This window comes from Phasianus colchicus, chromosome 1, assembly GCF_987193195.1.
Source record: "Phasianus colchicus chromosome 1, bPhaCol1.hap1.1, whole genome shotgun sequence".
Taxonomy (NCBI): domain Eukaryota; kingdom Metazoa; phylum Chordata; class Aves; order Galliformes; family Phasianidae; genus Phasianus; species Phasianus colchicus.
In genome coordinates this window covers 71,593,919-71,738,097 of record NC_143436.1, presented here as the reverse complement: position 1 = coordinate 71,738,097, position 144,179 = coordinate 71,593,919, and the positions used below count along the sequence as shown (strand labels likewise).

Below are 144,179 nucleotides of genomic sequence, written 5' to 3'. Positions count from 1 at the left end.
CTTGTAGAAACCTGCACCAGTGGAGGTGACCTACCATTGCTGTTGACACTGCTGAAATGCACCACCCACAGCCTCACTGTGCTCACATCCACTGTTTGGGCTCCATAAACACTCAGCAAACACTGATGAATATCAGTGGGTGCCATTTCTGTATTTATATTGAGGTCAACAATATTAATCCTTCTGATACACATTCATATAGAAACATTTTTTTACAACAAATGATTTCCTTAATAACTATATTCTGTGGGGTGATGGTAAAACATATTGCTAGCAATTTAAAGTACTGCAATCATTTTCTCTTGTCATCATTGCTTGTTATTAGATTCTCATGAGATTTTTTAGAACAATATGTGAAGTTACAGAATCAAAAACACTTGAGATTAGACAAACAATAAATACATTCCTGTTGAGGTAGCAGATAATTTCTATTGATTGTTGCTAGACTTCTTTCTCAGGTGCTGTGCAAAATTCTTCATGTAGCTCTGTCATGATACTTCTTTATCAGTTTGTAATGACCTCTGGTCTTCCAGTCCAGGCTTTCTTTCAAGTGAAAGTTTCTCACTGTGTTGTACTGTAGTGTGTTTTTTCAGTATTGACAGAAGTCCACTAGGATGCAAACCACCAAACTAATTTTCGCCCTTACCTAAACCAGGATTTAAACTTAAGTCTCTGAATTTCAAACCTAGAATACTAGCAAGTGATGGGTGAGCCTCAAATCACTTGATTTAGATAAGAATCTAAAAGCTTAACTTCTTTTCTGAAACCATACTGGTACAGATATCAGCCTTTTAGTCTTGTGACAGTGGTCTGTCTTGTATGATTAATTGCAAATCCAAATTGGAACTAGATTTCTGATGCACCACAAAGACAGCTTTTTTTTCATAATGCTTTTAAGTAAAGCCAGCAAGTTAAAAATTATGTTTTAAAGAAAAAAAACTCATGTTTTGAAATTTTAAGTACCAGATTTATTTATTTTTAATTTATGTCTTATTCAAATTTGTTTTTTTTTCCATAACAGGAAGCAGCAGTGTTAGAAGGACAACTCCAATCCTCACACCAGAGTAACGATTTGGCCAAGGACTGTGATTAAAAAATTTAGAAAACAAATTCATACTAACAATAGTGAATCACTGGGATGGAAATGCATAGGGAAATTCACAATTTCCACCTCAAAAAATGTGAGAGGCTTGATAAAGCCTCAATAAAGTTTTGAAAAACTTAGGGTTGATCCTGTTCTAGGTTGAAAACGTGCATTATTCGATGTCTTCCAGTTTTTTGGTTCTGTGATTACTTGACTCACACAACAAAACTCTTATGTGTATTAATGTTGAAGTAAAAATGCCTCTGTGAAAAACATGTTTTTCTTTTTTTTTCCAGTAAAGATCATTTATATGAGTGCTGCTCCGAAAATAATGTGTCCATTTCTATTATGTTGACCCATGCGATCAGAGGTGGATGTTGGTGGTATGGCAGTAGAGGCTGTATCTTCCCACCAATAATCCATTCCATTTTGTTGCTGTGACACAGATGGCAGCACAGGAGTAGTCTGTAAAAATGGTCATATCTTTCCACCAGACTTTTATATTTCTCTTACCAGAAATATCCCTCATTTAACAATAACACCTTATTCATGTCATCACTTTTTAGCAGCACATGCATTTGTGAGTTGTTTTCAAGGTTGAAGCAAAGGAAAAATAAAATTTCATTAAAAATCTCTGATGAACATCTTGAGAACTCATTAAGAATTGAAACCACTGCCATCATAGTTTCACAAAAGCAAGGTCAAATATCTCACTAGTTTTTTTTTGGTTTTGTTGCTCTCATTTTCTGTTTTAACAAAAAAAAGTAAAAAAAATTAAAATGTTTTGATACTTATATTCATTAGTTATAACGTATATTCTATGAGGGCTGCCCCAAAAGTAATCTCTCCTATTCTACTATAAGGCCCACAGTGTCAGAGGTGGAGTGGTGGGTTACCATGCAACAGATGGCAGCAGAGTGACAGTGTGACAAAATGGCATCTGACATGACAGTGAATGAAGTGAAGGTGTGTCACTGAATTCCTCCATGCAGAAAAAGCAGCACCCACTGACATTTATAGGTACTTGCTGAGTGTCTATGAGGACCGAACAATGGATGTGAACACAGTGAGGTGGTGGGCGGTGCATTTCAGCAGTGTCAACAGTCACACTGTGTTACCTCCACTGATGCAGGTTTTTATGAGTGCAGCAGGCAGGCTCTTGTTCATGGTGAAAATGCAGAGCTAATGGAGGTGACTGCATTTAAAACCACTGTTTTGTAGCTGATAATTTTCTCTATCTCTTTGTATCTGTGGTAGTTTCCATGGAAATAAATAGGAGGCATTACTTTCAGAGCAACCTTTGTACAATAAAGAAACCCCAACATGTTGCTACAATAGTTTTCATTTAAACATTTTATTTCGTAATGTTAGTACTGAATTGCCAGTTGTGGAACTGGATCAAAATTCAGCTCTTCAAAAATGTCCCAGTAGTTTGATAATATATAAAAAAAGTATTCATAGGGAACAGAAACATACAACAGAAATAAAAGAACTGACAGAAAGGACACACGTTACAATAGGAAAGCAACTTTTAAAGAAACTCAGAAAATAAAATGGTGCAAAGAAAGCAGATATAAAGTAATACCCTCAAGTTACCTGCACTGAAAAATGGCACAGCAAAAACACACTTGACTTCTGACCACTGATTCTCATATTGTCTATGAACATCTGTAGGAAAAGGGAAATCTCATGAACTGAAAAATATGAGTATGGGACTATTTAAGTTAATAGAGGTGTCCTTGTGGATTATGCTGTTATCATTTGATTGTTTGATCCTGAGCAGAACCAAAAGCAGTTGAGTTGCACCTCTCAAATCCAGCACTATTTGCTGTCTCTACTTGTGGAGCTCAGGTACTAAGATTTAACATTTTTTCGTGAAATGATCGAACGAATTATAGACTTGATTGCCATAGAGGAGAAAACAATCAAAACATATATGGGGACAGATGAGAAGAATACTTGGAAAACTGGTATTTAGATAAATGTTGGTTGGGCTGATTCACAAAAGAAATCTCAAGTCTTCCTGCCTTTTCAACAACTATCAAATTTGTCTAGAAATTTCTGGTTTTTATAACTGGCCAACATTTTTGCCAGCCTACATAAACAGACAACATCAGTATAGAAGGACACAACAGATGAATAAAAACAAATGATTTGTGATTAAGCCACAGATATACTTACCAGTAAGGGTTATGACACTGAAGTTTTCTTTTATGATGGTATTTGTGACATTCTACATAGTTTCAGCACCACTGTCAACTATTTTGCGACAGCGAGTTCAAATCTTGCCTTTATTTGCTTTTGTTCTACCTCACTGGAATCAGGGAGTTGTCCACTCTGAGTTGAGGGTGGAGACTGGCTCTAAGAATCTCAGTTTTCAGTGGAGATATGTAAGCCAGGTGAAAAGCAGCTTGACTTCAGTCAGGCTCCAGATCACTTTTCTCAGCCTGGCAATCAGGAATACCATTTTGCTCAATAAATCAGCATGCGCAGGATTGATGCACTGCTGCTGCTATGCTGGTTGTGTACTTTATGGTTATACCATTAAAACTGTGGAGAAAATAAAAGAATTTCCCCCAACAGCAGTAACGGGATCTCCTTGCAATCCCTATTCATTCCTTGCACATGCAGAGCTGCAGCTCTGCAGGTAATGGGATAAGCGGCACAGTAAGAGCTGCACGGCGATGCTTGTTTTCATCACCATTCCTGGAGCTGTTTTGGAGCTGTGAAGTTAAGTGACTGACATGTCCTCCTTTCAGATCCCAAATGAGGGGTAGAGGTAGGAGGTGGAAGTCCAGTTCCGCTCACACCCATCTCAAATGATTTGTTTAACAGCAGCCGGGATGTGGACATACTGTATCAGCTAAGAACAAAGGAGCAGCCTCAAATCCACATGAAGTTTAAACATGGGTGTCCAACCTTTTGGCTTGCCTGGGCTGCACTGAGTAAAGAGGAATTGTCTTGGGCCGCATATATGGAGGTCACTCCAAAAGTAATACCTCCTATTTATTTCCACAGAAACTACAGCACAGATAATGAGCACAGTGACGCTGATGGCTCAATTTCTCAGCTACAAAACAGTATTTTTCAGCATGGTCACTACATTCAGTTCTATATTTTCACCATCGATGAAACAGAGCCTGCATGCTGCACTTGTAAAACCCTGCACAGGTGATCCCCTGTTGCTGTTGCCACTTCTGAAACACCATCCACTGTTTTGTCTCCATAGATGTTCAGCAAGTGTTGATGTATGTCAGTGAGGGCTGCTTTTTCTGCACAGAGGAATTCAATGACACACCTTTGCTTAATTCACACTTCCATGTCAGACACCATTTTGTCAGACTGCTCCTCTGCTGCCATCTTTCACACTGCAACAAAATGTAATGGAACACTGGTGGCAAGGTTCATCCCCAACTGCCATACCACCAACATCCACCTCTGACTTTGCAGGCCCACATAATAAAATAGAAGGCAGTGTTATAAAATTGCATCCTTTCTTCATTATGGAAGTGCTAAGCTCTGTGCCACCAGAAAATAATTACAATGTGAGAAACAGACATTGCAAGAGGCAAATTTTGTCTTCAGGCTAGGAAAGGTTATGGTGAAGTTTAAAGTTATACCACTGCTGTTGGCTGCACTCTCCATTGCTGCTCCACATGCTGGAAGAGAGTTTGCTAAAGACATGGGCGTCAGTTGGCTTTTCCTTCCCCTTGTTTATCAGCCATACCTCCAGCTGGAGTCAGCACGCAGCAATGTTGACTGTAGCTACCTGGATTTCTTGAGCGTTCCCCTGCTCAAGGATATATTCAGTAGTGCTGTATTCCAATGCACATTAACCTATGTCTCCCTTAACAATTGTGCTATAGAGGAGGGCCATGATTGTAGTGTTGGAAAATCAGACATATCACAGATTGCAGTTAGAAAAGCACTCCAATCACAAGTAGCTAAGTTATATACTATAGTCACTGCTTCCTAGCTATAATGCAGTTCTGTTTATTGTACAAACTATTTACCCACCAGAATAATTTAGAGGCAAAAGAAATCTGTATCTACACATAAATCACTCAGATAAATACGACATCTTATCTCTTCAAAACAACTTTTGTAATAAAGCAACTCCCTAGGTCATTTCCTAATGTGGTGTTCTGGTTCTTTCAGAGTCAACGGTAAAAAAAATGGGAATATATATAAAATGAAATTTTCTGTAAACTATTTCAGCACAGTCTGGATGTTGAAGTGTCAAATTAGACAAACAAGATTTTGCAGGTTTCTACCCCAGTGATATGAATGACTCAATCAGCAGGATGGGAAGAAGTCGGAGTACTATGATACTTGGGTTTGTCTGCAATTACAAAGATGAATTTACATGAAACTGTTCTGCTGTCTGTGGCTTCAGTGAAGACCACTTGCTTTGCCTAATCAAAAAAAAAAAGTATATATTTGAAAACCAAAAATATCTTGGTTTAATGACGCACATAGGCAGAAGTTTTTAAGTGGGTAAACTTCCTTGCTGCATAGCCTCAGTGCACCTGTGCAACAGCTGGATTTAATCTATGGAGGTCTGTATTTTAGAAGCCATCACCGGATTTTAGGCTGGAAACTGAACAGTGCCCCACCCAGGCATGTCCCAGTCCACAAACTACATTTAACATTTCAACAGAACAGAACAATGCTATTCTGTGGGTTAAAGAAATCCAGGGATGATTTATGTGTTTTTGGGAGTTGAGCTGACAAGAAAATAATCTAAATGTCTGTGCTGTGCAGCAAAATAGAACATCTAAACTTATCAATAGATGTGATTTATATTTGTGCTCATTACAGAACAGACATGTAGAAATGGGATTCTGATCCATACCATCTAAGTCAATAATATCCACAGTTTCATAAGACATGAGCTGTAGTTCCTCCATATCTTTCAACAGTCATATGCGTGTCACTATTTTATCAGTCTGTACCAACAAATATATCAGCTTAGACATAAAGATCAAACAGTCCGAGGGCCAAGCATAAATAACTATCAGCCAAATGACAGAACAGCATGGGATTCTCTGAAGCCTACAGGCTTTTCCAGCAGTGTTTTATGAAACCTATCTTTGGATAGTATTTTTCCTCCCTCCAATCATGGGTAAAAATCTTGATACCACTGATGTAAGTGGAGCCAGGTTTTTAACCATTATCCCCACCCAACAAATCCATCTGTTGAACAGATGGTATGAGGTCAGGGTATGATCTCATATCTTCTCAGGCAGAGTATCAAACCCACGTGATCACATCCGAAGCATCTAGAGCGAAGGATGTGAGTGCAACACAAATACCTCAGCGCCATTGCTTCATCAGGAAGATGAGCAGAGCTTTTTGCAGACTTGCACAGAACAGGCTGTTCAAACCTTTCAAGACCATAAAAATGCTGTCTTGCCCGATTTGTATGCTCTGTGACACATATTTCTAATGCTGAAGGTTGGACCAATTCCTTGATAAACTTCCCTTTCTACCTTCTATTTTCAAAACTATTCCACCAGTGGGGAGGATGACTAGTGATACACATTTTAGTAAAATTAATGGCAATTATTACTGAAAAAATATACCTCCTTACCATTGTAATTGAGTGGTCAATTTATGGCCATCTGGGAAAGTTATTCCATAAGCACTGAATTTGATCATATGACCCCTTCTACCTGTCCAGGTCACTCTAAGACAACATCTTAATATTACTCTGCAATGTTTTATTTTATCTAACTGTTGGATAATGCATTTTCTTGACCTTTGCTTTCCATCACTGAGAGAATTTCCTTTTTCACAATTTGGCTCAATACATCTCTGAGATAAAGTGAAGCTGCACCTCAGGAGGGGCTGATTAAAACATCCCACAAACCCTGACATCCCAGTGGTTTGACATCCATCTCGGGGTGGGACCCTGGATTGTGTTCCTTGTTTTGGGGCCTAATTATATGTGACCTGAAGAGCTATCACAATTGCAGAGACTAAGAATCCTCCAGAGCTGAGTCAGTGTCAGGCCTTAGGTCTGGGAGAAGCTCTGTGTTGGTTCAAATAGGTCATTCGAGTCTGAATGAAGCAGGAACACTTGCTTTTCATTTTAATGAGGGAAAGGAAGCAAGAGGGAGAGAAACTTGCTACAGCTGACCTCAAGCAAGTGCTTTTATTATAAGTTTTGCTAAACTGGAAAATCAACTTTTCACAAAGCCCCTTATCAACATGGACCTTCACATTAAATACTGGATTAAAAAAAATAAAGCATTGTATTACATTTTTTTTTCTTAGATATATTATTATTTTCTTCCCTTGTTCCATGTTTTCCCTGGAATTTCCTTTGCTTAAACAAAACTAAAAGTCTGAGCTTGTACACTTAAAGATGCAAGGTGAGTCTCCTAATCTCATACTGCAGTCAATCTATGGAAATTAGAAAACCTCATTTTAAAAATTTGCAAATGTTTTTCAGTTAGTGATGCATAAAAGAAGGATTTCAGCCTCCATGTAATTTACTGCTAAAAGGAAAAACAAAGTACCAAAACTGTGTATTTGAAAATCCATAACAAGCAAATCCTCAACCTTCTCCCTGAGTACAACAGCAAATCTCAGTCACCAAGGCTGTGGTGTGAGAAGACCAACTCAAATTCCTGCAGTGTGAGAACATGCATATGCCAATTACATCTGGAAACACACAGATTGTGATATTATTTGGAGCCTGAAGGTTTTGCCACAATAGAATGTGAGAGGGTCTTTCTGTCAGTGACAAGCCCTTTCACATGTCCTCGCACTGAAAAGAAAGGAATGCCAATACACAGAGTCACTTCTGCATCTCCTGTCACCATATTTTTCTTTCCCATGCTCATCTTAGCCAGCTGTTACATTGTTCCAGCTCATCTTTATTTGAACAGCTTGATGGTATTCTGGAGCAGCAAGGTGGACAGAGAGGCCGTTCCCATCCAGATATGCTGCTTTTGCCAGTTTTGGCCATATTTCTTGCACAGGAGTGCCAGCTTTTCATCAGAAAAGGGCATCTTTGTTCTCATTTAATGCAACAGGCTGGGAATTATGAACTTAGGAGCTCCTAAAAAAATCCTAAAATCCCCTAAGAAATCTGAACATACTCAAAACATGCTTCTTATATTGAATTCTATACCAAACACAACAGACTTTGTTTTCAGTGTCTAAAGAAAACATGTTCACAGTTATTCAATGAAGCAAAACAAAACCACAGATAAAGTAGCAAACTCAAATCCCTTGAACAAAGCTACAGACGAAAACAAATGACAACATAAATGGTTTCTAAATGTGAAATGATGTAGAGGAAAAAACAAGAAAATCCAACGTGAAAAGGATGCTCAGAGAGGAGCAATGGTGACCTTCCACAGAACACTGTCAAATTGCAAGGGCACATCTAACTCTGAGCTCAATGTGAGAAACTGTGAATTTAGCAATAAGAGGTCTTAAAATCACAGTGCTGTATTCTGCACACATGCCTTAAATTAAAAGTAGTCACTTGATGTATTCCAGCTTCCACCCATACCATTAAGTGTACAGTCTGTATTGTCCTTGTGAAGTGCAACAGAAATCTGCTGCAACAGTGTTTTGATTTAAAGCTCTGCAAAGGAGATACACAAACAGAAAGAGAATCACAGCATTAAAAGACAGGCTGAAGAGCATTCCTGATGTAGCTACTACTACAGTATTATATTTAGCTCTGTTCACCTGTCCCACTGCACTTTACATTCTCATGCAAAACTTTCTAAAGCGAGTTCAGGGAGAATGGTCAAATATTCCCACTTTGATCCTACAGCATATTACAAGAGTGCAGAAAACAACTTAAAGCGAATCACAAAGGAAATAACAGATTTTGTAGTCAACTTATTTTTCTTTTGGACAAGTCTATCAGCAAAAAAGCACCACACTGCCACAGCTGCTAACAGTGACTGCATGCCCAGAGAAGTCAATATAAATGGACAGTACACTGTACTCTCTGTTTATTAGCTTACCTCAGGTGAATGCTAGCCACAGCTACTGCTTTAAAATAATTTGGCTTTTGATTTAAGGAATTGCTCTCAACTCTGTTTTGCTTGGAAACTGCCAAAAATATGAAAAAATATCTGAGATAATTTCACTCTCATTTGGGTAGAATAGCTGATCAGAGACATCTGCTGTAAGCTGCAGTTTCAGGCAATGAAGAAGAGGAAATGGTCACCAAAAAGCTGCCAGTCTCAGAGAGAGGATGCAAGGCTGCTGTCTACAAGATGCAGACACTAGAGTGATATCTGCCTCAAATTGATGGAAGCAGGAGAAATACCAGTTCTCTGGCTGCAGGAAGGAGTAACCGCATGTGTTACTAAGCCAATGTACTGTCATAGAACCAATCCATCCCAAAACAGGCAACATAACTCTTGTAGAAAATTACTGCCAGTTTGAAGATTATAGATATGTCCCGAGGCAATTACATTCAATATTCAAAAACTTTGATTGGCATTAAGAGGATTGCTTTGTCCCAGCTGTGCTTCCTGTCAGTGCTGACAGGTTTCTCCCAGCTGTATGCCTTGCTCTCAAGATGTTTATCTACTGTAGGGTCCATTGTAACGGATGTAACTGGTGCTGGCAACCACCACCCCGTATCACTGTGCTTCCTACGCAGCTGCTCTTAACTCCAGGCCTCTCCACAGCGCTGAGCCTTCAATCAAAACAAATTGTTTGTTTCTTTCTGACCACAAAAAGAAGTCTGGTTTCATCGTTTGCTTTGGCTATGTTGCCTAAGTAAAAACATACTATAATGCTAGGAACTCCACTCAGCCTCTCTGGACTTAAAGCCATAAGGTTGCAGATTACAGTTCTGACTGACAAAGTAAAATAATTCACAAGCGCTTTTGAGGCCTGGGCTCTCATTGAGGAACCTTTCTTTGTAGGTCTATTCACAATGAATTCCTGTACAACCTAGAAGGTGAAGATGCTCACTGAATGGTTTTGAAGGACGGCATGAGAAAAAGTTCTCATGCACAACACTGGGACATGAGCTAGCCATAGAATGGGAAAGAACCCTGGCCCTGGTTCACTCTGCCTCCAGCACCAAAGCCCCCTCTCACACCAAGTTGCACCACAGGGTAGTCATACCTGAAATTATTTGCTTTGACTCCTCTGTCAGCAGTCTGGAAACAGAAAGACTAATAATGCCTTATTTTCTGATTTCTTCCTTCACTTGGTTGCTGGAAGAGCTATCCTGAATCCTCCCCTTCTGTCATACCCTGCAAAGGCCCCAGCTCTCTGGCACATCTAATTTCAAACTCAAGCCACCAGCAGAAATGTGTGATAAGAGTCAGTGGGGGCCCAGTCCAGCTAATAGAGACAAACGAAAGCTACACTGAACTGGGACAAATCAGTAAATTTAAACCCCATCTTTTGTATCATCTAATGGTATGTCAGAAGGTTGTAACGCACTCTGAAAGAGGACAACACTGTGTGGTTTCCCTAGACTGGGAGGCACTGGAGCCAGTGACCCAGGAGGTCCCATCCCTTCCCATGCTCTTCTTTTCTTTCCACACTCCTTTCTTGCTGCCACACATCTAAATTTAGGCTGTAAACTAATTTTAACGGTAAGGAGCATGGGGTTGATTCCTTTGAGTATCTAACACACTATAGGATCACTAAAACACAAATGCTTATGTAAATGAATCTTTGATTTTGTAATCAATTGAGCACACTAATTTGTCGCAGGAATTGGCTGAAACAACATGCCTGAATTTTTACTGCCTCTACCATAAAACTGACAAGCGTAGATTTTCTGTTTTTATTTTTGCCTCCTTTCAAATGCAATAACTTCCCTTTTCATAAAATGCCAACATGTTCTTTTAAAACTGTCAGGCTGCCATCAACCTGGTCCTGATACAGTGCCAGGCTGTGGCCAGACAAGATGAGTTACAAGGTAATCCGTTCCCTGCCAAATAATACAAAGATGTTGGCACTTTTCTCACGGCTGCAAATCAGCACAAAGGAACACAGAAATCAGAAACCTAAGGATCACTTCTTTTTCTGTTTGATGTTAGCCTTGCAAGAAAAGTGGCATTCTGCACAGAATCTAATGGTTTCATTAATAGCCTGCTGGCTTCTTCCCTTTCTCCAAGTTCTTTCCTCCACAGAGGTCCTGGATATAATTTTAACGAAATTGAGGATACCCTCCCCACAACTTACTCACTGGATTCCTGAAGACTGGTTTCAAGGAAATAGCATTCCAGAGATGAAATACAAAGCAGCTGCAGAACTCTGGCTTGGGGCTGTACAAACGCCACCAAACACCAAATCGCTACACTCAGCTGAACTGGAACCATATCAGGATTCCTATTCAGGAAGGCCATGCAACAGTGGGGACGGTCCCTTACATCACGTAAAAAAAACAGCACAGAAGGCCACAAAACTTGGGAAAGGATCCCATTTCCTCCACTTACCAGTGACCTTGCAAATTGGGTCTTTTCAAATCCATCACCAAGTAAATTAACTCATCAGTGTAGCCTGAGTTTTAAGAGAGACCTTTAAAGTCAGGCATGTCCAACCTGCAGCTTGTGGGATGCATGCAGTGTGGCCCACTGACTGCCCTATGCATACCTGGCGGCAGCTCCTCCAAACTTGGCCCAGCCCATCACCTTGGCACCAACCAAACATTGGTGTGATATGAACACTCCTTTGCACCAAAACTATAACTATAATATATATTCCATGAGGGCTGCTCCAAAAGGAATCCCTCCTATTGTCTGAGATATAAATGGCAGACGTTGGAGAGATGGAAGTAGAGGATGAACATTACCACTCATATTCTGTCACATTTTGTTGCTGTGTGAAAGATGGCAGCTGGAAAGAGGAGCTGCCATCCATGACAAAATGGTGTCTGACATGGAAGTGTGAATTAAGCAAAGGTGTGTCATTGAATTCCTCTGTGCAGAAAAAGCAGCACTCACTGACATACATCAACACTTGCTGAACATCTATGGAGACAAAACAGTAGATGGTGTTTCAGAAGTGGCAACAGCAACAGGGGATCACCTGTGCAGGGTTTTACAAGTGCAGCATGCAGGCTCTGTTTCATTGATGGTGAAAATATAGAACTGAATGTAGTGACTATGTTGAAAAATGCTGTTTTGTAGCTGAGAATTTGAGCCATCAGCGTCACTGTGCTCATTATCTGTGCTGTAGTTTCTGTGGAAATAAATAGGAGGTATTACTTTTGGAGTGACCTCCATATATGCGGCCCAAGACAATTCCTCTTCACTCAGTGCAGCCCAGGCAAGCCAAAAGGTTGGACACCCATGTTTAAACTTCATGTGGATTTGAGGCTGCTCCTTTGTTCTTAGCTGATACAGTATGTCCACATCCCAGCTGCTGTTAAACAAATCATTTGAGATGGATGTGAGCGGAACTGGACTTCCACCTCCTACCTCTACCCCTCATTTGGGATCTCAAAGGAGGACGTGTCAGTCACTTAACTTCACAGCTCCAAAACAGCTCCAGGAATGGTGATGAAAACAAGCATCGCCATGCAGCTCTTACTGTGCCGCTTATCCCATTACCTGCAGAGCTGCAGCTCTGCATGTGCAAGGAATGAATAGGGATTGCAAGGAGATCCCGTTAGTGCTGTTGGGGGAAATTCTTTTATTTTCTCCACAGTTTTAATGGTATAACCATAAAGTACACAACCAGCATAGCAGCAGCAGTGCATCAATCCTGCACACGCTGATTTATTGAGCAAAATGGTATTCCTGATTGCCAGGCTGAGAAAAGTGATCTGGAGCCTGACTGAAGCCAAGCTGCTTTTCACCTGGCTTACATATCTCCACTGAAAACTGAGATTCTTAGAGCCAGTCTCCACCCTCAACTGAGAGTGGACAACTCCCTGATTCCAGTGAGGTAGAACAAAAGCAAATAAAGGCAAGATTTGAACTCGCTGTCGCAAAATAGTTGACAACACTTACTCCAACACTAAGATATCTGCACGTATGGCATTGTCCAAAGAAATAAAAGTAGTAAGTACTGTTTTCTTTCACTACAGTGAGAATATAGAGATATGTTATCAGGTGTTTGCAGACAGTGGTATGTTATGGAACAATAATATTGTATGGAAGAAAGGTGACATTTCCTCAGAATGATTTTTCAACGTAGAAATGTCCTTTGGGAAGCACTGCGTTATCTAGAATATTACTGATAATTGCTTCCCATTCAAACAAATATGTATGCATATACACACACACAACTTGTGAAAATGCCCATACAATGAGTATACTGTGCATTGCATGCATCCTTTTTGAAAACTGGGGTAACCATTGGAATTTAGTCGATACTGGGCCCTATGCAAACTATTTAGCATCAGATCGTTGCCATTTAACCATGGTTTTGGGCCAAGTGTCACCTTTGGAAAAGTTGAATTTAGAGCAGTAGGTTAGGGCTCCCCAGGGTCACCAACATCAAAGCATGTTTCACCAGACAGATGAGAGTCAAATATAAAATGCACTAATTTTAAAGTGAGAAGTTTGAGAGAAGCATGCAGATGATGACAAGAGAAGTTTTGCAAAACTCCCTCCCAGCTCGATCATTTGGAAAGCAGGAAAAGAATGATTAAAGGAAAGGCCATAAGAAATGTCACACAGCTCATGGAAGGCAGGAAGTGATTCAAGAGTTTGTTTAGTTCTGCTCTGGAAGCAGTTTGAACTTCTCTCCAAGGGAAACTGATATCCAATAAGGAAAGAAAATCGGATGAATACATAACTTACGTATCATCTTGATAACTTCAGATAAGTTTAAATTCAACTACTGAAATCAAGTATTTCCGGTTTCCAAAACTCTTGTGACTTAGACCAACATCTTAATAGCTCTAAACCATGTAGCTGGGGTGAAAAAAAATAATAATTCAAACATAGCTTGAGATACTTTACGCTCCTTCTCAATCCGTTACAGGTACAGAGCAAGATAAGGATAAGGAAATCCTCAGATAATCTTCTGGTTATACAGTACTCCAAACAAAGAAGTCGTCTTTTGCTTGCTCATTATATTTAATCTGGAGTGTTTAACTAGAAAGTGGGATTATATTAAAAAGAAATTTCCAGGGACAGTTGCATTTCATTTGCACTCCAAAGCTCAGGGCAAAATATTAGACATGCGATCTGTAATGGAAAAAAACCAAATTTCCATTCTTATATTTATATACAAATACTGCTCCATATGTGTAACTCCTCCTATTTTACTATGCTGGCCCATGGCGCCAGAGGAGAGCATTGGTGATAAGGTAGCAGAGGCTGAACCTTCCCGCCAATATTGGATTACATTTTATCACTGTGCAACAGATGGCAGCAGAGGGGCAATCTGACAAAATGCTGTCTGACATAGAAGTGCAAATGAAGCAAAGGTGTGGAACTGAATGCCTCCATTTGGAAAAAATGGCACCCATTGACAATTATCAATGTTTGCTGAGCATTTACGGGAACCAAATCATGAACGTGAGCACAGTGAGGCAGTGGGTGGTTGTGTCTCAGCAGTGGTGACAGTGACATGAAAGACAAGGGCCATTTTCCAGATAGCCATGCAGATTTTTATGAACGTGGCATGCAGCCTCTTCTCATCACCGTTGAAAATGCATAGCTAATGGTGGTGACTGTTGAAAACTAGTGTTTTGTAATTACGATTTTGCTCTGTCAAATAGTGTGTTATTGTGCTCATTATATGTGTTGTAGTTTCTATGGAATTAAGTAGAAGACATTACTTTCAGTGTGACATACACAGTATAATTAGCAACAAATCTACATGAAAAAATATTTTTAAAAGATTGTAAGGTTTAGCAGCACCTTCTTTTCTCATTATGTCATGGTATTCTTTACATCAACTCTAACCTCATTCAGTAGTAGCTTTTGATATTAAAGTGGAATCTAGTAATATGAAAGGATATTAAGACTGATGCAAAATGCGGTATGACATGTTTTCAAGGCATCCTTAAAAATCTGTATAGGTTGTCTCACTGTTACTGGAAGCCTGTTTTTTTGCTGATATATGAAAAGCTTTTAAAAGTTTCATTCATCTGTAACACAGCAACATACTAGCATAATAGCTGTCAGTGAATTGTGTAAACTAAATGAAAAAATACCCACTGGATTTCAGCATGTCGGGAAATCAGCATCAGAAACGTTTTCTTGTTGAAATTTCTTGCCAGTTTTATAATCCCAAAGAACTCAGGCAGACAAAAAACCAACTGCCCTATTTTGCACATCATAGCTACAGCTCTGAGGTTTTGGGACAAAAACAGTGTGGGGCAGAGGAAAAGGGGAAAGCCTGAATAGTTTCACAATGAGCTAACCATCTTCTTCTAGAAGAAACATCATGCAAAGTCATCACAACTTTTGTGCCCAAGGTACAGTGACATAAAAATGAAGGAGTTAACTATAGCAGACTAACCTAATTCCATCCTTAAGCAAATAATTCCTTATTCTCAGGAAGTATCATATGATGCTGGATATATCGATAGTGAGTCTTAATTACAGACAGGGATCTAGGTGCTGTATGCACGCAGGATATAAACTTAGTTCTTGCCTCAAAGAACTTCCAAACAAAGAGTTCAAGTGAGAAGATGCAAATATAGGCAGACAGGTAAAGATAGAAGATCCACAGAAATCAGGAAGGAGAAATGAATGTGAAACTAGATGCAACTAGCTACAGTAAAACTTCTTGTATATATTCTTGCAGAGCAAAGGCTCAGTGAAGATTCTTAAGGAAAATAATGCATGATTTTGTACGATATATAGGAATTTTCTAAAATACGAAGAGCAGCAGTAGGAGAGAAACTTGACATACTCAGTATATAGCAATGCATTGTGTTTAATAATTCTCACTGAAACAGCTCAAGCTGTCACCAACATACCTTGAGCACAGTGTGACTTTTTTTACAATTCCCCTTATTTGTTCCGACATTTCAGCCTTCATTGTTTCTGTACACTTTAGAATTGGTGATAAACCACTCTTGCTTTGTTTTAGCAGGCAACAATTCATTAACACTCTACAATTTCAAGTTTCCCCAGAAGTGCCTTCTAACATGCAACTTGGATGACTGCCAGGCATGAAAAGTCACATCTAAGTGAAAAGTATTAAAAAATGGAATGGACTTTGGAATGGAGAACATGTAACTTTTGTTGCCTAAGCCTTACAAAAATAGAGCAAATATGAGGAGTAAATGGCATGCCACAGTGAAAAGTCTTAAAGAGGTTGATTGCCTAAATCAACACTTCTTTCATGGGTACACTGACTCACAGCATACTGGTGAGTCAAGCAGTGCCAGTACTTTTGAGAATTACCAATGCCAATTTGAACTTTGACTGCATTTAACATATTTGCCTCAAAGAAGAAATATCCCTCTGGTAGTCTCACAGTTTACCTTGAACCCTCCACCCTCCAGCACCCTACAGATGGAAAGTGATAATTTTCTGCAACATAAATGGGTATGAGAAAATATAATTTGAAACATTTAGCTAGCAATTTTTATAAGGAGTAGTTTACCTTGGATAGGAATCCTGGTTTTCCCATGCTCATGGGAGTCAGCATGGCAGAGCTTGCAGCAATATTGTGGTGACTCTCTCCACTTGAACTCCAAAAGCTGTAAACCTTCACAACTCATTTGCTTCAAAGAGAAAAGGTTTTAAAGTAATGAAGGAAAAAAACAAGATACTGTACCAGCACTGTCCTTCTCATTTCTGCAGCTGATCAGGAGTGAGGATCAGCTTCCTTTTCAAAATCCTCCAATGTTTTGCAGGCCCAAAAAGTGAAATTTTGCTTGCCCCTCTTTCTGGGGGTTTTAAACATGAACCGACTTCAGGAACAGAACCAGTGGGAGCAGGAAAGTGTTCTCACAACTGAATGCCTCCCTTGCATTCTTTCCCAGCATTCATGGGGCGGAAAAAAAACAACGAACAAACAAAAAAAAGCTACCCAGAATAAAGTGCCACACCTGGCCATTATTAATTCCATAGTTAATCAATCTGGAAAAGCTATACAGCATAATTAAAGTGGAAACTTGGGCAGAAATAACTTTTATTTCTTACTGTTGATCTTCCACTGCTCTCTACATGTAGGCAATAAGAAGCTGTTGTTTTCAGAATGTATAGATGGACAAAAGTCAGAGCTGACATATTTAACCTGGGAGGAGGAAAGGTGAGATTTATGGTGAATGGCAGGAGCCAGTTAAAAACTAAACACTTGTCATTTTAAATTGAAAGAAATCTGCTATCTACTGAAACTCTGCTGAGCACAGTTTGACTCCACCTATGGAGAGCTTGAATTACAGGATATTTGTTACAGCAAACAGTAAAAAACAGAGGAACACAAGTTAGGAATCAGACTGGGGAGTACATTGCTTTTCTCTCCCCAAGATCACAACATTTCTCCCAGTTCATATGGCAACCCAGCCAAGGAAGATTTGATTATGAATCAGGACTTGTCACTCACCCAGGATTGGTCTAATGAAGCAAGGAGCTGCTTGCTGTGGGAGCGCAGTGCATGCACTCACTTCCTTGCCCTCAGCCTACCATGTGCCCTACCTTGTGCCTAGCTGATGAGAGACTATGGGAATGGTTATACAAACAAATCAGAAACGAGACTAACATTGTCAAACATACTACAGCAGGGCACAGGCAGTAGGAGAAGAACAAGCTATGTGGTTACTTCACATCAAGGTGAAAAAGTAGATCCAGCTTGGGAAATTATTACATGAGAGCAAGCTAGGTCAGACCATACAACTATCTAATCCAATATCCTGCCTCTGAGGACTGGAGTGGCTGTATAGGAAACATAACAAGAATAAAACGGTCCTCCTTGAGATATTTCTTGTCAGCTTCCAGCAATTCAGAGCATTATGGAGGGTTTAGAAAAAACATCATATTGGTGCTGATAAGCTTTATGAACCTGAGCAAATCACTCCTTCTGTATCTACTCTGGCGTGTTCTCCTTTCCCCAGTTTTTCTTCCTGCTCTTTAGACTGAAACACATGTGAATGGTACCTATTACAAAAGCAGGCCCTGATGCTCTGACTACAGAACACCCATCTCCATCTAGAAAAGAGGGAAAAAAAGAAAAAAGAACAACTCATATTTTGCTCTTAACATGCAAAAACAGAGTAGTGATCAACAAACCCCTTCAGTATGTAATCTCTCCCCACATTTTCTGCTCCCAGAAAGGAATGAAAGCCAAATTTTCTTTCACAACTTGTTTTTTTTTTCCTGATGGGATTCGTCCCAGGATACTTAGAGAGCTGGCCGATGTCATCATGAAGTCTGAATTATTTTTCAACAGTCTTGGGAATGTGGAGATATCCCAGTTGATTGGAAGCCGGCAAACGTTGCTCCAATTTTCAAGAAGGGTAAGAAAGAAGATCCTGGTAATTACAGGCCTGTCAGTCTCGCTTCAGTGCCTGGTAAAAATTATGGAGAAAATTATGCTGGGAGTTATTGAAAAACACCTGAAGGACAACATGGTCATTGTCCACAGCCAACACAGGTTCATGAGGGGAGCTCCTTTTTAACTAACTTCATTTCCTTTTATGACAAGGTCACCCATCTAGTTGACCATGGAAACCAGTTGATGTTATCTTTTTGGTTTTCAGAAAGCTTCTGATACTGCTTCTCACAGTATCCTTCTGGTTAAAATGTCCAGCACACAGATAGACAAAAGCATAACGTGACAGGTGAGCAATTGGCAGATGGCTCAGACCAGAAGGTTAGGGTAAATGAGGTTACATCAGGCTGGCAGCCAGTCATTAGTGAGCTTCCTCAGGGCTTCATATAAGGACCAGATTTCTTTAAGGTTTTTATAAATGATTTGCATGTGGGACTAGAAGACGTTTTGAGCAAGTTTGTTGATGATACTGAATTGAGAGGAGCTAAATTGACCCAATTTAGAGTGGAGAGGCCTTACAGAAAGATATAGACAAATTAGAAAGCTGGGCAATCATCACCTGCATGATGTTGAACAAGAAGATGTGCCAGATTCTGCACCTTGCAAGGGGCAACCCTGGCTATACATATAGACTGGAGGATGAGACACTGGAGAGCAGCCCTACTGAAAGGGATGTGGGGGTCCTGGTCAACATAAAGTTGGACATGAGTCAACAGTATGCTCACATAGCCAGGAAGGCTGACTACATTCTGGAGTGCATCAAGAATGGCATTGCTAGCCAGGCAAAGGAAGTAATTGTTCTGCTCTACGTTGCACAGGTATGGACTCACCTTGAGTACTGTGTACTGTTGTGGTTGCCACAGTACAGAAAGAACGCAAAACTATCAATGTCCAAGGGAAGGCTACAAAGACAGTGAAGGGTATGGAGGGGAAGACTTATGAGGAGCAGCTGAGGTCCCTCGGTGCGCTCAGCCCAGAGCAGAGGAGCTGAGGGGAGGCCTGATGGCGGCTGCAGCTCCTCACAGGGAGCGGAGGGGCAGCGCTGAGCTCTGCTCTGTGTGACAGCGACAGGGCCCGAGGGAACGGCGTGGAGCTGTGACAGGGGAGGGCAGATGGGGGTCTGCACCACAGGGCGGTGGGCATGGAACAGCCTCTTCAGAGAAGTGATCACGACATTGAGTTTGCCAGAGTTCAAGAAGCACCTGGACAATGCTTTCAGACACGTTCTGATTTCTGGGTAGTGCTGTGTGGAGCCAGGAGTCTGACTCAGTGATCCTTTCAGGTCCCTCCCAACTTGCGATATTCTATGATTCTGTTCCCTGATCATCCGTAACAGAGTACAAATTCAGACAGTAAGCTGAAAGGCAGGAGATACAACTTAAGAGCTGCCATGTTTGCAGAAACTGAACAATTTGATGAGCCATTAAAGAATGAAGACAGCACAGAAGACTAAAAGACCTATCACCTGCTTTTTAAATGCAAACTGAGCATGCTATTATTTTTTTAAAATCTTCTTACAAATAAGCCAGAATGTCATTTGAAGGCAAAGTTACTCTTAGAAAGTAATGGCAAGTATAAGCCACAGATTTAGCATAAACTACTTGCTTTCAAATGTATTTGGATACCATTATCATTGCATGCAGCTGTTGGGTTGAACAGCTATAATTGAGGGGTAAATTTGGCCTGTTCTCTAAAATCAGGCTAAAATGATAGTTAGAGCCATATTAAGTGTGGATTTTTTTTGTTTTGTTTTGTTTTTCTTCCCTAAAGCATCAAAACCATTAGTTTCTTAGCTTAAATCTCTCCCTGAAAATGCACTTTAAAATCTGATACTAAACAGCCCAGCTATAGTCCCAATGCAAAATACAGTACTACAGATGACACACTGGGAAAAATAAAACAAAATTAACATACCAATGTTTGTGGCTGGACCACTATACCATTACTGGCATTTTGCTTATGTAGTGATTCCATTGGTGTTTTGCATTACATGGCAAAACCATAGGTTCCCCTTCTAAGAAAAGAATAGCTTAATGTGCCAAATGGTACATCTGGAGAGAAGTACTGCCAGTCTGCAATGCCAAAAAAAAAAAAAAGAAAAGAAAAAAGAAAAAAAAAAAAAGATGAAACTGATGCCTGCTGACTATGTTTCTAAATGATGATGTTCCTCACAAAATTCCTATTGAGAATCATATATTGGTAATGTATTGTCTAAAGCTTCCAGGCTAGAAGGCATCTTTAATCCATTATTCTATGGCTTTTTGATTGCTGTTTTTTTTAGCAAATCCTGTAGCTGCAGGGGAGATGAGTGTGGTTTTGGTGAGATAACATTAATTATTACTGCTTTGCTTTAGCTTTTTAATTAAAATATAATGTTGCCTTCCACTGTTAGTGACTCTTATCAGGCACAGAATTTGTTTGATCTGAGTAATGTAAAATGAAACCTTGCATTACTAGTGTTAATTTTGTGTTATATGTTATTTAAGGTTCAGCATATATATCAGAAAAAAACATAAGTAGAAAAGACTGACTAGATCCTATGTGGTTGATTATAACATACTTCTCTGAAGTACATTATGCTACTACTGTATGAGACAGCTCTTCCAAGCAGAGACTTCTGCTCATCTCTGGAAGGTTACTGCATGAATCAGGCTGTTGCTGGCAATGAGATTCCTGCAGGGGGGCCTCTGTGCCCCCTGTTGGCTCTTACAAGGCTCTGACCGTGTCTCCAAATACAAAATACAACCCATCTCAGCAAAAGTAATGTAACAGATGTTGTAGAAGATGCTAACGCAATAAGGTACAAGAGTAACTCATCGTAGACTCAGGACATCAACAAACATCTGTCCCAGCAGACAAGTAAGGGATACAAAGGGTCCTTGGAGCAAAACTGTGCTGCTAAATCTATGCCAAACCATCTGAGAACACAACTGTACAAATTTTTTGGTAGCTGCAGAAGCCAAAGCAACTCTCTGGTTTTGAGGTTTGTAACAGCTCCTGCATTACAAAAGGCAATCCAAAGAATACGTATGATTTGTTTCCAGTAAAGGTGAGTGACTTTCCAACTGAATACCTCCCTGATTTGATGGTTCTAGGCATGCTTTCTGGAGTTTTTGGAAAGAGATCTACACTATAGATCTCTGAATAAATGTTCCCAAAAATGTTGCTGTAAAGTAATTTGTAACCAGTCTGAAACAGTCTGTGGGCCATATCAGATACTCAGTGGAGAAAAGATCTCTCAAAGATTATTTTACCTCACAAAACAAAAGACAGCAGGCTGAGATAGCTGAGACAGACTCCTTAATCCAGTAACATGAATGCTCCAGGGATTACAGGTAAGTGCATGTGACAACGTAGACATATCACAGCTGGCATATTTAAAAATCTGTAAAACATAATGGCTCACTGTTACTAGCTTGCATTGTTGGGTTATGACTGTAAGGGGGAGGTAATATGTACATTTCAGTCTTATATTACTTGGAGGCTACCATTATACTGAGAAATTTCTTATCAGTTAGAATTAAGATATCAATGGAGCCAACCTGGTCAAGCTACTGACTATGAATGTTACATATATTTCCACACCAACTGCTTCACTGCCAGTTCATTTGCATGTAAATGTGTGTCCCTGCATTTCTGCTGGATAGATATACTAGTTCAGTCTTGTGCTAGATAATTATCAATTCCCATATTTATTAATAAATATTTAAAATTAGTATGAATCCAATGCTGACCTTTTCAAGTCTCCATCATCATCCTCCCTACATGGACATGTAGCCAATCAAATAGGAAGCTTCCCCATTTCATTAAATGAATAGTGAGGATTTCTTTAAAATTCACTTGTGCTCCCTATATCTGGAAGCACCTCAAAACAAACATACTATGCATATTCAAAGAGAGACAAAGTTGGAGTTTGGGAAATGGGTGCTAAGTTACTCACCTGTCCTCAAAATATAGTGAAATTTTTCCATTTTAGACACCAGATTTAGTCATTTTTAGGATCACTCCTTAATTCCTTTCTGAAGGAACACATTAGAAAATTTATCTTATCTAAGCTATTTCCCTTCTCTGACAGAATATTCATGGAATTTGAACAAAGAATTCACAGTAGCATGTATGCTTACATGTGGATGACATTGTGCCTGCGTTCAGACAGACACAATCTACTGAACACTTTGAAAAGCTTTGGAAGACTGATATGTACAGTGCCTAATGATATTTATTTTGTACGTTTCTGTGCTTCATTTTATTGAACAATGAGGAAAAAGAATGTAAAAGCAAAAGAACGAAGTTCACAGTGAAAATAGATGTGGCGTGGTTTAATCCTATGATAATGTAACAGTTCCTTAATATTTAACTTTTATAATAACAGCTAAATTAGATACATGCTTTCAGAGACAAACTGTTCCAGGCCTTGTTATTTCACAGATGGTGGATGTAGAGATTAAGTGACTGGCTGAAAGTAACAGCAGGAAGTCTGTGGCAAAGTCAAAAACTGATCCAAGGACTCCTGATTCCTATCCAGTGACTCAACCACAAGATTACCACGTCTTCCAACACTGTATTGTCATTTTTTACCTGTATATACTGTTGGACTTCAGCGTGCCCTGTTAAAAGAGCTCTCAGTGCAACCAAAAAGCACCATTTCTTATCTCCTGTAATCCCCATGGTTGGCCTCAAAAGCCCTGAGCCCTCCCATACCTGGATGGAGGTCCATGAGCCCCTTCCACCACAGTTTGTAGATACACAGCTCTGTCAGCCCATTTCTTGCCTGTTCTAAGAGTCTGCCTCCATTTGCTAAACCTGCAAATTTGTGTCTTTGAAAAGCTTCCCAATGCAATTTGTCCAGGACTGCAAAGCACACACCAGAAATAAAATTCAGAAATTTCCTACAGTTTTACCGTGGTGCTGGTCAGCTCTAATCAGCTATCTACCTCGGTTAAACATAGAGTACCTCAGCTTCTTGCTCAGTGAAAAGGGAATGCAAAGGTTCAGAAACCACAAAATCCATCTTCCATAAATCTGCCAGAAATTCTGAAGGAAAATATAAACAAATAAAACAAATATGAAAAATGCTTGTATAGAGTAATAAATTAATACAGAAGTCTACAGCGAATATAAAATTATATTAAGTGATGATTTCACTTTAAAAAATTCCACGATATTCATAAACATACATACATGTGTTTATTGTGCTATAAAATCAGTTCGTCCAGCTTTGTTTCAATTAGCCAGATTCCATAATGTATGATGGATCAAAACTGAAAAAGTGTATCCTTTCAGTGAATGCCAGGCAAGTTATGATTAAAAAAGATTTTGGAATGGACTTTCCTGAGCAGCTATGGAAAAATCACATACTGATTGTTTTAGTTGTTCTCCCTTTCCCAAGAACAAAAATATACTTTTTTTAAACATAGGTCAGAAAGGAAGTGGCAGAAGGAATGGCTCTTAATACTGTCCTGTCCAACATAACTTCCCAGCTCACTTCCCAGTGTACCTTCATTAAACTTCTTGAATTACCTGAAATACCTGTTAGCTATTTCTGAGCAACAAAATCAAAAGTAGGTGGTAACAGATATACAAAAATGCCATTTCCTCTCTTAGTTCAAGGGTAGGAACTAGCAAATGCTATCTGAATTTGTACTTGGGTGCCATCTGCATTAACAGGAAGATGTAACTCAGACTAATAATTTTCAGTTGCCTTCTCCACTTTGACCAGTTCTCACAAATAAGCGAGGAAGTTTTGCAATGACAATGATAGCTCTTAAGGCAAGAGGATTATCATTAAAGAGAATTAGCTGAGAGTGGTCACATTCAAAACATGTCTTCCACTATCATGGCATTTGTCACATATTCTTTATATAGACATAGAAATGCCAACAAAACATTAAGTACAAACTATTATGTTAGCTTACGAGTTCCTATTATGAATAAACAGAGTACCTTACTTGTGCTACTCATTAGTTTAGTTGTGCAAGATAGAAAGAGGACTGTGCTCATACAGACAGCCATGAAGTGGAAACAAACAGGTCTGGTATGAAGAATCATGCTGTAAATTTGATCAGAAGTCCCTGGAAGGCACTCTGTCATTGGTATATTATCCTCCTATTCTACCCCATATATGACAACTTACTGACAATTTACTTATGTGGCAATTTATTATTACCCTTGGGTATGCTAAGCAATCCATGCACACTGAAGCCCAGTGTGCAGCAGTGTCCAAAACAGCACACTCCTAATTTCCAGAACCTCATGTTCTCTAGCAGTGATAAAACAGGAAGGGATAAGATGCAAAGTATTTCTATGAGGGTCCAAGAAGGCCTACATTCAGACATATTTGTAATCCCGTTGGCACTGTTACCTCAACAATAAGCCAGGATTTATTTTTTATTGTTTATGTTAACAGAGTGATAGGAGATACTGGGACAGTAGCGAATGAAACAGGAAGTATCTGTTTGGCATTCAGGTCCTGATAATTGCTAATGTTGGGGGTTGGAAGTTTAGTCTACAATTTGTTTTAAGAGTGGAGAGAAAAGGGATAATAAAAGGAATACGAGATTTGTGACTGTTGTGGAAGAGCTTTTGGGGTCTGGCATTTGGAGACTGGTCAGTGTATGGGGCACACAAGGAGAAGTAGATCCACACAATCCTCCTTCCATCTCTAACACATTTTCCACAGCAACAAATTGTCCTTGGCATGACTCATGTTTCCAACTTGAAAAAATCCTCCACTGTTCCCCTCTTGATCCCTCAGAAGGCATTCGTTTACTACTTTAAAAATATCAGGTCACACTATCTCAGCTGCATTATAAACAAAGACAAACAAAACAACCCAGAACAGTTTTTTGTGTGTGGAACAAGAACAAAACACTTCAAACCCAAAGAAGTTTCCAATAAGTCACTCATTGAAATTCAGGAAGAAAAAACCCCAAAGGGTAAAAATACCCCCACGTATCCAAGTTCTCTGAGGCCATTTCTTTCCCTCATCTGTGTTCCATCATCTTCTTCCTTATCCAAAAAAGCTGTGGTGTCCGTGGGAGTATGAAAAAACATTGGTGTGACCACCAAAATGAACTCTCTGTCTGGCAGCACAAAGCCACGCGTTATCCTGTCTCCAGGAACTCAGCCTTGCTTCAACAATCATAAATATTCTCTGATGAGAAAGCAAAAGGTAATCATTCATCCAGACTGAATAATACCTTAAAACCTTGAAAAACACACTGGGATGTATGCTCTGTCATCAGGCAGAAAGTAAGTGCCATGGGAAGCAACTGGTGATTGGCCTCATGTGAGGATTACAGCCTGAGGGACACTGAGGTACTACCCATCTCTGACATGGGGTTATCTAGGCTGGAAAGAGCACTGGGTTTTCCCCTTTTAAAGACCACAATCAACCCTGTGGTCATTAAGTTTATCCGAGGGCAGTATGAATCTTTCAAACTTTCCTGACTCCGTCACATGGTATAATATTTCCTATTTATTTTGCTTGTCAGCTCCATCCCATCTTGTAAATTTACCAGAAGCCAATCTTCACATTACGTAGACATCACTAGGCATAATTCCTCATAATTCCACAAATTAAAATACTGTATTAGCAAGAGTGATAAGCCTTGACTACATCACTAAACTTGGACACTTGAACACTGAAAAAAGCACCTAAGCACAGGCTGACTAATGATAGTTAGGCCATGCTATTATACCCAGGAAGCAAGGTCACTCTTGTAGATACACACTGCCTTCAAAAGTTCATAAGGTTTTACAAAACATTTACGTACTTGTTTTTAAAAGAGAAAGAGAGAAAAAAAGACTCATTAAAATTTTGATGCATAAACACACTGCTTGTGTAAGCAGATCTACATGATCTGTAATGTACGTCATAGTCTTACAAAAATTATTCTTGAGAAGATTATCTTTACAACTTTCTTTCATTTAGACAGGGAAATAAAAGAGATCTAAATGTAAATCACTCTCCTCTCTTGGCCTCTATTTCCATCTCCCAGCAAAGAAGTTAATAATATATTTACAGAGAATAAATAGTAACTTTTGCTTACCTATGTGCATTCTCCTTTTATGTTAATCTTTTACATTAAATGTGATGTTGGCACTCAAGGTAGAAACAGGTAATAAAACTGACCTGGTTGTTAGTCAGTGTAGTTTCAGAACTATATTCGCATTTCTTCCTTGGAGAATGTAACTGATTATTGACACAATGGAGGCCAAGCATGCATTTATGGTGCATGATATCATTGTGTGTCTAATAGAGGGAGTTTACTTATTTCACAGATGACTGCCACAAGAGAATGTAATTGCTCAATAATGTGTCGATATACCCATGGGAAGGATTTAAGTCACCTGAGACCTGTATTGGTACCTTGCCAGGGTCCCCAGCAGTACATCAGATTTGCACAAAATGGAGGAACCGTGGCCATTTTCCACAGTAAAGACAAACAGAACAAGTGAGGAAGTCAGGAAGAGCAAAAAAGGCACTCAAAATCAAGAAGTTGGTTAGACTTTCTGTTGTCATGAAGAACTTAAGGCTTAATGCTAAAAAGAAAAAAAATCTACTTCTTAAGTTTCTGATTTAAAAAAACAAAGAAAAAGATTTAAAACAAAGTTTTGGGTTTTTTTGTTTGTAATAGAGGACTAGGATGCTGTGTGTATTGCAAGGTAGCCTTAAGCGCTTAGAAAATGTAAATGTCTCCTCATGGAAAATGATTATGACGTGCTGCTTTAAGGGGAAAAAAAAAAGAAAAAAGAAAAAAGAAAAAAATATTTATCAGAAAACTGAATATAACTAGAACGGAGAAAAAAATGTTACCCAGATGTGGGAAATAAAAGTTCTAAGAGTAACAAATTTTTAAGAGGAGGAGTACACAGGATGTTCTGCATCAGCGGAAAATTATCTCAGTAAAAAAGGATTCAAACCAGAAAATGCATTTGACTGAACAATTGTTACGTGGAAACAAAATCTTTAAAACACCTACACTTTGTTATTTTTTCATGTATCGAGTTAAAGTGGAACATCTGATTAAGCATCAGTGAGAAAAAAACAAAAAAAAAAAAAACCCAAACAATAAAACAAAGCAGAGTTCCAAGCTCACTTAATATTGCAAATGAAGCAGCATAATACAAAATGAACTCAATACACAGAAATATTTTCTACTTCTCAAGGACCCAAATCGTCATATGGTGAGGATCAGCTTGCTGGATGCCAAGGGAAGGCTAATTAAGCAATTTAAGTTCAGGTACATTTATCCAATATTTTGTATATTAAGTTCTTGATTAGACACATTGAGAAGCATTTCAAGCCAATGGAAATTGCAGCTCTCTTCACCGAGACCCATAATAACATAAAGAAACCCTGAGGCTGTAACAGAGAATGATCCAGACAACCCTCACTGGCCAGGGAAAACCTGGAATTTAAAGCTTCTCTCAGTTTCTCACTGGAAATTTATTCCTACATTTTCAAAATATGTTATGGGAAGTTTTCTTCCCACCATTCTATAATGCCACTGGTCAGAAGAACTTGCTCATTCTCAGCATAAAATGGTTCAAACCTCAGCCCCTATGTCAAATGATCTGATTTGATGAGATGCATCACAATAGGGCCTAAATGTAACCTACTGTACTAGAATAAAATAACATCTTATGCTACTTCAGCTAGTTTCAGGTTAGTTTTTCCTATGAGTCCTTTCCCTACAGCCCTCAGTGTATCCTCCCCCTCTTTTCCTGATCTGATTTTTTCCATTTTCAGATATGATTCAGAAATCTGCCCAATGGCAGGTGGGTGGTGTAAACATACTGTTTGTTGGTAGCGTAGCAGTTATATGTGCTCAACTCTTCTGGTTGCCCACAGGAATTTCCAGGGTGGTGTAAACAGACAGATGTGGGTTCTTTTCTGCTATATAGATCACACCATAGAGAAATATCAAAGGAAAAATATAAATCTATGTATAATGTACTAGTGGTAGTGTTTGAAGTTCAGAACTTTAAAGAGAGGCCTCTGAAGGCATTGTTTCAACTGCTGGGTATGGACACTTAGGCCACTGGATAGCTTCTGAAATCAAAACATCACTGAGAATTTTTCCAAGCATTTGAAAATCCATACAAATGAAGTAAACATGGGCTCAAGCACCGGCATGTCAAAGTTGCTTGCATCTTCACAGCACTGCCCTATTCTCAAATGCAAAAACTGGTCATGCCTTCTCCTAGGTTTGGTTTTACTTTAGTGGGGCACCTAAACCTCCATGATCTCTGTACTGTTGGCAGAGTAAAGGGGAGGGCTTCAAGTGTATGTATGACAAGACAGACATTCTGCAGGTATAGACTATCAAAGCTCTGTTATCTCAGGCTAGCCCCTATTAGCCAAGAAATTTTGCTCCTCCTTCTCCTTTTCATTTTTACTAGTACATTATACATAAATCTTTTTTTTTTTTTTTTTTTGCTGTGATGTTTGTCTGCCATAATGGCATTTCATCCCTTGAGATCAACAAGCAGCACATGATTAAAATCATGTTGACTCAACGGTCACTCTTACTCTGGAATTGCCAGCTAATGCTTTTTTCATTGTTTATTTTTTCAGGAGGACTTATGTTAGGACTTATATTAGGACTTATATTGGTGTCATTCCATCTTATAACATGTCAGGTTACAGAAAGGCTTTGATTCATGGCTGGACAAAGATTTTTTAAGTAGAGGGAGAAAAGAAACTTGCCTTTAATAGCACTGTAATGATACCTTGTACTCACAATGCTCAGTTCCTAACTTTTATTTGGAAATGCCTTGAATAAGAATTTTGTGTGAGCAGGAAGAAATTGGGGATTGTCTCAATCCTGGGCTTTCGTTTCTTATGAGGCCTGCTTCCTCCTTTGGAGAGTATAAGCAGGAGGGGGAATGACTATTTACATGAGTGGACAGTGATAGGACAAGGGGGCATGGTTTTAAACTGAGACAGGGGAGGTTTAGGTTAGATATTAGAAGGAAGTTTTTCACACAGAGGGTGGTGACACACTGGAACAGGTTGCCCAAGGAGGCTGTGGATGCCCCATCCCTGGAGGCATTCAAGGCCAGGCTGGATGTGGCTCTGGGCAGCCTGGTCTGGTGGTTGGTGACCCTGCATGTAGCAGGGGGTTGAAATTAGGTGATCATTGTGGTCCTTTTCAACCCAGGCCATTCCATGAATCTGTGATTCCTGTCACTCTTGTGAAAACAAGAAAGACAAACGTTGCCACTGCTTTAGTTCTTTCCATCTCCTTCCTTCACAAGATGAGAGAAAAACTTCTTCCATAAAAATGTAATTATTTAGAAGACTCCACCTCCTCCTGCCTCCAGTATTTCTGCTATAAACACTCAGTCAAAGAGACATTTTCAGTGCAGTACTTTGCATAGCTCTCTTTTCTGCTTAAACTCTAGAGATGAAATGCAATCACAGTCAGCTCCTGAGAGACGCAACAATTTTTTCTTTATCTTGACTACTTTAAGATACCAGCCAATTCAGGATTCTTCAAACAGACCGTTCCTATCAGCTCAAGAGTTAACTTCCTAGGCTTTGCACAAACAAGAAGGAAGAGAAAGCCCTAAGCTGGGCTTTTCAGAAAGAACTGCCTACAGCTATTTCCACGTATCTCTATGATCTTTCAAATGGATTACCACAGACAGAGTTATGTGTCAACAAAAATGATTTTTACCAAAAGGGGAATCCTCTATGGGCCCTGGGATTCATATATATATGTATCAGGGTAGATGTGGCAGCTGTATTCTCACACTCCCCAAATACAGTATATTCACGGCATTATTTTTTTTCCAGTTGTGCATTTTCTAAAATGCTGGAGTTACCCACATTATCCTCATACCTTCAATACAGACATTTTATTTATTTATTTATTTATTTATTAGCTTCAGAAAAGAATGAAGAGAAAAAATGTAAAAATGTTTCAGAAAGAGATGGCTACAAAATGATGGAGATTTTGCAACTGATGGTTACTAGTGGTGTAATAGCTGCTGCAAAACTGAATATAATGCCAAGAATTCTAACTGTGGTAGATTTAGCTCAGATGTTAGGGACTGTTTATCTGACTGATATATAGTCATAGCATAGAGATGCTGGTGAACGTAAGAATCAATAAATTGCAGAGGGAGAGCAAAATAAAAGTAGACAGACTGATACTGTGTGAGTAGGAAAGTATCAGTATCTCCAATGGGAAAAAATACGCATGCAATTCAGACAGCATTGAACCGAGCTCCTGCTGCACAGCTCCAGAAGAAGGGTGCCTTGGCTCTGTTTCACAGGGACCACCTCTAACAGCTGAAGGCAGTTCAGTGGCTAATTTAGTCCTTCGCCTCGCTTACCGATACTGCCAACAGGGCTGCTAATTAGTACTAGCTGTGATTGTGGTTTCTGTGATGTGGACAGATGCTTGCGAAAAGCTGGATGGAGACCACCAACTCACTTCAGACAGGCCACTAAACAGCTATCTGAGGGTAACCACTGGGTCGCTAGCAACTTTGGTTAGGTTCAAACTAGTGACTTCAAGGTGAAAAGGCTCCATATTCAATTACCAGTCCCCTGAGTCATCCCATCCACCCTCTATAGTTATTCCAAAGAGCTTTGGTAAGCAATATCTGAGGACATTACATGTGTTCAAAATGCTAAAAATATAGATCTGAGAGTGCAAGGGAAAGATCAGATCACAGAAAAATTTTCTGTTCTTTTGATTAAGAGAAAAAAAAAAAGAAGAAAAAAACAAAAAGAAATCATGATCCTAACACCTCAGGAAACAGTTTCTCTTTTTTTCCCTCTTTTCCTTTCCTCTTTAATAAATGGAAGTTTTTGTTGTTGTTGTTGGTTTTGTTTTTTTCTCTTTTGCTGTCCCGATTAATTTTGTGCAGATATTATTAGAATACTGAAGAGAGTGTGTTCTTGGAAAAAATATACATTTCTTCTACTTTTCTGATTTCTAAATAGACAAATCTGTAGTAGAAAGAATGGTGGGGGTGTGAGAAAGGTTTCAAGAGCAAAACATGATGTTAAAACATGGATTTAAAAGAGGCAAGCACTGAAAATGACAACTCCCAGGGATTCCGTCCACAGCTTCTTAAACGTACAGATTTGTTTTAAGAGTGAAGCTGCCCTCTGGTACCCTGGGATATGGTATTTTCAAAGCAACTCATGAGTTCCAGCAATCTATTTTTGTCACCTATCCTGGGATCTGACAACTCTCACCAGGGGCTCAGTTAAACAAGCCTCCAGTTTTTAAACAAAGTGGATTTTAATTGAGAAGCACCTGTGGCGAGAGTCTACTGGCATTATTAAAAAGCAAAAAATCACAGAGGGGGAAGTGCGGGAATGAGCAGGAAAGTGTGGGGGGGTCCAAGCATACGTCATACCTGCAGCACAGTACCACTCCTTTCATAAAACTCCCTTGAAGAAATGTGTAGGATTTGACTGCACCCCACGAAGAGTGTTTTTCCCAACAAGCTGTTCCCAGGGTGTTGAAAAGCTATCATTCATAAAAAATTATTGAGGGGGAAGGAGGTAGCAAAGGGGAGTTCAGAAGGCCAGGGATGCCAGTGGAAACCACAGAATGAGACCCTCTGTAGAGCATGCACCTGTTTATGGCGACCATAATAGCTTAACTAGAAAGCTTAAAGTTCCAAATTGTGGGGGGTGGGAAAAGGGGAGAAAGAGAGAAAACATAATGAAAGCTTGTTCTAATATCAAAATACACTTTAACCCATGGAATGCAGGCTCATAGTGGATGGTGCAATTTAGAAGAAAGCTGGCAATGGAAAACACACTTCAGACATATCTTGGTATCATCAGAGACATATAGGCTCAGGCTAGGGATTGGAAGAAGAATCAATTTATGAAGCATGGAGTAAAAAAATTGCTTATCAAATAATATTTATCATTGGCCAAGACAGCTGTTGAAAATACAGAGCGAGTGTCAAGGTCTGTCTAAATGCAGTAATGAATGTCTCCTACAACAAGGACTTAACAAGGAAAGTAGAAGAGAGTGAAGCATGAGCCACCCTGCAAAAATTGCATAATACACAAATGTTTAGAATGATAACAAATGTGCTGTAGTTTTAATGACACTATTAGTGAAATTCCTTGGTGATTTTTAATTGTGTTATGAATGCAATTTGTCCTTAGTAAGAGATAAAAGTGTAATTGAGCTCATTTGTCCAACTGAGAAGAAATAACGTTAAGAATGAGACTCCTCACAGGCATTAGTAACATTGCTGGTTTCCAAGCAGGTAGTTATTTTCATCCATAATTCTGTTATAAAGTAGTTTTTTTGACATTTTTGCTAAGAATTCTCAAAAGTTCTTGAGAAAACAAATCTTGAAGTGAACTGAGGGAAAGCACAGGTAGAATGGACGTAAGCTGCAGTTCATGTTTTTCATTAGGCTTTTATCTTCTAAGGTTGGATGATAGCATCTGATGCAAAGAGCATAGCCTACATATGGATACACTCATATAGATGTATGTAAATATATATGTACACACCTATATTTATATGTGCATATCTATACACACACATACACATATATACACAGCTTAGTCTGTTTAGATATTAGAAACATAGAATGTACTAGATTGGAAGTGACCTAAAGATCATCTAGTTCCAACTCCCCTGCTATGGGCAGGGTTGCCAACCTCTAGATCAGTCTGCCCAGTATCCCATCCAGTCTGGCCTTAAATGTCCAGAGTTGGGGCATCCACAACCTCTGTGGATAACCAATTCCCACACCTCACCACCCTCTGAGTAAAAAAATTATTTCAAACATCTACCTAGATCTCCCCTCTTTTAGTTTGAAGCAATTCCCTCTTGTCCCATTACTTATCAGACCATGTAAGAAGTTGTTCCTTCTGCTTATAAGCTCCCTTCAAGCACTGGAAGGTTACAGTGAGGTCCCCCTGGAGCCTTCTGCAAGCTAACCAAGCCAAACTCCCTCAACCTTTTTTCACAGGAGAAGTTCTCCAGGCCTTTGATCATCTTAGTGGCCCTCCTTTGGACCCTCTCCAACTGCTCCACATCTTTCTTGCACTGGGGACCCCCAGGCCCGGACACAGTACTCCAGATGGGGCCTCACAAGGGCAGAGTACAGGGGGACAATCACTTCCCTTTCCCTGCTGGCAGCCCAGGATACTGCTGGCCTTCTGAACTGCAAGAGCACACTGCTGGCTCACATCCAGCATTTTGTCTCCATCAGGACCCCCAAGTCCTTCTCCATAGGGCTGCTCTCAATAAGTTCTCCCAGTCTATTTTCATATTTGAAATTGCCTGGACCCGTGTGCAACACCCTGCGGTTGGCTTTGTTAAACCTCATTAGGTTCATGTGGGCCCACTTTTCAAGTGTGTCTATGTTCTTCTGGATGATATCCCTCCTTTCTATCGTGTCAACTGCACCATTCAGCTTGGTGTCATCAGCAAACTTGCTGAGGGTACACTCAATCCCACTGTCTATTTCACCGTTAAAGATGTTGAAGAGCTCCAGTCCCAAGATGACCCCTGGGGGACATCACTTGTGACCAGCATCCAGCTGGACATAGACCCATTGGCAATGACACTCTAGCTATGACCATCCAATCAATCCTTTATTCACCAAATAGTTCAGCCTTCCAATCCATATTTTACTAATTCAGAGGTAAGAATGTAGTGCAGGACCATGTCAGAAGCTTTGCACAATTCCAAGCAGACAACATCAGTTGCCCTTCCTTGGTCCACTGATGCTGTCACTCCATCATGAAAGGCCACCAGATTAGCCAGATACTGTCTGCCCTTGGTAAAGCTGTGCTGGCTGTTTTGGATCACTTCCACATCTTGCATGTGCCTTAACATAGCTTCCAGGAGGCTCTGTCCCATGATCTTCCCAAGCACAGAGGTGATGCTCACTGGCCTGTATTCCCTGGGTCTTCCTTTCCCCACTTCTTGAATATGGGAGTAATGTTTCCCTCTATCACTGGGAACTTTGCCTGACAGCCAAGATATTTCAAATATGATGGAGAGCAGCTTGGTAGCCACATCAGCCAGTTCCTTTAGAACACTGGCATACGTATCATCTAGTACCATAAACTTGTACACATTCAGTATCATGAGATGGTCCCTTTTTCTACCCTTACACTGGGAAGAATTTTGCTCTCCTGAACCCTGTTTTAGAAGTTCAGGGACATAAGAGACGTGGAAAGCCTGACTGTGAAAATCAAAGCAAAGGACATGTTAATTACTTCAGTTTCCACCATGTCATTTATCAGAGGCAATACACATAGAAGGATGCCTTTTTGTATTCCAAACTTCTGAAACGGTTGGAGTCTGGAAAGAAATTCTAATTTCACAATTACCATTTGATCAAACTAGAAGCAACTGGAAATGGATCTCAATATGGAAAGCATTATTTAATCCTAAACAGGGACACTGCTAACAGGTCTGCATATAAACAACATCTACCTAAATACCTCCCACATATGAAAGAACAAGAAACATTTGTCTTCAATCATGTTTTTAGTCTGCTGTGACTTCAACATACCCAGGAACAGCTCTTAAGGAAATGAAGTGGCAATTCACCTGGTGAACGACCCGGCGCCTCGAACATCTCCGCATCCGAACAGCTGGGAAGGAGCGGCATCAGCACCTTGGACAGCACCGCTGGACCTCCAAGTGGGAGGAGGCCAGCTTCGAAGGATGCGGCGCCCGGACGCCCTTTGCCGACCTCAGCCCAATTTTCCCGCAGCCCTACGGATATCCCTGTCAATGACAGATGCCAGGATGGTGAGATAAGGTGGAGACCTTAGCGATTTTAGGGAGGAAGTGAAAACTGAAAGAAAAATGGCTGCTTCTGCTTACTTCGCAATTTCTTCCTCTCTAGCATTTAATACGAAGAAGCCTGTGATAATACTGTAAGACAGTGAGTTCTAAGACAACATGAGACAATGATGCAGATGTGGCTAGGTATAAAGAAAGGTTTAAATAGTTGTAGGTGCCACTTGACATTTGCATTGCTTTTATTTGGAAATAAAGGGGAGATTTTAAATCTCCCTACCCAAAACTCACACCAAGTTCAAAATATAAAATCAGCTGCTAAATAAAGGTAGTGAGAATGGCATTAAGTGCCAGAGATTTTATTTTTTGTTGGTTACAGTTACAAAAAATACATTTTACAAGTACTTAAGGCAAAAGAAATCCAAGTTATTAGATGAGGCAGTAAAAATTCAGAATTCTACAAACATTTAAAATTGTTTCTCACAACAAGTAAAAAAAGGCTTTTTAAAATTCTACTCATTATATAAAAAATAGACCTTAAAAAAAGATCTGATCACTATTGTTTGAAAACACTCAAAAGCGATAAGATGGTCACAAGACTTGATCTGACTATTCTGCCTCTTTACAAACTCAATAAAGCTTGCTTTTTATGACTGATTGCTGTGCTGTATTAATCCCCTACCATATAAAACAAGCCTATTGGAGTCTAGGACTCCATTGGGGGAGTACAGGGAAGCTGTTGTGTTCTGAGAATTAATCCATCTAGGAAAATCAAAAGCCAACCACTCACAATACAGTAATCAGCGTGTTCTCCACCGTGAAAGCCCTACATTTCCCATTTAGAAAACACAACCATTACTCCATTATGCACTGAAACACACAAAACCCTTCTACTAATTTGTGTTTGTTATTATTTGCTTTATATTTACAGGTTTGTGCGCATGATGGGTACACAACGATTAAGTTAAAAAAAAAAAAAAAAAGGAAGAAAAAAAAAAGCTTCCTATTCCCTTTTGCTTAAAAGGAAAAAGGGACTCCCACTGTTTTTTTCCACAACCGAAGGTCTTTCTGGATTTGCTTTGTGAATAGGATTTTAACTCTTTGTTACCCTAAATAAAAGGAAGTTATTTGCATTTTTTTTCCCTCAAATATGAAGTTTATTTTCCATTCACAATAAGTACTTTTTTCTCACTTAGTTAAACTATCTGACAAAAGTTTCCTAACTAGCATAGCTAAAGTGTTTGAGGTTTTATAATTCCTCAATTAAAAACCTTGTCAGTTTATTTCTAGGTGCTGCTATATTTGATGCTTCTTTGTTAATAAAAGCTTCACCTTTCCTTTTAAAGTCAAAAGATGTTGCCTTCTAAATAAAAAGTGAGGTTTTTTTAGTTATTGTTTGTTTGTTTATTTTTGTCATTTAGGTACTAGAATATGAATTTTCAGATAATGCTGTGAAGATTAAGATTGCCAGCTCTAAATCTGATGTGCTGTAGTAATTTAACTATTAAATGAATTCTGGCCCAAGTACAAGAATTGAAGCTTAGGAAACTCATTAAGAGACCATAATCTGATAACACACTTTCTCATGAAGAACCAAAACCATAAACTCTTCCATTCAGGTAGCAAATGGCATTTACCTGTATAAAAAATTACTTCACACTGGATTTTAAACACAACCATTTTTTAATATTTTCTGAAATATTCCTGTCAAATTATTATTTTTTAAAAAAGATTTTTTGCTAAAACAATGTTTTTCCCCATTTGCTTTTAGTTAACTTGTCACTAAAAGAAAAACAAACAAACAAACAAAAAAGTTTTTTTTTTTTTTTTTTTTTTTTGTCATTATCCCTTTACATATATCCTTCCTTTACTTAATAAATGGATGAAGACCTTGCAATTTTGTATCATGGCCTTGAAAACCAAAATGTGACTAAAATCTCAGTACATCAAATTCATAGTTCCATCCATTCAGAATGAATGACATTGAAGTCTTACAGTAAATTGAGAAGATCTTAGTAATCTGGCTAAACTCCTTATCAGTTTTAAGCAGTAAAATAAATTTCCCAGAGTTCAAAGTACTTTGTACCTTCTATTTGTTTCTTTCCATTTTAAGTACAAAACTGGATTTGAGAAGTGAAGCTGATGCAGGTGGCCCAGTGTCTGTTACAAATAGTTTTGGGACATAACCTTACCTTTCCAGTTGAGAATATGATTAAATTACAAAAACATAAACAATTTAACTTCTCTGGGACCTTTCCTTTGGACTGAAGATAACCAAATGAAAGCAGTGATACACAAGAGCTAGTAATATTAAGTTGTGATTCTTATTTGGTTGATACGTGGAGGACTACATTTCTTCAATACCAGGGCAAGGTATGGCAAACACAGTGTTAACCTTAACTACCCCCCCTAACCCACTCCCACCCCACCCCCACCAATCCTCCCCTTTCTCAGCCCCCCTTCTCAACCCCCATCTCATTCATGCCACATTCCACAGTGGCAGGGTCCAACAACAATATAGGAGGGTACCCAAAATGAAGAGGCAGGGCCCTCCATTCTTCTGCCTCTCTTGAATTAATTAACTGGAAATGAGTTTTGTCAATGTTTTGGAAAGGCAGAGGGGTGAAAAGAATCTGCTAGAATTAATCACAGTGAGAAACTACCTCTTCAGCAGTCTGCCAGAGTTCAGAAAACCCATGAGAAGTGCAAAATAAAAGGAAAGTGGGCTGACTTACCATCCAAAGGAACAAATAAAATTCAAACAAACACCAAAGTCTCCAAAACAGAGACATGCCCCAGTGCAAAGGAATGTAGCATCTGTTGCCACAACAGCTTCAGCTTTGTTTTTAATATACTTGTCACAAAGACTGAAAGGTATCAAGGCAGAAAACACGATTTATTAACAATTTAATAAGCTGAAGGCATGTTTTGTTTAATTCACTAAATATTTACGTACATCCAACATTCCACTGTTCTTTATGTAAGGATAGTTATTTAAGCATAATGAGAGAAAACAAACAACTTTCATTGTCTTGCCCTGGTTCAGCACAGATCTTGTAAATACAGAGGGCAAATTTCAAAGTAGTTATTTTAGTTGTGTTTTTAATGATAGTTGTTCTCAAGCTTAGCAAAGGAAATTCTAACACAATAGGTCATCTTTGCACTAATGAAACAGGAAAGTAATGACATTTCAACCATGTGAAAAAGAAGGATTTTTCTCCATAAATTCATCTACATAGGTATATAGAAAAAGCAGATATATCTCTTTGTTTACAACAGGAAGGGAGAACAATTGTATGGCAGTTTCTCCAAGAATGAACAGAACACATTCAGCCAACTGGAACTAAAATTGAAGAAGTCTTGATTGTCTCAGCAGAGAAAACATTTTAAAAGAGAAATCCTCTTTTAATGAATCATCTGTTCTTAATTTTTTTGTTCATGAAGGCTTTTTTCTGGCAGATCTCAGAATTAACTTCTCGTCTTGTTTCTCTATCTGTAAACCCATACTCTCAAGGGCAGAATTATCTGCCAGCCCTTTCTCCTCCATCTGCGCAATAAGCTCTTGGTTTCTCTCATTTTGTTCAGTGAGATTTCGGATAGCGTATACTGCCCACTGGTTCAGAACTGTTGAATAGAGTTAAGGATCTTTTTGTTTGGTTGTTTTTATTTTTTTTTGCTTTTTCATTTTAATTTGTTAGTATGTATCCCCCCCATTCCCTCAAACCCAGAAAAAACAGAAGAAATCAAGGGTTTGAAAAAGTAAAATACTTACAGATTATGTCTCTGAGCCTAAAAGACTTGCATATGAAGTAATGTACGTTTAAATGAAGTATGTCCATTAATTTCAGTCAAGTTTACTAGGCTTTATCTTGAATAAAAATTTAAAAAGAACACAAATAAACTGCAGGAATTAAAAGAACATTTTAAAAAATAGAATGATAGCTAATTGAACTGTGCTAATAAATTTCTTAATAAGATTAAAATAAAAGGTAAAATCATTCACTGTGCTTACAGTCCTAACACCTCAACACTGCACATCCAAGAACTGGCAAACGAGCTGTACAGGTACAAGCAAGAAGATGACTGATTACTTTCACTGCAAAAGTTGAAGAAATGTAGATAAAGAGAAACACATCCATGCTAACAACTAAAAATAGCAAAAGAATGTGGGATACACTTAAGATATTTAACCTTTAAAGTTATCTAGATTCAGTTCTTTGTGCCTGGATGCTTTTACAATCTTGTCAACATAAAAGACACTACGATCACCAGCAGGTAGTTCCTGCTCATGTTTAAATGGGCACAAGCTGCAACTCATTCACCTTCTAAGGTGGTCCCTTGAGGCCAGGATTGAGGCACACATTAGGGACATAGACAAAAGATTTTAACTCCCAGGATTATCAGTCAGGCATTTTCCAAATGAACTACAGTGTTCATTTTATGAAGTGTCAGAGTTGTTAGCCCTAATTCTGCAACTGAAAAGCTATGTGATGATATAATCTTTCCCAAGTTACCCATACGGGAGGCAAGCAATTCTGCATCACACAAAAGTGGTTTGCCTGCAGGGCACCAATTATTTAGTACATGTAGCTTCACATCCAGTAGAAGAATATGCATAATTTACTCATCTCATTGATGTGTTTTAGGCTGGACAGTGTCTAAGCAAAGAGATGAGATAGTGCTCTTATGGGCATTTGCCAGGGGGTGACTGGAGGGGAAAATCAATGGGGGAAGATGGTAATCTCTGCCAAAAGAATAAAATATGCAAATTGGACATTGTTACACAGTCTATCATGATAACAGTTGGAAAATCTGCTATTTCTGCACCAGCCACTGCACATGTATTCTTATAACAGTCTTAATATTTTCTGTACATATCTTGCACTGAATGTTGTGCCCACCTCAATCCTGCCTCCTCATAACCACAGAAACAATTTAATGCCAAAAAATAATAGACTGAAATAAAAATTCCACAAGGAATTCTCCACAGAGAGAAATGTTTAAATGAAGAGTATATTGGCCAAACATCAGAGGAAACATACATGCTAGGGAACAATGTTGCACTGGCATGCATTAATGAAACAGTCCCCTGCCCTTTAGCAGTAATTCGTACTTACTTAAACATACATACTGCCCAAAACTGGGAATCAAAAGTGGTAAAGCAGTAACAAATATAGCACTATTTTTCCAACAGGTTTTCAAACTGTGAGGGAACACGCTGCACACTTCTGTCATTTATTCTGGCCAAAGGCTGGATCCAAGTGGGGTAATGACAAAGTAGAGAAACGCAGAAGAAAATAAAATCGTATTTCACATGAAAACCTGAAAAGGTGAACCTGACAGAGAATCAATGTATTGTCTTCTGACAGTGTATCACTACTATGATTAAATGAAAAGAAAGTGCCAAAATATGCGTTTAAGTTAGATAAGCTGAATATTTCCACTGAAGATTACACTTGTGTATAAAAAAACCAACACAGAAATCCAATCATACAGAAGCAGAATCTCCTTAATCAGCTTCAATGGAGAGAACAAACTTCAGAATGCTGAAACATGCAATGAATGGAGACGAATAAGCACACGGAACGAGGCTGATACCTATCAGCCTAAGCTCTGATTTAGGGCATTTAATGAGTGCCAGAAAGTAACATGAAGTTCTTCCAGTGTATTTGAGAAAAATGCTATCACCCCCATGGCTCTTCTCCTAGGAGGAGGTGCAGAATTCTCTGGTGTTCTTAAAACACAACACTGAATTTCTCTTGCATAAGAAAATATCTGCTAAAAGAAAAAAAAATACTCCTGCTGCACTGCTAAAATCCACAGCAAATGATGTTGTCCTATTATCATATCCATTCATACTTAGATAATATCTAAGGCATCCCCATTATTTTATGAACTCTATCAGCATTATGGCATTTTTCATTATTGACTACTGTAGCTGAAGCTGCAAAATGGTTTCAATAACGTTTTTCACTCATTCAAAAACTCTTTTCTGTATACAGGTTTTCCATTGTAAATTCAGTCATGAATATGCATGATTTCCCTTGTTCGCATGCTGTGTGAGGCTAAGACCTTTGGATGGCTGTGTGCAGAACGAGACAGTCTTAAGTGTCAGCAGAGATTAAAGCTAGTCGCCAGTTAATATTCACATTACCCTCTTGCTCCTCTCCAAAAATAGAGACACACAGGGAAAATTAAACATATTCTAGAGTCTCTAATCCTACCAACAATTTAAGCACTTTATTGTAAGCTCAGCTTTAGAAAGAGAGCTTCTAAAGTTTCCATAGTTACTACAAATAACAGCATGAGCCTGTTTGTTGTGATACGGCATAAAAGAAATGTAGCAAGCACTGTAGATCCCACTGGAGTAATGCTGTCTAGATTTTTCCAGCAGAACATACTGCAGTGACAAATTAATATTACAGACAAGGAAGTGAAGATTACATCTCCCTATTGCAGTGGGGAGGGCATACAAAAGAAATTAAAATTTAATTTCATTTTTGCAGGAGCTACTAGACTGTGTCCAGTAAACAAACATTTGTACACATTTATAGAAATTCTTTTCCAATGCAGTTTAGTATTGTATTCGATGTGATTCCTAAATTATTTTTACTTATACAAACAATACAGAATCAACTTGTTCTGTGTTCCACACTTGTATAACAAATCTTCAAACAGCAATTTAACCATCCACTCTCCTCTGGATCATAACTTCAACTGGCAGGGAGGAGGCAAGGAAGCAGAAAGAAAAGGTGTCTGCCCTAGAGAATAAAAAGTGTTGCTATCTAGAATTAACAAATACAAAAACTATGTCCCGTGAATTCTGTAGTAATTTTGCCATTGACTGCAAAGGGAACTTTTCATAATTTTATTCTTTATTTTCTTACGGACTCTGCTACAACAAGCTGCAAGAGCAACTTAGTGCTAGCAATAAAATACTGACCGATTTAGGAGTTTACTGCCATATGAAAATACAATTGCCTGCTGTCAGGAGCCACTAACTATACCCTGTTCTGAAGCCTTTTCATTCTCATCTCAGGTGCTCGAATTTGCTAAGTCTGTTGTAACCTCCAGGACCTCACCTCTGTCCCTAGGAAGGTGATGGAACAACGTGTTGTGTATACTCTCTCCAAGCAATTGGAAGAGAAGGTTATCAGGAGTAGTCAACATGGATTCACCAAGGGGACATCTCGGTGCTGCATAGCAGCAAGAGAAGGAGTAATGGCCTAAAAGTTGAACATAGGAAGTTCTGTACTAAAATGTGAAAGAACTTTTGTACACTAAGGGTGATGGAGTGCTGGAACAGGTTACCCAGAGAGGCTGTGGGGTCACCTATGGAAATAATCAAGATCCGTCTGGATGCCTACCAGTAAGACCTTTTGTAGAGTACTTGCTTTAGCAGGGGCTGGACTCAATGATCTACTGAGGTCCATTCCAACTCCTGCAATTCTGTGATTCTGTGATCTCTATGAATTGTTCTGTAAAACAGTATGGATTCTACAGATGAAAAAGAGTGGGCATAATTATTAATGAGTTTTGAATCTGACCTGGTAGATAAGCATGAATACATAAGTAATGCTGAAAGTACTTTGCTTGAAAAAGGAAGGTAATAAATTCTCAAGCAAGTTCAGTATTCTCATTAACTGATATAGGACATTAAAGAATAGGGGAAAGGAGACTGAAATATGTACTTTGTTCTTCTTGAGTTCTCTTGATGTTTATTATTTCTGAGAATTTCTAAATGTAACATAATTGGTGAAGAGTCTGATATGCTACGTAGTTCAGATACTTTTATTTGTTTCAGTTTGACAAGTACCTGCACTACATTAGTTTTTCTATAATTAAGCAACTGCTTTGGATACTTTCTTCCATAACAGTCAGTTGTTGAAATGAGAAAAAGACAATATTCCTCATCTGATTTCATTAACTCATTTAATTCAGATTTTTTGACTACTTAAACATTAACTTAATTCAAACCAAATATAGCAAGAGATACAAAACCTTATCAAGACTGAGAACCCACACAATTTGGAATCAAAATTAAACTGACATTTTACGCAATAGTTAAAGTTGTCCTTCTCAAAAAGCTTTTCTGGAACAGGTCTATAGGACTGGAAACCAGAATTAATCAAACACAGTCCTTGCTAAATATATTTCTTTCCAGTCTTCAGTGCACAATCCAATTCTTGCTACAACTTCTACAGACAAGAATGAAATACTGAAGTATTAAATTACAAGAATCACTTCCACTTATGGACACGACTGGATCATACTGGCAAGAAATAAAAAGATCTTCCTTTTAAGTCTTTCAAGTCATTTTAAATACTTTCATACCACATCAACTTCAAAACAATTTTTCTCACCATTACAACAGGTCTCTTAACAGCTACTGACACTGTTAATCACATTTGTTATCAATGTGCTATGACTGACCACAATTAGTAGATAGTCATGATTTTGGTCCCTCACTGTCAGACAAATTGCTTACAAAGTTCTACAAGTCTCTTCCTATTGGGGATTTTAGTAGTTCTTTGCAGTACTAGATGCTGTAGAAAATGACATCAATTTCTTAAAACTTTTCCCTGATTTGTAAATAAGTTTTATGCCAATTTAAGACATTACTTGAAAAAAAGTAGTCACAGGAAACATAAAGATCTAAGGATCTTAAGATATTACTTATTTTGAAGAAGTTATATAATATTTTTAGAGCACATGTTTGGGACTCCATTTATTCCTGACATTTGATTATCACTATCAGAAAACTTTAGGAATTCAGTCTATGCAAGCTTGGAATATTCTGCCTAGAAGCTACAACAAAAAGGCCTAAAATACTTAGGTTGTTGTATTTTTACTTAGCAGATTCCACAGCAGTCAACACCATCTATGTCTGCAGTTGCCACATCCTGAATTCAAAAGCTGGAAACAGGCAGTGCCTTATCAGCCAGGAATGTCCTTCCCTTCACCCTGCTTGACCTGGCTCTTGCAGAGAGTACAATCAAACTCATCTCATATAGCAGCCTCAAAGGTGGAGGTACACTGGATGCTGTAAGAGGCATTTAGTCCTGATCTATAGCATCGGGGAACTGAGAGCAGAGGTTCAATTTCACTGCAACTCTCATTTGCTCATAGGTCAGTAGGAGAGTTGGACCATCCACCTCCAAGCCAGCTTCAATCTTGTAGCCACTATGTGGCAGCAAAGCTTTGCTGCAAATGCACTATTAAGGTGCCTGCAGCCAGCCCTGCCCTTCTTCTCCTCCTCCTCCTCACTGGGAGGGAAGGTACAAGCACTCCAAGTCCAAACCCACCCCCTAAATGAGTTATTTAGAATAAGAGAGAAAGCCTACCCAGAAAAATCTGAACTAAGGTTTCCAGTTAGAATTCCACTCTGCAGAATAATGTTGCTTTGCCAGAGTAAGATCTCAAATGATACAATTTCAGAAAAGATCAATGGGCCAAACTACCAAATAGTTTCAATATTAGGACTGTCTGTAATTCACAGTCAAAAGAAATTAAGCAGATGTAGGAGAAAATAATTGCACTGCATATTTTCTGTTCCCCAGCCTTCCAGCAGTAATTTTTTCCTTCACCAAACACCATCTTCTTATAGCTACCTATACTTCTACCAGTCTCCAAACATCCGACCTGTTAGCTGTTTTTTAAAACATGCCTTGTGGTATACAGTTTCCTCTAAAATTGAGCTGATGTACTATGTATAATAAGTAGATAGGCATGTTATATCTCATCTATAACTTCCAGTGAAATTTAATCCAACTAAACATCTACGGCCAACTATTTAAGTCCTGAATGGACCATTACTAATCTTTAGTCCAACACTTCTGCAAAGAATACAGACCACTGAAATTTAAGGCACTCTTGAAATCGAGTCTGTCAATTCTGCTTTATTCATATTTTTTTATGTATTTTTCTGAAAGACATCCATTATTGGAGATTTCTCTGAATCCTTAATATTCCACTGGCTAAATCTTTTCACTCATTACAGTCTGAGATTTCTTAGGTTTTCTCCAAAAAACTAATTTTTATTATAGATTTGAAAAAAAAAACAACCAACCAACAACAACACAAATCTTGATCACAGCAATCAGTATGGATCTTTTTTATGAACTAACCACAGAAACTGAGGAAGACAAAAGATGCTTTCCTACATTCTTGATCTCTCTTCCTTCCATTTGTATTTTTCAGCACTTCTTCTGAAGTTCAGGCACCAGGGTTATATGATGGCAAATTATGCCAAAATTTGCTATATGGCTACAAGGGCAACATCAACTGCCTGCTCCTTTCAGCTTTTTCTGAATAATTTCATTAAAACGAAAAACTAAAAACTTTTAGGTGCCCTCTTAGCATTGCCCTCAAATTTGAGTCCTAGATCTTCATGTTATTTGAAAATACTTTTCCAGCACTACTTAACTATACAATGGACAGATCCAGATTTTGAGACTCTTTCTTTCAGGGCTTGCTTGTCTGCTTTTAGTTACACACAGCCCACATCAGTGATGGCCAGATAATTGGTACCCAATATTCATGAAATCGATGTATACTACTTCAGTAATTTGACTTACTAGAATAATTATATAGATTTTTTGTTTTCCACCTGTTTCACCTGTATTTCTAGGTTAACAGATCCTACAAGACATCACTGAAAAGTTTAATATATCCAAGCTACTTATATATATATATATTTAGATTTGTCAGCTAAGAAACATTTAATTCATATTCTATGTGACTCCTTTCGTTCTCTGCAGGACTTAAAAGGAGAATGTCAACACACCTTAGCACACTAAGAAATTAAACACAACTTCTGTCAAGTACTATGAAGCTACTAAAGCCATATTACGTACTTAGTTACATCAAGCTATGCTTTTACATTATTTTAATAATGTCTTATGCAACAACTTTTTTTTTTTTTTTTTAAATTTAAGCCATAACCTCTACTTTGTTACACTTTTTCCTATACTCGCACTTGTAACACTAGCTTAAGACCATGAATACGACACATTCATTTTCATTGCTTAGGTTGCCCATTTTTTAAAAAAATATGACTTATTTTTAATAGAAACTCATAATTTATGAGTAACTATAAATCACCTGTATTAAAAGAGAGAGAATCACACTCTTGATACATTTCAAGCTAATACAAGCTAATACACTACATTTACTATACTCTACTCTTACAGACCGTTCTATTACACTACTCTTGTTTTAAAAAGTCATGACAACTAAGCTTAAGTGCCAGTTATCTATATCACCTCCTTTTCCCAAGTATAGAAAGAACAAATTAAAATCCCATTATGTTGAAAGTCATGTATCAAATAACGACTAAAACTTACTGCAAGCACTGAGGTTTAAAGAACTGAAGCACGGGGGGATGGTAATTGTGTTAACAAACTCAACAGATATCAGGAAGAGTGTGGTCTTTTTAAATTTCCTTAGACATACAAACAAATAAGCTCCATCCAGACACAGGCATATATTCATGAACATTTGTATGTATACATACAGAAATAAACAGCTTTTCTAATACCCTTAATAAAATGGAAATTAAAGAGGCCAAATAGAACTTTAAACAATCTTGCACTAGACTGGAAAAAAACATCTTAACACGTGAAATGCAGTCAAGGTGACTCTATATTTCTGAAAACTAAGATAATGAGTTAAGCAGAATCACAATTTGGATAGAAGCTTTTTCTATTTGTAATAGAGATTCAACTACATGCGTAGATTCAACAAGGATCTGTATGCCTACCCTCTTTTCAGCATAGTATTCAAGTATTTTATTGAATTAGGGCTTCTGAATAATGCAGGTGTCCTAACTCCCACCCTAACGCTTTCAGTAATTTCAAATGTCACTTTATGACAAATAAAACAACAAAGGTAAATGAAACTCCAGTTTCAGTCTCATAGATATTAGATGACATCCAGCGTGCATGTAAAGATAACATCAGTCAAATAAATGTTGATGTGATGTTTTGAAAGATGCAACTGAATTATAATCAACTAAGCTTTTTCCATCATGTTTTGCAGATAGCCACTGGCCAGCATTACAAATGCTGTGATCTCAGGAAAAGTCAGCATTTCCTTGAAGAAAGGAACACTAAGAGATAAGAACAAATAATCAGGGTAAGTGGGGACTGCAAATATACTCTTAGTGAGACAGAAAGCAAAGGTTAGATTCTGGAAAACATTTTGGAAATTGAAAGAACAAAGACTATGCAAAGCTTCAGGGAAGAGAAGGAAAAAGATTAAAGGATCAGGAAGAAGCTACATAAGATAATGCATTCACCAGGTGAAATTACAGACTTTTAACAATAGCGACAGATCATGGAACACCAGAAAAATGTCAAAATAAAGATATTATGCAGAGCAAAATTACATAATGTAATTATGTAAAAATACAATAATTAGCCATATTACTTCTGAATATTTTTTTGGAGGTGTGCAAAAAAAAACAACCATAAGGAAGAAGGACTGAAATATGATAAGGCAGTTGTAGGAGGCATTCCATTCTCAGCAGTATTTCTGAACCATTCTTAGGTTTATTTAAACAAACAAACAAACAAACAAAAAAGACCTTTAGGACTCAAATTTCTAGTGCTCTGACTCCACTCAGAGAATTTTTTAGAAGTCTACAGAAAAATTAAGCACGCTGTTTGAGCTACAAAAACAACAACAAAAATCTTTTATTTGTTTGTTTATTTTGTGCTCTTGGTAACTAAATATCTGCTTTCTTTCAAAAACTCAAGCCTGTCATGGATTTCAGTCCACCAAGAGGATTAGGTTGGAAGATAAACATGACAATATTTCATTTAGAAATAGAATTATTAACTTTAATTCTTTATTTTTACATGCATGACTTGGCGCTTACATAGACTACTCTTTTCAAGGGATTACAAGTATTTTAATGCGACATTTGAAAGAGCCTTCTCGCATTCTGTATAGCTCCGTTAAACATTCTCCAGCACACATTTATTATTGATAATAGTTGTCATTTGCTGCAAGTGGGTAGAAGTAAAATACTAAGGAACAGACTTCATATTTGCATGCTGTCAAATCTGCTTTAGTATTTTATGTATCTTCAAGAAAACTAATACTAACTTCCCTATGAAATTTGTATTTAAGTCTTCTCACCAATCATTCATGAAATTAAGGAATCAGCCATTTGTGATTGGCATTTGAGATATGCCACTGTTAAATGGCTAAATAAATTTAATCTATTAACAGTTCTCAAAGAAAAAAACCTCTATAAATTAATGCTGAGAGCTTGGGAATTTTTTTTAGCTATCTTCCACAAGAATTGCGTGTTAGCCAAAAACCCCAATGTGCTTGGCAACTGTGAACTAATTAAGACATCACAATGCAGCATCAATTTCATTTACCAGGAAAGTACCTTTATGTGCTCTAAAGAACTCAAGAAAGTTATGTTACATATGACATGGAGCTAGAAATTTGATACCAGAATTGTAACTCCCAATTTTCTTTCCCAATCAAGAAGCTGAGAAAAAATGGAGACAGAACTTTCACTTCCTAGACAATCTCTCCATGAGCTGCACAATACATTCCTCCTGTGGTCTTATATTAAGGAGGACTTTGCATTTAAAAAAAAAAGAAAGAAAGAAACTTTATTACTGATCCAGCCAATTGATGTAGAACATCTCACAAGAAAACACTACATTTTTTGTTCTCAACCTGAAGTAGGTATTTTTCCTCTGACAAAATAAATGTTTCAGAAGTGCACTCTGAGTCAGAAATTAAATCAACCAAATATAAAGATTAAGTAGTTCTTTTCCTTGGTTCTTTTTGTTACCTCTAGGTGGGTTCTGTTCCAAAGAATTTTCAAAATATAGAAAAGATAAACAGAGGGTTAAGACATGGAAGTTACATTGCAACTCTTCAGATGGGAAGTCAATGTCAAGAGTGATTCAAAGTAGGATTAAGTTACACAAATGCCTTCTGTGCCCTTTTCAACAGGGACCACAGACCTTCATCTTGCCTCTTTATAAAAGTCCCACTTCGGACACTTCACTCAATATCCTATAAAAAAAAAACAAACACAACACAACGCTCTACTTATGATGGAATCCACACTTCTTTGGTCCCCTAACACTTCTGTAAGAACAAGACCAGCTACTTGCAATGCTCCTTTCATGAGCGTAAAGATCCCCACATGCGGAGTGACAGAAATAGGCACTGGTGGGCAGATGACCTTCACAACTAAAACCAAAAGCATCATTGAGGAATAGCTTTGTTTTTCCTTTCATCATGAGAAGTTTGAAGCCTCTTGGGAATCATTTACAAAGTGGGCCCACTACAGCTGCTACAGAATCCATTATCATACAACTCTAAAGGACTCCCCTGTGTACCACACAGACCCCATAGGCTCCATTAGTATCTAACAAAATATAGCTACAAAGAATTCACAGCAACTTGCAAGAACATGATGTCATCTGCTGAATAAAGTGAAAGAAATAAGCCCCTCTCAGCAACTGTACTTGCTGAGCGAATAAACCACACTTGCACCTGTTCTAACTTCTAGTCTGACTGGTTCATCTGAATATAAAACACAGAAAGGAACCTGAAGTTTTTGTATATGCCATTAACCAGAAATTCTCCATGCATTCCAGGGATTTAAAAAACAATTGTCAGCATGTGGGGGAGTTCAATTGGATTGAACCAGAGTATGCCACTACAGTGATTTCTTCTTGTTTGACAATTTTAATTTTCATTCTATTTCCACCTATAGTAGTCAGCTGCTACTCAGATGCTATTAGCTATTGTCTCTGGTAATGTGAACCTAAAGGTCCAGGTCAACAAGTTTCTGCTCTTCAACTGTGCTGACAAGTACCATTTTTTTTCACTGCCAATCTGTAGCTCCTCAGCCACTGGGGGGACACTAAAAACCGAGTCAGTACTACCTTTTTGTTAAAGTCACAGTGACAACCAGCACTGGTTTAGAGCAATAAAGATTCTCATAGTGTTCTATATCTGAGCATCAGGGTTGCAGCAGCAGCAGCCTGTGATAACAGACAACTGCAGCCCTCTGCCAAAGAACACAATTCTTTTTAGACCAACCAGACTTCAGACTTATGCACCAAAGCAGTTGTCTATGGGATGAGGACAAGGGTAATTTCTTCCAAATGGACAGAACTTGACAGGCTGTGGAGAGTTTTCATCAGTAGTTGAGATCTTTTGCATTGACCATATCCATTGAAATAATGTTGTTTTATGTATGCTCATGAAAATACAGTCAAATAGTTCATTTTAATACAGTGAATGCAGAGGCAGTGCCTAAAGCAAGCTTTCCAAAGATAACCATTACCAATATAATATTATGCTGTCTTTTCTTCTCGGTCAAAAAGGGATAGCCCCATTTACATGAAAATGCTCAACTATATCATGATTTACTCTAAAAAGTCAACTTGCACTCCTGTTTTTGCCTTCTGCTGGCTTCTGTTCAGCAGTGAGGCTTTTTCACTGTATGTGGCTTGTTTTACGTGCTACTCTGTAACTCAGAAATAAAATGTCTGTCAGTTCCCCCTAAAGTTTTTGCTGGCAACTCACAAAAACAAACAACCATTGTTGTAGACCATAGCAACTGGATTTCTTCTTATTTCAGCTAAAAGTTTCATGAACCACAATTATACCTGTTGCTGTCATCAAGTCAGAAGTATTTTCTATCTAATTCTTAGATGACTTTCAGACTGAATATAAATATCAAGCTAAAGCTTATGGAAGGAGCATCTGAAAATTAACTTCTTTCGCTACATTTTCATCCACAATTCAAATTACTCAAACTAAGGACTAAAGACTATGTATGGATATCCACAGTAGTCACAGGTTCCCCTTTCACTAATGCTGAATATTTTTAGTGTTGAAACAAAGCCAGCTGGGTGTTTACTCATACAAGTAAAATTATGTGCGTGCACATACCACACAACATCTTTTTTTTTTTTTTCCTAAGTATGACTGCACTTTGACTAACAGAAAAACATGCCTGATTAGGGTTAACTTAACATAGACACTTACAGAAGATCAATTCCAATTAACTTCACAAAATCAATGTATTGAAAACCGACTAAAGGAATCTCATAACTTTCAGATTGGTAAGCAATCCCCCAAAATCAAAATATTATATTTTCAAAACTGCATTTCACCTCTCATCTTCAAATTTTACCACTAACTAGCAGTTACTACATTGCAGTGTTCTGAATGCAATGCATTTGTAAATTTGCAATAAATATTTTTAAGGGCAATCATTGCATTTTAAAAAGAAAGATACATGTCTATGTACTGCTCCTGGACGAGCCTAAATGCCAGGAAGATGCAAAAAACAGAGAACAACTTTCAGAGAGTGCCACAGTTAGTTAAGGTAAACTGAAATGTCTTCAATAATAAACATCTATTTTTGAATGTTGAGGATTCAACAATACTTTGATCAGAATGGGCTGGCCTCCTTCCTTGTGCCACTAAGCAAGTGGTACCTGTGAAAGGTCAAAAACGAAGCTGGGAGGAGCAGTAAGAGATGAGAAAAAGATAAAAGATGAGGAGATGGGCCTTATCTGATACTAGCATCTGTCAGATATGAGGAAGATGATGGTTAAGGGAGCAGAAAAAAAGACATTTTATTCTAGACACCAAAATATGAATTCAAATTGAAAAAAGCTGAAGTAATGCAAACATATCAGCTGAACTTCAGCTAGTAATTTCATAAGTAACGAACTTCCTGGTATTTTTATGCACATTACAAAGTTGCTCAAGAACTGAAAGGATGCAATTTTATAGTAATGACAGGTTTACATAGGAATTTATTTTAAGATAAGAGCAAACGCTCTTTCAGTGTGCATCCATATGCAGCAAATAAAAAGATTTATTAAATAAGATTTCTCCTCTCAGAAGTAATAAAGGGCTCTTAAGATCTACCATGGCAGTTCACCTTTTCCTGATGAACCGCATATTGTAGAAAAATGATTTTTTTCTATCCAGAAAAGAACTGTCTCACTTTTACCACAATTATATCTTTCTTTAGAAGATTTTGTAGGTATGACTTGGAAGCAGAACTCAAGAAAATCTTCAAAATCAGCGCATTTAGTTTGTTTTATGTAGAAAATCTAACAACATCTTAGCTATTGAGCTTGGATGTCTTCAAAACAGACAAAGCTCAAATGAAAATGTGCACCTACGCAGAGCTTTAGGAGAAAATACAAGATGTTCTTATATTAATGGAAACTAGCTGAAGCTTTTCCAGCCATTTTTACAAAAGGAGACACAAGCAACACAGCCTGAAACCACAAAAACAGGCCCTAGGAAAAAAAGAATATAAAGGAAAGTTTCTGGACATGACTTCCTAAAGAAACCCATGTTGAAGAGCTACAGAATGATTTCCCTTGCAGCATTCTACACCCTCTTGGAAGGTGAGTGATCGCATTCAATTTTCAGCAACTCTCTAAACATCTAGCTCAAGAGATGTCTATATACTTTCTTTTAAGAAATATTCCTTGAAAGGAGACAAAATACATTCATTCTGGATTACACAGTTACAATGTGGGTATGTTTCAATTTAAAGCAAGTATGCTTTCAAATCAGTGAGAGCACTGTTCTGTTTCACAAGCACCACAAAATGGGTTTGTTCCAGGCAGAACTGGGTGCTAAGAGGGAGATGGGAATTAGTCAAATCTCTTCAGACGAATGCTATGCAGTGCAATGGAGCTGGACACCTACATGCTACTGAGGCCTTGGTTTATGGTGTCTGGAAGAATCCATACATTTTAAGAACATTCTAAGAAGCAGATAAAAGCTGAGTTGGATACAGACAGCTCGGTACACAGCAGACAAGGAATGTTAAGAGGCAGAAGAGAAGCAGGGAAGCAATAAATTCAAGCAGTACAGCACTGTTTGGAGTAACTTCATGCCAAAACAATAAATGCAGTAGCCAGAAACTGTTCTCCAAAAGCTGACAAAGCAAACTTTGCCACAGCAGGCTAGTCTCTACTCTGCCCAAGTGCTACTACATTTTCACATACCTGTAAATTGTATGCTATGGATCAGTGATGAAAGCTCATATTAAGATGTGTCACTGTGTTTAGTAAGCTGTTAAAACCAATTAAGTGAAGTTTTAACTTCTGGCAAGAAGTTTAGAGTTCAGCCATAAAATGCTGGCTTGCACCAGAAGTTGTAAGAACTTTGACAATTTAGTAAAAGCTCCCATGGTATTTTATTTTCTTTTCACTCAAGACTGTAAATTACAGTTCTACTCTTTGAAGGCCTCAAATTTATCCTCTTTTTCTAACAGCTAGAACGAAAAATTAGTCATAGAAAGATTCCAAAAGTTGCTGCAGGGTTGTGCTTTCCAGCAAAGGAACAGTCACTCAGGATCAAAACTCCTTACTATGTTTTTCCAAGGCTGCTCTTTTGCTTGGAGAAGGATAATGGGATCCTGTTCCTTCTGCAATACAGCAGTGCCTCTTTCCAGAATGGGAACAGGGAAGTACTGCTCTACTGTTCAATATCAGATATACTGCCAAGATTCTCTCTGCAGGAAACGTGATTAACATAAAAACTTTACACATAAGGCAAGTAGTGATAAGTTGATGGACACTTCACATTCATTACTTCTCCACCTACCCTTTTATGACATATTTATATGCAGATGATGTTCTACATCGTCTACGTATCATCTATCTATCTACATCATGTAAGGAAACATTTTCACAACTTCTTTTTTTAATGATACTTGTTAAAAGGGAGCTTTTTCATAAAAAGTACAGAATGGTTTGGATTGGAATAGACCTTAATGACCATCTAGTTCAGAATTCCTGTCATAAGCAAGGACACCTCTCACTGGACCAGGTTGCCCAGGGGCCCATCCAACCTGGCCTTGAATGCCTCTAGGAATGGAGCATTCACAGCTTCTCTGGGCAACCTGTTCACAGATCACACATGGTAAATAATCTTTTCCCATATATCTAATCTAAATCTCCTCTCCTTTAGTTTAAAAGCAGTACCCCTTGTTTTATGTAGTGAACCCACAACAAAGTCTCCCTGGAGCTGCTCTTCTCTCGGCTGAAAAACTCCAACTCAGCCTGTCAACAGGACAAGCGGTCCAGCTCTCCAACCATCTTCATAGCCCTCTTCTGGACACACATTTCAGTTAAATCAATTGAAAGAAACAACAAAAAATATTTCATTAGTTCAGTATGGGAAAGCTAACATTACTTTAAAATTGGAAAGGCACTTGATTTCCAGATGCATTTATCAGAATCTTCTACAGAACTAATGATTAGCTGACAGAAAATAACTACTCTAGTTAACGCACCAGCAAGATTACAATGCAGTTCATGAACAGATGGATAAAACAGTCCAGTTAATAGTTGTTCATCTTCAATGTGAACTTATTTCCCTCCAACAACTCTGTCTTAGGAAGACTGCTCTTAAACTCCAGAAAAAAAAAAAAAAAAACAAAAATGAGGAACTATGTTGTTTATATTAAAATCTACTCAACATTCCAATAACCCGCATCATTAATACACTTAATTATACATATTATCATTTTGTAGCTTGATAGCTTTGTCTCCATGCTTAGAGTAAGCTCTCCACAGTCACATTTAATAAGTGAATTGATTTACTATAGCTTATTGAATAGATTTCAGTTGAAATGAGAGCTCCAAGATCGGACAAACAATCAAATATATTCTTAATTAGGAGTTCTATCACAGTCAACTGTCTGAATTTACATTTGTAAAACAGTAATATTTATTATTTTAAGAAGTAGAGTATAACTATTTTTCAACTTACTTAATGTCCAGTTCATGAAAGCATCTTCATGAATTCACTCACTTTTGAACCAAGCATTAAAAATAAGCTACGAACTACTGAGGTTAGTAAGACTTAGATACTGAGTGAAAGCAATGTTGACATGCTTACATTTAACTCTTCACCTTCTTTCTTTTACTTTTCTAAAACGTGTCATATTTAATATATTAGAATTCTTCCATAAAGGATACAAGGATTGTTGTCATCAATGCTGCAGTTATCTAGAATCAGTGGGATGCCATCCAACTCATAAACCTAAAATAAACGCAAAAGCTTAAATTAACAGATTGCTCAACAATGCTAATGATATTTCACACAAAAAATAAAGCAAAAATGTGAAAGTGATGTTTGCTTCATTAAAAATATTAAACGTAAAAACTAAATTGAAGAGTAAAAAAGATATGATTAGCAGTAAGTATAAAACAGTAGTAATGAAAACAGACAGTAATTTAATAGTCCTCTTTCATCTACCACATATTTGACTGAGATATTTTTCCATCCAAGTTCTGTATATGCTTGTTATGCTGAGCCAGAGAATCTACACTTACTGACAGGCAATGTTTACTTTCTGGAAGAAAAATGAAAAGCTACTGGGTGGAAAAAAAAATACAAAAAAAGCTGTAAAATACAAATGTACACAACTGCTAGCTAGTGTGGAACTGCTTGTCTTGCTCATCTTCTGTACACAGCCTTCAAATGTACCACCTGCATACACCTAAGCACAAATTCTTTGTATCAAATAGAGCCACTAACTGTATTTCCTTTGATAAGGTCTTCACTGTACTAAAGCAAACAAGCAAAGATGAGATCTGTTATTTTTCATGTTATATGTATACAAATGTGAATTCACAAACGCCATCAAGCATTCATGTTTGTGGATATGTAATAGTACAGAGTTCTTATGGATTCATACACCAATATGTACCATCTTATTAACAACTTAGGGCAAGCTGATCTTAACTTTGAATGTGTAGCATAGATATTTTAAGAAAAATATACTCTGTAAGATATTTATCTATTATTTTAAGATATACTGCAGTACCATACATCATCATGCATATTTGTAGGCTTAGGAAGGGTTACCAATTTAAATGAAAACCTGTTCTAAATTATCTGCGAAATTTCAACCTTCAAATATCTTCTTAGAACATATGAGCATTTGTTTTGAAAATAGAAAACTAGTGATATTTTAATAAGACTTGATCATGTGATGATTATGTATGTTTATATTTGTATATTTTTAATATTCTTTAAACTTCTTTAAACTGTCTGGAAATGGTCCTAGGTAACCTGTTCTAGGCAAACTTGAACAGTAGGTCCAGACAAGAGGTCCCTCCAGTGGCCCCTTCCAACCTCACACATACAATGATTCTGTTTGATGCAAATCATACTTGCTTAAGTCTTACATTTTTTAAAATTCCTTAAAATTTAATTTCAAACCAAGAACTGGTGAGCAAAGGAATTTAGGTACAATGCCAATTTAGGCTGTGGATTGATTACAGGATTCTTTCTTTCATCTTTTTTTGCCCAAGATCAAAAGCATTTTTATCTATCTTACAAAACAGCAAATCAAAGTTTACATTATAGGATGAATCAGCTTTATCAAATGTTGACTGAAATTGGGTAGGGGGAAATTCACATGTGAAATCCAAAACAGATCAGAAAAACTAACTTAGAGACAAATCTGTGCACATGTCTCTTACAAGTTCTTTAGATAATCTAATGCTCAAATATGAGAAAGTAACAGTAGCAGAGACAGATATGCAGGCAGACAAGGCTTACAATGCAAAAAAAAATCAAAGACCATTCCTTGGCCTAGACCTAACTGGCACATTTGTGTTAACATGTGTAACTATACTTCCATGAAATACAGTTAATAAAAGCAGTCTTTAAATATTCATTCTTTCCACAATATTTTTGTGCGCTTTCCAAAGGTCATGTATCATATATGATGTCATACTTCAAAGTTTGAACAAATGGTGACCTTTCAGTAACACAGAAGTTGTGCATTCTTGGAAAATGTTAATTCTTTGATTTTTACACTGCAGCCAAACTCGGATATGCCTACAACATCACCTCTTATTTTCCACCAGTGAATGGTTGAACAGTACAAATTAATCTAGATTAAGTGCTGTCAACTGAAATAAAGTAAGCAATCTGTTTCAGTTTGATTCAAATGAGATATTCAGTTAACAAAGTAAGCATTCCAGGAAAATAAAATTTTAATTAAAATCCATGCTTCAAAAAGCTGTGGGGATATAATGAGATTCCTTCAAAGCAAGAGGAAACAGAAGCATCAGACCACAGCCTTTGCAGTACCTAATGTAAAAACAACTTCCTAATAACCAATATCACACATGCACTGAGTCTTTTGAATTGCATTCAATTAAAATGAACAGGCGCAGCTTTTTTTTTCTTTTTTCTTTTTTTACTTTCTAAGCACCAGTACTCCAGCAAAACATCGTTGCTATTAGTTTGTGGTTTACTTGAATGATCATTACAGGCAGAGATCTTCAAGGGCCTGCCGTAAGCCCTATTCTACTTAGGATCTCTATCAGCTACCTGAAGAAGGAGAGGGAATGCACCCTCACTGAATTTGGGACAACTCTATATTGTTGATATTCTTAAAAGTAGGCTGTCATTCAAGACAGATCTAGACAGGCTATTTCCAAAAGAAGCCTTAAAATCTCAGTGATGACAAATGCAAAGATCTATGCCTGGAATAGACTAATTCCTGACAAAGATGCAGGTTGTGGCCTGTCTGCCTATACAGCAGCTTTGCTGAAAAGGACCTGAGGATCCTGCTGAACAGTAGGCTGAAAGTAATTCAGCATGCTCTGGCAGAGACGAAACCTAACAGCACCATAAACTATATCAAAAGGATCATAGCCAGAAGACTGAGGAAAGCAATTATTCTTCTAGGTACTGATTAAACAATAACCAGCTTAAGGGGCTGAAGCTACACCATATGAAGTAAGCTTTCTACTTTCAGCCCAGAAAGTAGAAAGCTTAAATAACCTGCCAGCAAGTTGCCCATGCCCACAAGGGCATTACTGACCAACTCTCCTGATTCATGCTCATAGGTTCTAGAGAAAAACAGTCATAAGAATGAAACAAAAATTTCTAACTGTATATAAAGAAAAACTTTATTATGAAGATATGGAGCTGTTTGCCAACAGGCACAGTGGACTTTCCATCTTGGAGTCTTCAAGACTTGTTTGGATAAAGACCTGAGCAACCTGGTCTGAATCACAGAATCATAAAATTGGTCAGGTTGGAAAAGACCTCTAAGATCATCAAGTCCAACCACAACCTAACCATACTACCCTAACTCTAACAATCCTTCACTAAATCATGTCCCTGAGCACCACATCCAAATGGTTTTTAAACATATCCATGGATGGTGACTCAACCACCTCGCTGTGGAGCCTATTCTATTCGAACAACCCTTTCCGTAAAGAACTTTTTCCTGATATCCACCCAAAACTTACCCTGGTACAATTTGAGGCCATTTCCCCCGTCCTGTCACCTGTCACGAGTGAGAAGAGACCAACCCCGCTCTTGCTGTAAGCACCTTTCAGATACTGGAAGAGAGCAATAAGGTCTCCCCTCAGCTTCCTCTTCCCCAGACTGAACAGCCCCAGTTCCTTCAGTCTCTCCTTGTAGGGCATATTCTCTAAGCCCTTCACAAGCCTTGTGGCCCTTCTTTGGACCTGCTCCAGCACCTCAATGTCCTTTCTGTACTGAGGTGCCCAAAACTGAATGCAGTACTTGAGATGAGGCCTCAACAGTGCTGAGTACAGGGGCAGGATTACCTCCCTATTCCTGCTCACCAAACCATTCCTGATACAAGCCAGGATGCCACTGGCCTTCTTGATCACCTGGGCATGCTGCTGGCTCATATTCAGCTGACTGTCCATCAGTACACCAAGGTCCCTTTTCATCAGGCTGCTTTCCAGCCACTCCTCCCCAAGCCTGCAGGGCTTGGAGAACTCAACTTTTAGCAGCAGGTTGGACTATAGATCCTGAAATCCCTTCCAGTGTTAATGACTGTGGGAGGCTAAGAAACTTCCATCTCACTCTACCAACTCCTGTTTGTTCAAGGTCAAGTTCTTTCTACTGTAATATGAACCTTTACTGATTATAACACTAGAAAGAGTTGTCAGAAATTTTATCGTAGCATGTAATTAATAGAAATGGTTCTAGAAAAAAAATATGAATTCTTGTCTACTGCTGGAATAATTCTGAATATTCAATGACCTCTCATGACACAGATATCTTAAACTTCTTTTTCAGATGCCAGACTGCTCATTTAAATGTATTCTTTTATAATAAATCCATATATAAAATATCCGTGATTAGTAAAATTTCGCAACTATTCAAAATAAGATAACAAAGTATTCTCTAGAGTAACAGATAAGGATTCTTAATAAACCAATATATTGAAAAATATCTGTGTTGGCTAGAAAGAAAAGTGAAACCATGATACATGACAAAAAAGCATGAGAGCAAAAGCAACATGGTTGATCCAATGCAAAATTTTGCTAGGGAACACAATGATCTTTAAAGAGCTTCAAGAAATAAGTCTAGTCTACTGTCTACATCTACTAGGACAAGAAATAGTGGGCCTAAAGTAGAGAAAATTCACATTACAAACACAGAAAATATCTATAATGGCAATGGTGAGTCAAACACTGCAATATGCTGGAACATGAGACTCAAAGAATGCTGAAGCAATGTCCAATATTGCAAGTCTCCACAAACGAGCAGCAAAATCTTAACCATGAGTACTCTAACCAGGCCTGCTCTGGAAACGTGAATTGGTGTGATCCATTGAGGCTCTTCTTTCAGCAAGTATGCAGGACTTTTCCAGTCGGAAAATCATACTGGGCTAGGACACGCCAAAGAAAAGCAACCCCATGAAATGAACACTGAAGATTTGCAAGCAATCTTCAGTCAACATTAAAGATATGTTTAAAAGCTTATTCCTTCTGAATGTACCTCATGAAAGTTACATAATGACTACGTAATGAGAAATATATACTCGAGGTCCAGCAACCAGACAGGCTGACAAACAGGTGCAGGTTTTCCCCTAAGACCTGCTCGAGAACATATGTAATAAGTAATAGGAATTGGAAATCTGGACAGAATCCAGCATTCAGATTTGACCACCAGAGCAGCTTAACAGGAAAAGAAATAAATCTACTTACTACATTTCTTCACACCTATGATAGTGCAGAAAATAATATTTTACCTTATTTATTAGGGTTCTTTTCATTGTTTTTGTTTTTCTAAACAGTGGAAGTGACAGGAGATAATAGGAGGTTCTAAGTCAAAGGAGAAAATAACACTAATCCTCTAATCCTAGTACTAGTGAATTCCTAGGTCTACTGCAGACTACAGGCACTCTGGCTTAGAATAGAGGCAGCTGTGGCTTGTGGCAATCAAGTCTATTATTGGAGTTCACCACATCCTGCAGATCTACTGAAATACTTGTGGACAGAGGCTCCTTTCTCCAGCAGACTTGCCTGGCTGGTCTGAGAGCAACTTGTACTGGTGTGAATTACTTTGATAGCTAAGAAATATCACTGAAAAGTCCATTTCAGTGAAGGTAGTGACCCCACAATACTCTTTCCCTTACTTTCCTGTAGATATGTACTTAGGTAAGCTTGTATGACAAAATTGGCCAACTGTTTTTATATCTGAAATTCAGAAATCGTGACAATGATACTTACTGCTCCTGCTACATTAACTTCTGGTATATTCTCCCACTTCAGTATTATTTCTTAGATAGACAAGAGGTTGTTTTCAGCTTTCCCCAGAGAGATGACCCTTGCATCTCTCTGGGAATAAAAAAGATAATTAGAATATAAAAGTGGGATTTCTTTATGATATTCTAAAACTCTCTGAAGAGAACTGGTTGAGAAGATGGGGATTTTGACCTTACTGAGGCAGAACGGAAGATGGCAAGAAGGTACCTTGCACTTCATCAAGACTGAGCCAAAACGAGCAGCAGCTTGTGTCCAGCCACTAGAAAATGGTAACAAGCCATCTCAGTTGCTGAATAATTTTTTCCACTAGTCTTTCCAAAGCAAAACACAGTAGTTTCCAGCCATTGAGATGATAATATAAACACTTGAGAATTCAGAATAGGTTCCCGCAAGACAGTAACACAATTGGTTCATTTATTTTTAAACAATTCAGCTTTCATCATTCGCTTACGGTTCCTGAAACAGAAACCACTTTTCATGAACAAATAGATGCTGCCACAAGGAGCAGTCTCCTGGCTTTTTTAAGGGCTAGATCTGCTACTTAATATGGATAAATTAAGGTCCAACACAGATGGATTTCACTTGAAATACCAAGTATTTTCTAGCGTGGCCTTTGCTTATCCCTGTAATAGGAGTAAGAAAAAAACCCACACATAATAATGTTAAACATCACAAAATCACAGAATGGCCAGGGTTGGAAGGGACCTCAAGGATCATGAATCTCCAACCCCCCTGCCACATGCAGGGCCACCAACCTCCCCATCCTGTGATTTATTTGGACAGTTGAATTTGTACAAATTTGCATCAACAACACAGTATATGCTTCTCTATTTTTAGTCGCTCGCTATCTTATTCTCAGTCCACTAAAGACAGTAATCAGATGGTCTTCATTTGTTGGTTTTCAAAACACTGTCATAAAAGTGGTTCTCATATTTTTTTTATCACTGGAATAAAAATTATAAAGTTAAAGGAAGTTAAATGCAAAAATCAACTATGTAACTTGAACTGGGCTGAGGACACTCTTGTAAGAGACCACTGAAATTTCAAAATTGAATTTTGTTCCAAATAAGAGCAGTAACTGAAGATTTCCAGCTACTCTAGTGTTATGAAAAAATATTGAGGTAAAGGTTGGGAAAGTCAGATGATTCATTTCAGTGATTATAATTCTTACTGCAATGGGAAGTTCTAAGTCATTCAGGCATGCCTATAAAACTTCCTCAGAAACCTATGAATTCAGCAAGGAAAATAAATACGAATCTGATATGGTATAGTCCAATGATGAGTACTATTGTGTTCAGCTTTACTTAGCACTCTCCTTTTACTTCAGATTGAAGCAAAGGTTTGAAAAAATTCAGTGCCACGCATACAAATTAATCTGCGGCAAAGATACCAACACAATACTCAAATAATGAAAATAATGTGAGAAATGCTGTAGGATTACTTCAAGACATAACAATCTGTGCTTGTGACTGATGCATTTCATGGTAAATTTCTGCAGCTAAACACAACAGCATGTCATACTCAACTGCACTGCTTGGAGAGCACTGACTTAAGACTGAAAGTAAAGTAGTACAGCCACCCAAGTGGTGGCAGTTTCCCATAATGACACACCCCAGAGTATCCTATTGCAATTCTGAAGTGACTTTAGTAGCAATAAAATGTTTTAAGGAACTGTAAAGAATAAGTTATTGAGTATATTTATATCATCTCAAACCTTGCAGCCAAGGAGGGTTAAAGTAAAAAGCAGAAAGCTAGTATGCTTGAAAATTGGAAACAGCACACAGACATTATTAATGGCATTCACTATTCTCTGTTTCCATGTTCCCTTGTATGCAGGGCTTCCAAGATTTTAGTGATGGGTCAAAGAACAAACCATTAATTTTCTACTGTGTGTGTAAAGGATGTGCACTCTATTACACGTTAAGTATGAAGCTATCTTTTATGATAATTATTTTTTTAGCATAGTAAAATAAAGCAAGTGTTTCAGGAAAGGACTATGAAATGTCTGTCCAGAACTTTAGGGAAACTGTAAGCAGTAGACTGCAGGACTGAACTGACTACTAAGCCAGAAGACAGTTTAATGGTGTTTGCTGTTTGTGTTTTAAATCAGACCAGTCAGGCAAGCCTTTAGAAGTCTGCAGATCGCCACACAACTTCGTTTTTTTTTTAAACAGCGAAGGATAGAATACTTCTAAGTGAACAATGCTAATCCTATTCTTCATTTTATATGAAATGTTACTGTTTCCAATAAACATATAAATAGCTAAATGATGGTCTTTCAGAAAGAAAAAAGAAATGTTACAATAATTGCTTTGTTTAAGGACTTGAAGATGTAGCCTCACATTCACTGCAAGGCAGTAAGAGCATATTGAGGTTAGTGACAAATTAGGTCACTGTAGTTGCTATCAAGTCTAAACTTCAGAAGAAGGAAAATTTAAGAATCTTTTGTATCTTCTTCCGTATGATTAACTTTTTGTCTTTTGATATCTTCAAGTCACAGTATATTCTTCATCTAAAACAGAACAGGTGGTGCATGATTTCAAAGCAAAGCAAGTATATTTTCTTCCATTTTTTAAAAATAAGTATGGGCTTCCTTTTTTTTTCTTTTAATTTTATAAGCCATTACAAAATATCAATCCCAGCTTTAGCACTTCTCTCTAAAGGCCTTTAATTTCTTCCTGCAAGTAATTTTATAATCAAATACAGTTAAATTATTATTATTATTATTTATTCAGTGCTCAGTACACAAATCCCAACAACTTTCACTGGAGTATTCAGGAAAAGTAAAAGATTGAAATGTTTGAATAACTGCATGATTAAAACTAGGTTATCGTTTAAGGATGATCCAACACGCTGCTTTCCCTTCAATCCTCTTTCACAAGTAGCTATTGGTTTATTTCCCCACATGACCTAGATGAGAAGCAACTGAAATGTATCACCTTTGCTTCACACATAGCGATAGCAGACTGACAAGTGTTGGGAGTTCACACACCTATTTTTAATGCCTTTTTCTGCTACTGCGCTTTTGTTGAAAGTACCAACTGAAAAGTAAAACAAACTGCTTGTAAGCAGTGTCAAAAATAAGAAGTATTATATTATCATAAACCAAGTGACTATAAATGGAGTGACCTCTTCAGTGCGGTGTCTCACTGTTTACAAAGCAGAAAATTTATTTTTTCTTCACTGAAATAATGCCATGAACTATTTCAGCAACATTTTTACTGGGACAACTACAGTCATATATTTTATGGATAGAAAACCCTTGTGTTCAAAAACATTGCCTGAAGAAAACAGTCTCCTGGAAACAGAATAATCCACAGCAATCTAAATGATTTCTCGCACACTGAAATCAAACATTAAAAGAAAACAGAAAATTTGCACTGAAATATTTAATACGAGGGAAGCTGAGGCACTAAAGAAATACTTTTATATGCAAAAAGCGTTCAAACACATTGAGAGGCTTTAGTCAAGTTAACAATCACTAACACGATGTGTGCATTCTTCCCATGGTATGGTGTGCTGTGAAAAAAAAAGTAATTTTGAACAAATATTTTGTAAATTTGATTTTTAGCATATATTTTCCATCGGTTGTGTATTGTATAAGATAGCTATTTTAATAATAAGAAGGGAAATACTCATAAAGGTGTTCTGATTTACCAACCCATTATGGAGTGGTTAGCAGCCAATGAGAAACAGAAAATATCAACGTACAGGATGACAAGCAAGACTTTTCCATCATTTAAAGAGAAAAACATTAACTTCTGTTTTGTAAAACAGTAATAGTTTAATTGAAGTGTTATTCTTTACCAGCTTGAATAAATGGGATAAACCCCTGTTTGTGCTTACTATTCAGGAATTTATTGTTCCTCATATTTCCGAGCAGAAGAGTTTTGCATTAGTTTGAGGTCTTTTCTTTGCAGCTTTTTTACAAACAGATCCTCAACTCCAGGACTTTTCTCATAATGAAAATTATAAATATATTTTTAACTGAAATACAAATCTGAATGTTGATCTTTTAGTGACTGTTCACTGTTCTTGATATCTGCTTTTGCTAAAGTAACAACATTTTAAACTGCTAGTTTTCCCATTGACAGTCACTACAGTGTGTGATACTGGCTGCAGTATGTTTTTATAACGTTTCCCTTGTAGCTTTGGAAAGTCCCAAATTACGAATGGCCAACCACAAAAGGATTCAGAAAGTAAACTAAACTGCACTCTGTATAATAGCGCTTGGCTCCTTCCAGTAGTTCTGTTACCTGAAACACTTCTATAAGCAATACAGCAAAGCAGAGTAAAATCCTTACACATCCTTGAACACAGCTGAGGAAATCCGTTATCAAATCACACAGTCCACTTGCTTTACAACACAGTTCCACTGCATACTAAATAGGCACTGCAAACTCCAAATAGTTAACTCAGAGCACCCTCTTACAAACAGATAAATGTAATACTTCACGAACTTCCTGTAGATTGAGAATATTCTGTGTTCTGAGAACCATTTTAAAGAAAAACAAGCTACTGAAAAGGTTAGAAATTACAAAATGCCACCATTAATAATACAGGAGCAGGGTACAGCAGCTTCAAAACTGTGCCCTGTAATTCAAGAGAATTACAATTGAACAAGCAAGGAGTTACCAAATGTTACTAACAAATAACTTCTTGGAGAGAGTATCTTTATTTTTGATCGCTTAGGACAAGGGGACCCAAGGTCTACTTTCACTCACTGAAAACAAAGTAAGTTGAAGAATCATTACAAGAGATGCAAGACAGAGTGGAAGGAAGGGAAAGACTCGCAAAGCTCATCCTAAGTAACAATATACTAGTAAAATCTGAAGGCTGCAACAAACTTGGCTTCTCCAGCCAATTTCAGCAGAGCTTCTCATCATATTAGAGGACAGCAGCTTCAGCACTAGCTTGTGGTTGCCCTTTCAGTCATTATAATGTTAAGACGGTCTCCTAGCAGCTGTTGACTCAAGACAACTAGCATTCTTTGACATCATTTCGGACTCATTGGGTATACAGCATTGGCCTTGGGCTCCTCTCAAGAAGACGTGTAGGAAAGGTAATTCTATGATTTGATTTTGGTGCAGGAAGATGAAAGTGAAGATGCCTCAAACTGAGATAAACCACGTGAACGAGAGCCATGCAGCATTCTGCTACTTGCCCTCAACATTGTTTATTTACTGTAGCCAATTGGGACCAGCCCAGTCCTCACATGACGTTGACTGAATCTCTTTGTTCTGCTTTCCACAAGGCAGGATTGTCAGCAATTATCCTCTACGTTTACCTGAAATTCTGAGAAAATGCATCTTACTTTAATGAATCAGCAAGCATAACCTTTGCAAAGGATCAGACTCTTATTAAGACAAATTTATCCACTTTGTTGAGATTAAAATCAACTTTACATTGAAAAAATACAAGAACCCTGACGTGATTTATATGTCTATAAAAATCATATATTTAGTATGTATGATATAAAATAACTCAGGTATGCATGCTCTAGCACTAAATTTCATGCTGAAAGCTTGCTAATGCCTCAGGCTTTTGAACAAGATGATACATGAAGCTGAACATAAGCAGACTGCATATTAGTTTCTTAATTTATCTCTAAATTGCATCTATCAAAGGCCTCTATTTTTTTTTTAGTATTTCTGTCTATAAATATCTTGCAGTCTAGTAATAACAAGTGCAGATAGCATGAAAGTAAAATTCCCAGATTCTGGATGAGTTCATCTATGCTGAACAGAATTCTAATTTTCTACATATAAATTTGCAAAGGAATTATTTTAACAAGTTGTAATAAATGCATCTTTCAAATAGTAAATTTACATTAAAACATTATTATGTAAGAGGATATATATATACATAGCCACAGCCATAAAACCAAATGTTTAAAACAATTTCAGTATTCTCTATAATTTTAATTATTTTCTTATTTCCTTTCTTCTCTTGCAACACATCATTAATTTGATTACAGGTTTGTATCTATGAAATCAAGACCGCAGATTCTGAAATCTAGAAACAAGTTCTTATTTCAAGGGACAGATTCATTACTGTACATTAAGTGTATATACATAAAGCATACACATAGTCATTAAAACTTCCTGAAATGGAAACTACATACACACAGAAACTCTTCCTAACAAAGTCCATAAAAAAAGCTCTCATGAATGAAGAGTGCATCTCAATACCTGATTTTTTTTTTTAAAGCACCAACACAAATAAGAAACAATTATTTTTAAGATCTAAAAATCACTATTCATTTTTCTTACAAGCAAAGAAAACTTCTGTACGTCTGTATTAATACAAATGTTTTCTTTGAAGTTGATTTTCAAAGGAATAGTTTGACACTTTTATAGAAAAGCCTGCAGGAGTAGGTTGACAGTAACAGTAGGTCAGAAGGTGAGAAGAGAAAAAGCATTGAATCAGATCCTCCATCAGCTGCCACTGAACTGATCCATTAAAAATCATATTTTCACTTTATAAATGAATAAAGTATTGTTGAAGCTTTCCTCAGAAGCTACAAATTCAAAAACCATTTTAAAAAAAGTAGATGAAGTGCTGAAGAACTAACGTGGAACTGTGCAATTCAAGGCTCAGAATTAAAAGGAGGCACTCCCAACCACCAGCTGCACTGCAAGTTCCAAGAGTACTGGCAGTAGTAAACATCCTCTCAAACTGTATTAGCTTCTCATGACTGGAGCTGCAGGGAGCAGGAATGGCTGAGAAAACTGATCAGACCTCTCTGGAAAATACCATTGCAGTGACACCTTATCTAAGTCCAAGAAAATTTAAATTAGGTCTAAGTTCAAGGGACCCTGTAAGTTTTATTATTAATTTACTGAATTGCAGTAAGCAAAACAATACATTTCTTTACTATTACTGTTTGTTACTAGAACACTTAATTGCCTGAAATAAATCCAGCAATATTCCTGAAGCAAAATACAAAACCTTATCTCTTCCTTGCTAAAGGATGAAAGGGTTTTTTAGAAAAGCTGGAAATCTTACTGAGAATTCCAATCTCTGAATAGCTCCATGGATGACACTCCTACTAAAAATCCATTTGAAGGTAAATCTTGCTGTTGACCCTCACTACAACTAAACAAGATATTACTAAGTTCAGTATGAATTCACTGAGCTCCATAATTGCTTTAGAATGGTAATTTCTAAGCCAAAATCTGAATCTCTTATTTTGCCAAAGATGACAACATCAACCCCAAAATAAAAAAACCCTCAACGTTCAGTTTGCAGATATAAAAATTTCAGCCCCTACAGGAACCTGGGGTCCTTAATATATACAATCAAGACCTCACCTTGGCTTTTGCAAATCTAGCTCAATCTGCGTTTCACAAACAGCCTTTAAAAACAAGACTACTCAAGAATTTTGGTGCCCTTCAGGCACCAGCATTACTGAACCACTCTAACATCACCAGGCTAAACAGCAAAGATCAGAATACTCTGGTCTGTAATTTCAGAACAACAGCATTGTCTAATGGCAGAAACTCAAAATTCAGGTAACAGTCTGCTGTTTCTTTTCTCTTTCTCAAGACACAAAGAAAAACAGAATAAAGGGGAAAAAAAAAACGAAAGAAAAAAAAAAAACACATCCAGGTTTCTTTTTAAAGTTAAGGTGCTTGTGATTTGGCCTCACATGCTTCAACAGGATTTTCAGCAAACAATTTTCTGGACTGGCAACAGAAGGTATACTGATTGAAGTCAAGCAGGGAAAGCTGCTTTTCTGAGACAGCACTGCTAGGCTGAAGCCTTCAAGACATTACAGTTCTACCAAATTGAATGACATGCTGCCACAGGAGTCTTTTTGTACACATCTTATGCAGATGCACAAAAACACGTTTATAAGCATATTCTGTAACACACGTCTTCATAAAAAGGCAGAGCATTTGACCAAAAGATGCTGACAGATCTTCTCAAAGAGAGATTACACCTGCAAAGGCCAAGAAAACATTCATTTGTGTCACAATGAAGCACTTTTAAGAACCACCTGTGATATATACAAGGGCTTCCTGTAACCCACTCATTACACAGGTGGTATAATGCTGGTTTATTTTACTTTTACAGAGATGACTGCCACACAGTGCACATTCCAGGTAAGTATTACATGAGGCCATTCTATAAACAAAGACATTTAAAAAGTCTGTAACATCATGAAACACTTTCCAATGAACAGTAAGTTTAATTTGTGCCTGCCATGTACTATATGAATACTACTCAGCCTACTGAAATTGCAGAAATTTCTCACCATTCTTCTATATGAAGGTCAATACTTTCTTTTCAAGATTTCAGTCTGCATAAGCAGCTTATCCTGAACAGAGACATTAGATATCAATGCTATGTATCCATTTTTAACACTTAGAATAGTGTTTATTCTAACTGTTTGAAAAAGCATGGAATTAGCTGTTGACATTTGACAATGGCATGATGAGCTTTTATTTATGGAGAGCTAGAGTCCTGTGCTGCATGACAACAGTAATAAGGTTCAGTATCAAATAGGATTAAAAAAAAAAAAAAAGCAGATCAACAAGTCTAAAAGTTGGTAAAAATAACACCAACTCCTTATTACTCATACTGTTCCACCATTTACAGATCTCATTCTTCTTTTTTGTCTTCAGCACCTGAATGCTAATTTTTAGTGGATGTGGTACTTCACTACGCCCTTAATGGTTGGAATAAGAGCAAAGGACTAACATAAAAACCATACAGGACCAGTACTAGAAACAGTTATCCTCTATATTGCAATGGATACTTTGAAAGACACTCTCACAGGCATTTTTCTAAAGGTGGCAGCTCAACACTACCTGAGTTGTGATCTCATTTCCACAGCAAAACCTATACTTTTAAAGCACTTCTGTGACAGAATCCTTAAGCTTTGTGCTGATGACTTTTATAGCAGCCAGGCTAGACAAAAGAGCAACTAAAAAGTTCAACACTCTGAATGTTCTTGCTCTTACCTAGTAAAGCATTAAGACATGGATGGTCCCATCCAAATATCTTAGGTAGTGAAACTGTGCTTATTTTTACAGTTAAGCATGCAAGATTTCACCACTTCAGTGATCAGATCGAAAAGTATCTTCCTTTTTGCTCAAGTCTGAACTAAGAAACTCCTACATTTTTGGCATATGTTTAACATTAGGAAAAAATGATTATCATATTGCTTCTTTCCTTTAGAAATCCATGTAGCAGCAGCTTAATTTTCTTCTCTCTTTCTCAATGGCCATACATAAATAAATGTGGAGTGGCCTTCATTGTACGTTACTCCAGATCCTCTCATGCCATGTCAGGAAGAATATAATTACTTAAAATAGTTAAGTTAGACTTGAACAGTTAGAACAGACAAGCACACACAGTCTTTCTGATAAATTTAGGTGAGAAATATTTTATTTAACAAATGGCTCAGTTGTCTTTTGTTTTTCTCCCAGTGAAGGAGAGAAAAGAAAACTGAATTCCAAACACAACAAATCTTGTTCATCCTGCAAGCAGAAGAGTCTTCAATTCAGGAAGACTTAGTCTTAGATAAAACAACTTAGCTCAAATGTATATAAAAAATACAAGTTGTGTTAAACAGCATCCGGACCTTTTATACGCTATTTTTGTTTAGACTTTTTAAACTGTTCTTCTTTTCCTGTTTCTCACAGAAAAAATTCCACTGAGCTCTGTATTGCAATTACATTAGTAGAAGCACCTCTATCAACTCAAATAAAGAAAAGGCATGTCAAAAAATTTCCCTGACAAATTGTTTGTCTCAGAATGAACTTATTTATCTAAGAAGGTGATAGTCACACGTACCACAGGCAACTCTGTACTTGTTTTTTTTCCCCCCTACACAAACAATGCAACATTTCTGTAAAATGCTTTCTGAGATTAATATCCTAGAATTGGGTTCATCAGCATTGCCATTATGCAAAAACTTCTTGGCATAAGAATATGGATTTCTTTACTTTTGAGATCAGCTTTTCTTAATTACAAAAGACATTTCAACAGCATATTTGTGCAAATTCACCAGTAGGAGATCTTAATCCTGTGCTGAATGGGCATCAGACTGGCATAGAATATCAACTTTATACACGTTGTTACACAAAGTAACAGGCATCAATAAACTATCAATAATGGCAATCTGCGCAACTAATGTAGGATGAGGAATCCCAGGCATCCCTACAGACTGGAAGGAGCGGTCCTTGAGAGCAGCCCTGTGGAGAAGGACCTGAGGGTCTTGATAGATGAAAAACTTAACATGAGCCAGCAGTGTGCCCTTGTGGCTCGGAAGGCAAATGGTATCCTGGGCTCCATCAGAAGAGGGCTGGCCAGCAGGGACAGAGAGGTGATTGTTCCCCTCTACTCTGCTCTTGTGAGGCCCCATCTGCAGTACTGCATCCAGGTCTGGAGCCCCCAGTACAAGAAAGACAGGGAGCTGTTGGAGAGGGTCCAGAGGAGGGCCATGAAGATGAGCAGGTGACTGGAGCACATCCCCTACGAGGACAGGCTGAAAGAGCTGGGCTTGTTCAGCCTGGAGAAAAGAAGGCTGCGGGGTGACCTCATTGCAGCCTTTCAGTACCTAAAGGGAGCCTACAAAGAGGAGGGAAATCAACTCTTTGAAAGGGTGAGTGACAGCAGGACAAGGGGAAATGGTTTTAAGCTGAGGGAAGGGAGATTTAGGTTGGACGTCAGGGGGAAATTCTTTACAGAGAGTGGTGAGGTACTGGAACAGCTGCCCAGAGAGGTTGTGGATGCCCCGTCCCTGGAGGTGTTCAAGGCCAGGTTGGATGGGGCCCTGGGCAGTCTGGTCTAGCATTAGGTGGAATGGTTGGTGGCCCTGCGTGTGGCAGGGGGGTTGGAGATTCATGATCCTTGAGGTCCCTTCCAACCCTGGCAATTCTGTGATTCTGTGATTCTGGCGAGTTCACACGCAACTAGCTCAGCAACTGGTATCTTCAAAACAGCAGTTCTATTTGCTCTCTTCTCCTCATGCAAGTGTATGCAATTCCAGAGTGATTGATAAAAAAGGTAATAATCATAAAGTTATCAGTTATTGTTACTAGTTGCTTATTCTTAAGTATGACAGAATTCAGTAAAAAACATGTAATGGCAATTCTTGTTTATACAAGACACATTACAGAAGCCAGAACATACTGCTGCCAGCACGTACACAACTTTTTGAAGTCCAAAACGATCGTTTTATCAAACATTCTTCTTACAAATACCAATCCATTCAGCATATCAAAACATGTAATTCAGCAGTAAGCCTGGCAAGACCTATTTTAATAAATGCATCTCAGTTAACACCTTAAACATCTGTCCGCTCCCTTATATCTTCAGAACTGATCACAATAGTGTAAATAAAACTATGAGGAAGTTAAGTTGGAATGAATGCATTCCTGAACTAACAAAGCAAAGAATGCTTTCTAAAAACAAAGAATGCTTTTAAACAAAATGAAGTAATAAAGCACTCGTAAGATTTTTTTTAATTACAAGACTCTTCACTACTGCCAACAAACTAGTATGTAAAGCCCCTACAACTTTTGCTCTTACAGCAGGGGGATGTCATAACTAGAGATAGAGAAGTAGCCTCTGTAGAAGCATTATCCTTCCACTATTGGCTTTCTCTGTTCCTTTACCTCTGTTACTTGTGGTAGGATTGCACTATCATATGTTAAGACACATCATTTATCATTATTACTGGGAAATGAGGCCTACTGTGACTGAAAGTTACATAGAGATATTAGAAAAAGTAAGTATGAAAGCCTCGGCTTATTAATGAGTCACGATACTAACAGTGCTGTTTAAGAAGTTTTGATAAGGTATGTATAACCCTCTCATATCATGAAACATGTGGAACTGACTGAAGAAAACACAATTCCCATGGTAAGCCAAAGTCAGTCCAGTGGTTGGATGGTTACAGCCAGAGGGTCGTGGTCAACAGCTCTATATTTAGATGGAGTCACAAGTGGTGTCCCTGAGGAATCTGTCTTGGGACCAGTGCTCTTCAACACCTTCATCAATGACCTAGATAGTGGCATTGAGTGCATCCTCAGCAGGTTTGCAGACAACAGGTTCAGTGCTGCAGTTGATAAAACAGAAGGAAGGGATGCCATCAAGAGGGACCTACACAAACTTAAAAAGTTGCCTCGTGTGAACCTAGTGAGAATCAAGAAGCCTAGTACAAGGTGCTGCACTTCAGTCAGGGCAATCGCAGACAGAAGTACAGACTGGAAGAAGAATTCATTTAGAGCAGACCTGCAGGGAAGGACTTGAAGATTCTGGTGGATGAAAAGCCTGACATGAGCCAGCTGGGTGCTCTTGTAGCTTTGGAATACCAATAGAACCCCAGGCTGCATCAAAAAAGGGGTAACCAGCAGAGCAAGAGATGTGACTGTCCTCGTCTCTCTGCCCTTGTGAAGTCTCATCTGGAATACTGTGTGCTGGAGCTCCAGGCTTGGACAATAAAGATTGTTGGAGCAGGTCCAGAGAAGGGTCATGAAGATGATCAGAGGGCTGGAGAAGACAGGCTGAGGGAGCTGGGCATGTTCAGCCTGGAGAAGAGAGAGCTCTAGGGAGACCTTACTGCAGACTTTCAGTAGATAAAGGGAGCTTCTAAACAGGAAGGAGATGAACTTTTTACATGGTCTAATAGTGATAAGACAAGGGGAAACAGTTTTATACTAAAAGAAGAGATTTAAGTTAGATATGAGTAGGAAATTCTTTACTGGTAAGGCGCGGGAACAGGTTGCCTAGAGAAGTTCCACCTCACATCCTTCAATATAATTCCACAAAATATTTCACATATTGCACCTGGAATATTCCAGGTATTCCACAAAAACATATTCCATTCGCATAAACACCTATTACATTGTAAAAAGTCAGAGATGCAGCTGTACAAGAGCCTATAATAGAATTATTATTTTTTTCAGAAATACTAAAATTTTTCATTCAAAACATTAATACAAAAGGGAGAAGGATCATCATTATCACATTTCCCATTCATATGTTCTATGCACACATCATTAGCACGCATGAAACAGTCTAGCATTTGTCAGATTTTTAAACTTTCTATGCACCTGGAGAAAAAAATAAAGGAAAAAGGACATGCACTGTGATAACACCCTGGTGCCAATTATAAAGGTCTAATTTCAAGTGCTGCAGTTTCTTCAAATCAGATTTAATGGCTTTATGTAAAAAAGAAACTAGCATCTTTATAAAATGAAGAAATCACAAAGAAAATATTTAGTAAACAGAAGCCAACTGATTTTTCAGTATTCACTTTCTCAATAGCTCCCTATCAACACAGAATTAGACCAAGAGTATCTCATCATATGCAACTTCCTGCAGAGTAAACACTATTAACTGCTGTATTTTTAGTACTTGTTGAAATTAGTCTCATTTGACTACTGTAAGAGGGAAGGTAAAATACTGTTATATTCTTTCCTACAAATTTGACAGTCTTTCTTCCATGCTTTTCATTCTTTAGTCTAAAAACTGTTTCATTAAGAACTTTGATTCAAGCTAATAAAGCAATAAAGGAATAAAGGAAAATCACCCCTTTTTTCCTTGTACACAATAACCTACTTGATCTTCTCAGTATTCAAATAAACCATAAGACAACATTTTTCTGTAGTTGCAATTCCTGCTGAAATTAGAGCAGTCTAACAAGAATTGGAGGAAAGGGTTTCATAGTTGAAAACATTTTGCTGTTCCCTCTTTTTCCTCACTGTGAAAAAAAGTCCTTTATTTTCCATACAGGAATTTCAAATATAAAGGGTTCAAAGTAATGTGATAGAAGCAGACCTGTATTTTTGAAGTTACATGAAAAAATTCAAAGGGGGAAAAAAAAAAGCAGTAGACACTAACTCAAAAATTAAAGAAGTTTGTACAATAATTCATTTTTCCTTCAAAATGAGATCTATATTCAAGCATTTTAAATGAAGTGCAAACATGAAAATAGTAAAGAAATTGGGCATTGGTAAGCAGTTTATAGGACTGAGGCAAATTCAGTGAGGCATGGATATGGAGAAATGGGCCTTCTGAGGCCAAGTGCAGAATCCTACACCTTTAGAGAAATAACTGCATGCAGTTAGGGACTAACTCCTTCTGGAAAGGAGTTCTGCAAAGAAGGACCTAGGTGTCCCAGTGGACAAGAGGTTGACCATGAGCCAGAAGTGTGTTCTTGTGGCCAAGAAGACCAATGGTATCCTGGGGCACATTAAAAAGAGTGTGGCCAGAAGGTCCAGGGAGGTTCTCCTCTTCCTCCTCTCTGCCCTGGAGAACCTGCATCTGGAGCACTGTACCCAGTTCTGGGCTCTTTAGTTCAAGAAAGATAGGGATCTTCTAGAGAGAGTCCAGCAGGGGGCCACAAAAATGAATAGGGGCCTGAAGCATCTCCCTTACATAGAAACTGAGAGATCTAGGATGGTTCAGCCTGGAGAACAGAAGACTGATGGGGAATTTTACCAATGCTTATAAATATCTGAAGTGCAGGAGTGAAGTGCATGGGGCCAGGCTCTTTTCAACAATGCCCAGTGACAGAACAAGGGGCACTTGGCAGAAGCGAACATAGGAAGTTCCATCTGAACATAAGGAAAAATTTCTTTACTTTGAGGGTGACAGAACACTTGAACAAGATGTCTCCTTTGGAGATATTCAAAACCCACCTGGATGCTTTTCCGTGTAATCTGCTATAGAAAACCTGGCCAGGCTAATTGGACTAGATGTCCAGAGATCCCTTCTAACCCTTATAGTTCTGAGATTCTGTGAAAATGTAGACAGACATATTACATTTCTGTACAAAATTTAACATATCTGTTGTATTAGCTCAAAAGCACCCCAAAATAACCCCAACCTTTACAAGACTGATTTTAATCCCTAATTATAGATCAACAAAATATTTTTATCAGTAATTAGAGTCAACAGTTTACAGGCTGGTTCAGCCCAGTTCCATGACTAGCAGGGCAGGGGGACCCATGGACCCACCCCCCAGGAAAGGAAAAGGATAGACAGATGGGCCTAAAAGCGAAAGAGTGGCAACAACCTGAGGAGAAACAAAATAATTTACTAAATATGATACTGGAATGTAAGATAACACATTATAATACAATATAATATGATATAATTAGAACTGAAGCTAAAAAAACAATTGAGAGAAAATGTCCAAAAGCTGAAGCCCTTATTCTAATGCTGAGGTGAGACGATGTAGGGAGCTCACACACTGCCAAGATCAAAAAGGGAAGGGCAAATGACCTACGAAGGGCCTTTACTTCTTTTCCCTCTGAGCAGAAATGATAAGAGAACAGCAAACAGTCCTCTGGGGCATGTGGTTCTTCTTCTCTTCTGGGGCAGGCACCTGGAACTGGAGCATGAACTCCTTAACTCCCAGTGCATCACATGATGTTATGATATGGCACACCGATAACGGTACACATCTGCTCATATATGAGAGTTTTGTGAGAAATAAGTATACACTTACCTTGTCTTGGTTTTCCTTATTTTTGTAACACAAGTTTCCAATCAAACGAATGAGATGAGCTTTAAAACCCACAGCTGGATGTGAAATTTCTTCTTGCCATTTCATAGCATGTGTGGTGGTGAAAATATTTACAGCCTGTTTTCCAGCAAGATGAGTTAGTCTCAGGGTATCTACAGAAAACAAAAATACTTAAATTATTTTCCACACAAAAATTAGCATTACTTTGCACAGAACTATACTACCATTTCTAATTGTTAGGTTCAAGAAAGTCAATAAATTTCATATTTTTAGGATTATATCAAAATAACTTCGAAAGTTTTATAAATTTTTATTTTTCAATTTGTGCTAGTGTAAACCATACAAGGCTGTTCTCAAGGCCAGAAGGTACTTCTGAATCTTTTTTTACACACTTACATAGTTCATGTATGAAGTCCGAAGGGTAGTTCTGACTATCTCTGCTCTCAGAGTCACAATTTGTAGGCTATTGAGACTTCTGGCATTGAAAATACAATTTGATTTCTGATTTAAAATAGAAAATTTCTAGAAAAACTTAGTTAATAATTCTATAAATAATACATAAATACGTATTAATTATGGAATTACTTTTTTTCTCTCTTCTTCAATCTGTTCCTAACTCTATAGTATGAGAAAGGATATTCTGCACATCTTGCACTCTGACCTATAATTACAAAACACCGACTGTCATAGTTGTGCAAACTGGGAAATACTAATTTATGTTATGGTAAGTGCTAGATGCCCCTGTAATCAAATACAGAGGTTGTTTTTTTAATTTATCCTGAACCCTAGAATACCTCAAAATATTCATAATTAACATGTGTTTCATCCATTTTCAGTATTACACACATTTTAGTATTACATTTCTTTTTCCTTTAGTATTACATATTTCTCTTTAACATCCATCAAATTTTCACAAGTTATTCAGAAAACGATACTACATGTCAATCTGAGACAGTGCTACAATTTAGGAAGGTCATGTCAGTTATATCATCCTCCTTCCTCTCTGAGTATATAGGGTCTCTATGGACCATCTTGGCTTAATTTCATTTGTGAGCAACTCTCAGTTTGTTGTTTCTTAGCAGAGGAAAGTTTCCTTCATACTAAACTTCCAAAGTCACAGAATTTGGCTAAAACTTGAACTGTACTTAGTTTCAGGAATTCGGGAAAAAGAAGGAAAGAGGCTTGGAGAATTATCTTTTCCACTTTTCGAGGTACTTCTTCACACATTCAGTCCATGGAAGAACAGTGGAAGCACTTCTTTTTGCACAACTTTTACTGTATAAATAGTGCAGAGCTGAGAGTTGAATAAAGGCTCTGTTGGGTAATAGGAGCCAACAGAGCAAGCTGAGCAGCAAAAAAATTCCAGGAACAAATCAAATATTTGAAAATGTACATTAATTCAATCTCCTATTTATTTTTTTTAGAAGGTCAAAATCAAAATTGCTACCAGTTGTGAAAAACATGTTTTCATTCACAGAGCAACATGATTTGGAGCAAGCCAACTGCTAATAAACTGTGGCTTTCACTTACCTATGGCTGTTTGAAGCAAATCAGGCAAGGTCTGCAGATACTCTAGTTGTTCATTGTTTGATGTCATTTCACAAAGAATGTCAAGAAGCCGAATTGTGACCAGGGCTTCCTATAAATGAAAACTACATTTCTGAAAATGTTTTATGAACGATATCGTAAGAATATAAAAGTTCAACTATCTGTCAGAGGACAAAAATTCTTGGAACCTCAGTTTCTTTTTGCCGCCTTCTTTCGTCTTCTTCATAGCCACTAAGAATCTGTGCAAAGAAAGGGATCTTTCTACAACAATGCATTACATTGAAATAATTTATTTTCTACGGTCTAACAGTGTTATACGTGCCTTGAAAAATCATGGGGAAAACAAAACAGAGGCATAACGGATGTTTTTAACAAAAACACAGTAGCTTCCACAAGCAGAAAAGCAGAAAATTACTAGCTGAGAAAATTATTTCTGTATAAATGTTTTCTTTGACTTTATTCAGTAGGACCGTCCCACTTTAAAGACACAGACACCGCCTGCAAGACACCAATTTGTTATCCGCAGGAATTCTGTAAAGTTCTGTGGTCAAATGAACTTTGGCTGCGAGAATTTACATTATTCTTGGGTAAATAGGATTCGGATCACAGATGCAGCATTTTGGTTAGGTATGAGACACAATCTTATTTGTGCATTATTTATTCAACTAGAGAACTATATTTTCTCACAGGCTATATTGACGCACGTTTAGAATGACAATCCACTCCCGTAGGAATGAATAGTAAGATTCTGAACACACATATTACTCAAGAACCATATTGTGACTGCAAGAAGATGGCACAGAAGGTGTGGTATGTAAACTGAAAGTAGCCTTAAAAAGACCCATACACAGACCACATTAACTATTTCTGTCTTGTTTTCTTTACATCCAGGAAAATAATACCTTTACATACAAATATCATTATATTTTTGAATCCATATAAAAACAATACAGCATAATTTAAAGAATCAGCAAGAGTGTTTAATGTTAAGGACTACGAATATAACATTCTTTATTACTTCCAACAACCTTTGACAACAGAAATGGGTATAGAGGCCAGATGCTAAAATTGTATTTCGACTTTCTTCCTCACATAAGTGTACAACTCAACTTGCCCTGAATTAATTCAGTAAAGTGCTTTCTGTAACACAGAAACAGTCTTTGAATAAATTGGTCATTGTACTAGAATAAAATTAGCATACTTCAACTGTATTTCAAAGAAAGCAATAAGGTATTTGCATTTTTCATCTCATATTGCACTGTAACAAGACTGTAGCATAACCAACATCCTCTTCAGCTTGTACACTTAACACTGATCTTTTTGCAAAATTTATCATAGAATCACAGATTGGTTTAAGTTGGCAGGGTCCTCTAGGTCCATCTGCTCCAATCCCTGCTCCAGAAAGGACACCCTGTGTGGGATACCCAGGACATCTGTGCAGCCTCTCAGTACCTCCAAAGAGGTAAAATCTGCAACTTCTTGGGCACAGAGTTAGACTTTACGACAAGACTGAGTTACCTGCTTAACACCTGTAAAGCAGACAAGTGTCAATGGCAGCCATAAATCACTCTAGGAAGATACAGCAGCCTTTGCTGCCCATGTGTACCCCACTTTCTGCCCACTTACATGATAAAGGTCTGTAGTAGATAATACTGGGAAAAGCCACACCTTACTTATTTCTCATTCTTATGCTTTTTCACTTTTCATTACCACCACGCTATTCCTCTCTCCTTTAAAAAAAAAAAAACAAAAAAAAGGGGGGGGGGGGAAAGGAAAAAAGAAAATAAGAATAAAGGAAAATAAAATAAAAGAAATAGAACGAAAGAAGAAAACACCTTTGTTCACTGCTCTCTCCATACTTCTCTGCACTACTCTCTCTTCCTTCCTCCTTTCTCATCGTTTGTCTCAGGTCCACCACAGTTCCACTTGGATTTGAAAAGAGGATTGCTTAGAAAGCACAAATAAAGCCACAAATTCTTATCTACTTATGAAGCTCGAATATACATACATTTTTGCACATGTACACATACCTATTTTTTCAAACCCGTGTTTCAAACCTTTTCAGGTTTCTCTATGGCTGCACAAAAGAAAGGTAATAAGATAGAATATTTCCTTAGCAACTCAAAGACAATAAGCTATTCAGAATGCAAAATGTTTTAAAAACTGACAGCCATCATAATTTGGATATAATCTGAGAAGTAAGCAATGAAATTACTGAAAAGTTTTTTGAACATATTTTCAGAGAGATCCAGAAAAGATGTTCTTTATAAAGAGAAATCTAGGGAAGTGTTTTATTTTACAAGCTGAAAACTAGTGAAAACAAATTAATGTTGAAGTCAGGCTTGTAATGAAAAGCTATTTAAACATTGGTTTAAACACTGCAGAAGCATGGAATTAACTTCTCATTGATTTGAGACAGAAGGTACAAGACCTAATGTTCCTTATGAAAAAAAAGCAGCATCTACATATAATAAATTTAGCAGTGAACCTGACCCCTGAGACAGCACTCTGGGAGTTGGGCCTGGTCAAAGACTATTCCCAGAAGGCAGTTTTCAAATGTGGCCTCCTAGCTGTGGAGGCCATGTCAGCTTCCTAGTGCAGGCATTGCCTGACAAAGGCGCTTAGCCTCAGGGCCAAATGGAAGTCCAGGCAGAGTTTAGTTTAATATCACAGATGCTGAATAAAGCATTTTAAATGACAGGCATTGTACACAATTGCTCTTTTTTTCCCCTCCATTTAAATACCATTCTTAGGCAAAACCTAAAATGTTTACCTAATTAAAGAGAAATTGGTACTGTTTTTCATCATTTCTAACAAGAAACAGCTTAATGAATTTATCTGGATTTTTTCTTTACCTATGGCAAGCATGTATCATGAATAAATGCATACAATCAATATACAAATCAGTATACACTTAAAAAAACCAACACGCTGCCATTTATTTCACTATATTAAGCTCTTTATGGCTTATGGCTTATTTTGTGATCCTTAAATGAGCCTCTCATATACCATACTTATGTGTGAAAAGGATAAAAAGTCAGTGTCAGCTGGACATTATATATTGAGAATATTACTATTCTCAATACTGTTGGCCCAAAAGATTCAAGCTGGACAGAGGCCTCCTTCTGCTAGCTGCAAACAAATGTTTTTTTCCAAGAACTGAAACCACTGAATACTTAATACTGAAAGGAACCATACAGGATTAAAAAGAAAAAAAATGAAGAATAAAAAAAGATGGAACTATCTCAGCATATTTCCTCTCACGTCAAGCTGATACCTTTTCCAGAAGTAATCAATTAAGTTTGGAAATGCAGTTTAGCTTTACTGTGCAGTCAGTAGTGTTTCAGGGGAAGCACAAGAAGTGAAAACCCCTCCTTTGAAAATAAGGAAAGGATTCCAGTGATTTTTTCTCTTTTTTTTTTTTTTTCTTATGCACACAGCTATCACCTCCTCCTAAGGTGATTTTAGGTGTATATTCATAGCACTTCTCAACATACATGTAAAATACTAATAAAATTTAAACTAGAAAAAAATAGTAAGGAAGTGCAACACATCATGTAAAAACATATAAAAATCACTACTTTCCACTTACAATTATGACAGCTGTTCAGAACTACTTCTACAAAATCAACTATTACAGCTTAATTTTAGCCATAAAATACTTCCAAGTACACACAATGTACTACATTGGCCCTATGAAAAGGCAGAAGCCAGCTGTGACTTCTTTTTAAATATAGCTTTTCATTATTAAGGAAATCTGTTAATTACACTTCTGAAACTAAGTAATTAATCAGTATTCAACTAATTTGGTGTATTTCTTTTCTCAGGCTTTGAGTATTCTGTCTCACTGTCTTAAAAGAACAACTCATCTTCAGTTGAGCTGAAAAACTAAAAATCTATGAAAGACATCAAGAATAGAGACCGATATTACTGTCACTACCTGCTTAGAATATAATCACCTAAAGCACAACACAAAAAAGCTCACTGCAAGATATGGTGTTAATTGTTCTGCACTCCCAAACACATTGGTGACGTCTTTGAGAAGCTTGTTGAAAGTAAAAGGAAAAACTGGACACCAAATAATTTGAAAAGACCTTTACTCTTAGATGGTCTAAATCTCCATAGTGTACAATATGGTGTGGCAAGTTGCCAGCAACTCTTGGATACTTCATAAGAAGGAAATAAAATAAGACCATCCAGAACTCAGCTCTGTATCTGAGGCTCCCAAAGTGCAGCCCACAAGCCACTTGTGACCCATAAAATCTTTCCTATTTAGCTTGCAAAGGGAATTTATTGTGGCCATCCTCAACAGAAACACTTCATTAAGTCTGAAGCAATAATAAATTTCTTCCAACTGCACTGGAGTTGAGGCAAGTGTCTGAGGGCTCAGGAGACAGGAGTTATTTGCCACTAAGAATCCAGTAAGCTCCGCAACTTCAAACTGAGAACCCAAGCTAACCCCAGGAGTGCCACCTTTTGAGAAGAATGAAGGTCCACCAAAGAACCCCAGATCACATAGAAACAGGGAAGAGTCAGCAATTAAAACCCTCCATTCCATGGTGAGTCACAAAACATTTCAGACAGCAACCTTGCAATGAGCTGATTACATGTGCATTCCATGAAGAGAACTTACATTCCAGGTCCTGAACAGTCAGGGAACATCTGCCCAACAAGCAGCCAAATGCATTTCCAAAAAATTAGTGCTGGGGAGCTTACTAGCATATTAAATATTAATTGAAATAGCTATCAATTATTGTACAAAAACAGACAGCCCTAAAACTGTGAACTCTATTACTGCTTTCCTCATACAAAGGAAGCTTGGGAATGCAGTCAAGTAGCAATTCACCACTTCACATCCTAATATTGTAACATGTTCGTTTTAATTAATCATACCTCATCTTCTGCATCTGCTGCAGAAGTCAGCTTGAGCACAGCTTCACATTTCTCTTGGAAACAGCCTGCAAGGAAATCAGCATGTCTCATGAACGCATTCATTTCTTCACTGGTAACTGAGTTCTTCTCACTCACTTTTGCCATTATCAGGTCTAAAAAAGTAAGCCTAGAATCAGAAGACACCTTGTTAATTATATTCACTAAACATTACAGAATTATCAGTTGAATAAGTAAAGAGTTTTTTAAAATGATATAAACAATGAGCATGCTACTAACAGTGGATTTTTAAAAAACAAAGAACACTGGCAATCACTGCCTATCTGTTGGTTTATTTCTGCACACAATTAATTTAATTCATCCTCTGATGAATACAATCTGGACAAATGTTCAATATTTTTCTCAGGTCTATTTCAATTTCTTATGTTCTAACATAACATTATTATGCATACTATATATGTCTAAAATTTCCACCCAAAAAGACTTTTATAAATTGTTAAGTAAACCAAACCAAACACAGACTATTTCACAGCTTCCACATGGCCCTCACCTTGCACTTCACTAATCTTCCTCCCCAACCCTAAGCCCAGTTCAGAGAAGTTCCTAAGCCTAAGTTCAGAGAAGAAAAAAAGGAAATAAAAATTGATGTGTAGGTTGCTCCAAAAGTAATATCTTCTATTTATTTCAATGGAAACTACAACTGATATAAAGAGAACAACAACACTATTTGTTAGAGCAAATTTTCATCTACAAAGCACTTGTTTTCAACATAGTCACCATCATTTACTATGCATTTTCACCAGCCATGAATAAGAACTCTGCATGCTGTACGTGTAAAAAATCTGCACCAGCAGGGATGATCCACTGCTTCAAAGCTGCTGTGATGGCACTCTTGCTAGGAAAATGTTGTCCATGCAGTCCATTCCATTTTTCATCAGCCTGAACAGATGGAAATCAGCAGGTGCCAAATCCAGACTATATAGTGGGTGTGAAAGGATAGTCCAGGCAAGATTGGCAACATGCTCCAAGATCTTCAAAATGGTATAAGGCCTGGTGTTATCATATAGCAAAAGAAAGATTTTCTACTTCTCTGGCCTGACTCAGGAAGTTCAAGCCTTTAGTGTAGTCAGCGATAAAGGCTGATAGTTTGTCTAGATTCTAGTAAATTCTGAAGGATCATTCCTTTCCTATCCCAAAAGACATCACTTTATCCACTGAGGTCTGCACCTTGAACTTATTCTTCGCAGGGGAATTTTCATGTTGCCACTCCATGGACTGTCATTTTGACTCCAGCCTGTAGTGGTGACACCACGTCTCATCACCAGAGAGGATGCAATCCAAGATACTGTCACCTTAAGGGTCATATTGGCTCAATAGGCCCTGAAAAACTTGCAGATGGCATTTTTTCTGTCCCAGCATTTGTGGGATCCACCTTGCACAAACTTTGCAATATTCCAACTTTGCCATCAACGTTTCAAACATACTGCAGCCAATATTCAGTTTCACGCACAGTTCCCTGTGATCAACTGATGGAGATATTCTTCATTTTGTGGTGTAACAGTTGTGCATGGCCATCTGGAACATGGCTTGTACTACCTATGCAGTCATCACTGTTGAAACACTACACCCACCATTTCACTGTGCTAACAACCACAATTAGATCTCCCTAAACATTCAGCAAGTGTTGATGAATGTCACTAGATGCAATTTTTTCCACATGAAGGAATTTATTCACACACTTCTGCTTCATATGCACTTTCATTTGTCAGACTGCATCTCTGTTGTAATCTGTCACATGGCAGCAAAATTTAAAGAAATTTTGCTGAGAAGGTTCAAGCTTTACTGTTATACCACCAACATTCACCTCTAACATAATATGCCAAAATAATAAAATAGGAGGCATTACTTTTGGAACAGAGCTCACATGTACACTGGGCTCTTTTATAATTGTCACTAGATGGATTACTGTAAATCCAAGTTAATTATTCATATATCCAATGGGAGTAATTCAGCCTACTAAAAGTGGATACATAGCTGCTCAGCTAAGTACTCAGGTCACTTAATTTAACAATTCTAATGTTGCTTTATTTCTGATGTCCCTTCACACTATCATGGCAAACTCAGAGTATTTTGAGGAAAGAGAACTTTAACGTGGCAGAGGCTCTACCACAGCTTTGCTGTTGAACTCCAGCACTGAAGAGAGAGCATGGGCTAGTGGAGTTAACTGTAATTCTCTCAATCTGAAAGAGCTCTATTTATTGAACAAATTCAACAGTAGGCTATTTTACTGAAATATTTGCAATTCAAATAGAAAGGCTGACATTTACATACATGGAGCAATTCAGATGGTTTTTCTTTCTTTTTCTTTTTCCCTTTTTTTTTTTTTTTTTTTTTTAATTCACCAAGCAAATTGTCAGAAGAGGAAGAAAAATGTCATCTTCTGTGGAAACAGCATGGTCACTGCTTTATTAACCTCACCCCTATTAATCAAGTAACAGTTACTCAGTTCTTGCTAAACTTAGCCCTAAATGTCATTAACATAGCTGCATTGAACAATTATCTGAATGAGTACAAAATGCTTTTTCAATGCGGTAGCACAGAAATGTACTCAACACATTTGCAAAAGGGTAGACTTAAGTCAGAAGTCTGTCAAACACTGATAAACTCTCTTCACTTACAAACGTGATCAAACAACAACACAGAACAGTCATTATGTTTGTTCAGCAGATTAAAACTGGGTAACACCAGCTTTCCTGTCTACAACCTACCATCAACCAACAACCTTAGACTTTCAGCTTTGGCAATCCAGACTAAAATCAGGTTAACTACATTGACATTTCACTCATCCTCAGAACAGGGCTAGATTTTACTCATCTGTTTTTACCAGGTTTAGAGCATTTCAAGTGTACATTAAGCTATGAAAAAAAGGCTCCTCACAGAATTTATGATTACTGGAATTATTCCCATAAAATACTATCTCCTATGTAACAGAACACCAGTCAGCTACTGTTGCACCAGTAAACCAAATAGCCATGTTTAAAACAGGCAAGCAATTCTTTTGTAAAGAATTTAGAGGGTCACCCTGTATTTACATAAACTGCATTAGTGATACAAAATTATTACTGCTAAGAAAATTTTTAGCGTTACTCTTACTCTTGGAATACAATCAGGTACCTTGTAAAGCAGCCATAATCCTTCTGGAGAGAAATAGCAGTGATATTTAAAAGAAATTACGTGCAGGCAGTACATGAAGATTGTCTGTTCTCTTGAGGTATTTATATGTCAAGACTGTTTTACTGAGTTGTCTTCCAAGCAGTCAGTCAGGACGTGCCCATCTTTCCCCAGAATTTCCAGCAAGTCTGGCATTCAGCCAAAAATTTCCTGAGAGCAATGCTTTTTGTTCTAATTCAAGTTCCCTCACATTCCTTTCTTTTACTGTTTCTCTCTGTTTTCTTCCAAAGCTCCCAAGAATTTTTCAAAGTTATTTCTCCTAGATAATACAACTTGCTCATTTCTTTTATCTGATTTCACAGTTGTTTAGCCATTCAGATGATAGCTAAGGGCAAACAATTAACAACAAAGTGCCACAAAACATGACAAATGCTAGTACCAGTTTTAGCATGTCTCACCATGAATCTTCATTCAATATCTGAATAGAAATGTATGTGTTTATTACATTTATTTGGAATTGATCGTGCCAGTAAGTGCAGTGTTATCTTCCTTTTTTTTTTTTTTGGCACCATATAGGAATACCTTTGTCAATCTCATGTTCCCCACCCCCCCAACCAAATTTAATTCATTTCCTCCTAAGACTAATCAAATTAGCAAGAACATGGAACAATTATTATCAAGTATTTGCAATCACGTATAAAAATGCTGTTGTCTCTCAGAATCTGCAAGCAAATTACAACCTTAATTTACAATTTGTACCTGGAAACCCATTATTACAAAGTACAGTGAAGTTCTACTAAGTTCAACTAAAAACAGTAACATAAAATTTCATAATTTTATTATCATTCAACAATTTTTACTGCAAATGTGAATCAATTATACCTTCCAAAATGCCAGATAATTGTAACATTCTTTCTATAACAGTGGAATATCTCGGCCTTGAAGATTCCACTAACAACAGTTGTCCTGTAAGACAAATCAACCCTTTTCTCAAATTACCTCAATTCATAGATTGGCCTGGGTTGAAAAGGACTTCAAAGACCATCTAAGAGTCACAAGAGCTGGGTAGAGGGGGACAATCACCTCCCTCTCCCTGCTGGCCACTCCTATTTTAATGCAGCCCAGAACAGTTGGCCTTCTGGGCTGCAAGCGCACACTGCTGGCTCATGTCCAGCTTTTCGTCCACCAGGACCCCCAGGTCCTTCTCCACAGGGCAGCTCTCAAGGAGTTCTCCCAGTCTGTATAAACACCTGGGGTTGCCCAGGCCCAAGTGCAGCACGTTGCACTTGGCCTTGTTGAACCTCATGAGGTTTTCATGGGCTCACTTCTCCAGCCTGTCCAGGTCCCTCTGAATGGCTTCCCTCCTTTCTGTTGTATCGAATGCACCACTCAGCTTGGTATCATCTGCAAACTTGCTGAGGTTGCACTCAGTGCCATAATCAGTTTGTAGAGAGATCTCTGCTGAGTTCATTTTGTGCACTGTACAGATGGTGATCAGCTATGGTGACAGAAAGGAAGTATGTTTGTGTAGGTTTATGCATTTTCACTTAATTTATTACTACAAATCATGTAAACTCTATTATGTTTTTCAAAACGAAAATCACAGTTCAGTTGTGAATTTGATGCCACTTGGTTTACTGTCAAACACATGGAAATACGTGTTGTAGAAATAGTCCTTTCGTATCTCAGTTAAAAAAAAAAAACAAACAATAACCCAGCAGTGGCATCTTTCTATGCAACATTCTAGCGTATTTAAAAATGCATTCTTTTGAGATATATGAGAAGACAAAACCAGGTCAGATAAACACATTTTGACTATCATTAACTAGGAAAAAAAAGTGACAGTATAAACCGAAGCATAGGGAATTCATTGTTTCGAAACGAGACAAGAGCCTTCACCGCAAGAGTGCCACATTGGTGTCCAATAAGGCTGACTGAGCCAAATAAACGGAGAAAGGACAGATGCGGTATTGAGGTGTCTGGAGAAGGCAGCTTGAGCTCATGAATAAATGGTACCTCTCAGTTACAGTGTTTTCCATCATGCACATTAAATAGGCTTACTTTAAATATATTTACCAAAAAAAAATTAACTATGTTGAGAAAGTTTGCGAGTACATACGTTAGTAGTGACTCTTAAAGTTGGCAGTTGCCTTAGATAACCAAGTGTATACAGTTGTATAACCGCAATATTTGCACTATTTGCAGTATTTGCACTATTCAAAGCATTTCCTGTAATTGAAATCTAGTATATTTGTGATATTGTGGCCATGATGTGTGCCATAAGTAGCTCTTGTTGTTGTAGAAGTGGTTCTGGAATCTGAATTTCCCGTTAAAAGAAAAATTCCTGACTTCTGAACAATTTTCTTTTTCATTTCCTAAGAAATTTAAGCAATTTGATGTTGCGTGCCTGAGTTTACAAATTGCATGGAATACATACTGTGAAAACATGATCCGCTCTTTTAATGATACTCTTGCTCTGAAAAGTGTATGATGATGTGACAGAGTCTTCTATTTCTTTGCAAGTGATTACAGCAGAAACATGGCTATGGTATTGAGCCAAAAGATTGTACAAATACTTGAACTATTAGATTTGGTTTAGATTAGTGTTCTAAATGGATGATGTATCCATTGAACAAATTAACAGCAGTGAAATTGGTACTTGAGTAATGCAACAGGCACCTCTTCTTGCTGCAGGACTGCTGTTGACCATCTTGTTGCAGGTTTTCATTTGTGGCAATCTTTACAGATTTAAACAGACACAAAAAAGCTGACTGTGGGATTATAGTCTGTCCTGAATTTACCAGTTCACAGTCAGTTACATTTATATAAGGTGCTTACAAGTATTGTTACAGATCAAAAGAATTCCAGATAAAAAAAAACGATCTTCATCAATGACATAGACGATGTCATCAAGCGCACCTTCAACAAGTCTGAAGATGACACCAAGCCAAGTGGTGCAGCCAATACAGTGGAGGGAAGGGAAGCCATCCAGAGGGACCTGGACAAGCTGGAGAAGTGGGCCATGAAAACCTCATGAGGTTCAACAAGGCCAAGTGCAACGTGCTGCACTTGGGCCTGGGCAACCCCAGGTATTTATACAGACTGGGAGAAGAACTCCTTGAGAGCAGCCCTGTGGAGAAGGTCCTGGTGGATGAAAAGCTGGACATGAGCCAGCAGTGTGCGCTTGCAGCCCAGAAGGCCAACTGTGCTGGGCTGCATTAAAATAGGAGTGGCCAGCAGGGAGGGGGAGGTGATTGTCCCCCTCTACCCAGCTCTTGTGAGGCCCCATCTGGAGTACTGCGTCCAGGCCTGAGGCCTCCAACACAAGAAAGATGTGGAGCTCTTGGAGCGGTTCAGAGGAGGGCCACTAAGATGATCAGAGGGCTGGAGCACCTCTTCTATGAGCAAAGGTTGAGGGAACTGGGCTTTTTTAGCTTGGAGAAGAGAAGGCTCTGGGGAGACCTCATTGTGGCCTTCCAATACTTGAAGGAAGCGTATAAACAGGAGGGGAAATGGCTGTTTACGAGGGTGGAAAGTGATAGGGCAAGGGGGAATGGTTTTAAACTGAGACAGGGGAGGTTTAGGTAAGCTGTTAGGGGAAATTTTTTCACACAGACGGTGGTGACGCACTGGAACAGATTGCCCAAGGAGGTTGTGGATGCCCCATTCCTGGAGGCATTCAAGGCCAGGCTGGATGTGACTCTGAACAGCTTGGTGTGGTGGTTGGTGACCCTGCATATAAACAGGGGGGTTGAACTAGATGGTCTCTGAGGTCCTTTTCAACCTAGGACATTCTATGATTCTACGATATGATTCTATGATTAGATCTACTGATGTAAAACAAATAAACAAACTAACCCAGTCTTGGCTGTCCTCAACAGGATTACAAAAACAAAAAAAAATGCCACTCAAAACACCCCTTAAAAGTATTAAATTAAGTTCATTTACTTAAAACAGCCTCTTCCACTAACTACTTTGGAGCTACGAGATATGGTTTAGAGGCTTGTGATAGCAATGGTAGTGGGAGGACGGTTGGACTAGATGATCTTGCAAGTCATTTCCAACCTTGCGATTCTATGATTCTATGATTCTATGATTATATACTTGGTTAATGAACCTCTATCAGTAGGCACAGCAAGCACACACTTCATTTTTTGTTTCCAGCTGGTTAACCAGATGAAAGGAGAAAGAAGGACAGTATATCCCTCATTATTTCCATCTCTCATCTGCATATCTACGCTATTTACCTCAACTTATAACATTATATTTCTTTTGTTCCTCTATCCTGTCTGAATGATAATTTGTAATAACATTTTGGTTTTAGTCAGATCAAAATTACAGAAAAAAAACATAAGAGACAGGGATTTTTTTAATGTGTTGTCTTTTACCTGCAAATTCCCTAGGCAAAGGGGGAAGAAAATAGCTATTTTGAATACACAAACATAGGATCACATGTGAGAATATTCTAATATTATTATGATTTTTAGTACTGGAAATACTAAAAAGATTCAGTAATGACAAGCACATCTACTTTTGTTTGTTTGTTATGTTCCACTATCCAGCACTAGGTATACTTCCATGTTCAGTAAAGGCTTCTTTTTAATTTCTTACAAATACAATGGGAGCATGAACAGATGAAGACATTTGGCATATAGCTCTATAATGCTGCAGGGTGTGGTGCTCTTATGAAATCAAGGCACAGGCATGAAGTCTTGTGTTGTTTTTTTTTTTGTTTTGTTTTTTCTGAAGTATTTCTTTACCAAGTAATGGCGCCAACCTGGATTCTGCAACCCTACATAAATCACTGCCAGTTGTGGCTAAACTGTAATGTTAACCAACCAATTTAAAACCATTACTGACATAGAAACATGTATTTAGAGATTTTGTGCCAACTACGAAACCACACAGTTTTTCAATCATGTGAACAGGATACTCTATATGGAATGCTAAATACTAAAAGCCACATTGGTTTTGGGGTTACCTTTCTTGATTGCTCAGTTTGGCATAGAGGGCTTTTACCAACTCTGGACATTGCAGCAAATAGTCTGTAACAATTAAGAACCTAAAGAAAAAAAAGAAAAATATTTATTACTGGTTGTACAAAGAAAACAGCTTCTGCATTATTCCAAATGGTGCTATTTAATTTTACTTGTAAAGAACCATTTGACATACTTCTAATACTATTTCTCTAATTGTGTATTGTTCCCCCTACATTTTCCCATTTCCAAACAAGCTTGGAGGAAAGCTAGTTAAAATCTTTCACCAGTTATAGAAAAGGAATGCCACAATTCCAATAATAAATAACTAATCCAATTTTATATATAATAAATAACTAATCCAATAGGTATCTAAGCAAGAAGCCAAAGTTTAGGCTTGAATACTATTATGGTATTCATCACAACACTGATTTTAAGCATCCAAATAAATTCTCGATAAAGTAATAAAATAAAATCTAGCAAAGCATCCAAGTAAACAGAAACTGCGTTGTTAGATGCATGGCAGCAAAATACTTCTCTCAACTTGAAAAAAAAACACTCCCCTTCTTTAACACAAACTGAAGCCAGTATCCAAATTCAACTTCTTGCTCTGTAAGGGGATGAAATATAGTCTATCCTTGTCCGAATTATCATTCACAACATTAGACACTAGCCCTGTAATTTCAACCTAGTCATGTTCTTTCAGCATCATTAAAAAAAATAATTTTAAAAAAATCCTCAAATTATAAAAAGTAGTGACAGTGTTATGTATTCTGCATAGGTATACGAATATAAACTATGCATTTTTCAATCTGTGTTTATTCCTATAAAATATAAATTAATTATTGCACTAATCTCAGAATGTCCTCTGCTCATGAAACTGCTGTGAAGAATAGGTATAGTACGATGAAAACAAAACATTTCAAATATTCCATCCATCTCCTGCCAACATTCCACTCTCCAAACAGCCTTTTGCTTATCAAAAATCCATTAATAGCCAACAGAAAGATTATATAAAAAGCCTACAGATTTAACAAACTACTCTCAGGAAAAAAAACACAATAACAACTTGGGAAATAAGAGAACAAGAAGTCCGGAAAATTAATAGCTGCTATTCTTTCCAATGCTACATGCAGACTTAGCCAACACCTGGTTCAGTTATTTTAATATAGAAATTTTAGAAGGATAAATGTATATGTATATTTGTATATACACATATATAGACATATCACAGAGTCACAGAATGGCCAGGGGTGGAAGGGACCTCAAGGATCATGAATCTCCAACCCCCCTGCCACATACAGGGCCACCAACCTCCCAGTTTAATATTAGACCAGGATGCCCAGGGCCCCATCCAATCTGGCCTTGAATACCTCCAGGGATGGGGCATCCACAGCCTCTCTGGGCAGCCTGTTCCAGCACCTCACCACTCTCTCTGTAAAGAACTTCCCCCTGACATCCAACCTAAATCTTTCCTCCCTCAACTTAAATCCATTTCCCCTTGTCCTGCGGTTATCTACCCTTTCAAAGAGTTGATTCCCCTCCAGTTTGTAGGCTCCCTTAGGAGCATAGGGAAGCATCAACTAAAAACTGGCGCTTTGAGCAGTATAACATTGATCTAAGAGTTTCTCAACACAAATTTGAAAGTATGGACTTCCCCACAATTACTAGCATACCTATGTATGTCGTTCCCAAAGTAATGCCTCCTATTTATTTCCATGGAAGCTACAACAGATACAAAGAGCACAATAACAGTATTTGATAAAGCAAACCCTTAGCTATAAAACACAACTTTTCAACAGTCTCCACCTGCAGTTTTTTGCCAGCAATGAAACAGGAACATGCATGCTGGGAGAGGAGACCCACCATCATTGTCACCACTGCTGGAACGCACAACCCACCTCTCATTTGCTAACATCCACAATTTGGTCTCCCTAAACATTCAGCAAATGTTGATGAACGTCACTGGATACAATTTTTCCTACATGAATGAATTCATTGACACACCTTTGCTTCATATGCACTTCTATTTCAAATGTCATTTTGCCAGACTGCCCCCCTGCTGTCATCTGTCACATGGCAACAAAATTTAATGAAATGTTGGTGGGAAGGTTCAACTTCACTGTTATCCTATGAACACCTGACTCTGATATCATAGGCCAACATAATAAAATAGGTAGCATTAATTTTAGGGCAGCCCTTGTATATTTCAACACTAAGCAGCAAAGACTCAGATGTAACACCACAATTACATGAAACCATTGACACAGCAGTCAAGGAGAATACTTCCACAGTTCTTGAACCAACAATTCATGGCATAAGAGCTATCCACACTTAAACCTTCAGGATGATAACTGACTGTATTTCTTAAGAATCTGAGTAGAAGCAAAGGTTTCCATCTGCAGATGTAAAAGGGACAAGCAAACAAACAACTCCCAAATCAATAACTACAGCTGTGAAAAACACGGCACTGTGTAGCTTCTTTAAGTAAAAATTTCAGTTGACAATGAAGCATGTTAATATTGCATTTAAAGAACAATATAAAGCTTGATTTTTCAATGTGGCAACTGGAACTATAAATTTTGTATTCTACTTTTCATGATCAATATTGCTTTAGGGAAATCTTATTGTCTTGCAGTTAAAAAAAACTAAATAATTATCACAAAATATATGTATATAATGCTAATAATTGCAAATTGGTGATTACTACTGCTAATGGAAGATCCGTATTTCAGTCATTATTTGGTCTTTCAGTCATTATTTGGTCTATACTTTTGTATTTATTCACATGCATCTTTCACTAGAATTAGAATTGGACTAGAATTTCACAGCTAGGCAAGTCTGCAGTATTTTAGAAGAAAGTTTTTGCTTTATAAAGACGCATATACTTCTATATGTGCTTCTTCATCTTTTAACTTCAGGACAATCCGTATTTGATTTTCTCTTTTACCCTATCCACTTCCTACATCACTGCATGAAAGAATACAGTGTATTATATTTTTCAATAGCATTACCAAGAGGTATCATTAAAAAAAACAGTAGTGGAATAAAGCACTTCTCTCTAGATACCATGTTTAGAAATTCTGGTGGTAGTTAAACAAGAGTGCAAGAAATTAAAATTGCCATTTTCAGTCTTCAGCTCTCCTGTTTTTCATTTAGGTAAGGGAGAAGAAGAAGAATGAAAGACAATCCAGAACCTTGAAATAAGAAAGACACTTGGTTTCCAGTTATTGACTTAAAATGGCATTTCAGATGCCCAAAAAAGGCTTTGATAATAGATTTAAATCTCTGGAGGCCAACACAAGAACCATTGGGATAAACTCAGGACCACTGCAATTTAGTGAAAAAACTGGTGAAAATTGAAGTTGTTATGCAAGTATAACAAAGTAACAAATGAAAAGTGTTATTAAATATGCTAATGTTCTTGAACTGTAAAAATTGTTTGGCTAAAAATCTTATAAAAACTTAAAAAAAAAAAAAAATCAGGCACTTACATAGTGGATAACTACAGGAGAAGATGCTCAAAGATTTAAAAATAGCAAAGGGTTTTACTGTTCCAAATGGAACTTGAGCATCAGACAAGACAAAATAATATAAGATACATTTGAACTCAGTATATCCCAAATATATATATTATAAATATATATAAATATCTCCAATCAAAGCTGGGTGTAAGCAATCAACTTGATCACAAAATGTCGTGCTCCGTACTAAGTTGATTTGATTACATTAGCAAGTCTAGAGAACAGCATCCTTTGTCTCAGAAGATGAGGGAAAAAATACAAATTTTTTTAGGAGAAAGAAGAAAAACACATGGGAATTCTCTGTTTGCTCAGCAAACTTCTTATCTCAAAACTAAAAGCATATTTTACCATCTCAAACAAAGCTATGCCATCCATAATATTTAACCAGAATGAAATACTAATTTTTACTACAACAAACAGCATGAAAAATAATCCAAATTTTGGAGAAAAGAGAAGAAAATGTAGGCAGCCAAAGCTGTCTCACAAGCTTTTATAAGTGCTAAAACAAATGAACAACAGGAAAAAACAATGTGCTTGGGACCGGAACACACTTGAGAAGCAGAAGTATTCTGGCCTTCCAACACAGCATAAGCGTTCTATCTAAACCACTAAAAGAAGACAAAAACAAGAATTGGAGTGCATGTAATTAACTCTACTCAAACAGCAGAATTAAAGCACGTCTTGCTCAAAAGGAGAATAAGGAAAAGCATTTCTATATTTAAGGCTCAATCACAAGTATAATTACAATACTCTTCTCCTGAACAGAATGAAACACAACAGTGAATATCCTTCCATCTTCAAAAGTTATTACTTATAATGAATGAATCCTCCTTGCACAGGTCATGATATGGTCCGCTAAGTCAACTCTCAGGCCGACAAGACCAACTTCAAACTACCTATAATATTTCTTGGATTTAGAATACACTCCTGTTCAATTTGATAGCTACATTTGAAAGACACCAAAAGGAGATTTATTTTTACTTTTGAGTGAACTTGGAATCACTTTTTTTTTTTTCCTGAAGTGCTACGAAGCAAAAAATTACTTTCTCCTTCTTTGTCTTCATAAAATACTTAAGAAGAAAGAGGTGGAAGGACAAATAAACATGTGAACCTGAGCTTTGAGAGACTAGGAAAATCTGTGCCAATATGCTGCTTCTGCAAATAGAAAGTAGAACCTACTCGGATCTCTACAATTAAGGAAACTTTTCCAATTGTCAGTACTATTTAAAACCACAGTTGAACTTGGAACCTGCAACATAACTCGAACTTTCCTGGAATTAAAAATAAGAATTACCTTCTGAAGAGCAGAAGGGGGCAGGGGAAACCCTAAACTGTCAAAGAGGACAGACAGATTTGCCAGCCCCAAAAGAAAAAAAAAAGTAACATTTTCTGGTTTTTGCACCACATGCATACCAATTAAGCAACAAGCACTCTACTGCAGAGTTCCATCTTTGCCTTCAAATCTGTGCCCATGGGCAAGACTCCTTGCCACAGGAGCAACTAGTTTCTGTCCACACTTCTTTCCATAAGCCAAGAGAAAATAACCAAAGGCAAAAAATGGGGAGGAGTAGCCCCATAAGCTAATCTTCACAGTCATCACCGAGCTGTGGTTTCAAAAAGAAAAAGTAGATGTTCAGAAAATCTTATTTCTAATGCCAAACAGCTGACCATACTCTTAATATCATTTTGATGGAAGCCAAAAGGCATATTATGCCTTTTATTTAAAATGGAGGATTTCTGTTCCTCGCTTTTCAGGAATCAAAAATGCAACCTGTTTTTTCATAGTAGCAGCACTGCCTGTTGCACACACTTGGAAAAAGTGATGACAAAGCTATACTCTCATCTCTAATGGAACCACCAAACTATTTCTAAAATAAACAGCTTTTAGATTACACATTGGTCTCGGTTAGGATAAATTATAATGTAGTTTCGTACTACTTTTTCCTAATTATTTTACAAAACACATATGTTTGCAGGTTCAATATTCTAAAATAGATTTCATGTGGCACTCTATGCTGGTTTCTCTTCTAAATACAGCAGCTTCTAAACTGTGTGACACACTTCACTGCTGCTGATTAATACAAACCCAAAAGGGAGTGGATGTGCATGTGTGGGGAAACACAGAGGAATGACTTTTTAAAGGCTCCACAGTTTTCCAGAGCCTGATGGCATAGGCTTCTGCACATTTAAAACAAAAACGTTTTTGTAGAAAAAAATGGCAGTGATTGGCAAGCCTTTTCATCATATTGCACACATAATGCTGGATATTGCTTGTGCTTTCTTTTTCCCTTGGAACTGCTGAAGAGGAGCTTGTTACAGAGGATTCTTTAGATTTTGGTAGCAATCACATGGGAATAATGAATGGGAAACATGTCTCAGTTACTGAACAGGGTGTTCCAGCTGTGTTTCCTAAGGGAAGGATCTGTCCAATTCCCAGATAGTATCCTTAGGCAGGCAACAGTTGCCAAAATAAAGCAGCATTGTAAAAAGAACATTACCTTACGGACTAAGTATATTCACTTACATGCTTAAGATATGTTCAAAACAAAGTACCAACTTTTCAGAAGTGCATTAGTGTCCATTATTGAGGTACACTGGAAAGATGAGGATACACACAAAATAAAGGATTGTCTCACAGGAGCTTGCAAACCATGCTCATTCCTTTGAATGGAAATGGGTAGATTACACGTTGGAAAAAGTAAAATCTAAGTATGAATAATGCATAATGTTTAACAGACAGATCTCTTGTGAGAGATAAAATAAAAGAGAACTAATAGTAAATGAAAAAAAAAACCAACCAAACCTCATGAGAAGGTGGAAACAACAGAAAAAAAATAAAAAATTGAGTTTTAATACCTTTTCACTTTCGAGAGGGAATGCTAATTCCACAACTGTGACCATGAACAGAGCAAACTGGAAGACAGATCAAAACCAACACCTCAAAGGGGAAAGACATTAAAGGACAAATTCTCAGGACTGAAGGCAGGACAGGAACAGTAACATACACCAAGCTGTAGCAGCTTAAAAGATTTTCCACCAAAGTCAGCAGGTATGTATTCTTAGGCTAACAGCCTAGACAGTAAATGCACATTATAAAGGTCCTTGCATTTTCCAGAGAACAACTACACTGCAAAGAACTGTTGAGTAGATAGGATCATTTAATTACCGTGGCATAAATCAAACCAAAGAAAAGAAACTTACTAACTTGTTTCTGCAGAGCCAGTCTTTGCAAAGACTTATGCTTTGAATTGCATTCTTTAACGTCATTCCCCTCCAAACATTCTGAATGCAGTAAGCTCTGGGCATTCTTTACAGGCCAAAATACAGATCCAAACATTCAGGACAAGACAGGTAAGTTTCAACAGCTTTCAGTCCGTAAAACTTCTAGTTTTGTCTTGTTCTAACATTTTAGCTAAAGGCTAGAAAACAAAGGAGTATACATCCAGTCAGGCTACATTCTGAAGAATCTGTTAGAGATGCCTCTCTCAGATCATTGCTCTTGGGAGTCAGACCAGCAACAATCTCAGTATATTGCCTAGTAGTCAAGATTACAGGATTGCTGCCACGAAACAAGCTTGTTGACTGAAAGTTCAGAGGCATTTAAAAAATACAGAACCTAATAAATGTTAATTAAAGCTATTTTCAAGTAACACTCTGTATCCAATATTAAAGATGGCAAAGAAAGAAATACTAAAAAAATATCTTGGAGCTGTTCAGAGGATCAAGCTTCTAAAAGAGAAAGAGGAGAAGATATCAGTAAAATGTGTGAACTACATTTTGCAACTTAACAGATTTCAGAGATAGAGGCATTTCTGAAGCTTACAAGTAACCACAAGCTTAATGAAATGAGCCTTCAGACCATCTGGTATGGATAAACAGGTATGATTCTACTAGGGCATTCTTATAGAACCAATTTCTTAAATTTATTAACTATTTCTTAGCTCAGAGTATGCTACAGAAAACACTTAATAAAAAGTGTGTCACTGAGAAAGACAAATGTAGGCATGCATCATTGAACTGTTACCTCCATTTTTTCCAAGTTCTGAGACAATTTCTGTTATGCTATCAGCCTACAAAAATCTCATGTAAATGCATCAGTGCTTAATCTCAAAAATCTGAATGTGCTGATCTCCAAAACAGACCTTTTGGGATTCAAAAAAATGCTTTTAAAAATGGATAGCATGCTTTCCACCGGTTAATAGATTCAGAAGATGCTAACCTGAGGTCTTCTCTCTCATAATCCACTCTCCTCAGGAAGCATAGCCACCAACACGCAACATGCCAGATATTCCTTCTTCCCCAACAGAAGATCCTTGTTTTCTACTGAATAGCGTTCGATTCAAGAAGTAGTGAAGGGGAAACCAGAAAACTATGCCATCTTCAGAGATGCTTCCTTCGCTCTCTTTAATTGGAAAAGCAGCTTATTGCAGTCAACACAGGAATCACAGGAGTTCTGCCACCAACGGCCACTTCTAGAAAAGAAAGCTCTCAAGAACTGCTTAGAATAACCTCAGATTTTCTCTGATAAACACTTCTTCCTAGAAAATTGCTGTAAGACTAGAGAGAGGACTGTCAGAAGCCAAAAGCTGGAATGAGGTTCCTCCTGAACTCTCCCTGAGGACTTTTCCAGCATGGAGATGGAAATCTAGACTCTAAACATGAATGGAATCAAGAACTGAGGAAGAATTGTCAACTGAATGAGAAAAAGATCTTCAAGATGTGCTTTCCCTGCTGTGATGGGGCTAGAGGAGGAAACCCAACATGTGCTAGCAGAAAGGAGCAGGAAGGACCCCATGGGAGAGACTACAATTCAGCCAATCGCATTAAATCCAAATGTTTGTCCTGGCTGTCCTCTCTCTGTCCTAATGATTCATAGCAGCAAATGGAAAAATAACTTAAGCATCATGATTATTTGCAGAATTCATTGGATACCAGCTCTAGAGGAACATTAATTTATAAGCTTTAGTAAGTAATAAAATGAAATAGAATACAATCATGAATAAATGGTTTGCCTACAACCAGAACTCATCCGGTTATTGAAAGAAAGATTTTCAATACGTAAGAGCAATGTTTGACAGCAAGAAAGCACAGCCAAGATGAATAAACACATATGGCATACAATTTTTATTCAGCGTAATAAGAAACCAGATACTCAAACTGAGACACAAAAAGGTAGGCAGAAATTAAGTAATATTTTTAACTTTAAAAATAAGAACATTCTAAATTCAGTCACATATGAGTCTGGCAGTGAGCATAACCTCTTGGAAGATGACTAGTTTATATTTTGGCTCAGCTATATAACGCAAGAACAGCTGCTTCAAAATGGTTTCTGTGCACTGTGGTAGACATGGCATAAGGGACTCAAATCTTCACAATAAAGTATCAGCTTTGTTGCAAATTCTGCAGCTATGCAAATTCATTTAAACATACCACATAAACATACATAAAGGTTTGTACTTCAGTGAGAGGTACAGTACAGCTCCGAAATGTTCAATGAATTGCTGACAAAATATTTTTTCTATAGTACAATCAGAGAGCCGAGACAAGAACCTTCAACTTTCCTCAACCAAAGAACTCATAAATAACATCACTTCTATCAAAATTAGAAATCTGTTTGCTGCTAAGCTTTTTCAGAGCAGATAACACGTTAAGTAGAAATTTCTGGACACTCTCAAATCAAGTCTAAATAACAGCTCTAGGACACTTGCACCTCAAAAGAATTCCAGCTTATGTGTGACAGAGTGGAGCAGCATTTTATGCTAGTAAAAAGAGACCACTGATTAGTCCACAAAAGGTTTTCTACAAAAAGCAGATTCAATATTGCTGGAAATAGGTAGAATTTTCCCCTAAGTTTGGAGGACTGGAGAAAAAAACAGCTAGACTAGGCAGGACATGAGAAAGTCAGCAGAAGCGCTGGCTGGTGCACCTCCTCATGCTCAGCAGCAGGAGCAAGAAAAAGAAAGCAAGAACAAAATTAACCTGATATCATCTTAGTATTATATCAATGTATCCATTCACATTTATTTAACTGGAGGAAAATCAGCAGTAAAAAATGAAACTGGCTTTCAGATCCACCTCAGGACTACCCTCAAGACAAATAATATTGTCATACTCTAGATAATAAAGAGAAATTTTCAGGCAAGAAGGTTTGGTTGTATTACATCAGGTGTAATAATGCTCTTGTACTATGTGCTTCACAGATTGCAATATTATAGAAAGTGGCAGGAAGTAAACCAGAATCTAAAATACAACTTGTTATCTTGTGAAAAAATATCCAGGTTCAAAAGATCAAGTTAATATCCTCTGTATTTAAAGCTAAAGAACAACTTATTGCTTAAGAGAAACATTCTATGTTAATACTACCAAAAAAGACAAACCAAAAAAAACCTCTTGCTAGTTTGCAATACAGATATTGAAAAATAAATAAATAAATATATATATATATATATATAGTAATTGTACTACTTGAAACAAGAATACTAATTTGCTAGGCTTTCCCACATCTTTCTGTACTCAGAATACTGTCTTTAGAGATACTTTTATAGCCACATACTTACGTCCACAGGTTGCACTGTATGATGTAATATCAAAGCATGATATTAATGTTCATACAGTGGCTAAGTGGAGTAAGAAAAAAAGTTCAGAGAAGGGCAACAAAGCTGGTGAGCAACCAGTGGTAACACAAGCCTTATGAAGAGTGGTCGAGGGAACTAGGACTATTTAGTTCCGGAGAAGAGGCTCAGGTGGTGACCTTATCACTTTCTACAACTATCTGAAGGGAGGCTGTGGTGAGGTGTGAGCTGGCCTGTTCTCCCATGTAACTAGCAATAGGACTAGAGGGAACTGGCCTCACATTGCACTAAAGGAGATCCAGGTTGGACATCAGGAATTACTACTTCTTCCCTGAGAGAGAGGTCAGACACTGGAACGGGCAGGTGGTGGAGTCATCAACCCTGGAGGTGTTCAAGAAACATTTAGATGTTGTACTGAGGGACATGCTTTACTAGGAAATATTGGTGAAATGTGCATGGTTGGACCTCAGAGGTCTTTTCTAAACTTCGTGATTTCTTGGCTTTCATATCTTAGCTAAAACATTATCTTCAATACATAAAGAAAAGAATGGATAATCAAGATCATTACTTGAAAAGCCATCTGTTTCACACGTATTTCTACTGACTGAGGCCAAAACTAATGATTCAGTTTTTCACTTTTGAAATGGAAGTCTGGTCACCTGATCCTAAAACTAAGTTTACTTTCTGCAAACTACTTATGTCCCATGCAAATTGACCTGGTTAGGAAAAAAGACCATCCAAAAAAAAAAAAAAAAATTAAGTAATTTTTTTTAAATTACTAATGCAAGAAAAACAGAGTTTCTAAATATCTATTTAAACCTTGATAATATGGAGTTCTGTTTTAATAATCCCCTTTTCCCCAGTATTTTTCTCATATAAAAAAAACCCTGAATTATTGTGCATATCCTTGTTGACAAACAGAACATTTCTCAAATGCATAAGTGATGGAAATATTTACAGAAATAGCCATCAGCAAAAAATTCAAAGCTTGATGGAATAAACACACCAATTATTTTTAAGAAAATGAAATTTAGAAGATTCATATACAACACGACTTCTCTGTTTCAATGTAAAAATGATTGTATGTCATACTAGACAGCGGATTTGTTAGTAACAAGAGTACTCCACTGATTCTACAACTCCTGTCTACATCCTCAACAAAAACAGTGTTAATTTAAGGGAAATCAAAAGAGTCAGTAGAAGTTTATGAGAAGAACTTGAGATCAAATTAGTAACTTACATATAGATCACCAATTACTACTTTTCAGAGCCACAAATTCAGACACTTTCACACAAAGATTGATGCTACTAAAACACTTATTTAAGAGGAAAAAATGTCTAAAAGATACATACGACCACTCAGACTCCAATCGTTCTTTGTAGACTTTTATGACATGAAGAGCCACAGACAAGTTTACAGGATCCAGCAGTTCCTTCACTTTCTCTGAATTAAGGCAGGTAAACAAGACCATACAACAGTAGGCAACAATTTTCTCATCACTGTAGGTTAGACAAGTCCTTCAAGAGAAAATGAATAGTTAAGACAGTAAGTTAAAACTGATGTTGGAAAAACGCACTTAAGGACATTCAGCTTGTTTATTTGTTCTTGTCTGCTGTCTTTCAGGATCATGAGTTTGCTGTAGTTCAAGAGATATAAAGTCAACTGCAAAGAAAGAAAATCTGAAACTGGAAGTCAAACTTAAGATGTGATTTATAAAACTAGTACTGAACTAACTAGAAATTTAGGAATTGAGTGAAATAATTATAATAACCGGTATCTTTACCATACAATCTTCTGACAAGCGGACTCCAAACATACACTCATCCTGAGTACCAAATTCAATGAATATGCCTTTATCAGCAGCTTATTGTGAAAGATTTGGCCAACTACACCAAAAGTACTGTCATGTGTCCACACAAAATGGTTTATGTAATGTTTCATGACACATCATCAATCTCCAGAAACGTATTTCATTAAGGCTAGGATGAATGGCAAATGGAACGGAAGACACAAAGATTAAGCCACTTTTTGTAGATCCCATCTAATCCGCAAATAACTGACTGGTCTGCACATAAGCAACGTGAATAAAAAAGAAGTCACATTCTTGGAAAGAAGCAGTATATAACTACTTGAAAATACCTCTGAAATAAAGCTTACGCTTGAAGCTCATTATTTAAACATAATTTTCTTCCAGTTTGTGTCAAATAAAATCAATTTACTGTCAGTTTATAACAAGCAGGTTTTCAAAGGTCCTGACCCTTGTGGTTGACTAACAAAAAAAAACATCTACAGGATATGGTCTCAACCGCCCCATTTTCCCCAAAGTTATTTTTCAAAGCTTTATGGTGCTAGAAGAAGCACAACTGTCGTGTACAAAAGATTTGAATAAAACCACAGAAATTACATTATAAAAAAAGCCGCATCCATGCTTACAAGAAGAGATCTGGGAAAGCACACTTCCAAATGCTATTCTGGGAATCTCCATTTCCTGCTGCAATGTTTCCAAGAAACTGGAGGCTACATCGAAAAGCTGGAAAAAAAGAAAAAAAAACAACGAGAAAACATATTAATGGAAATTCAGCAAAACACTAATCAATTTTGTGGAAATGATACTTTTCAACATTACATATATGTATATACTCAAACACACATACACAGTACATCTCAATTTGGCTTTCTGTGCAGTATCTCACTGTTACTATATGTTAATACTAGCTTTTTCTCCTCTAATGCAATTAATTTTCCACACCATTCCGGAATTGTAATCAGAACAAAACTTTTTTCTTTCTGCCTCCAATGAGACTTACGTTAACATCAAGCAATGGCCACCAATGATTACAAAAACTAATTGAGTCAGTGAAAGTGTAAGACCAACGGATATGAATGAAAGCTTGCAGTTAGTGCAAACTGAAACAGACCCATGCTGAAGCAGTAGCCACCACACTGCAGTGGCCATCTTACCTCTAATCAGAGGAGGCTTTCTTTATAGCACTGGATTAACATAAACAGGCTGCTTGCCATCACTTCAACTGCAAAAGCTGGTCCGCCTGCTACTAGAAGAGCACCTCGGATGCTCTCCGTAAGTTAGCTTGAAAAACATGTTACGGCAGGCAAAAACGCAACAGGAGAACCCAACCTACTCCTTAGATACCTACATTAAATTTTGTGAAGTAGGACAAATATTTAATTTATGTCATAGTAGTTAACAATTTCAAATCTCTACTGCAGTAAAATTAGAGCCAGTACACTGAGCAATACTGCCTCTCATTTTAACAATATTTAATGACACATTCCTACTATTATTGCAAAGGATTTATTTCAAACTCCTCTTAATACAGTTTTAAAATAAAGAAATAAGATGAATCACAGAACCATAGAATGGCCTAAGTTGAAAAGGGCCACAATGATCTAGTTTCAACCCCCCTGCTACACCAGGCTGCCCAGAGCCACATCCAGCCTGTCTTTGAATGCCTCCAGGGATGGGGCATCCACAACCTCCTTGGGCAATCTGTTCCAGTGCGTCACCACTGTCTGTGTGAAAAATTTCCCGTAACAGCTTACCTAAACCTCCCCTGTCTCAGTTTAAAACCATTCCCCCTTGCCCTATCACTATCCACCCTCATAAACAGCCATTTCCCCTCCTATTTATATGCTACCTTCAAGTATGGAAGGCCACAATGAGGTCTCCCCAGAGCCTTCTTTTCTCCAAGCTAAACAAGCCCAGTTCCCTCTACCTTTGCTCATAGAAGAGGTGCTCCAGCCCTCTGATCATCTTAGTGGCTCTCCTCTGGACCGCTCCAAGAGCTCCACATCTTTCTTCTGTTGGGGCCCCAGGCCTGGACGCAGTACTCCAGATGGGGCCTCACAGGAGCTGGGTAGAGGGGGACAATCACCTCCCTCTCCCTGCTGGCCACTCCTATTTTAATGCAGCCCAGAACAGTTGGCCTTCTGGGCTGCAAGCGCACACTGCTGGCTCATGTCCAGCTTTTCGTCCACCAGGACCCCCAAGTCCTTCTCGCAGAGCTGCTCTCAAGGAGTTCTTCTCCCAGTTTGTATAAATACCTGGGATTGCTCAGGCCCAAGTGCAGCACGTTGCACTTGGCCTTGTTGAACCTCATGAGGTTTTCATGGGCCCACTTCTCCAGCCTGTCAGATGAATCATAGATGCTGATGAAGTTAATATCAAAGAACCCCTCCTTTCCAATACATGAAGGAGAGAGACCAACTTTTTATACAGTCTGATAGTGATAAAACAGAAGGCAATGGCTTTAGACTAACGGAGGGAAAATTTAGGTTAGATGTTAGGAAGAAATTCTTTACTCAGAGGGCGGTGAGGCACTGGAACAAGAAGAAGTTGTGGATGCATCATCTCTAGAGGTGTTCAAGATCAGGCTGGATGGGGACCTGGGCAGTTTGATTTAGTGAACGGCAACCCTGTCCATAGAAGAATAGTTAGAACTAGATGATCTTTCATGTCCCTGCCAATCACAGACATTCTATAAAAAATATAACGATGTAAATTAACAAAAATCAAAAGCACGAACCCACAGAGCTCACAAAATTAAACACTTTTGGTGTTACTGACAGCTTTCAATAGCTTGGTCATTTTTTACAGGTTGGCAAGGAATCTCAAATATTAAAATACAGTCGAATAGATAGTACAAATAGTAGCCTGTTAAAGATAGATGTGACAAATATTGTCAGATTCAGAAAGCATAAGATCTCTTTGAAAGGTGGTGTGCCAGCTGGCAGTCACATTTCCTACCAAGTTTTGGGCATATGTCCTCTTGGGAACAAAAAGAAAGCGAGTCAAAAATGAGGCAATTTGGTTTTAAAGAATAAATAAGATGCATGGAAAAAAAGTTTTTAAGTCCAAAATATATATGTCTTTTCCATAATGCATTTCAAATCATCTTCTCCTTTAGGCTTTGTTTTTACTATCTGTGTTCTTTCTACTTGCACATCTACTTGTCTACTTGCACTGCAAGGACTACTTACACCTTTTTATTTTCTTTTTACCCCCTCTGCCCATCACTGTGCTGCCATTTCTTCCATTCATCTGATTCCCATCCTGATGACTCAGGAGTTTTTCTGCAGGACGTTTATCATGGGCACACTACTCTTCTAGCAGACATCTTATGGAAATGTTTTCCTGCTAGAAAAAAAACTAAAATGGTGGTAAATCCTAATAGGATTTTATTTCTCCATGTGTACTCTTTACCTATTCTACTTTGAAAAGACCTCTCAAATTAGTTTTAGTCTACTTTTTAACAAAGATTTGCTCGACCTTTTTTATGCAGCAATTACACTTAGCTCTTTGGAGACTAGGCTGTCAAAAAATACCAAACTAGGGAAAAAAAAGTTAAAGATCCTTTAAACATTGACATTCTTACAGTAACAACTATAAAAAGCATATGTTTGTAATATGATAATAAATATCCAGAAATTATCTATTAATCACACATTAGAGTCTTAGTATTTGTGAAAGTAATCAAACACCTCCTTTGATCTTGATTCCCCAAACAAATGAGAAGGATCCAGAGAAGATCATGGTTCTGTCAACACGCCATGGAAAAAGAAACAGTTTAATCTATAAGTGCTTTTTAACCCACAGAGGCTAATATTTTTCATTTACTTTGAAGAAGCAAATCAATATATGGGCAAGCAGTTAATCTGTGAGACAAAAGCAGTAGTATCTACTCACAATTAAGCAGAAAGATATCTCAATATTGCAGGGTTTTTTCACAAAAGTAATCTCATGAAAAATCTCAAGCAATTTAAAGGGAAGGTGTAAATCTACAAGCACCTGAGGCAAGTGATCTACTTCAGGAATAAAGATTACACAAATCAGTGTATAAATCTTTGCTCACAATGTGTCAACTCAATACGTTCTGCCACAGTTACAATGCAATTGCTGCAATATTTCTACAATTTTTGATTTTCTTTTTCCTACCCCTCAAAAATATAATAATATTACATTAAAAATATAATTCATTGCAGAGTGAGATGTCAGGTGAACGGCACGTACCAAATACACTCTGTGTACTGGAGTGTACAATGTTCAGTAGTCACAAAAGAAAGCAAATGACGAAGTGTGAACAATGTTTTAAGTCATTACAGCACCACAACCAGAGCAGCTCATCACAGCACACACACTGCATCATACTGCAGTGCTGTTTGCATAGTTATGCATTAAAAATACAAAACACAAAAAACCTACTAGGACACCTACACACCTCTGAGGTGTACTTGGTTGTCTTACCGCAATACATATCAGAGAAATGGCATTTATATCCAAAAAAGATTCCACATTAAATGTACTAGCATATGACCAATACCAAATAACTCTGAATTTTGATTTAAGCATTGAAAATCTATACACTGATATTTAAGTTTGTTTGCTTGTTTGTTCTGAAGCACAGATTAACAACAACAACAACAACAAACTAATCTGTTAATTCATACCAAGACCCAGGGGTACTGATGAGTTAAAGAAACAAGAAAAAAATAGACAGTGGAAGCCTCTCAGCATGTAACTTCCAGGTTCCTCTTGTTTTTTTTTTTTTACATCTATCAGACTTCATTGCTGCAACACATCCTCCAGTAGTCCTTCCAAATCACTAAAACACAGGTACTGATTTCTCCTCTTCAAAAACTCATTGTACTTGGAGTAAAAGCAACAAAAAAAATCTAGAAATAGATTATTGAGTCCAAATCCATTACACAGCTGAAAGAACTCTGCTATCCATTCAGTAACACATTGTCTGAAAAAGGGAGAGACTACTTCCCTTCTTCCATGAAAACTTAGGAACTTTATGAAGCTAGAATGATTGCCAACCACTAGTTTCAGCTGCATTAGCTATTATTTGTGAAATACCACCCATAACAATTATGAAACACTACATCCTTCCATAGAAGTGATTTATTTAACACCTTAACTCCATCCCCTCAGCTGTTGGTGTCTATCAGTGCTGACCTTAACAAATGCTTCCGTGGCTATAGGGACAGCTAAATTTTAATCAAAAAAAAGTTCCACTGTGTGTGGTCAACCAGACTATTTTTAACCTGATGGTCAACCACTGTGAAATTATATGTACTAAGATGTTACTTCTGATACACAGATCAACCCTAGAGCTGAAGAAGCTTTTTGCCCATTGCAATTCCAATAGTTCCTAGAAACTCTAAAAATAATCTCGGTATAAAATATGTACAATGAACATTTTTCCTAATGAATTTTAGTATGTTTGACTACATGTAAACTGATCTTTCTGAATGACTCAATACTACCCATGCAAAATATGAGGCAGCTGCTATTATTTTATGCCCTTCCAAGACAATGGCTTAAATGCACTCTAGAACATCAGCATCTTCAACACAGTTCCATATGTTCCCTGCAATCATTCATGATCAGAGCCAAAAGGAATCAAGCTCTAAGACACAATTTTCACTTAATTATACTGCAGTGTTACTGAGACACTCTGAAATAGACATGACTATTTCACAGGCCTGACTCTCTATTGCTCCTTACAGTCCAAAAGAAGTCATTTTAGTGCCATTTGCAGAATCAGACTGTGTATCAAAGGAAAAATTAAATACTTCAAGTTATTAGGACAAAGATTTAAAGCACCGCATTTTGAAAAAATGTTTTGTTCTGCTCCATGTGGTAGTATTTCCAAAGAAAAGTTACTGAAGTTCCAGCTTACAACAGCCATGAGATTTCCATTATTTTTATTTGAGGTAGGCAGAACAGACAACTATAAATATGTTCTTAGCCTTTTGCTTTTCCCTCTTATCAGAAAGGCCATCCATGTAACATTTAGTCCGAACATAAGCAGGCACTACTTAAAGATACAAAATAAATCCAATCCCAACGTGTATAAAGAAATACAACATCAACTGCAAAACTGCAAACATAACACTAGCAAACTTGCATCTCTCTCTAATGTTTTTGCTGACAACTAACTAGGCATGGAAGATAGAGTTGGCGTGCCTCGTCTATACTGGGTGCATGCACAAAGATTTACAAGTATTTATGCCAAATCCCTACCTGCTGACAACCAGTACACCTTTTAAACATCTTGTCACTGTGAGCTTTGCAAATCTGAGTTGTGAACCAAAAACTTTACATAGACCTCTTCTGGTTGTTTGCTAACAAGTGCAAGATGCTTTTTGATGATGCCAGCCCTGGAAAAATAAAACCTTCAGCTCAGCATAAGGTGTAAACCTCTATTACTATAAAACCTTAGTTTCCACCACTATCATCCGGTCATGGACTTCTTTCCTTGTGGCTGCAAATTAAAGCAACTTTCAGTCATAAAAAGAGCTATTTGCCTCTTCACCACCATGAATCATACCGCAAATACTGATGAAAATGTATTTTCCTTGGAGAACAGTCTGTCTAGACTACTCAAATTGAATGTACAATACATATATGGGCTCTGTCATTTGCAGTTATTAAAATAGTGCTTAGTATTTTATTTCTGTAAATAAAATGAACGTCTAGCTACTGATTATATTTTGGCATTGATCATACTGCACTTGCTGCAATGCAGACTAATAACCCGTTTTTACCATCTGTGGAATACCAAGAATGTTGTGTTTAGTAACTTTCTGTTCCCACTCTTCATCTCCTTCACCTCCAAAAGAAAGCAATTCTTAATTTTCTTTCCCTTCAGAAATGCCAACTCTAATAGTAACAGAACATTACGTGCAGTGACTGGACAACCATTCTGGTTTTGGAAGATAAGGGTCTAGGCAACATCTTAACACTTTGTTTTTCCTACAAAGGAGAACTTGCCTCAAAAACAACAAAAAAAAAATTATGCATAATGTAAAGTTATAAGTGAACTAGAATGTAGCTGAGTTGAATCAGTAGACAACCAAATGAGTTTCTAATATAAAGTAACTTATAACAAGACCTCATAATAGAAGATTTCGAAAATTGTTTTTGTTCATTTACTAGGACAAGAATCAGTTTGACAGTGCGTTGCCTGACATGAAATCAGTTTCAAGCAGAACGTTCATACAGAACTTGCAAAATCTTATTAAATATAGTAACGGGGCTTTACCTTCTAGCATTTTAATGGCATTGTTTTTTAATTTTAGAAAGAAAAAATCACAGATATGTTCATTTCTGTAGCAAATTATCTATTAATATCTAAAGGTATAGTAAATGTGAATCCTGTTATAATCCCTGAAGCAGCCAAAAAACATGCTTGAGATTACTCTCCTATGTAAAGTAATGTAATGTAAGTGCTTGCAGACTGCCAAACTGCTTTAAAAAGCTTCTTACATCCATCAGGATGCAAATTTTTTTTTTTTTTTTTTTTTTTTTTTGAGTTAGCCCAAAAAGTTGAACCTTAATCTAGTGTCTCTTTAAAGAGCTTGCTCCAGCAAAATCAGCAAGTTTGAAGTACTGGGGAGTCTCAACCCAGACATAAACCACACCAGGAAACAAAAAAAAAACACCCAACAACCAACAAAAAGGACAGGCCACCCACTATGCGTTATGGTATCTAACCATATGACACACTACTACTACATGATACCTTGCACAGGTCTAAAAAGTAGGAAATGGTTAGCATCTAAAATACTAACCAAGATTACAAGCAATCTTCTTCAATTATTTACTGTTACCATAACTGTTATTTCTGATGGCATGCTGCAGATGTTAAAGCCAAAATTTCCATTCAAGTGCTTTGTGTTTCTTTAGAAAAGTTAAATGATCTTTTTCCGTAAATCTGTGAAAAGGTTATCAAAATTTTTCTCCCTTGGACAATTTATATCTGGGTAATAATGTGTCATGGTCATCATGGTCCTTCTGTAACCGGCAGAGATCAACAAATAAACTTACATTCGTTATATTTAGTTCCATATCCACTTTAATATACAGCAACAGCTTTGGCGCCTGCACTGCCATTGTTATATACATTTAAAGGTTGCTTGCTCTCATCTCCTTGTTATGTTTCCTTCCATATCACATAATTATTAAGTATGCAGAATGGAATAAAGAGAAAGAACTTGATATAATCTGGCACAAATCTTGTCACTTTTCCTTTCTGCACTGGCAGTATTCCCTAGAATTCTCACTGAGAAGAAAAGGACAGTCATGCAAAATTTCTCTGCCAGCCCAAAGCTGTTAACAAAAAGGATGCAGCAGAATGAAATGGAATCTTATACATTATGTCTGGAAAGCCACAGTTACTGATAGATGCCATCTTTCTCCCATCAGAGTCATGCTAAATAACTTCAGAATGGAACCTATGACATGATACTGACAATCAAAAGGTCAGGTAGGATGCCCAAAAGGCTAACTTTTACATAATTTTTACTGTTTGGATTTTGATTCAAACCAGAAACAGTTTACCCAAACAGATTCGGGAGTCTCACATTGTTCTTTCTTCCATGGAACCTTTTCTAGCTCCTTTCCATCCTCCCTCCATCTTCACTTTCCCAGCAGGAAGAACTACAGCACTCTTGGATGTCTGTGGGAGACTCTTAAAAAAGGGCATTTCCTCTTAGAACAAGTGAAAACTTCTCTCTACATTATGTTTCAGATGCTCTGCCTCTAGGAAGCTGTCTACACTAAAAGGCTTGTTTATCCTGTTCTATCCTGATCTTACCATCTTGAAGTCCCAGCCTACAAAAATAAAAATGAACAAGAAAAACTACATAAATCTGGCCATATCCTGCAATAGCACAAATGTACCCTTTATCTCTTCTGCTTCTCCTTCATTACAGCCACAAGACAGAAAAGAAGCATGTGGCCTGCACTAGGCCATCATTGCAAATAACCGCAGGATCTATAGGGACAGTAAACAATTGGCACACCCTTCTTTCCTGTTCCAATGCATAGCAGTAAATTATGAGATAAAGACTAGTTCCTCCTTCTGCCTTTGATGCAGAGGGCAGTTACTAACACAGGCATCAAGCAGCAGTCGTGAGGTCAGACCATCAGGATTACAATAGTACTGCTCATGCCAGAGCTGCCCATGCAGCTGCTGATTTGGCATACAGCATCAGAGCAGAGTGAAAACCACAGCCCTTCCAACAAAAGAAGGAGACAGCAAAAACATTTTCCATCCACAATATCAAAACTATTTCTTTTTACACACCTTTACCTTTACAGTCGACCAATGGTCATCATATTACATCTACAGATATTTCTGTAAGTTTTGACTCACATCTACTTCTGCCCTGCCTCCTCATGAATCTTGCTGACGCTTGCTGGTAGGGTAGGGGATAGTAAAGAGGAAGGAAGGAAGGAAATGGCTTACAGAACACTGTGTTTAAAGGTCCACAGAAACACAGACATTGGTTGAGACTTGAATTGAACAGCAAAGTAACCAGAAACCATTCTAATTAAATAGACATCAGCAAACTCCCATTTCCTTTGCGCTTCAAGTGGATATCATTCCACATAATAAAACCACTATGCATGTGTCATAAATCAGCAACATCTTGGCAGGCTGCACCAGAAAGCCTCCAAATTGAAGGAGTGAGAAATAAAGAAAAAGGAAAAAAAAACACCAAAAAAGAAGCAACCAAACAAAGAATCAGTTATAAACACTGCATAAAAGCAGTATCAGCAACTAAAAAGGGGAACTCTACAAGATAGCCCATCAATCTACTTACTGTTGCAATTTAAGGATATCAGCTCAGACTGGTCTTTCTTAGAAGAAGAATGATCCATAGAGAATCTGAAACTACTGTCTCAGTATATCAGTACACCAATTAAAAAGAATTTCCACAAACAACATGGAATGGACAGTTTTGATCATCAGTACAATGAATACCACACTGTCGGAAGACACTAATGTTTCTGTCACTGTTACAAGATCTGGTTTCAATTCCATCTAATTCAACTGTGTCAGAAAGGTGAACTTTTCTAGCCAGGATCTGGATTACAGTCCACAGTAAATAAAACAATTTAGCTTAGCACTGCTTAAACCAGTCAGTCACCACAAAAGCAATGGGAATCAATCAGGGAATCAAGCCTAAGACAGGCAAAATGGGGAAGAGAAAAAAAAAAAGAGAGAGGAAATGAGGAAATCTAGATCAGAACTTGGAAAAGGTTGGATGGCTGGGGTTTCTTTTTGGAGTTGGGAGGTTTTTTTGGTTTTCTTTTGGTTAAGTATGAGGGGAGTGAGGAGAGTGTAACAATATTCCACAGGACTATCAAAGGACAAATACAGCAACTTGGAGTTTACTGTATTCAGACACAGGATCCAACAACTGCTGTGGTATCACAGGTCAAGAAATGATGATTCAGGCCTCCTCAAGCTTCTATTTTCACATTCAAAGTTCCACTCTGCCCCGCTTCTTTTTTTTATCATTAAGAAAATGATGCATTTAAATAGTATCCCTTATCCTAAACTTGTTGTTATTACCTAGATTTGAACTTGGTCACCTCAAACCTCATTCCACTCCAGATGTTATGAAATAAGAGAAAGCAACTAGGACACACGTAAAGTTTCCATATAAATATTAGAAGTCACAGGCAAGCTGCATGCATGAACACAGATGTATCAGACTGAAAACAGTGATAATGCTATCATTCACCCAAAGTGACAGTTTTTGCTGTCTTACACAGACACAGTTGACTGTACTTGCCATGTACAGTAATGACAAATTCAGCTCCTCCAGAAGAGTAGCAGCACTACACAGGTGCCTCTATGCTATGCACAAAATTTAAGGTATAAAAGCCCAGTACACAGGACAAGTTAGCCACTCAGCACCAGGAACTGAAAAACTGCAGATGGGGGCAGTACTGCATAGACAAGAACAAGAGAGAATGTAGCATTTGCAAACTTCTAACAATTCTGACTTGTTTTAATCCAGGTTCGGTTCTTTCCCTTCTGCAGACAGCGGAAAGAGGTGTAAAAACTGGCTCCCCATTTTGTAGTTCATTAAAAAAGGTCAGTGAACAAGGACTTGAACCAAGCTCACCCAAGTCAGAGTCCCTCCGCTGCCTATAAAGATTTTGGACCAAATCGTGAAGACAGAGACCTTTCTCATCCAGCAAAGGTGACATCGGGGTGACATATGAAGAATAAAGCTTGCAGGAACATCATCTTCACCACAGATGTTCCAAAGACAGACACTTCACTATGAAGCTATGAAAATATTCACCAAAAAACACAGGACAGAGAGCAGCTCTAAAGTTAAAACTATGATACAGACATGACTGAAGATTTTTGAGTTTTGTTTTTTTGTTTCTTTGGTAACTTACCATCAGCCAACAGCAAGAATACTTACAACCTCCCTATACCATTAACTACCATAGGAGCAACCCTGTACTTGCTTGCTAGCATAGATGTGTCTGGGAGACATTCAAAGCCACTTTTTAAAGGCACTCAGACTCACAGAAGCTTAAGACAAAAAAAAAAAAGAAAAAAAACAAAACAAAACAAAACAACAACAAATGATACCAAGAGAACAAAGCAATTACTTAAAACTTTCCTCTTTGGTGAAGTAGTAAAATACTACGTGCTATAATAATTAGGGGATCACAAAACTCTAAAAACACAGGATTTTAAAAAGCTATGGAAACATGAGACTAAAATCCCAACACAAGTGCAAATAGCAGTTTACATCTACCAGACAGCATATCAACTGATTGTTAGGGCACATACTCTGCAAATTCACAAAGACCATGAACATCCCAATATTATTTTTACCAATTGGAAACACACAAAGGCCAAAAACAACACCAATAACTCAAATAAAAAACTCATGCTTATGTTTACATAAAAGTTTGATGAGTATAATATATTCGTCACACTCCCACAATTATTCCCTGAAAATACTATAAATATTATTTTGACAATGTAATTATAGTTTTTACTTTAACAGTGGCAGCAAAGTACTGGCACCAATCCCCTACACAAAAAGCCTAGACAGATAAAGCAAAGATCACACATGGAAACTGGCAACTCTTGAGATCAGGCCCGTCCCTTATTTATATGACTAAAAAAGTCTATTTAAGTTAGTGCCTGGTTTATTTAGTTTTGCTAAGACTAAGCAAAAGAAAACCTCAAATAAAATAAATAAATAAATAAATAAAAATGAAGATGAAGATACTTAAATTCTCTTTTCCTGTGAGTAACTAAAGTATGCTTCCTTCATGGCGCTTGTTGGGAATTAACCTCATGGACTGTGAATCCATTCAGGAATCTCTCTTTCCCGCTTCCTCTCCCTTGAAAGAAAAGCTAGCATGAATATGTACTCAATGTGATAAGAGACAGTATTTTTGACTCTGTATGACAAGTAAAATGGCTCAAGCTTTATAAGAATTTACTCTCATTCCATGTAAATCAGCATACATCTGACTTGCACAACAAATTTGCAATATATTAATTCATCATATTTACTCGCAGAAAAAAAAAAAAAAGGACCAAAAAAACCCAAAAACCAGCACACATACATGGTTTGGTTCCTCCTTTGGAGATAAATATAGATAGAACTGATGTGGGAAGAGAGGAAGGATTAACTTTAAAAAGGACAAGCCAGTTGGTTTAAATTTAGTAGCCATTGTGTTACAGAAACTCCAGGACATAACTAGGAAGTTGCATCTTCTCCAGCTGTAGTTACCTTACAATCAGATCCATATAACCAAGTCATTGTTAAGATACTTGCTGTTCAAACAACAAGAAAAAAAAATGGTCTCAGCTTATAGGCAATAAAATTTAACAATGGTTTCCCAAATGCACTGTCCAGTAAAATTTTACTGTTCTATCACACTTTCCAGGCATGTTTTAAAAATATTTATGTTTCATATACAATATAAAATGCAAACAGGAAATGAAATCATTCAATGCAATGTGTTTAAAGAACTACAAAAAAAAAAAAAAACAGTGAAAAGCAGAATGCAAATTTTTAAAGACTAAAGCAGGAAATAAAACAGAAACAATACTAGCATTTGGTAAAGAATATTTAGGCTCCATATTTGACCACTCCAGTTCTTTTTCCTGTTAAAATACTGCTGTGGTTTAACCCAGCAGCAGCTCAGTACCACACAGCCGTTCGCTCGCTCCCCCCCAGTGGGATGAAGGAGAGAATTGGAAACAGAATAGGACCACCACGGCCGCCAGCAACGCGAGGTCTCGCCCCCTGCTGACCGACTCCTCGCAACCCTTGAGCAGCAGCTGCCCCCGGTTCCATCCCCGCAGTGCTGCTGCAGCCATTGCGTTGTTTAGGGGAACAAAATAAATGACTAAATACGTGAGTAAAAATGGATAAGAATCTAGGAGAAGTTAAAGGAATGCCTCTTTAAAAATTTAGAAAGGAAAATCAGTTCAGTATCCATCGCCAGGCTTGAGAACGTCGCCTTCCACCCTCAGAATCAGTCTCTGCTTTCCAAAGCAGTTCCAAATTACAAATAGCTGAATGCAGATTGAGGAAAAGGTCAGGTGAAAAAAACATTTCATGCTTACTTTCACCACAAGAGAGGACAGAACTGAAAAGTTTCTCTCTCCTTGCCTTTCTTGAGGAAGTAGAAATCCCCGATATTAATTCATTTTTGTTTCCAGGAAGTTTTGCAAAGATAACTCAAGGATTAAAGATCACAACCAACCCAAAAGGCAGCAGTGAGTGAAGAGAAATTGTTTTTTGCTTTTCATTAATTAAAAGAAAATACATGATGATAGAAGATCATGTCCAAATCAGCTGGAACACTGAAAGAACACTCACTGAAGGTGAAGCCTAAAAATTATGAATGCTGAGGTAGAGGAGAAAAACAACAACAACCATCAATCAAACAACTCCCCCCACACACAGACTTTTCAGATTCAGCAGGGTCTTTACCTGAACAACACTGCAGGCCTTCTCCTCATAGCAAGAAACATTTCTTTACAGTTCTCCTTAGCATGTGGCATTTCAGGGTACTTTGAAACCATTTAAACCAAGATCATACTGGTCTTGTTTAGCTTGGAAAAAAGAAGGCTCCATGAAGATATCACTGGGGCCTTCTGATACTTGAACGGAGCATATAAACAGGAGGGGATTTTTTTTTTTTAATTACATTATTATCACTCATTACAAGTAATAGGACAAGGAGGAATGGTTTTTAACAAAGACAGAGAAGGTTTAGGTTAGATATTAGGAGGAAGTTTTTCACACAGAGGGTGGTGACACACTGGAACAGGTTGCCCAAGGAGGTTGTGGATGCCCCATCCCTGGAGGCATTCAAGGCCAGGCTGGATGTGGCTCTGGGCAGCCTGGTCTGCTGGTTGGAAACCCTGCACATAGCAGAGGGGTTGAAACTAGGTGATCACTGTGGTCCTTTTCAACCCAGGCCATTCAATGATTCAAGGTAAGACATGCTTTATATCCCCCAAATCTTCCTTCAGGAGAACAAGCGTGAACAAGTGTCGGACACTTTATAGTGTATGGGAACTGCTGAATCATGGCCTGAACCTCTGATTGATCACCTGAGGTGAGCAATGAGTCAGCCATGGGAGCACAGGTGAAGGCAATTCACCTGTGTTGCTGGAAGGGGTGGAGCCTGGCTGCACCTCTTCTAGACCCATTTAAGAGCTGACTAGCTGTAGATCCCTCCTCCAGAGTTTTGCAGTGAGCCCAGGACATGGGTAAGCTTTCTATCTATTCTCTTTTTGTTATTATAATCTGTTCTGCCAAACTCTCTTGTTTATTTCATAATTATAGCATCTTTATATCCATTGATTATACAATAGTCATGTTGCTGAACAGTCTACCAGAAAATGCTCATGTTATTATAATCAGTGCAGTATGAAAATTCTACATACAGTCACCTTTCAACAACTTTTAAAGGAATGTTTCAAGTGCTGTTTTGAATACATTATATGTAGCAGCTTAACTATATCTGACTGCTTTTCAGAAAATTGGAAGCAAAGTCAAATTCCTATTCAAGGATCTAAGCTTATTATCCATTATAGTTTTGCCACCACTTCTGGATGTGACATTATGATGAGCAAATATTCTAAAACCCCATACAGCAGCTTGCACATCTGGATACTGACTCTAACAGGGCTTGCCCAGAGTACCCATGATATTGACATTTGTTGTTAATACTCTCTTACTATGTCATTTTTATGTAGCTTTTCCTGGTTGGTGTAAATCCACAAGAACTTTGATACATCGGGACAGCATAACAATAATAGTTCTGTTTCTAGGTTTAAAGCTTGTTCAAGTATCACCAGCAGCCTAGAACTGAGGAACATCAGTGTAAAGCTTGGAGCACCTCCCTCAGGCGCACACAGTGCAGTACCTCTCAGCAGCTGACAGTTGCATTCAGGTCTGCTTTAAAGTACAATCAGCTCATTCAGAGAACCTGTGCAACAAATTGTCCTTCACAGAGCACTTATCAGGCATTCAGTGTCTTTTCATCCAAGAGCACAACAAAGTATACTGGTGGATAAATACTTTTCAGCAATTACGTTGGAATTCAGAGCACATTCTTCAGCATCTGCAATATTTTGAAGCGGTGAAAGGCTTGAGGAGATCTATTTATAAACAAGATTAAAGCACCTTCTGTCCAAAACGTGAAGAAGTAGTCAATGAAAGGATCAGACTAATGAACATCAGCTTGCTTTAAAACAGGCAGGCCCTCACTGTAATTTATCAAGGAGAAACAAAACACTTTTTTTCCCCAGAGTTCAGAGATGAATCCTACATCCAATTTCCACTCTGGAATCTGAAGAGGAAGGTCTATCATCCTAACAAGGTTAAATGTAACTTTTCACAGGTCTCCTAAATCTGTTGGAAAGCTTTAAGATTTTCCATAGGAAAAAGGGGAAAAAAAATCCCAAAACCAAACCAAGACATACACTATCACGTGCAGATTTTCTATTTGGGCTTCTGACAAGGATATTTCCTATGTCTGCTGCAATCCCTAACATACTGAACTACTTCTCAGCTCTTAAGAGACCTAGGTCTGCTTCAAGTTCAGTTAAAGTTCATCCAGCAGCTTCATCTGCTCCTCTGGCAAGTGTTCTTGGTCTTGTACCCACTGCAGAAAAAAAGGTTGTAGTGACTTTTTTTTAATTACAAAAAAAAAAAAAAGAAAAAAACGATGTGGAGAGGGTACTAAGAAAATTCCACTAATCTTATATTCTGCAGGTTCATATTTTTTTCACTAGACTGTTAGTCAAATTTTTACTAAGTTATTTTTTGTTTATTGGAAGATCATGTTGTCTCATTTTCTCTGCCTGATTAGGAACTTTGCTCTCCAAAGGAGGAGGGAGTAGTAAGAAAACAGCACATTTACAACTATGTGCAACTCACTGATACAGATCAGTCTTGATTCTGCATGAAAGGGCTACAAATCATTAAACAGTTGTTTAGCATCACTGCTCAGCAAGCCCCAGCACTTATCTAAATGTTGTCTTTCACCACTATTTCTTAAAGGAGGCCCCCTTTGCCACATGCTACAAGATATTAATTGATAGTGGGAAATTGCCACTATGTATTTTACAGAAATACAACTGAAATCAGGCTGTACAGTTCAACTAAGACTTAGGAAGAAAGAACAGAGGAAGAGTGGGGACAAACAGCTATTTGAAAGCAACACTAACTGGAAGGCCTAAAAATGTTCTTCTAGTGTATATATTAAAAAGAAAGAAAATAATTGTTAAAGGGATGGCTGGCTTGCAGGTGGGGTAGGACTATCTTTATGTGCCATATGTAGGAATTAACTAGCTATTTTTAAACTCTCTAAAGTCTTAGAGAGCTAGACCAGGACAGACATATTAACTCACCTCCAGCTTTCCTGGTCTACTGTCTTAGTGGCATAACATGTACTCAAAACAACAGCTTTTTTTTTTTTATCTCACAGCAACATGGCTCAGGAAAACCTTAACAAAGGCATGAACTGAAACATTACATAGTATTGTTCTCTCTGAAATACAATATTACCTTTTTATCCTTGTATTTTATGTAGACTGTTGCTATAGAAGCAACAAGAAGGTATTTAAAATACCTTAAGGGCATAAAAAAGCATTTAAGTATAATCATCAGATTCAAGCACCAATTTGAAGGGGGAAGCAGGACATACCCAAATGAACAACTTGAAATATTCTCCTTAACAACTTATAAGGGCTGCTCTGAAAGTAATTCCTCATGTTTTACTACATTAGCCCAGTATGTCAGAGGCAGATGTTGGTAGTGTGACAGTAGAAGTTGAACCTTTCCACCAAAACTTCATTACATTTTGTTGCTGTGCAGATGGCAGCAGATGGACAGTCTGACAAAATGATGTCTGATGTGGAAGGGTGTATGAAGCAAAAAGTTCACCCAATCACTCAGCTAGGAGCACAGCAGAGAAGGTGTCCTGGTGGACAGTAGACGTGCCATGAGTCAGCAATGTGCCCCTGTGGCTAAGAAGGTCAACAGAATCCTGGGATGAATTGAAGAGAGTACTCCCAGCAGGTCAAGGGAGGTGATTCCTCCCATTCTAATCTGCCCTGGTGAGTCCACACTTGGAATACTGTGTCCAGGTCCAGCCTCCTAACTTCAAAAATGACAAGGATATCCTTGAAAGAGTCCATCAGAGAGCCACTAAAATGATTAGGGGTCTGGAACATCTCCTGTACAAGGAAAGGCTGAGAAACCTGGGGCTGTTCAGCCTGAAGAAGAGAAGGCTGGGACAGGATCTTATAAGTGCTTATAAATATCTAAAGTGTAGTAATCAAGTTGATGGGGTGGACGCTTCTCAGTGGTGTGCAGCAATAGAGCAAGAGGCAATGGGCAGAAACTGGAACACCAGAGTTTCCTCACTAACCCTGGGAAGAAATAGTCTAAGAGTGACAGAGCACTGAAACCAGGTGCCCTGCAAGGTTGTGGAGTCCCCTTCTCTGGAGATATTCAAGACCCATCTGGACACTTTCCTATGTGACCTGGTGTAGGAAACCTGCTTTAGCAGGAACTCTGGACCCCATGATCTCTTGAAGTACCTTCCAAACCCTATAATTCCATCATTCTGTGAATTAACAACACTCGCTTGTCTTTAATTATTATTTTTTGTACTAATATAAATGCAGTACCTAAACCATTGTAATCACAGATATTTCCCAATATATACTATTCACAGCATCAAATGAACTAACAACCCTCAGTTGTATCAAATCTCAGTCATAACTCAAACCCATCTCATCATAAGAAATATATGTTGAATGGCTATGGGATGTAACAGCCACAAAACTTTTTTTTTTTTATTGAAATATTGTTAAAACCTTTCTGATCAGTTGATAAAAAATATTTTAAAACACTTTGCTAAGAAAAGGAGTCTGTAGCAGTTAATCAAGTGTTTGAGTCTCCCTCAGCCTTTTCTGCTGAATGCCATTCACTGCTACTTCTTCAGATCCCAACAGCAAGGGAGCAGCACACACATGCACAACAGCTCATCAAGGAGGGGACCCACAAGACTGATGGGCAAATCTCACACCATTTAAGTAACCAGCAATGGGAACATCTTACTCAACTCTCTTCCAGATGCTACAAGGGGTCACTGAATGGTGGTACTTGCACACAATTCCAGATGCTGTGAATAAGCTGAAGGTAGGAGGCCCAATTCCCCAGGACAGCCTTTCAAAATTCCTGCCCAAGATCCTACACTATGGACAGCCTTTGTGCTGGTCATGATCAGCTTTCTAGTTCCTATCACTTTTCCTTTTTTCTTACTGGTCTAAAATGAGGTTCACAACTTCACAACTGTTAGGCAGGACACTCTTGCTTTTCATATATTTTTTCAGTCTCTCTAGTCTGATTCTGAGACATGTTTTAAGAGTCACTCCTGTGTGCTACCAGTTTCTCCTCTTAACCATTGAGCAAGCCTTCCTTTTGTCATCCATGGGATTTAGTCTTTGTGCTCCCACAGTGAAGATCCGTGCTAGCATCACTGATCTTTTTCTAGAAGGATTCCAGCAATGGATGAAGAAGGGAACATGGTTTATGCACAATACCTTTACATGCCTCAACAGCTTAATTTTGAGCCAAATACAGCATCAGAAGGAAAAGCAGTATCCTTGATTCTTCCAGTTTCATGAAGGTGTTTGAAAATAAGTTACTATATGACACAGTAGTTTCATTTGCTTTTATGAGAATTATAGAAAAGCAGCAACAGGAACTCAGTAAAAACTTAAAGAACGAAAAGAAATAAAAACAGCAAGAGAAACAAAACATTCTCTATTCCCTGCAACCACAGACAATAAAGAGTGGGGTCCACTGCCCTGTATCAAGTTCCACACACACACAGAATGTGAAGAAAATTACTGAAAATGCCTTAATTTTTGGTTAAAAGGAATTTGGTAGAAATCAGTCATAATAACTGGCATTAAGCAGGAAGGATACTCAAGACAGATTTCCTCTTCACTATATGAAAGAGTGAAAAAGAAAAAAAACAACTTCATTTGCTAAGGACATGTGAACAGTACTCAATTCAGTACTCAGTTCCTGGCAGCTATTACCCCAGCCAACCAGCAAAAACAATATATGAAAAAAAAGTTAACAAAAAATCCTCATAGACAAGATTTGTTTATTAGAATAATTTATTTCAACGGCATTCAAAATAATGGGAGCATTCCTTCATCTCAGTATGTTCAAGATCAAATAAAGAGACAGCAAAACAGCAGAACATATTTTGAAGGGGAAAAAAAAAGGAAAGAAAAGGGGGAGAACAGGGGAGAAAAGGCAGTGAGGAAAAAAATTGGAGCTAAGATTTTTTCAAGTAGCATAACAGAAGGCCCACAGTTCTTAACTTTTTAATCAACATTTGGAATACAAACTAGGTAGTTACCTTTGCCCTTCTATCCCACCATCCACATTGTCAGAAAGAAAGGAGAACAGAATTAGCATGTTGCAGTTCCAGAAACAATTAAGTTTGTGTACAAAATAAAAAAAAAAATCAATAAGGTGACATCATACCACCACATGACTTCCCACATAAACATATTGTCTGCGCTGTATTTTTTAACAAAACCCACATCCTTACCAATCAGTAATGGTTCTTCTTTGACCAGCATTCCATCAAGCAAATTGATCAAATGGACAGAGGTAGCGATGAGACCCAAGTTCCTATTATCAAATTGGGGGAAAAAAATATTTAGCATTAAACACTCCTAAAGAAAGCAAAAAGCCTTTTCACTCAGTTAATAGCATGCCTTCAATGTTTTCATAAAGCCTGAAATAAGAAGTTGTTTATCCTACTGTGTCTGACTAACAATAGCCATACTAATGCCATTAGAAAGAAAAAGAACAGGTGTATATTTTGTTTCAGACTTCAACAGTTTGACATTCAACATCTTGTGCATATTTATACCCTTTCCCAGTTCTTAACACTTCCTCATGCCTTGAAAACGCTAAGCAGACATTAGAAAAAGAATATCTAAAAAGGAAAGAGTTTTTACATTGTCATAGCAGCAACTTTCAAGAAAATCCACATAATATTCATTCATTGGTTGCACTGTGGGACCAGCAAGCAACCTAGTTTATGTATTATCTCTCACTAAGATATATTCTAATAATACCTGGTGGATGGAAGGTTCAAAATATTCTTCGCAGCAGAGAAGATGAAGCAGTCATTCATTCCTGTTCTAATAATACGTCAGGGTACGTCAGAGTGACAGTAAATATGCACTAATTTACAGTCTATCAGAAGTGAAGTGGGCATCAAAAATGCCAAAATAATTATATAATTATTTTGTAAAAAATCAGCAATCTTGAAGGCAGAAATATATGTGCCACGATATGAATGCAACAGGGGTTAACAAAACCAAACCAAAACCCAGTAAGTCAAAGAACACATCACAAACAGATGAAGTTCAGCTTTCAACTCACTTGTATACTTAAGTAGTTTAGCTGTTTGAGAAGAGATCAGCTAAGATCAGCTAAGAGAGTGGCTGAAACCTCGTAATACCACTATGTTAAATCTCCACACCCAAACAAGTTACTGCAAAAATATCACATCATTACAGATGAACATTATTTTTCTTCTGCAGAGGTTTGTTAAACAAACACGTTATCTTCCTGATTATGTTCTAATGCAGAAGAGAAACCAGAGATGCATTTGTAAATAGATAATACACATGCATGTTTTAATAAATTTTATATATTTCCCATTTGTTCAGACCCCAGATTTCTTCATGGCATGCAAAACAGAAGCTGGAAAGAATGTTTCATATTCCCCAGTAGCTTCAATGTTATTAAACAACCCATGTGTTTACAATCATTGCATTCTATCCTACAAAGAAACAGCTCTGATTTTGGTAAAAAAAAAAAAAGTAGTTTTTTTTAAATATCTGAAGATTGAACACTTAAAAATCAAAAACATAACTTTTCTTCTTCTCATAGCTTTTTATCATTCAAGATATTTAATTCCTAAATAAACTGTTGATTTTTAATCAGTTACAAATGCACACAATGACTTGTATAAAAATAGCTGAAAGCACCTATATAGTGGAGGGCATAAAATGTTGTTATGTTGCTTCAGAGCAAAAACAGCACCCTCAGAGTGACTCACAATGTCATTTATGGTTACAAACATCGCTGGAACTTTCTATTCAGATGGGCACTCCCCACCTCCTGCAATCTACAAGGAACTAGAACTATTAGAATTATTAGAATGCATCCAGCTTTCTATGCTGGGTTATAACAACTCTGTAACACTATAATAACTATAATACCAAGGGTAAGTATACAGCACAAGCATAAACTGTGCAGAGCACATTAAGAAGCAGGTTCAATACCTGAATTCCATTAGAAAGAAAACATTAGACCCATTAGTAGGTAATATTTTACCATGCAGCCAAAAAGGATAATTCTACCAACTCCCAGTCATGCAATTCTGTTCCCTCCCTTTAGTCAAGCTGAATAACTAAGAAGCTACAAGAAGTAACAAATAAGGAAACCCAGGCTGCTTGAACACTCACACAGCAAAAAAAAAAAAAAAAAAAAAAAAAAAAAAAAAAAGTTTTCCATCAAATCATTTTCTTGACCCACAACATAATTACAAGTGCTAGCAATGCTAAGAAAACAACATTTAGGAACCTGAATTTAGATTTAACTTATTCTAAAATCAATGATTTCTACGAAAAGCCCTGCAACTTTTGTGCTATTAACAAAAATTCTGCCCCAGCACAGGAATTGAACTTTGTCCCAGGCCCTATTTTATTTAGTTCAATAAAGTTTGAGAAGTCCCAAGAAACCAAATTTTAAGATTGTATTTCAATTCTTTAAGAATTAACAACTTTGAAACAGGTCTGGTTTTCAGTTAGGGGTTTTTGTTTGGCTTGGCTGGATCTGGAGTTACTTTTAAACAGCAGGGTAGACTACCAGATTTTCAGTTACAACTGCCAGCTGTATCCCAAGCATCTCTTCAATGTCATAACAGATACAGGTTAAAAAAAGCCTAAATAACTTAATGAGCCTGATTCAATATACATATCAGAGTTGAAATACACTAAACTAAATATATCTGTATATGCTATCAAGATAGTATACTCTGCCAAGACTGCTAAGCAGATCTATATGTACTTTAAGGAAAAGATATTGATCCTGTAACTGTTAAGGCTGTTTACTTATTCATTACGTTATTAAAAAAAAGTCAAGTTCCACAGTCAAACTTACTTGTACAAAAGGCTTGTACAATTTTCATAACAAAGAACACAATATACTAAGAACACAAACTGTAATTTCCTTCTATCACTCATCAATGCCCCAAATTCTGACCTACAAACAGGTCAGCTATTTTTGCTACTTGCACACATCATTTCAAGTGACCGAGTCAAAAAGGAAATAGCAGTTAATAAATCAACACAGCAGTGTAAAATAAGAATCTCTGTATAAAACCACACAAACATCAGAAGATTATAATTTCGTATGAGTTAAAATGGATCAAAACTGTACCTCATGACATGCTGATTCTTGGCACACTGAACACAGGCATTCCTCAGACATCTGAAACATTCTGCTATGAGAACAAGACAGGTGTCTACATCCAGTGGTTCAGAGGAATCTTTACAGGCCTGTTCAATTTCATTTGAAGCTCTCATCAGGATTTCTAGGAGATCCCGGAATAGACTTTCTTCTGCCATTTCTCTGAAATAAATAAATTTGTGGTGAATCACAAAAAAAATGCTCAGTTAATAAGATGGCTCGTATTAGGTCAGTTATACTTATTTTTACCCCTAAGATATTTCTGCAACAATCTGCAACTGTCCTTAGCATACAAGATCCCTGAAGCAGAAAACACAAAATACGTGCATACAATCTTCGCACCAATCTTTCCAGGAAAAGAGCTGTGAAGGAGTTATATGCTGCCCTGATATTCCTTACAGCTTTCCAACACCACCTCAGAACATTTAAATACATTAAAAAAAGACTACTAAATATGTATTAATACATGTGTTAGGCCCCAACCTACCTGGCCTTGAACACCTTGCTTCTCTGGGCAACCTGTTCCAGTGCCTTAAGCCCTCAAAGTAGGGAGTTTCCTCCTAAATTTCCCCTCTTTTAGTTTAAACCCATTCCCCCTTGTCCCTTCCTATCACTGCCCAATTGCATAAAAAGTCAGTCCCCCTCCTGCTCATAAGCTCCCTTTACATACTGAAAGGCTACAGTGAGGTCCCCCCAAGCCATGTCTTCTCCAGGCTGAACATGCCCAGCTCCCTTAGCCTGTCTTCATAGGCGAGATGCTCCAACCCTCTGATCATCTTCATAGTTCTCCTTCAAACCCACTCCAATAGCTCCACATCTTTATTGTTCAAGCCTGGGGCTCCAGCACACAGTACTTCAGATGAGACCTCACAAGGGTAAAGCAGAGGGGGGACAAACACCTCTCTCAACTCTGCTGACCACCCCTCTTTTGATGCAGCCTAGGATTCTGTTGGTATTCCAAAGCTACAAGAGCACCCTGCTGGCTCATGTCAAGCTTTTCATCCACCAGAATCTTCAAGTCCTTCCCTGCAGGTCTGCTCTCAATGAATTCTTCTTCCAGTCTGTACTTCAGTCAGAGTAATCCTAAACAGAAGTGCATCACCTTGTAGTAGGCCTTGTTGAATCTCATTAGACTCACTTTTCAGGCCTGCCTAGGTCTCTCTGGATGGCATCCCTTCCTTCTGTTTTTAACTGCACTACTCCACTTAGTGTCATCAGCAAGCCAGCAGAGGGCGCTTTCTATTTCACTATCTAGGTTATGAATAAAGACGTCGAAGAGCACTGGACCCAAGACAGACCCTTGGGGAACACCACTCATCATCAGTCTCCACTGCTTTCACTGCCTTTTTATCCCTCACTTTAACCAGCAGGTCTTTGCTCGGCCATGCCTGTTTCCTGCCTCCTCTTACACTGAGGGATGGAGGGCTCCTGTACTCTCAGAAGGGTATCCTTAAACAGGTGTCAGCTTTAAGCCATTCCTTTGCCCTGGGATAGTTTGTAAGGGAATCTCATCCAATAATTCCTTACAAAGCCATAACTTCACTCCTCTGAAGTTCTGACCTCATGTTAATCCCAAGCCTATATTCCTTGAGTTCACAAACTCAATCGTAGGATGGTTGCTGCAGCCCAGCCCAACTCCTGTCTTAAGTTCTATGATGAATTTACGTGCACAGATGAGCACAGGGTCTAGAAACTCTTCACTGTGGGCTGTCCAATACCTGGACCAACAAGTTATCCTCAGTGTAATTCTGAACTGCTTGCAGCCTACTGTGCTGCATCCCCAGTAGACATCCAGTGGCTAAAGTCTCCCATCAGGATGACAGCCTGTGAGCACAACACTTCTTGTAGCTGAAGCAAGAAGGCCTTGACAACAGGCTTTCCTTGTAGTAGACTCCCAACCACAAAATGTCTGTTACTGGTCTGGTCCCTAATTTTTATCCTCAAGCTCTCAGCCTGTTCATGACTGCTTCTCAGAGGCAGCTCTTCACAATCTAACCAGTTTTTAATATAGAAGGCCCCGTGTCTCTTTCGTTACTTATCTCTACTAAAAAGCTTGTAGCCCTAGATTGTGGTGTTTCAGTTCCATGATTCATCCCACCATGTTCGCACTATAGCCATCAGGTCATAGTTTTCTAACTGCATTCTGGTTTCCAACTCCTCCTACTTACTTCTCACACTGCATGCATTGGTGTAGAGGCACTCCAGCTGGACTGTCCTTCTTCAAGAAGCTCCTCCTAATTCCTTGAGAGAGAACTCCAAGTTTTTTCCCTGCTGCCTATTAAAGTGACAGCATTCCCTGGCTCTTTGTCACTCAGAAGAACATCCCCCTTTCTCCCTTCAAATCTAAGTTAGAGCTCTGATAATCAGCCCAGCCAGCCTGCTGCCCAGAATATTCATGCCTGATGTGATCAGTTGTGTCCCACCTGATGTCAATACACCGTGGTATCTCAAAGGTGCATCTGAGATCACGAAGCCCAAAGCTCTGAGCATGGCACCAGCCTCACAACCAATCACTCACCTGATCTTGCCTCTTCTCAGGTTCTAATCTTCAACTGGGAGGATAGAGAATGCAACCTGGAACATCTTTCCAAAGGACATAAAAATCCTCTTTAATATTTTGCAATCTCTTTATTGCAGCCTCATATGAATGAAGTGAAATAGCAAAAATGGATAGTAGTCCTTCGCCTTTACCATGCCCAGTAGCATCTTAGTATCATGAATGATGGCCCCCAGCAGGCAGGAAACCTCTCTAGAGAGTTCGGTATCCACACAAACATGTCCATACCTCCTCAGCCACTCCCCTAAGGGCTGTGGGATACTGGCAGCTCCCAGCAGCTCACTCCTCACCTTGTGGGCTCCTCAGTTCCAAGAAGAGCACACCATGATCTCTCACAGTGGGACATAACTGCATCTCTGCATCAGAGCTAATTGTTTCAGCAGTCCACTCTGCCTACTTCATCAGACAAATACACCAGTATGGTAAGTACTATGCTACTACTTAGTAAAAGAACAGTGCAAAGTCCCAAACATAGAAACAATTATGCAAATTGACAAGAAAGTTGTTGGGCACGGTACAGCACTTTCATTCAGCAGATTCCCAGGACCAACACACACATTTGCAGACCTACAACATGCACAGCATTTCCCAAAAACACCTATTCACACACACTCCCCTGATTTTATGTTCAAGGTGAGGCCAATGCATCAAAGCTATTGATAACTCACTTTTGATACACCATGCTAAGAAAAGAAGCCATAGCGTAGAATGTTTATTGAATATTCCTGTATGATACCATGAATTTCTTCATGCAAAACTTCTGATTAGATTAAAGAAGGAAAGGGAAATGCAACTTCCCTGAAGCTTAAGCAGACTTGTAGCATATTTAAGATCGAACAGGTATGTTCTAAGTTATTAGACGTGAGATTAAGAAATAGTCTTGAGAAAGTAAGATACAATGGTAAGTAATACTGTGTTCAGACATAATCCTCTTCCTAAAGAGAGTTAAAAGTTCTTGGTCAAACAAGATGATACAGCACTACCTGTGCTCCCCCAAATATCCAAATATATGCACAACTAATAGGGATACCCACTCTTTATCAAAAGTGATCACACTTCCAGAAATCAAACCACGTACATAAACACGTACATCTGTGATCTGATGTTTTATTAATTTAGGAAATATGCATTTTATGCTAATACCTCACAGTAGATCAAGGCCAATACACTAACATTATCTCCAGCTACAAAAGAAAATCACAACACACTATCAGTGAGAATTTTCTATAGGGGAGAAAAAGCTACATTTTTCAGAAGAGTAAAATGAAGTGAGAAGAAAGAACAAAAGCAGACCTGGTCCTCACTCATAAAGAAAAGAGTAGAGCTTATATAACCTGAAAGCAGGTCCAGAATTTGGTTTTAAGAAACATGAAAAGACAGTCACAGGATTCAAACCTTTCACCTGCAATAAGTGCTGCAGCTCCTGTCATTTCAACACAGATTTCAACGCAGGCCAAAGAAAGATTAAGTGGCTAACATGCCACCATGCATGTGGCAAATGTATGCAGACACAAGCTACATTCTGGCAAAGGATAACCCACTAGGCCCTGCCTTCTCTATTAAGAAAGCGTGTTTTCTCTGTAAAGATGCCATACAGAGCTTAAAAACAACACTGACATTCTATCACAGGAAACCTCTCAGTCTGATTCCATGGTTTCAGTTTGCCTTACGTATGTGCATGCCATGTGTTGATATCACTTCAAATGGTCCTTTCCAGAATCAACTTCAAAATGAAGAAATCAATGGTCAGTGCAAGACATGCACTAGCGTACAATATTCAATTATTTTAATTGCTAAAACAGACTTACAAAAAGGTAAAGCAAAAAAAGCTACAAGTACTTCCGTGCATGTTCTGGCAGCTCTACTGCTCTTGGAAGAACACCTTAAAGTCATTCTGATTCTGGAAAAGTTTCTATTCCACTCTTAGAGTAACACAGCAGAATGAAGCAGATACTGGATCACAAAGGTATCAAGCTCCTGTGAAAACTTCTCTTAGTATTAAATTCAGAGAGAAAAATATCATTTAATTAATACAGTAAGAGATTAGATGTTCCAGTAAAACATGATGACTAAATTTCTGCCTAACTTATGAGAGTAAAGGTGGCATACACAAGGAAGTGCATGTCTTCACCATAAACACAGAAGTAGATGTGGATTTCCACATATCAGCAAGGAGAGACAGCCCTCCAAGACTCTCTTATACATTATAAAAGAAATCAAGCCAGATATTTCTGTGCAGAAGTCAAATCTCTTTCTACAACAGAAATGAAAAACTTATGTGAACACACAAAAGTTCTCCTGAACAAAGTAGTAATGATTTAAAGACTGTTCAGCAAAGCAGGCAATAATTATAGAAAATTTAAATATGACTCTCGCACTTAAATTTTCATAGATCATTGCAATTTGAGTGTGTGCTACAAATACATTTTCATTAAAATCATGGACCTAAAACTCAATTTTCAAACTAGTGAGAAGAACAGGAAACATTCAGCTAACATAAAAGAATCAATCAAGAATGATTTCAAGTAATGTTATAGAGCAATCCTTACCACCAGCTACAAATATTTAAAATGTAATATTTTCTTAATCTTTTATTAGGAAAAAATAGCATTACTCTACAAAATTAGGAATAAATCCTTTTAGTAGCTTCTATCTGAAAAGATACCTTTCGTGTTAAACATGCCTTGAAATTCATTCAGAACATTCTGTCAATATTCCAGAAACTTCTTCCCGCATTTTATTCCTTAAGCCAGATCTTCACAGTTCGCTACTGCCACTTGTTTTCAGCATCAAATAAAACACGCTGCAGGAACACCAAAAGAAGCAGAAGCAAAGGGCACAGCGGCCCAGCTTTCAGACATAACAATTTCTTGTTATGTCAAAACAACACGTTAGAACTCACTTATCCATGCCAAAAGGAAGATTACTGTCACTCCATGCATGACCTAAGTGCTTGATTGTTAAAAAAAGAAACCACACAGGATGGCATCCTATTGAACATACATTTAAAAACGTTAATGCAACTGTTCAAAAGACCAGACCTTCAAAAAAAATCATGCTACTTGTTGGGATTTTCTATTTTTACTTTATGTTTTAGGAACTTACACATCTCATGCACTGAAGTACTTATCTTCCTGGGAGTACAGCATTGCTTGGAACAGAACAAAGCTATTTTCTTCCATGTATAAATTAGGAACAAATCAATTCATTTCCTCAAAGGCACTTGAAGTCTCAATTGAAGCATGTGGGAAACTTGAGCTGAGCTAAACTCCACGTAACTGAGTTATTTTAGCCCTATTTTGCTAATCTTATTTGCTTCTGAATTACAGAACACTACCATTCCCTTTTTACATTTGTTAACATATGCACTGCAGATTTATCAATTGCATAATGACAAAATAATTATCAATGAATGTCACAAGTTAAATATCAAGTGCTCACTGGGTTGTTCCTTCTGGTTCAATAGCACCAGGAACATTAACTTTCACGGCTGGCCAACTCTGGAAGTTGCTTTCCTGTTCATTCTGTCATGTCCTATGGGCTGTAAAACCCACACTACAGCCTCTTCCTCTCAGAAGAATTATGCTCTCTTCCACTTCACCATCTATACACAAAGAACATTGGTTACTGTAGGGATATCTGCTCCTCTGTCAAAGCTGGTTTCAGAAACGTCAGGGATGAAGGCAAAAAAGAGAATGCATTAGTGTGTAACTCTAATGTTTGCACAGGTCCTTCGGCCTCCCAAGAGAAAAAGAAAGCCAGAAAGATTTCTCCTGTACACATAAGGGAGTACTTCTGAGTATATCCCCTCCAAACTTCAAAATGTTGGTTTAATTAGTCAAAACAGAACTGGGAGTTAATAACAATACAACTTTATGTGAAGATCAAACTTCCTAGATGCTACAGTCTTCAGCTACTGTTACATGGACAGAGAACCAGCTCTGCTGTCAACCTGCTGTCTCCTGCCTTCCAGGATAAACTAAAACCGTCACAGTCACAGCCGAACCACTGCATATTCAAAGCACCTTGCTGCAGCCAGCAGCTTTACACGGTGCTGCAGACATCCACCTCTCACCTTACAGAACAAGGACACTCTACATCAGCCCCTTGCTTTCTTCACTAACTATACGTTCTGTTCTTCACGTCTTTAACTTACTGAGGCTAATCCCCCCTTCCTCTCACTCATTCTCTGCTGCCCAGCACAGACAAACCACCCCCATCCCCAAGGCTTTGCTCGGACTGCAGCAGCATAGCGTGAAACCACCACGTGCGTTCGTTATCCACACGAACTCACTCCTTCCCTAGCAGGGAAACCGCAGCCACCCGCCCCGTACCCATAAGACCCACCCGTGGGAGGTCACCCCACCGGTCCCCGCCCCACAAGCGACCCCCGGGCCGTCCCAGGTAAGCCACAGCCTTAACAACAAGAATAAGCGTCGCTCAGCCACGGGTGGCCGCTTTCCAAGGCCTCCTTAGCCGTGCCTCCCGCAGAGGCGAGCACCTCGAGCTCACGACCGAACTGGCGGCAGACAACAAGCATCGCCCGCAGCCGCGGGGACCACCCAGGCCCGGCGGCGCGGCCGGAGCTCCCTCCCCCGGCACACGTGGCCGCAGGCGGGCCCTCCTCCACGCTACCTGGGCTGCGCCTCCCGGAACAGGCCCGTCAGCGCCCGCACGCTCTCCAGGCGGGCAGACGGCTCGGCCGCCATGAATCGCTTCAGTCGCTCCGCCGCCTCAGGCAGCGCTCCTGCTTTCGCCGCCGCCATCGCGTGCCTCGGCGCGGCCCAGCTCCGCCCCCGTCGCGCGGAAATGGCGGCGGCCCGGCCCCGGCAGCGGGCCGTGTGAGAGGACTGACGTGCGGCGCGTTCCGCGGCACCCGGAGCTGCTCGATCCCGCGTTGCCGAAGGGATGCTGTTTTTCCCTGTGTTCGCCGCTTTCCGCGTTTTCTGTCTGTGGCATGGACGTCTGCTGGGCTGGCCCATAGGGCAGTGCGGTCACTCTGGGCCGTGCTCTGCAAAACGTTGTCTTTTCCTCAGAAATGCCCTTGACAAGCTAGCTGTAGGCATATCTTCCCGTTCAGTTTCTGTTTGTCGGCCCTCAGGACCATCTTGTGGCTTTTTGCACAGCCTGAAAGGTGAATGCTTGCCACGTGCCACCCAAGCATTTCCCAAATGCTTTCCTCCCTCTCTTCCCATATACTTTCACAGATGCCTGCCTGCAAATGGTCCAGATGGGTAATACTGTGTGTTCTAAATATATATAGAAAATATATTTGCATTGGGATAAGAATTAAAGCTCTCAGTGAATACGATCATAGAATTGCTCAGGTTGGAAAAGATCAAAGATCGAGTCCAACCACAGCCTAATCAAACTATATTCCTAGAAGAATATAGTATCTTCTAAGAATACTAAGCCAGTGGTACAAGGCAGACTAAGCCCACCTCTCAAAACTAGAGCCCCACCTCCAATATCACATTGCCTCAAGAAATTCCTAGTATCTTAGTTTTTGAATATTTGACCTTGCAACTTTAAAATATATTACTGTACTTTCAAAAGTTAGAAGAAAGAAAAACACAAACACAAATAATCAAAGTCATGAGTAACTGGAACATATTCAGCTATTATATATATATATCTTTATTATACGAACACAGTCTCTTGTAACAACTGATTCTCTCCATTTTAGAATGATAATGGAGGCATACTTTGCCAGTGATTTCACTTAGCAGAAGGGGATTCCAGTTTCATTTCGAAGCCCAGAAGACATACAAAATATTCTATCTTCCCTCTTCACCTTCTTTAGACCTAAGAAAGTTTACCCTTATCTTAGTTTAACCATAAGTGCCAATAAATAACTATTTGTAGCCACATACTACAGAAGGCCTCAGTAGACAGGAACCAAACTTAGTTCACCAGAGATGTTACAAGGAATTCAAGAATAATGCTTCAAAAATAAAGCATGATACAAAAACAAAACAAAACAAAAACACCAGGTTATTTGTTTCCCACCATTCACATCTGGTGATGAATGGAGCTTGAGTAGGCAGCAGGTAATGAGTGGTGTTACCCAGGTGTCAGTGTTGGGACCTCTCCCATTCAATACCTTTATTGATAACCTGGGTGAGAGCACTGAGCACCCTCAGTAAGTTTGCAGATGTCACAAAGTTGGGAGGAAGTGTTCATCCACCTGGGCGTAGGAAGGGCCTACAGAAGGATTTGGACAGGCTGGATTGCTAGGCTAGGGCCAATGGGATGAGGTTCAATATCACAATCAGAAAGGTTAGCATAGTGGAAGGGTGATACAGAAAGGGAATAGCAAAGGAACTAGCACAAATAGAATGGGACTACAAAAGAAAGGCTCTCACCTGACACTAGAGATCAAGGCTTGCAAGGGAAAACCACAAGAGAGAGATCTCCAACAAGAGACCTTACTGCCAGTTAGACCTTAAATGCACCTAAGAGAGGTACAGCCAGGCTCCACCCCTTCCAATCACACAGCTGAATTGCCTTCACCTGTGCTCCCAGGGAAGACCGTGTCCTTTCCCCAGGTGATCTATCAGTGGTTCAGACCATGACTCAATAGTTACCATACATTCAACAAGACCAAGTGCCAGGTTCTGCACTTTGGTCACAGCAACCCCAGACAACTCTACAAGCTTGGGGCAGGGTGGCTGGAAGACTGTGTGGAAAAAATGGACTTGGGGCTATCAGTTGACAGCTGAACGTGAGCCAGCAGTATGTCTAGGTGGCCAAGAAGACCAGTGGCATCCTGGCTTGTATCAGAAATAGTGTAGCCAGCAGGAGCAGGGCGGAGATCAGTCCTCTGTATTCAGTGCTGGTGAGGCTGCATCTCAAGTACTGTGTTCAGATTTGGGCACCTCCCTACAAGAAAGACATCAAGGCCGTGGAGTATGTCCAGAGACTGGCAACAAAGCTGGTGAGGGGTCTGGAGCACAAGTCTTATGAAGAGTGTCTGAGGGAACTGGGATTGTTCAGTCTGGAGAAGAGGAGGCTCAGGGGAGACCTTACTGCTCTCTACAACTACCTGAGAAAAGGTGAGGTTTGGCCTCTTCTCCCATGTAACTAGTGATAGGACTAAAGGGAATGGCCTTAATTTGTAACTGGGGAGATTCCATTTGGATGAAAGAAAAAATTGCCAAAAGAGTGGTCAGGTGCTGGAATGGGCTGCCCAGGGAGGTGGTTGAGTCACCATCCCTGGAAGTATTCAAGAAACATTTAGATGTTGTACTGAGGGACATAGTTTCAAGGGGAGATACTGGTGGTGAATGGATCTTGGAGGTCTTTTCCAACCTTGATTCTATGATTCTACACTGTTAGGAAAGGGGCACAGTTTGGCCAGCAGTCCAGTTTTATTCACCATCATTGGCTTTCAACTGGCATTTTGCCTGTCTTTTACAAAACATGAATCTTGTAAACATCAAATTTTTGTTCACCCCTTATAAACATTTCTGTTCAGAGATTCTTTTTTGATGATGTTTTAATGTGAAAGTTAACCATCTTTTACTCCATTAAATATGTCGGTTTATAGTAACTGATGAATTACATTGCCAAGTATTGCAGTTCAAATATCTGAGAATACCAACTAGACCGTAGAAGTCCTAAGCATCAAGATGGGGAATTTCTCTAAGAGTTCAGATTGCCTGTTTTGTCAAATGCATCCACAATCAAGTATTATTGACTTATTATTACTTATGGATCCATGTGAAAATAGTTTTGCCTATGTATTTGATCTCTTTTGAGGTTTTAGTGATTTTTATGAGATTACTCACAGATGTTATTTCTTGAACTCATCTTTATTACTGACAGTGTTTCACACTTCATTTTTTTAGAATTAATTTCTAGCCTCTAACAGCTAAGTCACATAATATTTCATTTATTTTCGGTGTCTGAGACCCAAACTGATCAGTGGTGTTTTAAGTTTAATTCTGAACTACTGAATTGAGCAAAAGGAGACCAAAGTAATCATTTAAGATCTGTCCATTGTTTTTCATTTGTTTTTATTAGGAAGGTATCTAGCAGGCCTATGCTGTGGCTGATTTTGTGAAATCAGACAGATCCCTGAAAAATCCAGTCTTTCCCTGAAAGAGCTTACTATCTAAATAATGCTAGTTTGTCTTAGCACAAATTTAGAGAACTACCAGAAGGAAAACAATCCACCCAAAGCTGGCTGTTCTACCTGAGAATAAACAATTCAAGCCCTACTTTTAAGAATTCTGTATGAAATTAAGATGTAAAACTGTCTTTTGACACACTGACATTTGAAGTGAGAAAGAACTGTCACAGTTGAGACTCTGGAGGGAGACAGTTCCCCTGATTCAACAAATGGTAGCTCTGTAGGATGGTCATAACAAAGCAGGTCACAGACTTTGAATCCTCATGTCTCAAATGCTGAGAGATGATCAGTAATTTTAATAAAAACATGTATGTTAGCTTGGCTTTTTTATTGAAGGTACTTCTATCAGAAAATAAAATGTAGGCTCTGGAAAAAGTTACTTTACACTAAGGAAACAAATCTCTCAGCATGTTTTCTTTCCGGTACAAACATTAGTTTTCTGTCTCTTATTCGGGCCTGTATTAGATTAAGTACGTATTCGGCCACAGAGCTTTGAAGCTATAGACCAAAGATTTTATTTTTGGTCTAGTATTTAATAGGATCCAGTGAAACTGATTGATGCACTTAGGAAAATGCTTTTGATTAGCCTTTGTTGCTGAGCAGTGAATTCCACTGCAGATTCACCATGCGGTGCCATGGAGCGTATCCACATCCAGAACCTCAGTTTCCCACTTATATTGGACAAATTATGGAAATTGGCTTAGGAATTTTGAACATTATTATGACTAGAAGCACACATAATAGTGGATAGAACAATCTTAACAATCAGGGGTGGAACAAAAACAGCTTTTATGATTTTTTGGGGGTGTTTGAAAGCAATGAAGAATCTATATGAAATAGATTCTGCAGACTGTCTTAATCCCAGAATTAGTTATTGCTGTCCCAGACCAGCAGGAGTTTATTTGCTTTCAGATGAGTTACTGCACATATGTACGAGGACCATAAGAGTAGATCCATATTATGTTGAGTTGTATGTGTCACTCGTTTGTTATATAATAGCACAAATCAGTCCTTTGTGAATAAGAGATCTGGGTAGGAAAAAACCCAGCTATGTCCCAGAGTAGTTCAAAGCACTAGCCATTTGTCACAAAAATGAATGGTGTAAATAGGAATGAATTTTATTTTCTGTTCAGTTTTCAGGCTCTGAGTCAATGCAGATATGCTCGACTCATTTGTTTGATGCGGTCCAGCTTCCAGAGCAAATAAGGAACTTCTTAACGCTTATCTTGACCAAGTTTTTATATCATATCTGCATGGAGTGTTTTCATCAGGATTAGCATTGTCGTCATCCTGCTGGGCAACTGAAGCATATTTCAACAAGAATAGAGCTACTTAGGATAGCTGTTAACTGAAATATAGGTCTGTGACAACCTGAGGAATTTTCACCTCACTCATGGACGAGCTGGTTTATATAATGTACAGTTTGACTTTATATTTTGGTCTGATACAGCAAGAAACACAGCTAAATCGCAGGAGGGTTGGTGCTATGTGAAAGGAAATTCTGTACTCTAACACAGAATCTTGCAATTTTCTTTAGGGACATAGGTTGTCATACACACCAAGAGTGTGTGTCAGCCTGTATCCAGCCTTGAATCATCATCTCTAAAGTTCTCCATCACCCTGATGTTAAACAATGAGGTTATCAACCAGGAAACACTCAGGGAGAGTAATTTTTTTAAATCTAGTTGCCTATGGCTCTGTCCTTGGCAACAGCTCCCTCAGAGAATGGAGGAAAATCCAGTTCTGCACTGTCACCTGCTCCCTTTCCCCCTTTCCACCCTGATCTGCTTCCCACTGCTCTGCCCACACCTTCCCAACAGGTCACATTCCACACATTGCACAGCTGCGGCCTCTCCCGCACTGATCTGAAAATATCTTTAGCTGCTTAATCGCAAATGCTAGCTGCTAACAAGGTACTCTCACCCCCTTTCTTTATGCCTTCTCCTGGCTCTCTTGTCTGCTTCACAACCTCCTCCGTCCAGTCCATTTTGATTTAGTGGTGACAAGAAGCAATTCTCATGCCACCAAAGAGCAAGCAAAGCAAAAATTACGGCCAGGGTGATGTATCCTTCTGTTCAGCAATTTATTCTCATGGATAGAGAATTTCCCAGAGTTTTGGGAAAAAAAGAAATCAATTCCCACAGTTTAATGCCTGTAAGGAAGGATGGGGATATTCCAGGCAGTACACAAAGCAGGGAAGGACCTCTCCCTCTGCAGGGGAGGTTGTCATTGGCACTGGTCATGAGAAAAAAGATGGGTGTGGGGAAGGTGATAGGAAGCTATAGGTTTGCAGAAAGGCATGCCTACGGGTGGATTGAGCTGCGCAGAGGCATATCTGATGCAAGTTGCAAGCATTTTGTTTAAGGTTTTGCAGGAAAAAAAAGATTCTTGAGGAAGACTGTGAAGGTGAAACCATGCAGTTACTATTTTTCCTCTTTTCAGCTATCCAGTGTCACTTTAAGTTCTCAACTCCTGTGTGAGAATACTGCCAAGAGTAGTGCTAAGTTTTGAGAATTGTGCCATATAATAAGGATTTCATATATGCATACGATTGGATCTCATCTCTCATGAAATTCTTGGCTTTTCCTGTGTTTTGACAGCAGCAACAGTTTTTCTGGACTTCAGCAGTTCAGACAGGTGAGCATGCAGTAATTAACTACAAAGTACGTGCACATGAATCTCTCCTGTGCTCTTACATCCAGCCCTGAGCTTGCCAGGCTTTTGTGCATTCCCAGAGCACCAGTGCTTCTCAGGCAGATAGCTCATCCAGAATCTCAGCCTGTGTGTGCAGTAACACAGGCACATTAAACCCTGTGTGCTGGGGTCACATTACGTTCTCAGAGCTGCATGTGAGACGCTTACCTTGTAGAGGCTGCAGAAGCCATCAGCATTCATGCACAGCACTTCCAGAAGTCCTGTGAGCAATCCTGGAAATATGACTGATTCTGCTGAGCCTGCAAACAGTCCACTGCCTTTGGCTTCCTGTAAAGATACCTCTTGGAGTAGTCAGAATGCTTTCTGAAAATAGATTTTCTTCACAGAAAACAATAACAAATATCCCTCTTACAGAATGGAAATAAACAAAAACCTTCTCATCACCTGGCCACTGTCAGTGATTAAAGGCGTGCACTCAAATATTTTCGACGAGCTTGCAAGCAAGGTAGTCCTCAAGAGTAGATGTGTCATGTTTGGCCCTTTATGAATGGATGAGTGAAGGGAAATGCCCATGGGGAAGCCTGCAGTACACAGTGCTGCTCCCATTTATCAGCATCAGTGCACACTGTCAGTGCTGAGAAATTTGCTGGAGGGAAAAGATATGGGCTAGAAGAGCAAGGAACAACAACAAAAAAAAACACAAAAAAACCAACAACAATAACAAAAAACCACCCAATATCGTGACACAGAGTATCTGTTATTTGGGGTTACTGCTACTGACTGGCAGTGAAGGGTGTGAATCTGAGCACGTTTTTAACTGTGGAATTGGGCTCAAGGTCCATCCACAGACTGACATCTAGTGGAGGTAAAATGTGGGCTGCAAAACTGAAATTCTCATTGTCTCTTCAGATTGAATGTATTTACGTTCAGTTTACTTCATTTATTAATTCAGTTTATGAAATATAAAATAATTTTATTAGTCTATCTATTAATACTTATTATAAACTAAAGTAGAAGGAGTCAGTTAAATTCACTGCATTTCAGTTAGCCTACACAGACAGATTAGGATCTAAATAAATCCCATCAGAACAAGAATGTAGGTCTCCCATCTAACAGTGCTTTACCAGCAGATACTCTTTATAAGGTAGGGCAACAGGACTATGATTCGTATAGTATCTGTTAAGAAGAACATTTGATTTTGGAGCATTTCTGAAAGCCAGTCTTATATCAGCTCTAAGAAATAGTACTTCAGAGGATTCTGCTGGTAACTCAGAAGTTGCTGTACACATTCTTTATCTCTCTAAAAGAGAAAGGAGAGCTATTAGACTGATGAACAAATATAGAACAGAGAAATAAAAGGGTTCAAACATCAGTTCTCCAGAATCTTCTTTTTGGGCTCTCTCTCAATTATTTAACTGTGAGAAGAGCTTAATATTATGAGAAAAGGGCAGTGAAAACTAGTGAATGTTTATTTTGATATAATACTCTGAAGCACATGAAGATCTAGTTAAAAATCTCAGTTTTTACTAATTTCTTAGTAATTGTGTATACTTTTTATTTATTATTATATAAAAATTATATAAAATATATATTATTATAATATATAAAAATAATAAAAATATTTATTTATTATTATATAAAAATTGTGTAAATTTTTTAAAGGGAACAAGTGTTACCAAAGTAACGTTTTCAGAAGAGCCATATATTTGGGGATGTTTTACTGCCTTTAATTTGAAAACACAAGAGAAATTTGCTGAAACTTTACTGGTATCCTTGTGGACCTGAAAAGAAGAACACTGTGTTTCTTTTAAACAAATATTCAAAGACTGTCCACAAAGTGTGTCTAATTGCAAGGCTGAAATGGATCTTTGATCCATTCATGTTTCATATGATTTGTTTCTCCCAAGATCGCATCAGTAGACGAAGGTTAGGTGATCTATAAATTACTGTGATTTTTATATCATCATCTTAACTTTCTTAAGCAGATATAAATTAAGTCACCTAATTTTTTGCATGTGCTGATTGTAAGATTCAGGCACTGCAGGAGTCATTAACTTTACGTGACAGGATTCTGATTTTCTAAGTTTAAAAAAAAAACAAAATACACTTTTTAATGCCTGTGTATAATAATGCTATGGAACAGCTCACATGTAGATAAAAGGAAGTTCTAACAGAGGGGCTGTCCAGCTGTTCACTTGTGCAGAGTCCTCCAGAACTCATACAAATGAAATCACCCCCCTGGATCTGTATCCGTCTGCCTCATATTATCTACTCACTAGATCCAGAATGTATATTTTTATTAGCCTCTTCTCACATAATTTTCCAGTCTGATGGTACCTTAATAATGCTGCGAGCAATTATTAAATAGTATAAATTAATAATTTAAAACAACTATTAACTATTAATACCATGCAAATACAGACATGTTCAAGACACTGTTGGGGATGGGCGAGCCTGCTTTTTGATCTGAGCAAGTGCTGATATTTGCTGAATACAAATACCAGTTTCACTGGAGGGGTAAATAAGAGGAAAACACAGTGGTGAGTTGAAGGTGTAGCCCCACTTAGTAAGAACTTAGTCAAAATCTCCTGAGCTGTTTTTCCAGCTAGAAGCTCCATCTGGTTTGATGTACCAAGCTAACATATACACTTGCCACCTACAATGCTATTTTCACCTGCCCACGTATGACTTCTGCATAAAGAAATTTCCCAATATCATCATGTTCAATAGGGAAAAAGAGGAGTCACTTGTTAGGACAAAAGCAAGCAGTGGAGTCAGCTTTCATTAACAAAGGACAAAGGTTTGTAAGACCGTCGTGTTAGGCAAAGTATGGTGTGTGTTTTCATTCCTGAAGAAAGGAGTGCCTGCAACTAGGAATCTATTATAAATCACATTTTTAGTGAGACTGGCAAAGCTGCATAACTCTGGCCTCAGGGAATCTGTCTAATTTGTCAGCTAAAATTCAGTCTCCTGATAGAAAACGAGTCCATTCATGCTTCGTGAAGACTAATTAGCCATAGAAGGAATCTGTTCGGGGAACTGTCAGTAGTGATGTGGTGTGGCATAATCATTGGGCTGGAGCTTCCATGGGGAGATCGAGGGAGTTTCCCTGCTTGTTGTGCCATGCCTTAGCCCCTTTCCCTCTCAGCTCTGTATGGCTGTGTGACTTCACAGCACAGTCAGCAAAACGTCCTGCAAGTCTCCCAGTAAAGTGTCTTGTTTTGCAGAGAAATTTGCTCTGAGTTCCTGGCTGTCCTCTGTGCTTCAAAGTGATGGAAGTTTGCTGCAGCCAGGATAGCCTACAAGAAGCAAAACTTGCAAGAAATAGTAAATTTTGTTAGACCATTAACTAAGTCCGTCTCAAAAAACACCAGATGAGTTCTCATGTGCCCAAGTCCTTCTCCAGGCCTGCAACAGAAACTTCTTAAAATTCAGTCACTTACATTTGAAGACAGAAGGAACATGAATAGCATACAGCAAATGTGATGTGCCAAAAATAACTGTGGGAAGAAGCGCTACTTAAATTCTTAAGAACTTATTTGTGTAATCATTCACATACATTATGAACTGGAAAAACTCCAGCATTGGGTAAATTACCACAGATTTAACACTTCATATATCAGAGAAGAATTTTATTTCTCTGCTGGACTAGAAAGCAATTAGAAAGATCTTCAAGCTGCAAATCATAGTTTAATTCCATTCCATGATGCTAGACACAGTGTGGGTTTCTTTCTTCTGAGAAATAACACCCAGTCCCAAACTATCTTCCTTTGTTATAGAAAGGCTTGGTTAAAAAATACTGTTGTAGAAATATGTTTGTTGCAACTGAAAGTACCGTGCAGACTGGCTGAGTAAGGCTTACTTCAGCAGCATGCTGAAGCCCGTGAAAGTTTGCAAGAAGCCGAGTATTCACCAAGGCTGGGAGGATTCACAGCCTTTCATTATGCCTATGTTTAAGTTTCTTGAGGTATCAAGGCCTTCCTGTTTAATGTAACTCCATCAGATTTATGTGTTTGTTCTATTAGAGGGCATCAATAACCAGTCTCTTCTCAAAGTGCTGTATAGAAAAGAGCATAATTGTCTGAAAAGAGGCCTATTAAGTGTTTGCTTTTAAATCAAAGAACACTTCTGAAATATTAAATAAAGAGGGACTACAATATCTAAGTCACTCCAACTCATCTCAAAATACTGATGCACATTAATGATTTACTCTGGGTTTTTACATCTGTTTGCTTTCATATTCAGAAAGTTGCATTGTTGCCTTAGTAGCCCCAATATCTCACACAATTAGCCTATTTTCCATCTAAAGTACACCCTCTTAAGGAAATTCATACAGGTTCTCATGAGAGCACTTTTACTTTTTTCCCCATTGTTTGCAAAGGAAGAAATAATGACTTGTTTTGTCCTGAATGGGCCATTTCTGTCTTTTTTCCACCCCTCTCCTGTCCCACTAGTGATACCTGAGATTTGAACACAGCCACAAACTCAACCACTGGGTTCACGGTTTAGCAGTTTTCCGATACTTAAATGAGTTGTGCTTTACTCCCATACTGATGCATCATGATATGACTTGAAGAGCCTTTCTGAGAAATTCCTCTCCTTATTTTAGAGGATACTTCGATTCTCAACAATCTGACCTCTCATAAATTCATTTTAGCAAGGGCAATGAAGCTCTGCTTTACTACACACGAGGATTTTACAGGGGCATCATTAACTGGGGCATGTGTCAGCCCCTCTTATTGTCCAGAGCTTGTCCATTCAGTGCTGAGGAGAGGATGGACAAAATCCTACAGCATCCATCCACAGAGCAGGTACAGCTCAGGTACAGCAGCCATGCGCTCAGCCGCCACACTATGCTGAAGCCAGAAAAAACAAGAAGCACTGTGTGTTGAGCACTG

At 38.1% G+C, this 144,179-nt stretch overlaps 1 protein-coding gene across 2 annotated transcripts; it reads right to left on the bottom strand.

The window, feature by feature from the left end:
* Positions 1-37,710: 37,710 nt before the first annotated feature.
* ATXN10 (ataxin 10) lies at positions 37,711-133,743 on the bottom strand. Of its 2 annotated transcripts, XM_031597248.2 has the most exons (11): positions 133,128-133,740; positions 125,906-126,097; positions 122,994-123,076; positions 103,460-103,556; positions 102,379-102,543; positions 90,935-91,015; positions 82,786-82,951; positions 77,875-77,983; positions 76,327-76,496; positions 55,275-55,338; positions 37,711-38,886 (listed from the first exon to the last, which is right to left on the bottom strand). In XM_031597248.2, exons 1-11 carry the CDS (start codon positions 133,472-133,474, stop codon positions 38,699-38,701), a joined length of 1,662 nt encoding a protein of 553 aa, XP_031453108.2. In that variant the 5' UTR covers positions 133,475-133,740; the 3' UTR covers positions 37,711-38,698. The 2 variants fall into 2 exon arrangements, with proteins under 2 accessions (XP_031453108.2, XP_090003536.1); XM_090147410.1 differs by lacking the exons at positions 37,711-38,886; positions 55,275-55,338 and adding an exon at positions 64,912-66,149 and having other exon boundaries at positions 133,128-133,743.
* Positions 133,744-144,179: the final 10,436 nt, after the last annotated feature.

Coding starts and splice junctions, on each gene's coding strand:
- ATXN10 (XM_031597248.2), bottom strand. CDS start 133,474: ATGGGCCAGCCCAGCAGACGTCCATGCCACAGACAGAAAACGCGGAAA. Junction 103,557..122,993: donor AGAAGAACCATTACTGATTG/GTAAGGATGTGG, acceptor CTTTTTTTCCAG/CTTTTCGATGTAGCCTCCAG. Junction 76,497..77,874: donor TTTGCTTCAAACAGCCATAG/GTAAGTGAAAGC, acceptor TGTTTTCTGTAG/ATACCCTGAGACTAACTCAT.